General features: G+C 43.6%; 1 protein-coding gene across 1 annotated transcript; it reads left to right on the top strand.

The window, feature by feature from the left end:
- The first annotated feature begins 75,893 nt into the window (after positions 1 to 75,893).
- On the top strand, positions 75,894 to 136,736 carry PTCHD1 (patched domain containing 1). Its single transcript, XM_059678532.1, has 3 exons — positions 75,894 to 76,812; positions 117,924 to 118,584; positions 131,407 to 136,736. Exons 1-3 carry the CDS (start codon positions 76,462 to 76,464, stop codon positions 133,056 to 133,058), a joined length of 2,664 nt encoding a protein of 887 aa, XP_059534515.1. The 5' UTR covers positions 75,894 to 76,461; the 3' UTR covers positions 133,059 to 136,736.
- The last annotated feature ends 7,443 nt before the right edge of the window (positions 136,737 to 144,179 follow it).

Raw genomic sequence — 144,179 nt, 5'->3', positions numbered from 1 at the left:
GGGTCTGGCCAGCCCACCCCAATCAGGGTAGCGGGGGCCGATCAGGCAGGGAGCCGGCCAGCCAGGGGGAGGGGCTGTGGGAGGTTGGCTGGCTTGCCTCACCCCTAATGGGGGGGATCAGGAGCAGGGCCACGGGGGGGGGGGGGGAGGGGCGGGACAGGGGGAGGGGTTGTGGGCAGTTGGCCAACCGGCCCTGCCCCCTGGTTGAACTCCCGGTCAAGGGGACAATTTGCATATTAGCCTTTTATTATATAGGATTCCTTTGTAAATAATGTCTTTCCCCCTCACCCATCATCCCCGGTAGCTTCTTTGCTTTGCTTTTCACTTGAGATGTTCTTAAGCCTTATTCCAATGGATCTAGATATTTTTTAAAGTACTCCTCAAAACTTGGACTCTCTCTGAGAATCATGTCCTTCAGTTCTCACCTTGACTATTGCCCCAATGCCACTTCCTGCTTTCGAAAAACCTGTTATATGTAGGTTAGAATTTCTTTATTTTCAATCTCTTTATAGCTATGCTGTATTTTGTCCATGATTACCTCCATACCACTTATGCAAGTCATACAAGATACAGTTCCCACTCAGGTGACTCAGTTGTGGGCTTATATTTGGACCAATTCCAGGTTTTGTGTCTGACACATAAATTTGGTGTCAGATTTGAAGAAAAAAAAATGTTTAAAAAAAACATGGAGTATTTTCATGGTAAAAGGAGGCATGATTTCAGCAACTAACATTAACAGTCAGGTATGGACAGTAACTAGAATGCTAAATTTTCAGATCATCTTTTTATCAAAAAGTAAGTAATAAAATCTCTCTGCCTCTGTCTGTCAATCATAGAAGAAAATTAATCTATGAACACCTCAGTACAAAAGTTAGTCATTACATGAATACAAATGACTTCTATGAAAACTGCATTTTGCAAATCTTCATCCCTAGCTTTGAGGTAATGTCCCTCAAATCAGTCATCTTGCATATTTTTATCTTTAAGGCAATTTCCTTGAACATGAGGATTAACGATTTGCCAAATGTCAATGAAATCATGTCCTGAAAAGACCCATCTCAGAAGACTAATAGTCCTAAGTGCTTTATTGTATGTGTGATGTATTTATGCCGTACTTCCTTTTTTAAAAAAATTCTTTATTGTTTAAAGTATTAAAAATGTCTCCTTCTCCCCCCCCCCCAATTGACCTCTCCCCAGCCACTCCCACCCCCCAGCACAATTCCTTTAAGAGAGCAGTAAGGCCTAACGTAATCAGTCGCTTGAATATAGCCAAAGCCTTTAAATCAAGTCACTTGCTTTCCTGAGCAAAACAAAAAGGAGTCTTGGAGGAATTAACTTTCTTTAAAACATGAGCATTCTAATTGATAAAACAGATACTTTTATTCAAATTTAGTTAATAAATCAGAAGGTTGTAACTACAGAATTAAGATAACACTGGAGTTAGTTTTCGTTTGCAATGTGCTCTCATATACATACAATTATTTACTCTTCATAAAGAGCATGTGTTGTTTTACTGAGATTAAGTGATATTAAGGGCCATGTGCAGCCTCGCAAGCAGTCAGTAGCTCAACCAAGATTCCCCCTTATGCCACTCAGCCCTGGGTGTTTGCTGCCTCTCCAGCTCTTTAAGTTACTTCAACAAAAGGAAAAAAAAATCCACTATAGATGTGCCCTCCTTGGGGCATGCCCACTCAAATCTCCTTTTCAAGTGAATTTTTTTTTCTCCTAAACTCTAAGGATCCCCAGGAAACTTGCAACCAGGGGAGCAATGGTCAGCAGCAGCTCATCCTGGGCTTACCCCCCGGACCTGTCTCCAAGGCCCCCTTTCCTCTGACTTCCCAGGGAACGGCCCCACCTTGAAAGTATAAGCAGCTACTTCTATAATGTTTCAGCTTTGGGCATGAGGAGCATCCAACACCAAAATGCAGGGATACAGTAACTCAGAAATTGAAGGAAGATGGTAAGTGCTGGGGGGTCGGGGGAAGCCTTCTGGTGGATTCAGGGTGCCCCTGGGAAAGTATAATTATCACATGTAGTTACATACAACAAGGCAGGCATTTGCCTCACCACGGAGTGTTCCATAGCCTTCAACCCACCCCACCAGTGAGCTCTCACTAGGGTAGAACAGGCTGCACAGCAAGGGGAAGTACTCTGCTGGAAGAAAAGTCTGCAAGACTGAAAGTTTGACATCTGTCACTTTCGTTTTTATTTTCTACTTTGGGTTCCAACAAAGGAATTCAAGAAGAGAACAACAAATCACACAAACATCTGGTCACTGGCTTGTCTACTGATGCTTTCACCCAGCCTCCAGGATATTAAAAGGAGACATTCAGAAGTTTTGGCATAAACAAGCCTTTTTATTCTCCATGAACAAAATGCATATCCAGAGAGGCATCCAAGCCACGGGGCCTGTGGAGTAAGGGATACATCCACTCCAGGTTGACAGAAAGGGGTCACCTTGGCCATTCCTTACCTTACCTTAGGACAGCGGTTTTCAACCTATGGGTCGTGACCCCTTTGGGGGTCAAACGACCCTTTCACGGGGGTCGCCTAAGACCATCAGAAAACACTTATATAATTACATATTGTTTTTGTGATTAATCACTATGCTTTAATTATGTTCAATTTGTAACAATGAAATTGGGGGTCACCACAACATGAGGAACTGTATTAAAGGGTCGCGGCATTAGGGAGGTTGAGAACCACTGCCTTAGGAGAAGGACAGGGGAGGGAAAAAGGAAGATAACCAAATTTGACTGGCAAACAGAAAAATGATGCCACTAGAAGTTGAAGGGTTATCAGACTACAGAACATGGTCTTTTAGAAAACAGTTTACAGCTATGTGTTCAACTTAACCTGGGTCCACGGACCCACATCAGTATCACCTGGGAGTTTGCTGGAAATGCGAATTCTCAGATCCACAGAATCTGAAGGTGGGGCCAAGAGTTCAGTTTAACAAGCCCTCCAGGTGAGTCTGATGCACAACCTCAAGAGTAAGAAGCATTGACCAAATACATCGCTCTAGCACAGTGGTTCTCAACCTTGGCTGCACATTAGAATCACCTGGGAATCTTTTTAAAATCCTGATTTCCGGGCCTCATCCTCCGGAAATTCTGTTTCTTTGTTGCTAATGTTGTGGCCTCACCCCATCACAAAGAAACAGAATTTCCGGAGGATGAGGCCCAGCAATCAGGATTTTAAAAAGATTCCCAGGTGATTCTAATGTGCAGCCAAGGTTGGGAACCACTGCGCTAGCAGCCACAGTAAAACACATAGGACTCCAGGAGACCTGAAAGGCCCCCACCTGGTCCTTGGGCGACAGCTGGTCTTCCATTGGCATAGGGTTACTGCTACTCACATAAGCCAGGCAAGTTCACCAGCAAAATCAATCTCATACAGGAAGAGACTGCTCATGAAAAAGAATGTTATACATCTAAGAAGTGAGCATAAAAAAAACAAATCGAACAGTCCTAGCCGGCATGGCTCAATGGATAGAGCGTCAGCCTGCGGACTGAAGGGTCCCAGGTTCAATTTCGGCCAGCACATGCCTGGGTTGTGGACTCAATCCCCAGTAGGGGTCATGCAGGAGGCAGCCTATCAATGATTCTCTCTTATCATTGATGTCTCTCTCTCTCCTTCTCCCTTCCTCTCTGAAATCAATAAATAAATATATTTTTTTAAAAAAAATTGAACACTTCAATCTGCTTTCAGACTTAAACTTTCACCTGTATGATTTTTGTTCAAAAAGGGATCAATCATAAGATCTATGCACAACCAACAAGACAACAGTGAGAAAGAGGAGAGAACCAAGATGGCGGCATAGGTTAACACCGGAGTTTGCTGCTTTGAACAACTACTTCAAAAGTGAAACTAAAACACGGAACGGACATCACCCAGAACCACAGGAACGCTGGCTGAGTGGAAGTCCTACAACTAGGAGGAAAGAGAAACGCACACGGACACTCAGAGGAGGCACAGTGGTGAAGTCAAATTCTGAGGTGCGGAGTGTGCGGAGCGGGCTGGCGGCGGAGGGCGCGGTTGTTGTTTTCAATCAGGAGGGAGTCGCAGACTCTGAGCACCAGATCCGGGCGAGTCTTTAGGGACCCAGACTCAAACGGGAGAAGCGGGACTGTCTGGCTTCGGTCAGAGCGAGTGCAGCTTTCTCTCCGAGCTTTGCAGCGGGTGCTGGGACTCAGAGAGGCAGAGCCCCTGGGGACAGGACTGAGAGCCGCCATAACTGCTCTCTCCGGCCCACCCTGTTGATCCTGTGCGACCCGCCCCGCCCAAGCCCTGCACAGAGGCATTTGCCGGATAGCCTCAGGCAAAGGCTAGATTAGCACCTCCCTAGAGGACAGAAGTTCTCTCACTGCTGACACAGCTGATTCTCATAGCCACTTGGCCTGGAGGTCAAACCCTCCCTGGAATTAGCTACAACAATCAAGATTTAACTATAAGACTTCGAACAAAGACCACTAGGGGGTACACCAAGGAAGCATAACAAAATGCGGAGACAAAGAAACAGGACAAAATTGTCAATGGAAGATATAGAGTTCAGAACCACACTTTTAAGGTCTCTCAAGAACTGTTTAGAAGCTGCCGATAAACTTAATGAGATCTACACGAAAACTAATAAGACCCTCAATCTTATATTGGGGAACCAACGAGAAATTAAGCATACACGGACTGAAATAACGAATATTATACAGACGCCCGACAGCAGACCAGAGGAGTGCAAGAATCAAGTCAATGATTTGAACTGCGAGGAAGCAAAAAACATCCAACCGGAAAAGCAAAATGAAAAAAGAATCCAAAAATGCAAGGATAGTGTAAGGAGCCTCTGGGACAGCTTCAAGCGTACCAACATCAGAATTATAGGGGTGCCAGAAGATGAGAGAGAGCAAGATATTGAAAACCTATTTGAAGAAATAATGACAGAAAACTTTCCCCACCTGGTGAAAGAAATGGACTTACAGGTCCAAGAAGCTCGGAGAACCCCAAACAAAAGGAATCCAAAGAGGACCACACCAAGACACATCATAATTAAAATGCCAAGAGCAAAAGATAAAGAGAGAATCTTAAAAACAGCAAGAGAAAGAAACTCAGTTACCTACAAGGGAATACCCATACGACTGTCAGCTGATTTCTCAACAGAAACTTTGCAGGCCAGAAGGGAGTGGCAAGAAATATTCAAAGTGATGAATACCAAGAACCTACAACCAAGATTACTTTATCCAGCAAAGCTATCATTCAGAATTGAAGGTCAGATAAAGAGCTTCACAGATAAGGAAAAGCTAACGGAGTTCATCACCACCAAACCAGGATTATATGAAATGCTGAAAGGTATCCTTTAAGAAGAGGAAGAGGAAGAAAAAGGTAAAGATACACATTATGAACAACAAATATGCATCTATCAACAAGTGAATCTAAGAATCAAGTGAATTAATAATCTGATGAACAGAATGAACTGTTGATTATAATAGAATCAGGGACATAGAAAGGGAATGGACTGACTATTCTTGGGGGGGAAAGGGGTGTGGGAGATGTGGGAAAAGACTGGACAAAAATCGTGCACCTATGGATGAGGACAGTGGGTGGGGAGTGAGGGCGGAGGGTGGGGCGGGAACTGGGAGGAGGGGAGATATGGGGGGGGAAAAAAAGAGGAACAAATGTAATAATCTGAACAATAAAGATTTAATTAAAAAAAAAAAAAAGGATCAACAGTCCTATGTAGTCAAGTTGCAACTGAGATCAGAGACCTATTCCAGAATTTCAGGAGGTTGAAAAGCAAAGATTAGACTCAACTCCCTTTTAGCCATAGTCTATCTCCCCCATCACCATAGCTCTACCTCACTGATTGCATAAGACCTGAGGTTATAGGGTGGGCTGCATACAATCATGTAAATAATACTGATTACTCTAATCTGGTAATGTAGAGAACTCCCACTAAATTGCCTATTATACTAGGAACATCTGGAATAATTTGAATTGCCCATTATATGCAGAGGCATTTAATTCACCTCCCCTACAGATGAAAAAACAAAAAACAAACAGAGGCCCAGAGGAATATACTTGACAAAAGCCACAGACTTCACCAGCAGCTTAAGTGTAGAATCCAGACTTCTTGACTACCAGAGGCCCACACTTCCCTCAGTGATTTTTTTAGTGCTGCCCAATCGGCATTAAGAACTATCATCCCCTTCTTCAATATTTGTAACTATGAGCCCCTGTACTTAGAGCGTGCAAGCTCCAGTCTGCCCAGACCCTGGCCAACAAGAACACTAGCTATACAAGCAACCCTCCAACCAACTGGGTCAGAGTTAACTTGGTCACTCTAACCTTGGGAATTCAGTCCTGAGGTCCATGTGCTCACATAAGAATTGCCTCTAATTATAACAATAAGCATAATAGCAACTATCACTTAATTAAGCATCTACTATTGGAGGCCCTGTATTAGACCCCTTTACATGCAGTCTTATTTGAATAGGAAGACCATCTGAGGTTAGTTAAGTTATTCAAGATCACAATGTTATTGTAATTAGCTAGTTGATATTAATAAAGGAAAGAAAGCAAAGGGAAGTCAGACATTGTAAGCATGGTCACCTGGGAAGCTTCACCAGGAACTACAGCTTCACACAACATTGTTCCTCCAAGTGGATTAACGCCCCTCCCTTCCCCCATCCAGTACTGGATTGTTGTGGGGGGGGGGGAGGGCCGCATAGATAGGCATAGGTGCAGAAGTTGGGATGGCACAGGGGAGGTGCTTGTCTGTCAATCTAGCCTGAGGAACAATGGATTGGCTGGAGGTAACACCCGACCCCCACCCCGGAAGTGTGCACAATCTTGCAAAGTCAATTGGTTAGTTTGAAGAAGCTCCTGGTTAAAATCCCCAAAGAGTTCCCTCTCTTTTTTCCTCTCTTGCTCCATGACCTGCACTGGCCCGTGCACTCCCACATTCTCTCTCCATAGCCATGTGGCCTTGGCAGTAGGCCATGCGGACTCCACACTGCATTCTAATATGGATCAGAAACAATGGGCAGTGGCCTTTGTTCTGGCCCTGCTGAAGACATAGTTGGACTTTTTCCATGGCGGGCTGGAGGAAAATGGGACATTGGAAACCCAGCGGCTTATTTCCACCCAAATAAATATCACTCATCCTTCCGTGCGGGTCTCAGGAAATTCTTTTCCTTGTGACATTGCAAGAATTCCACTTCCACCAATAACAACTAGGAAGAGGTAGGCCTGTGATCCTAACCCAGGTTCTAGAAGCCATGTTCTTTCTACTACGCTGCTTATGAATAAGGCCTTTCCACCCGGCTCTCCAGGTTGATGTTCCAGTTTCCTCTGTTGGGGGATGAAGCCCTATCCTGAACCTAGGTGCTCTATGGAGACTCTGACACTATATAGATGTGGTAATAACCCACTCTGCACAACGGTTATGTCGGCTTCTGGACTCAGTTACTGGCTGGAGTCTTGGGGAGGGGGGATGGGCATCTGGCAACAAGGCCATTTAACTTGTCATTGTCCAGACCACTGCTGCTAGCCATCCACCACACAAGCCCTGATTAGAGTTAGTTCACCCAACCTAATCCACTTTAAACACCTACTCCATATTAAATGCTGGTGAGAGATGTCTGAATAGTCACTACTATGAGCCAGCATTACATTAAACTCCTGGAATACGGTGTTGAGTGTGATATGGCGCTCATCTACCTGGACCCTCAGTCTGCCTCTCATCCAAGCCCACATAAGATCAGGGCAAAATATTCCTTTGTTATGTTGACATAGTTGCAAAGGCCTTGCCAAAGAGCTATCCCAGGCAACAAGAAATCCCAAACGTACACAGCATCTAGGTTCCTGCAGAATCGTGGCTTGTTCGTTATAGCTCATATTATCCATGGGAAACTCATCCAAAGAAATGTTTGTAGGAATTACATCAGTGGTGATAAGAAAGTTGGGAAAAGTAGTGACATGCAAAGATTGGGAATCACATGGAGTCAGGTGGTAGTTCATCCTATGGGAGCTGTATCACCGATCAGTTCTTGGCAATGTGCATACCAATCACCTGGGGCTCCGTTGCCATGTGCATTCTAATTCAGGAAGTTTGAGGTGGGGCCCGAGGCTCTGCATTTCTAACAAGTTCCCCTAACATGCTGATGCTTCTGTTCCTCACATACACTTGGAAGTAGCAAGCACACAGACTGTAGCAACACAGGTTGAAAAGGGAGAGAATATAATGTACTTATTAAGTAAATTATGTTGATCTAAGTTATGTATGTAAATAGCACTAGAATCTTATAGCCAACTTACATGATATTACCAGAAAAGCAATCATTCATATAGGAAAAAGAAACAAGCCAGCACTGAGTCTTGGGGCATGAGGGATTTGGAAGCTGGGGTGGGGGGTGGGAAAGAGGGTCCAGAAACACATAGAAATCATGAGGGGGAAAGAATAAGCCGCAGTCGTGTACGTAGCAACACAGTAGTTCAATTAAATCAACAGTCAATGTTTGCAATGCTCCGGGTAACGTAGTCTAGGGTACCCGCTGAAATCAGGCCCAGCTAACACTGAGGAATGCCAGATAAGAGGGAGTAACCAGACCTGGGCCGTTAGACTCATTGGTACAGAGCAGGCAAACCCCGTATTCTAAATAACAAGCAATGGGAAGAACTCAGCGAAGGCAAGCAAACAACACCAGGGTATGCGCAGCGTCACAAATACGGAGCTAAGCAGGCAGGTAAATGCCTAGATGTGGGAAGTGAACTTACCTTCTGGTCTTCAGCTTTCATAAGGAACTGAGCCAGGGGAATCAAAGCATCCTAGCCCCGGAGGAAATAGTGACTCCAGGAAGGAATCAAGTATGGGAGGTGGCACACTGAGCAAAGACCCAGATCTGCAACCCGCACCAAATCAGCAGTAAAGTCACGTGGTATTGACCCAACTGAAGGATTTATATCCCTTCCTATGCAGACTCAACACGTGTGAGTTAAGTGGCTATAGCTGTGAAAATTGGCAAACAGTGCTAGGCACCTTAGAACAGTGAGACTCAAAGTGTGGTCCCATATTAGCTGTGTGAGCATCACCAGGGAAACTTTAAGAACTGTAAATTCTCAGCCCCATTCCAAACGTACCAATTCAGGAACTCTGGGGGTGGAGCCCAGCAGACTGCATTTTAACAAGCCCTCCAGGTGCTTCTGATGCAAGCTCAAGTTTGGGAAGCACTGCAGTGGAGTCTATTGAAAGTGCAATTGAAGAGACAAGGCCAAGCGCGGCAAATGCAAGTCATTAAAGGTAGCCTTAATAATGGTGCTTTTAAAGAGCTAGTGAAAACTGAAGCCAGGTTACAGAAGGGAAGAAAACACAGCAGAGAGAATATGAAAAATCGTTAACAAAACGTGCTCAAGGATCCAGAAAGTTGGGCAATGATATTGAATGGTAGAGTTTTATCAATGTTGAAGAATCACCAACCGTGGGTATGATACTCATATTCTGATTCTGAAAATGAAAGAAATCGTAAGTGTCAAGAGGGGTCAACTCATAAGATGTGTTTGAAATTTTTCTCATGCCGTATTTTCAAGAGACTCACTTAAAAGAAGTGAGTGCCAATGCTTGTGAAGATATCTTCTCAGAAAGGGAAAAACAAACTTGTGAAACACAAAAACAGTGATCTAATGCAGTGATTTTCAACCCGTGTGCCACAAGAATGTTTAAAAGATGTAATACCTATTTAATCAGGGGGATTGACCTCTTTAGATTGTCAAACAAAAAGATCACAACAGCCAACACAACAATAGCCATCTGGTATAAATGCCCTGTCTTGAGCCATAAATATATAGGTCATATAATAGAGTTGTATGTTATTGGCCATGTCGCATAATAAGGTTGCGTCTGATTGGTTAATTCTTGATACAAGAAATCCTTATGTACAAATATAGACATCTGATTTTTTTAAAAGTCACTTTGGAGCAAAAAAGGGTAGGTAACTACTATTATTTTATAACTTTTGTAAATTAGTCATAATTATGCCCATCCTATATATGTAAATTGACTGAATGGTGGAACAACCAGTTGCTATGACATGCACTGACCACCAGGCGGCAGATGCTCAATGCAGGAGCTGCCCCCTGGTGGTCAGTGCGCTCCCACCGGGGGAGCGCAGCTCAGCCACAAGCCGGGCTCATGGCTGACGAGCACAGCGGCAGTGGTGGGAGTGCTAAGGACCCCTCGGATGATATCTGCCAAGGGGTCCCAGACTGCTAGAGGGCAAAGGTCAGTCTGAGGGATCCCCCCCCAATGCACAAATGTTGTGCACCAGGCCTCTACTATAATATAATATATTTTGGTGTGCCACAAAATTTTGTGTGCCATGAGATGAAAAGGTTGAAAATTGCTGGTCTAATGACAAAAATATTAAGAATTTTATTTAAAATATGAACACAGGTATGGGACAAAAAAAAATGTGCAGATTTTTAATTATATGGATTGATTCAGCAAATATATGTTGAACATCTCTATTCAGGCACTAAAGATGCAAAACTGAATAAAACATAATCTCATTAAAAAATATTAGTGCCCTAACCGGTTTGGCTCAGTGGATAGAGCATCGGCCTGCAGACTGAAGGGTCCCAGGTTTGATTCCAGTCAAGGATATGTACCTTGGTTGTGGGCACATCCCCAGCAGGGGGTGTGCAGGAGGCAGCTGATCAATGTTTCTCTCATCGATGTTTCTAACTCTCTATCCTTCTCCCTTCCTATCTGTAAAAAATCAATAAAATATATTTTTAAAAATATATTTGCAGCGTAGTAATAAGAATGGGGTGGCGAAGACAATAAATTACAGTTGACACAGCTGTGGCAGAGATTCACCTAAGGAGCTATGGGAGCGTGGAGTTTCTTCAGAAAGCATCCAAGATCTCTTTTCAAAAGAGAGTAATAGTTTAGACCTGAAGAACAATAGACCAAAAGAAGATCCTCACAGAGGAAATGATATGTAGGCAAACGTGGAAGCAGGGAATGCCTTCTGGGAAATGCTGGAGGCTTGGCGTGGCTGGGGAGAAGGGACATGAAACTACAGAACTCGTAGGCAGCTCAGGTGGCCATCCTGGTAATATAGGCAAGCCAGGGAGTACCAGGAATGGGCATGCTCTTCAGAAGACCCCTCTGTCTCAGTGGTATGGTGAATGATTTGAAGAGAGGGCCAGAAAGGAGGCTGGTAATATCAGTAAAGAAAAGACCACAGCCCTAGCCAGTTTGGCTCAGTGGATAGAGCGTTGCCCTGCAGACTGAAAGGTCCCAGGTTCGATTCCAGTCAAGGGCATGTACCTTGGTTTCGGGCACATCCCCAGTAGGAGGTGTGCAGGAGGCATCTGATCAATGTTTCTCTCTCATCGATGTTTCTAACTCTCTATCCCTTCCCCTTCCTCTCTGTAAAAAATCAATAAAATATATATATTTTTTTTAAAAAAAAGAAAAGCCCACAATTCAAGTGATGGACTAACAGTGGTTGGCAAACTCATTAGTCAACAGAGCCAAATATCAACAGTACAATGATTGAAATTTCTTTTGAGAGCCAAATTTTTTAAACTTAAACTATATAGGTAGGTACATTGTTATTAACTTAATTAGGATATTCCTAAGGCTTAGGAAGAGCCACACTCAAGGGGCCAAAGAGCCGCATGTGGCTCGTGAGCCGCAATTTGCTGACCACGGGACTAGGACATTAGAGTTTGGGGATGCAGAAATTATGCAATTCTAAGGTTGGTAAGACCTATGATATGATAAAATTGAGACACACTGATACACCAGGATCAATTGGGGGATGGGCCCTAGCAATTTGTAACTAATATGAGCAACAAGTTGGTGATCGATTTCATTATCTCTATCAACTAGAAATGATTTAAGGCTATCCCTGTAATAATGGCAGTTAAACATTTCAATCCACTTTCTGGAGTGGGAGAAGAAGGGCTCAGTGAGCCCACAATAATAGTTAAACATCCTCTCTGAGCAAAACATTTGAGCACACAGCAGTGACAAGATGGGAATATGCACCCTCCCTCCTAGAGCTCACCAAATGGCAGAGAGGGAGGAGAGGGTAGATACCTCAGGCCAGGAATCAAGTTCATGCTAACCGCAGGCCATCTTACCTGTGTGCTGGCATATCACTGAGGGGGGGGGGAGGCAAGCCACAGCCCTCTTCTCTTCCGTGTAACCTCAGGGGAGGAGAACTCTGGCGGGCACCAAGGAAATTCACTGTTAGAATCCAATGGACCACAACTTTGGCTGTAAAGGCTTCCCAGAGAAGAATGACATGGGAGGGGGTATCTTTACATTGGAAGGCCAAGCAGGGCCAAGGAGGGGTTCCCAGGGGAAAAAAATGTCAGCTTGGAGCTCGCCCTGCCCTGGGTCTCAGGGAAGACAGTGGTAGGGGCAGGATAGAAACTGATTTCTTGAGGTTTCTGTAAATGCAGATCAGGTCACCAGTTAGGAAAGAAGATGAGCATTTCAACACAGGTCTGGACCAGAAAACTGGAATGAACATAAGGCTCGGGTTCCTTTGGTCATATCTCAGTCCCTCCAGCACATGGTATAGACACTCCATTTCTGCTCCCAGAGATATGACTAATACCTGTAAAGAGGATAAACAGTTTAATACTGAGGAATAGACCGTTTAAAGGTTGCAAAGGCCCTGGAGGGATGTACAACAAAATATTAAATAGAAGTTTTTCTTATGTGGCATGATTTCGGGTGATTTTAAAATTTTCTTCTCTTTGATCATCAGAAACTCCTGTAATGAATATGGCTTTCATAAGTAATAATATAAACTAAGATGATATACAATATTCTTATCGTGTTAGACAAAGAACCCAATGTTAAAAATTGGTATCATTCCACATATATAGGATATGTATATGAGCACCTAAGGAAAAAGCAGATGTGAAATGATGATAGAAGAAAAGATTTTAGAATGAGTGGTCATAATTGAAAATAAAATCTACCTAAATGCTACTAGAAAGATCACTATCCACAGGTGAGAGTATACTAGAATATAAAGTCTCATATGTAAATTCTGATATACTAGAATCGCATTTCAAAGCACTGAATTGGCTCCCTTCAGTGTAGAAGCTATTGTAGAAAACCAGTACCTCAAAGACTAACAACGCTGAGTTCAAAAATAGAAGAGGATGAAATAATAATGGTTACATAAACTGGTCCATCCATAAAATGGAATATTACTCAAGTACAAACTATTGATACATGTTAGTACCCTAGACAAGTGATCAGCAAACCGCGGCTCGCAAGCCACATGCAGCTCTTTGGCCCCTTGAATGTGGCTCTTCCACAAAATACCACATGCGGGCGCGCATGTACAGTGCGATTGAAACTTCATGGCCCATGCACAGAAGTCGGTTTTTGGAAAGGAGATAAACAAAACAAGTATACAAGACAAGTGTGGATGGAAGAGTTGGAAGGGGTCGACCTCAGCGAACATACATCAATCAGATTGAGGACGTTTTTAGCAAAAGCTAGCTTAGGAGTACCCTAATTAAGTTAATAACAATGTACCTTCCTATATAGTTTAAGTTTAAAAAATTTGGCTCTCAAAAGAAATTTCAATCGTTGTACTGTTGATATTTGGCTCTGTTGACTAATGAGTTTGCCGACCACTACCCTAGACAGATAGAAAGAGCATTGCACTTAATGAAAAGGAATCACTCTCAAAAGGTTACATACTGTATGCTTTCATTTACATAATATTCTCAACATGATAAAACTAGAAACAGAGAGCAGATTAGTAGTTGCTAGGGCAAGCAACTATAAAGGGGTAAGGTTACTTGGTGGTAATGGAACAGTTCTGAATCTTGATTGTGATGGTGAATACATGAATCTACACACAGAATAAAGTTGAGTTGAACTATGCACACAGAAGCACACAAACACACACATATGTATACACACATAAATGAGTGCATGTAAAAATGGTGAAAACTGAAGACAATCTGTAGTTTAGTTAATGGTGTTGTTCCAACATCAATTTCTTTGTTTGGTATTATACTCCACCTGTATGATATGTCACCACTGGGGAAGGTGGAGGAAGGATACATGTGACTCTGTGTACTATTTTTGCAACTTTCTGGGTGCCTTTTGTTATTTCAAAATAAATTTAAAAAAAACATGTCTGAATAGGTACATGAATAACATGGACACATTTTATCTTCCTTCTTTAGCAAATGGAAAATTTCTCATAAAATACTTAATATTAAACTAATAGAGTATAAGACATAGTAAATTTAGTATTTATAACATAAGAAATACCCCTTTAAGAATTCGTATGTGAGAGCAAAGATGAAAATACAGGAACTTGATACAAAATGCACCCACTGTAGAAATGGTCAAACACAAATAAAACCAATTATATATTTTTAAAATTATATAGTGCACCAATCCTTCCTCATTCTCAAATTGTCCATGCATAAAACCCTTACAGTTGTGATCTCATTTCTGTGTACAGAAACAAAGTATGCCATATATATATATATATATATATATATATATATATATATATATATCACTCTTCCTAGGAGAGGGTGGATAGCAAGAAATTAACATTTTTAAAAGAGGAAACGAGGTTGTAAAGAGAACAAAGAATTAAAGTGAGTGGCAGAGCAGGAGTGGAGCCTTTGCAGTGAAGCTGGGGACAGATAAGGAAAGCTGAGGGGAGGGAGACCTGGGCTCTTTGGTAACATCCAGAAAGGAGGGAGCCGAGAGTGCTTAGAGGCCTGCCTAAGAGCAGGTTCTCAGGACTGTGTCTGTGGGACCACAAGGATCCTGAAGGAGTCAGACAGGCAGGAAGCATTTGGGTGAAGAATTTGCATATTAGCCTGCAATATCCAAAATGGAAAGACAGACATCTTATTGAAAATGAAGTTCCACCACAGATGCAATCCCCTATTCCCACTCTACACACAGTCTATACGTGGTTCTCACCTGATCCCTTCAGACATGTCCTGGGAAGGGAAGAGAGTTGTGTGTGGCTCTGGTAAAAAGGCATATCTCCTAGGAGATTGCTGGGCTCCTCTGGGGAAGTTCTGGGGAACCAATACAGGTGGCCTTTGACTCACCATTTTGACGTGCATTACCCTTAGTTAACATTAAGTTCTTTCCTCAACTTTAATCCCCAGTTTCTAAGCATTATATGTTTACTAGAGGCCCGGCGCATGAAAGTTGTGCATGGGTGCGGTCCCTAGGCCTGACCTGTGATGAGGGCCATCTTCCCCGGCTGGCTGCAACCAGTCTCACCCCCCCGCCACCACCCACCCCCAGTTCCCCATTCGCCATTGGGCGATCAGAGCCTGCTGGCCAGGGAAAGGGACCAAGAGGTGGTCAGTGCGCCTCATAGTGACTGGTTGAGCAGTCATTCTGGTCGTTCCACCGTTAGGATCAATTTGAATATTACCCTTTTATTATATAGGATAGCGGCCCAGTGCACGGGTAGGGGCCAGCCAGCCTGCCCTGATGGGTGGGGGTCCCCACTGGGGGCCAGGGCTGGCCAGGGCAAGGGGCCACGGTTGTTCTGATCTCTGGTCACTCTGGTCATTCTGCCATTTCAGTGGCTGGGCTTTTATTATATAGGATAAAAACTATTGGCAGTAACTGTGATGCTAGTTTAATTTCATTTTAGTCCTTTAGGAGGCCCCTATTCTTTTTAAATTAGTATTGACAGATACCATTGTTCTTTAGTCTTAACATAATCCAGAAAGGAAACAAGGGTACACAAGGAGGAATGAGACATTTAAAAGATATGATGGGGAAAAAATAATAGCAGGAACATTTATTTAGCACTTGCTAGGTTCTGGTTCTAGTACTTTCTTGTGTTAACTCAGTTAATCATCACAACAACCCTGTGAGGTAGGTAGTATTATTATTATCACCATCCTCATCGTACAGATGAGGAAACTGAAGCACAGAAAGGCTAAGCAACTTCCCCTAAGTCACATAATCATGAATGGAAACCTTGGATAGAAACCCTGTCTCAATTCAATGGTAATGGAAAAGCAACAAAGAAACAAGAAATGAGATTCCCCCTCAAACAGATGTTTGTCTTCCGTCAAGTATTTGTCTCTGTTTTGGAGCAGGTATTTCCTACTTAAACCCACATCTTGAATTCATAAGAGCACTTTTCAATAAAATGTTTTCTACTCAGAAAGCAACTTCAAAGAAAATGAGTGCAATAAGCCAAAGATACAGGTCAGGGGCAAGGTAACCAACATGAAAAGAGATATAAAATTGTATTTTTCCACTTCAAGTAATTCAGCTTCAAACAAGCCATAGTCTCTTGAAATCAAATATCCTGTAGCTGGTCTGATTCCCCATTCCAGAAAGAAAACTTAGAAAAAACTGTCACACCTGTTGGATTATATCCAGTGAAACGGTGGGTGTTGGTCCATAGCAGTGGTTCTGAAACATAGGCCCCTGTCAGAATCTCCTGGAGAGCTGATGAAGACCACAGAGGCCCAGTTCTGTTTAAGTGAGGCAGGGTCTGAGCCTTGTTATTTTACCAGGTTCCGGGTCAATCTTATATCCACCAAAGTTTGAGAACCGCTGATCTGCAGGGTCCTGGGTCCTGGTAACTGGTAGAAAATAGTCTGGGACAGCAAAAATGCTCTTTTAGCAGATATACGCTTCATGCATCCCAGCTACATCCCACTTTCCCACTTCTTCAGCGTGTGTCCTGCACAGCTCTCATCAGCCCCACATAATTGTCTGCACCTCCCAATGTAAGCTCTGTCTTGCCCAGGGTCTCCAGAATGGAACCCAATTGTCTACACATGATAATCTGTACTAATAAAAGCCTATGTGGTAGTCACTCCCTCATGCCATGATGCCCTCACACCATCACAATCCATCACCAGGAGGCTGCATGCGCAGCAGGCGCATGAGGGTGGGCAGGGCCGCGAAGGCAGGGCCCAGTGGCTCCATGCAGCAATGCCAGGGAGGCAGGGCCCAAAGGCTCAGTGTGGCAACACTAGGGGTGGGACACCCAGCTCCAGCCTACCTCTTTGTGGCAATCCATCGAGGAGCCCCGGATGAGTGGGTGGGGCCTAACTCTTTGGGGAGATCGATCGCAGGGCTCCTGCACTGTGAGAGGGCACAGGCCAGGCTGGGACACCCTCCCCCAAGTACACGAATTTCGTGCACTGGGCCTCTAGTTACAAAATAAATATATGTTGAATGAACTAACTGATGGAAATCTACCAGCATTAAAATTATAGATTGGAAGTATTGAGGATAGCGTTGAATTGTCTGTAAATCTAACTCCAAAGATCATATAGTTCAAGTATTGAAACCATTTTGTAATGTATGTAGATACTCCAGGGGTCACTTCCTTTTAGTACCAAGGAACTGGTTAATAATGCTGTATTCTGAGCCTGCATTCTCTTCTTCAGTGGGGAACCTGGGTACATGTTAATCTCCTAGGGCCTCTTTAACTTCTCCCTGAATAGATTGTACTGTTACTCACCCACAACATAAGGGGTGTTTGAATGAATCAATTAATGACCTAGCCATTTGAAAAAATACCAAAGGCTTTTCAAATGTTTATCATATGGTCCTGGGTCTTATAGTACTGCAACAGGACTTTCTTTAATTATATGTTGTGTAAGTGTAAAAGAATAATCTTTAAATCGTGAAACAAATGAATTGCTACTAACTAAGCAAAAGCAATGTTTCACAACTTGAAATAATCTGGTCTAAATAAACAAATAAATATGAGGAATGCATACAAAATGCTACACTCATGCTGAACATTTTTCTACTGAACTACAGAGCCATTCCCAGCTCAGGTGCCACAATGGCATTGTCACCCACTAATGGTAAGGCTGGGTAGGGGATGGTTTCAGGGCATGGGATAAGAAGCAACAAGATCTGTGCTTGCCTCCGGCATGGAAAGTCACTAAACTACATAAAGCTTCAGGTTCTTCATGTCTAAAATGAGGGAAATAATCATTTCTTCCTTAATGAGTTATCAGAAGAGATCATGTATGAGAAATGTTAAACTTAATGCCTGGCACAAAATGAGTGTTCAATAAACGTTGCACTGTTGTTACCCTTGTCCTTTCCATGACAATTAGTGTCTTGGGCGTGGATGGAATAACCAGGCTATCCCTCTGCCTGCTCACTCCTTCCCATCATATCACAACCCCATCTAAGTCAGTTTGATCCTACTGGCATAAACTGTTAGGGAAAGCTTTCTATAAATGGTAACCCTGGAACTAGATCTTAAAAGATGAGGACTACAGAGCCCCAGTGCTGACACTTACCAAAGGTTTAGTCAACTGTGGCCAATGAGGATGTGGCCACCTAGTTTCCTTTGACTGGAGATGGTGTTCCTCGAGGGATATCTTAGTCATGACACTGACCTGTTCAGAATACCCTGCTAAGCCACCCTGGCATCCTTAGCAGTCTTAAAACTTAGCTTTTCATATTTCCTTAGCACATCTGTGTGCCTGGGTGTATAATGAATTAACAGAAAATTCTGGTAGCCGATCCCTTTATGCTTTACAGACTCAGGACTTTCTTTGAATCTGTAGCAGCAGGCAACTTTTCCATGTTCAATACTGGCCTGCAATCTGTCCAAACGCTGGCTCCTAGTGCACCACCTTTTCCCCATTGCTCTTTCCTACTACACAAGTACGTTCTCTACAGTGGGACTCACAGCATCATAAGCAATAATAATTGCTATCTGCTTGGTGCCTACTGTGAACCAGGCAGCTTACATATAATCTATTGAGATACATATAATGATCCCATTTTACAGATGAAAAGATTACTATAAACATTACTAGAGGCCCAGTGCATGAATTTGTGCACAGGTGGGGTCCCTCGGCCTGGCTCACGATTGGGGCCATGGGAGGTTGGCCAGGGGGAGGGGCTGTGGGAGGTTTGCCAGCCAGAGGGAAGTTGGCTGTGGGAACGCACTAACCACCAGGGGGCAGCTCCTGCATTGAGTGTCTGCCCCCTGGTGGTCAGCGCGCATCATAGCAACTGGCCGACCGGTCATTCAATCGCTTAGGCTTTTATATCTATACTAATAAAAGAGAAACATGCAAATTAGTGTCACTCCGCTACGCCCATCAGCCAATCAGAGCGACTATGCAAATTAACCCAACAAAGATGGCGGTTAATTTGCATATGCAGGCACAGAGTGAAGACTGAAGGCTCCGGCTGGAGTGAAGACTGAAGACTGCAGACTGCAGACTGCAGACTGAAGACTGAAGACTGAAGACTGAAAACTGAAGAGGCTTGGCTTCTCCGCTGTGGCTGGACCAAGGGCCTAGGTCCTGGGTGCTGGAGGAAAACCAGTGTCAGCAGCAAGGGGAAGCAAGGCCTATTGTGCGAATCTTCGTGCAATGGGCTTCTAGTATATAGATAATAAGCTATGTCTTGCCCCACCCCCCCCACACACACACATACACACACACACACACACACACATACACACACGCACACGCGCACTGTGTCTCCAGAATGGAACTCGATGTCTATTTTCCATTTCCATTGAACTGAGATAGGATTTAAATCCAAGATTTCCATTCACGATTGTGTAGCTTGGGGGAAGTTGCTTAACCTTTCTCTGCTTCAGTTTCCTCATCTGTACAATGAGGATTATAAGAATAATACCTTGAGGTTAAGCAGCTTGCCCAAGGTCAGACATCTTATGAAGCTGAGCAGGTGTTTGAACCGTCTGCTTGACAGAGTAAGGGAGGTCCCTTTCTCTCCCCAGTGCTTGAGGTCTGGTAGTGAAAGGATGTTTTGCTTTGAGTTGTGTTTAAAGCAGTTTTCAGTCTGCTGTGCTGTGCTCACGCCACTTCGTTTCACCATAGCCACACAAGCAGAAATTGCTTCGGAGCCTGCTGGCCCCGGGCTGGGCTCACATCCAGCTCCAAGCTACACTGGGGGAAGCAGCGCTTCTATTAAATTAATGTGCTCCAATGCAAGTGCATCATTCCAGTCGCCTGAGAATAGGGAAAGCCTTATCAAGAACTTGCTATTCATTTTAAGCCACTTTAATCCCCTTTGGTTTGATGCAAATTCATTTCATTAATAATTAACAGCACTTGGCAATGCTTTCTCTCCGTCTCAGTTCTCAGCCGGCATTCCACTTTGCTGAACCTGAGAGAAATCAGGGTCAAACCGAGGGAGAAAAGAACATGAGAGAGCCAGGATCTAGCATTAACCCACCCACTCCGACCCCCTGTGGAAAAGGCAAGCTAACTATTGAAGCAAGAGCTATTGGCATTATCTGTGGGGCGGTTTTGAATGATCCTTGTAGTTCATCTTAATATTCCATCTTTAATGAGCTCATCCATGCTTTGATAGTGTCGCTTTCAACCTTCCTTTTGGGTAGAGAGTATAGATAGCCTTGGCCAGGAATCAAAATCACCTGTAGAGTGTAAAAAATACACATAAAATCCGCCAAAGCTGAACATCATGACCCAGCAATTCCACTCTGAGGCATTGTCCAACAGAAATCCACGAAAAGATGGATTAGGATGCTCATCAGAACACAGTAGCCCCAAAGAAAGCCACTCAAATGCCCATCAACAATAGAATGGGAAATACATTTTCACACAACGCAATAATATACAAATTGTGAATGGATAATAGACAACTACACATAACAATATGGAGGAATCCCACATACAGGATATTGATAATAAGAGCCAGGCATAAAGGAGCATACACTTTATAATTTTTATCTAACTAAACAACAAAAGCAGGCCAAACTAATCTATGGAAATGGCTCCTGGGCTGCTCATTATGTTCTGTTTCTTGATCTGGGTGTTGGTTGCTTGGGTGTGTTTACACGTGAAAATTCAATCGGTACATGTATGATGTGTATGTGCCTTCCTGTGTACATGTCATCCTCTTGTACAGAGTTGAAACTATATACACATAAACGTAGCACCTCCAGCACAGTAGGCTCCATACCACCCCCAGATTCATACACACCCACTCACTTCCCCCGGGAGCCTATTAGTAATTCAGCAGCCTTAGGGCCCTCCAACACCATTTTTTTAAGCTTCTCAAATAATTTGACACTATTACTGTCAACCCTTTTTTTTTCTGGGCAAGGATTAGCTTTATTTAAAAAAAAAATTTTCATCCAGCTGGTGTGGCTCAGTGGTTGAACATCGAACTATGAATCAGGAGGTCACAGCTTGATTCCCAGTCAGGGCACATGCCCAGGTTGCAGGCTCAATCCCCAGTAGGAGGTGTGCAGGAGGCAGCAGATCAATGATTCTCTCTCCTCATTGATGTTTCTCTCTCCCTCTTCTTTCCTCTCTGAAATCAATAAAAATATTTTAAAAAAATTTTAATAAGTAATAAATGTACATGACCAAAACAAGGCTGTCATCTTAATACCCTTAGTTTTTGCTGGCTTTCCAGCATTTGCAGTAAACTGGTGGGAAACACTATCATTCCATTACCATCTGCATATTAAAATGTGGAAACTGAAAAAAACCAAATCAACTTATTGAGCAAAAGTATAAACTGAGAATACTCAAAGCTCCTTGTTTTCAACTTACAAAAAGGGAGCCATGGAGGCACCTGAGCACTTTTGCTGAATGGGCCTAACGAACATGACACGGTCTGCCCTCTTCTTAAAGGGCTTTTTTTTTTTCCAATTGACTTTAGAGAGCGAGGAAGAGAGAGAGAGAGAGAGAGAGAGAGAGAGAGAGAGAGAGAGAGAGAAAGAGAGAAACATTGATGTGAGAGAAATGATTGGTTGCCTCCTGTAAAACACCACAGGATCAAACCTGCAACCTGGGTATGTGCCCTGACTGGGAATTGAGCCCCCCACCTTTTGGTGTATGGGTTGACACTCCAACCAACTGGGCCACCCAGCCTGGGCATGGCATGCCCTTTTTTCTAATAGCAGTCACAAAATAATAAGAGCTAACTCCTAATGAAGGCATAGCTGTGAAGGATTTACAGAAATTTACTGGTTTATACCTCATAATATTATTTGAGGTAGGAATCATTATTGCCATTTTATAAATGAGGAAAGTGAAGCACAGAGAGGTTAGACAACTGGCACTTAGCCATGCAGCTTGTAAAACCCACAACCATGATTTGAATCCTAACAGTTAGGATTCAGAGTTTGTGCTCTTAACCAATTTGCTGTATTCCTGTATATTTTATGTTGTTTCATATCTTGTTCCCATTCTACATGGACTATATTTAATGTATTTATAGCTATTGGCAAGCTCGGGCCACTTGAATATTGATATCGCTGCTGAAAATTACATGTGAGATGACTGAAATCAATAATACAAGTGTTACATCAATTCCTTTTTCCAGCTTTATTGAGATAATATTTACATACGATGTAGTTTAAGGTGTACAGCATCATGATTTGATACTCATAAATTTTTCTGTTTATTGCAATAAGCTTAGTTAGCACTTCCATCCCCTCTCATAATTATATTTTATTGGGCTGATAACATTTAAGATCCACTCTCTTAATAACATTCAAGTATATAAATAATACAGTATTGTCGATTATAAACACCATATACTCTACATTAGATACCCAGGGCTTTTTCATCTTATAGCTAGAAACTTGTACACTTTGAACAATATCTCCCCATTTTCATCACCCCCAAGACCCTGGTAACCATCACCGTTTGATCTGTTTTTATAAATTCACCTTTTTTAGATTCCCACAGATAAGTGAAAACATACAATATTTGTCTTTCACTGCTTGAACTATTTCATTTAGCATATAATGCCCTCAAGGTCCATCCATATTTTTCCAAAAGGCAGATTTCCTTCTTTTGTTGTAGCTGAATAATATTTGATTGTAAATATACACCTCATTTTCTTTACCCATCCATCTGTGGATGAACAGATTTAGGTTGTTTCTATGTCTTGTCTATTGTGACTAATGCTGCAATGAAACATGAGTGTGCAAAAAAATCTTCAAGATAGTGACTTCCATTCCTTTGGATAAATACCCAGAAGTAGGACTACTGGATCTAATAGTAGGTCTATTTTGAATTTTCGAGGAACCTCCACACTGTTTTCCATAGGGGTTGCACCAATTTACATCCCCACCAAGAGTGCACCAGGGCTCCCTTTTCTCTGTAGCTTCACCAACACTTGTTTCTTGTTTTATTGATGGTAGCCATTCTAACAGGCATGAGGTGATATCTCATTGTGGGTTTGACCGGCATCTCCTTGATGATTAGTGATATTGAACATTGTTTCTTATACCTGTTGTCCATTTGTATGTTCTCTTTGGGAAAATGTCAATTCAAATCTTTTGCACATTTTTTAAAAATATGTTTTTATTGATTTCAGAGAGGAAGGGAGAGGAAGAGAGAGATGATGAGAGAGAATCATTGATTGGCTGCCTCCTGCACGTTGGACCGAGCCTGCAACCCAGGCATGTGCCCTTGACCGGAATCGAACCTGGGACCCTTCAGTCCGAAGGCTGATGCTCTATCCACTAAGCCAAACCGGCTAGGGCTTGCCCATTTTTTTCATTGGATTGTTTGCTTTTTGCTATTGAGCTGTATGCGTTCCTTATAGAATTTGGATATTAACCAAATAGATGGTTTATAAATATTCTCCCACTCTTCAACTGTACGATTCTGTTTGTTTGTTTTAATGGTTTCTATTTCTTTACTAAACCTCTCACTTTGTTCATTGTTCTCCTAATTTCTTTGGTTGTCTGAGGTTTCTTGTAGTTCATTGAATTTCTTTAAGAGGATAATTCTGAATTCTTTGTCAGGCAGTTCATAGATCTCCATTTCTTGAGGATCAGTCCTTGGAGTTTTAATTAGTTTCATGTTTATTGGTGTTATGTTTCCTTGCTTATTCATGATTCTTGTAGCCTGGCATTGGTGTCCGTATTTTAAAGAAGTAAACAACTCTTCCAATCTTTACAGACTGGTTTACTGGGCAAAGCCCCTCCCTGATCGGCCTCTCCAGAGATTCTGGGGGAGCCATCTGGTGTTGGTGGGCAGGCCTGGTGCATGGACACACGGGGACCAGCCTAGTGACAGGGTCTGTGGGGGTAGGCCTGCTACTAGGCCTGCCCAGGAGCCTGGGTTCGCAGGTGGCCACCTGGATCTTGGGTTCTTAAGGACCGACTGGGGCCACAGGAATTGTCCAGGGCCACAGGAGCTGACTGGTGCTGCAAATGCTAGGAGTCTTGGGTCATGGGAGCCAGCAGGGGTCACAGCAGCCAGCTAGCACCAGGATGATCTGGGCTCCTGGTGCCTAGATGGTTTATACATATCTCCCATTCTTCAAACTGTGGGAGCCTGAGTCTACAAGAGCCCGTCGGGAGCCTGGGGCCACTGGAATCTGCAAGCACTCGGGGGAGTTGGAAGCCTGGTTTTGCAGGAGTCCGCCAGGAGCCTGGTGTCAAGGACACCACCTTAGGTCGTGGGAGCCACCTAGGGCCACAATGGTGGCCAGGGGCTACTGGAGTCAGCATACACCAGGGTGAGATGGGGACCTGGGACCCTGGGAGCCTGCAGGAAGCCTATATCAATTCCTTAAGTGTTAAGAAAAACAAGCATGTCAATCATGGGGGAAAAAAATTCCCTGACTCCAAGGACATTCATGTAAGTGTAGTTATTCATTCATTAGCAAAACCTGAGTGAAAGCCTCCAGCAACCTTCCCATCCCATCCAATAGGCAGGCACTGGTCAAACACAGCAAAGGAATTAGTATAAGTGCTCACAGCATCACAAAAGCATATCAGATAGGGAAGAATCCGAGCGAGCTTAGGGACAGTGTCCCTGAAGACGTGATGATGACATGAATCTGAAGGATGAGTAGGTGGCAAAAAGGAAGGTGGGTGGGGCTGTAGAAAGAATTTAATGTGTGTGCGTAAATAACTGTAATGCAAACCAGAATGAACAAGTACTATAATAGACATACAAAAAAGGACAATAGAACCTCAGGATCTTTTTCCTTTTTCATTATATAAATCACCTGAAATTATCATATTTCAAGCATGAACCCAGAAACCCTTGTATTAGATTTGTAGTTGGTCTCAAAAGCCTGGAACACAATAAGACAAAAACCCTGCAGGACATGAATTTGAAATAGTATTTTCAATTCAGCATATGTTGAAGGAGTCAAGACATCAAAGTGAAAAAGGAAATAATAGTGTTTACCTTTTCTGGAGAAAACTAGCAACAAAGAAGGGAAAAGAAAAGACGCTATGATGCTAAAATCATCAGTCACAGAAGGTATTCCTATAACACTGTAGGCCAGAATGTCCCCACTACCCCACCCACTGCTGCTGTGCTTAGCTCTATCGGAAAAGTTTGGGCATCCCATTAAATCAAAAAATGCAATATATAAAGAATATGGTTAAGTGCAATTCTGAGACTGGCCAGGAGACTCAGAATAAATCCAGCTGCAGAAAATGAATAGTCTTTGCAAACCACCTCCTGATCTGACCACCTTCCAAACTGTTCTCCACTCACCACAATCAACCAATGTGAGCTTGAAAATGTACTTCTGTCATGGACTGCACCCCTCTTCCCCGAGAACCCTTCAATGGCACCCATTGTTCATAAAGTGAAAATATAGTTCCTTAAAGTTGCCTGCAGGTGCTGCCTGATCTAGCTTCTGCTGACCTCTCTAACCCTATCCTGCACCCCACTCATTCTCTCTCTGTGTGTTTCCCAACAGCAGCCTTCTTTCAGCCCCTCATGCTTACCATGCTCCATGTTACCTCAGGGCCTTTGCACATGCTACTCCTTCTAACTAAAATGCTCTCTTCATCCTGCTCTTCACCTACTTGATTCCTACTCTCATCTCCTGGCTCTTGGCCCCTATTTGAGACAAGCCGTCCCTGATCTCCCGTGTACATCAACCCTCCCTATTACAAGCTCAGGTACCTCTCCTCCATGGCACCTGCTATAGGTGCAGTTGTTTGTATATTATCTTGATTATTTGATTAATATTTGCCAGCTCCTTAAACATGAGGACTGGAAACTTGTCTGGTTTTGCTGACTTTGTATAAACAGTCCCAACCATACTGGTTGACTCATAGTAAGGGCTTCACAAATATCCCTGTTATGAATAACGGATGGAGCTCCTCAATTTCTATGCATCTTTTGTTAGTGTATCAGTATGATTCCAGGTCATTCTCGTAAAGACTATGTATAAAGAAATAGATTTTTCAATAACAGTATTTTTATCCCTGCAACAGGCATGAAGGAAGGCAAACAAAAGTTAAGAAGGGCCAAAGCCAGTATGGCTCAGTGGATGGAGCATCGGCCTGCAGACTGAGAGGTCCCGGGTTCGATTCCGGTCAAGGGCATGTACCTGGGTTGTGGGCACATCCCCAGTAGGAGATGTGCAGGAGGCTGCAGATGGATGTTTCTCTCTCATCGATGTTTCTAACTCTCTATCTCTCTCCCTTCCTCTCCTGTAAAAAAATCAATAAAATATATTAAAAAAAAAGTTAAGAAGGGTGCTACTCTCATCAAATAGCATATCCTTTTTATTTTTTTCCATCACCATTTACCCCCTCTATGTCCTCTTCCACCTCCACCCCAGGCCCCACAATCACCACACTGTGATCCATTTGCCCCTCTCTTATATTCTAACTAGAGGCCCGATGCACAAAATTTGTGCAAGGGGCTTGGCCCTCGCAACCACAGTAGCTTGCCTTGGCCCTCAAAGCCCCAGCTTCATCCGGAAGGTGGTCTGGAAGGTCGTTTGGCTGTCCAGTCTAATTAGCATATTATACTTTTATTATTATAGATTATCTTGGTTACTGAGAAGTAAACCACAGTCCAAAGTCTTACAATGGGAATGAGAAGGTAATAAATATTTAGCTATTTTGACCTAATGTTACTCAAACAATATTCCATCTATAACCAGATATGATAGTTCTTTCATTTAATCCTAACGTGTTTGAGGAATTTTTTCCTCTGACATGAGAAAACACCACGTTCTTGCTGTAAAAGACAAAGAAAGCAACAGAAGACAACTGGGATTCCAGTAGGCCCTTCGTTGCTAATAATTTACATTTTAGACTAGTGTTTGCTTTCCTCTTTTATAAAATTAAACATAATTATCTGCATGCCCTACCTGTCCCATTGGGAGCTCGAAGGAATTAATGAGATGATGTTTGTGGAGTGCTTGGAGGCCCTTGGAAGCACTGTTATTAGACCCGTTAAGTAAAACATTGCTTCTGGTAAGTTGTAGGTGACTTCCAGATGATCAAGGCTGACACCAGAAAAAAACAGAAAAATAAAACATAAAGGACAAAATTGCTATTTGCTCATTTTTCAATAATGAAAATCAACCTTTCTTTCTGAACTCTACCAGTGCTCTCTGATCCAGAAGCCACTAGCCACACATGGCCATTTCATTTCAACGGAGGAACTGGATTTTAAATCAAATTAAGTTTTAAGTTCTTACATTTCAATATCCTCCTGTTGCCAGTGGCTTCCTCATTGAATAGTGCAGATATAGGACATGTCCATTATCATAGAACATTCTGTAGGAGGGTCTTTTCCTTTCAACTCTTTCCATATGAATCCTGTTGTTTTCACTTTTATTTTATTTTATTTTATTTTATTTTATTTTATTTTATTTTGCTTAATCCTGTCAGCTTTTTCACCCAGCCCCCTGAATGTCCTCCCCTCTAACAACTGTCAGTATGTTCTCTGTATCTATGAGTCTGTTTCTATTTTGTTAGTTTATTTTATATTATTTTGTTCATTAGATTCCACATGTAAGTGAAATGATATGGTACTTGTCTTTCTCTGACTGGCTTATTTCACTTAGCATAACACTTTCCAGGTCCATCCAAGCTGTCACAAAAGGTAATATTTACTTCCACTGTAAAAATGTACCACAGCTTTTTTATCCACTCATCTACTGATGGGCACTTGGGTGGCTTTTAAATCTTGATTATTGTAAATAACACTGCAATGAACATAGGGGTGCATAAATCTTTCTGATCAGTGTTTTGGGATTCTTAGGATATATTCCCAGAAATGGGATTGCTGGGTGAAAAGGCAGTTCCATTTTTAGTTTTTTTAAGAAAACTCCATACTGTTTTCCATAATGTCTGCACCAGTCTGCATTCCCACCAGCAGCAAACTAGGGTTCCCTTTTCTCCACATCCTCACCAGGACTTGCTGTTCATTGATTTATTGATGGCAGCCATTCTGACAGGTGCAGCGTGATATCTCATTGTGGATGTAATTTGCATGTCTCTGATGATTAGTGACATTGAGCATTTTTTCATGTCTATTGGCCATCTATATGTCCTCTTTGGAAAGGTGTCTATTCAGGTCCTTTGCCTATTTTTTAATTGGATTGTTTGTGGGTGTTTTTGGTTGTTATATGGCACTTTTAAACCCTCGCCCAGAGCAGAGAAATTACTTATAGAGCTAAAGAGAAATTGTTCTTAAAAGACAAATGGTTTCTTTTCAAACTCATTTGTTTTGCCTTCTATGTGCTGCCTTTTTCCTGGTTAGTACTAAGAATATGTGCAGCAGAGAGTGGGTTAAATGCTTCTCAGGTTTCTGTCTCATATTTCTCAGTGTACTATCTACACATAAGCACTGAAGTCTGGGCAGAAAGTAAACTATCTGACTGACCATGAAAACAGAGTGTCATAGCTAAAAACTGCTATCTCTAGTTGTCCGTAATATAAAACATAGGTCATTAATATATTCTCATAGGGAACAAATCCCCTCTTGTATAAAATGCTGCTTCATCTCACTTTTCTCTTTATATTATTTTAATCTGGTTGGATTGGGGGTGGGGTGGGGAACAGAAATGAGCCCAGTGCATTCTAACTTTGTGTGGGTGTCTCCCTGGCTTGGTTACCAAAGAAACCATTCTGTTCCATACTATTCAAATAATGGCTCTACTAGTGCTCTAAATACTTTCTTCTTTTTGCACCTGACTGCACTGCAGATAAGGGAGTCACCATCTGTTGGCCAGCAACAATGAAGGGTTTCTGGAAATGCCATGGCCCTTCCCACACTGTTCTAGGCCTCAGTGTCAAGATCCCAACCTGAGCAGTCTGCTTCCATGGCCAATATTTTCCAGGCAAACCCAGGATGCTGTCTCTCTGCACCCTTGCCCTGCCAAACTGCATACGTGAAAGGTATCTGCAGATATCCCGTGAGGCTGCAAGCCTCCTGCCACCCATGCTGTGATAATCCTCTCTTGCTGCAGTGGTGAGGGCACTGCGGCTCCAGCCCTGAAGTGTGTGTGTTGGGGGGGGGGGTGGATCTGGCCCCAGTGAATGTTTACCCATCATCCTGGGCACTGGACTGAGTCATGGCACCCTCCCGTGGATGCCCACCACTGATCTCTAGAGCAATGACCAAGACAGTGGGGACTACCTGTTTCCATGGCTGCCAGGTTCGGCTGTGTCTTCCAGAGTCTCCCATTCCAAAGAAAACCCAGTATGCTAATGCCCCTACAATAGATTTCCTGGAAAAGAACTTGGTTTTCACCCCCTATTGACATTTGCCTCACCCCACCCACTTTTTTTCCAGCTTTAGTGAGAGGTAATTGACATATAATGCATGTAAGTTTAAGGTGTACAACGTGATGATTTGATACACTTATATATTGCAAAATGATTACCACAATACGTTCATTAACACTTCCATCACCTCACAGAGTTATCTTTTTTTTTTTGGTGAGAACATTTAAGATCTACTCTCTTAGCAACTTTCAAGTGTCCTATATAATAAAAGGCCAGGGACTACAAGCATAACAACCAGAATGACTGCTCGACCAGTTGCCTTGAGGTGCATTGACTGCCTTTCAGTGCCTCCCCCACCCCCCACCTACAATCAGCAGTGGGCGGGGCGGCGAGATGAGTGGCGGTGGGCGGAGCGGCGAGTGGTGGTGAGCTACTCACACACGATTTTGTGCGCTGGGCCTCTAGTCTATATATATAAAAGGCTAATATGCTAAGTGTCCCTCCTACCATCCAACCAGTTGCTATGATGTGCACTGACCACCAGGGGGCAGACACTCAACGAAGGAGCTGCCGAGCTGCAGTGACTTGGCAGCGGCGGTTCTCAGGTGACGCACCCCAAAACCAGAGAGGAGGGAGCCTGATTCCTTGTGGGGCTGCGCAATTCCACCTCAACCATGGGTTATGTTGTTGCTGGGGCACTGTCGGTCCCGAATCTGGTTTACTGCACACTTGCGTTTGCGCTCCACACCCTGTACGACAGCAACTTTGCAGAGTGCCCTCTTGCACTCCGGGACCCCACAGGGGATGTCAGACAGCCAGTTTCAGCCCTATCCCCGCAGGCCAGGCCGAGGGACTCCACCTGCCAGAGGGACCCCCGCTCACCCCACAGATGCCAGGGAGGGACTGCAGGAGGTTGGTTCCAGGGCATATCCGGCCCTTCTTGCCCAATTGCACCCCATCCGCCACCTTCTAATTAATTTCCTTTCATTGTGCATGAATCCATGCACCAGGTCACTAGTATAATATAGTATTGTTAGCTATAGTCACCATTCTGTACATTCAATTCCCCAGGACTTATTCATCTTATAACTGGAAGTTTATGCCCTATGATCAACTCTTTATGTGCACAGAGGCACAGTGCACTTGGGGAACTCACTATGAATCTGAGGCAGCCAGGAACTAAGGAATGAGGTCTTCTTGTAAACCTCCAGGTCTCTGTGACACAGGACTCTGAGCTACTCTCCCAAGCAGTGAGGCCACACATTTGGAGTTTTCACATAGATGCTAAAGGGCCTCCACATTTCTCTCTTTGGGGGCATCTAAGTCTAAATCTGGTGAAATTTTGCAATCTGATGTTCAACTACAAGAATGTTACTGATTGCAATTATTCTTAAAGCAAGTAGATGCTTCCGCTAAGACAAACCCACAAGCATACACACCCTTTCTAAAACAATAGCCCTAGCCAGTCTGTCTCAATGAATAGAGTGTCGGCCTGTGGACTGAGGGGTCCCAGGTTCAGTTCTGATCAAGGGCACATGCCCGGGTTGTGGGCTCAATTCCCAGTAGAGGGCGTGCAGGAAGTAGTCAATCAATGATTCTCTCTCATCATTGATGTTTCTATCTCTCTCCCTCATCCTTCCTCTCTGAAATCAATAAAAGAATATTTTAAAAAAATAATAATAAGCCAGGGGGTCTCCAAACTATTTTGGGTCAAGCATCTCAAACATACAAAAAAATTTGCACCCCCCCAAATATATGCACCTTTACTTATAAAGCACATACTAGTACACATTATCTTACACTAATCTATAAAAATAAAAGACTAATATTCTAATTAGACAGGACATCCTTCTGGAAGTCCTTCTGGACAACCTTCCAGACGAAGCTGGGGCTGTGAGGGAAGCCCAGGTCCCCGGTGCCAGAGGGAAGCTGGTGCTGGCAGCTGGGGGAAGGAAGGCCTACTCTTGCATGAATTTCGTGCAGTGGGCCTCTAGTATAGTACATTATAAAACTGCTCCCAAAATTGAAATCTTGAAAACATTAAAAGTTAAAATGCAATATATTTAATTGTACTTAATTTTGTTTCATTTATTAAAGGTACAAAGATCACCCTGCTCTCACTGGAAAAATATAAAAATGTTTAGAAAAATTTGATCAAACATGCTATTTTATTTTTTTAATTTAGTTTAGCTCATAAGTCATATGCTAAGTTCAATTTATGGTGATACTTGATTTTTTTAAAAAATATATTTTATTGATTTTTTACAGAGAGGAAGGGAGAGAGCTAGAGAGCCAGAAACATCGATGAGAGAGAAACATTGATCAGCCGCCTCCTGCACATCTCCCACTGGGGATGTGCCCGCAACCCAGGTACATACCCTTGACCGGAATCGAACCTGGGACCCCTCAGTCCGCAGGCCGACGCTCTATCCACTGAGCCAAACCAGTTTTGGTGGTGATACTTGATTTTTAAATTTTTGACAGAGAGAGAAGGAGAGAGATATCCCACAAAGAAATATACATCCAAATGGAAGAAGTAAGGATAATTTAAAAACTTCATGATACCTGCTGTAAAAAAAAAAATCTAGTATCTTTGTAACTTAATACCTATAATAACATATTCCTTAAACCAGTTAAGATTTATAAACCCCTCAACCAGGTACATGTAAACTTTAGTAAGTGGCATGTACATGAGTCATAGGACCACTGTCAACTGTTTTCCCACAGGATATATGATAGTGACCAAGTAACTTATAGACTGAATGTGGGCATCTATGTCCATCTAGATATTAAATACTGGTAGGGTTGCCATATTTTGAAAATAATATTACTGGTTGCCTCATTAAATTTGCATTTCAGAAAAACAACAAATACTATTTCAATACAAATATGCCTAATGAGACAAACTTATACTAAAAAAATTGTTTATCTGAAATTCAAATTTAACTGAGCATCTGCTATTATAGCTGTCAAACGCTAAGAAAACCATCCCCCTTTCACTTAAGTTCCTGAAACTACCCTCTCCCCAAGCCCCTCATAACACTCTAGTAGCATCCCTGACCAATGTTATAACTGATACAAAACCTTCACTTTTCTGGCCATTAAGTCTATTCAAGGGGGGAGAGAAAATGACAAGTAGAAGGGGGCTTGAGTCACACGTGTGGGTACGTGGGTCAACTCACCCATTCCTGTTTCACCTCTGGTTTACAGGGGTAGCAGTGGGCACACCACCCTTTCCACCCCCACCACTGGCACCCACGGTGCTGCTTGACATCAAAAGAGTTCACATTATAGGAATGTAGTGCCTGTGGCCTAAAGAATTCAAAGGAACACGCAGTTGGAAGATGTGTCTTTGTGCATTTATATCATGAAATTCTGAAGGTAAATCTAACATGACTAGAAAATGACTTCTCATTCACATTTTCCTGCATACTTTCAATAAGACTGCCAGCATCAATCAAGCATGGTAAATGCCGGGAGCCGGTCCATCCTTGCTGTTTCAAGGGACCTGGCATATATGGCATACGGTTCTTAATATGTTTGCTCACCTTCTTGGCGCTGTGTTTTAACCAAGGTCACCTCTCCGAGAAAGGTTGAATCCCCAGGTAGGGATTTTCCCCTGAAGTTAGGGAGGGAATAAAACCCCTCAACTAAGTGCCAGGCCGGTAATTAATCACTTTAACTACGAACAATCATGCTTAAGCTACATAATCTTTACTCCCTGGAATGGAGATAAGAAACGCCCTAACCTTTGTAATAGAGATTGATAGGATTGAATCAACTGGTATAAATACAGATGTAACTAGACAGCAGAACACAGAACTTAGGAGACAGGACTTAGAAGACAGGACCAAGAGAGACCGAACCTAGGCACAGAACCTACACAGAACGTTCTCTAGAGACAGAAGGACTTCGCTGGAGAGAACATGGCAAAAGATCCTGGACTGAACCTGACTACAGAAATTGGCAAGAGAACCTGACTAGAACCTGGTGACTGAACCTGGCTGGAGAACCTGTACAGAACCTGGCTGGAGATCCTAAGCAGAACCTCTCTGGAGATCCAGACCAGAACTTGGCTGGAGATCCTGGCTGGAGATCCTGGCTAGGCTGCTGATCAACTGAACGCTGTCTCCGTGTCATTCCTTCTTCGCCGACTCCGTCTACACCTTTGGGAACCCCTGGACCCGCTGGGGCTGGACCCTGGCAGGTAAACAACCTCTGAGATAATCACGGGAAGCCAGAATTCATGGCAGCATGGTGGCTGATGCTGTGTCATGGGATGTGACAAAGCCAGCATTACAGAAAGGGTTCTAGGGACTGTAGAGCAAGATCTATGATGCTTCAATATAAACAGGTTCCAAAGAGCCATGGCTTTGTGGGTGTATCTCTTTCTTATGAAGGGAGTGAGGGGCAAAGTGATATCATCCAGGAATGGAGTATTTGACAATAAATAACATTAATAGATGGTAGCTAAACCTGAACAAGAAAAGATGATGGCTGGACACAACAAAGAATCTTCATGTGTACTGATGTGAGAATGAATAAATATGTAAATACCACAACTCTGCTCACTGTCCTAAATCTTCATCAGTAAAACACTATACCTCATATGCATTCATAAATCTTTGTAATAGAATTTTGCTTAAATTGCTCACATAGATAGAGGCCCCACACAAAGTATTTTCAGGGGCCTCACACACTTTAGGGGTGGTCCTAGTGCCAAGCAGTCCCAAACCTCTGTGCTGCTCCAATATGCAATCTCAAAGTGGTGCATAGCCTTAGGCATTCTCATGAGCAAGGTCATCCTCCACATTATCCTATCTAATAAAAGCCCAGCAACCAAATGGCAGAACAACCGGAATGACCAGAACAACTGCGGCCCCTTGCCCTGGCTGGCCCCATCCCTGATCAGCCCTCATCAGGGCAGGCCAACTGGACCCCACCAGTGCATGAATTTGTGCACCTGGCCTCTAGTATGAAATAGCAATTATTGAGTGTCAACTCTGTGCCTGGCACTGTGCTCAGAGCTATGCATACATCATCTCCTTTTATACTCACATTAAACCATGAGAAATAATAAGTTGCTTTGTTTTAAGCCATTGCATCTGAAAGCAATGTGTTAAGCAGCAATATATCATGGAAAGAGGTTAATTTGAAGTTTTGTAAATTCATTTCCCCGAACTGCTGTGGAGCAGGCAGATCTCAGACCTTCCCATCTCCCTTTTACAACCGCAGAAATTGAGTCTGAGGAAGGAACAGGAGGGCTACTGGCAAGAGCAGGTCAACAGATTTTTCCCAAGGAGGTGCAAAGACTGCAGAACCAGAACAAAAGACCTTGGCATCCCAGACTAGATCCAGGTCAGTGGACCATCTTGCCTCACTAACAAAAGGCGGAAGTTCTAAAGTGACCTGACTGCCCAGGACTCTGCAGCTCCTCAAACATGTCTTCCTTTCCCTGGAGCCAAAGATGGAGTCCCCTGGCTGGAGTCACGTGATCTCTGCAGTGCCCCTTGTATTATCAGACAAACCGTAATTCTTGTTATTGAATTCATGTCATAAAGGGGCAAGAGAGTAACAGAGAAGGTGGGTGCTGAAAACACATCTGGGCCAGCTAATACCGAGTTAGGGGCAGCAAGATGCTTGCATGTTTCCCCATTCATTTGAGCCCAGCATCTCAGCCCCACGGACTGCCAGCTCCCTTCAGATAGAGAATAACAGAGAACCTTTCTTCCCTCATCATTTGACCTCTGCCAACACAGCCCATGAAGGTCACCGTTAGTGCCTGGCGCAGGAAAATAGGAGCTATTTCCCAACAAGTTCACATCACACATAAAGCTCCAGCATAACAAGAAACAGAATATCAGGAACTTTGTCTTTCCTCCTCCATGCCAATTAATTTTTAACCTTTATTTCTAAAGTGTGTTTTCATCCAGTAAGACTGAAGAATGGAAGCCAACTGATAACAAAATATATGCATAATGTGTATGTGTGAGAAAGACAGAATAAATGAATGAATGAAGAGAATAAATGAATGAATGTGAATGAATGAATGAATACAGGCTAAAAGAGGAATAGAAGTTTCTCTGTCACTGTCAGTCTCCCTGTTTATTTCTCTATAAGCTAAATAGCCTGGGAGGAATCAGAAGGTACTGCAGTAAATGAAGCAGACAATCCTCACAGAGCTTATTTTAAATTGTGGGGAGAAATGCAAAAAAACTGGCAGTAAACACAAATGCATAAATCATATGGTATGTTAGATAACGATAAGAGACATGGAGAAAAATGAAGCAGGAAATAAGGGTGAGGAGTACAGGTTTGGAGGTTGGGGGTGCACTTTTAAATAGGGTGGTTGGGGAAGGCAAGCGAGGATATAGCATGCTGCAACATTTATGAAACTCATTTGCCCTAGGAAACTTTTTGTCACAAAGCAGCTCACAGAAGTTAGAAGATACTGTTTTAAAAAGTAGTTTCAGCCAAGACCGGTTTGGCTCAGTGGATGGAGCATCGGCCTGCGGACTGAAGGGCCCTGGGTTCGATTCCGGTCAAGGGCATGTGCCTTGGTTGCGGGCGCATCCCCGGTGGGGAGTGTGCAGGAAGCAGCTGATCGATGTTTCTAGCTCTCTATCTCTCTCCCTTCCTCTCTGTAAAAAATCAATAAAATATTTTTTAAAAAAAGTAGTTTCAGCTGGGGATGAGCAGCATATCCATTAGGAATTGCATTTGGCTGCTAATAAAATATAAGTGGTTTAAACAAGACAGAAGTTTCTTCCATTTGCATAAAAGAAGTGTGGAGATAGGCAGTTCAGACATACAGGAACACCAAGATGACTAAAGTTCCCTGTTGTCATAAGGAACTTGGACTCCTTTCACCTTTCTGCTCTCCCCTCCTAAATTCCTGAGTTCATGGCTTTCTTCTTTAATCTTGCTTCAGGCCAAGACCTTTGCTTCATCTCCAGCCATCACACTGGTGTTACAAGCAGAACTCTCCCTCTTACAGTCTTCTTATTGGCCCCACCCAACATGTTTTGCTTACATCTCATAGGCCACCCCTAGCGATAATAGGAGATGGAAATGTATGTTAGCCAGAATGTAACTTCCCATAATAAGATGAGCACTTTTTATAACTAAGGAAAAAGAATGGCAATTAGCCACATGACTCAGGAGAGAAGGAGGAAGGGTAAGGTAGGAGTGTTCCAGTATACAAAATGCCAGTTTTGTATTTGAAGGTAGTGGACAGTGCAACCTTCCACAGATCAGCACTGCAGCTGAAGAGCCATGGTACCTATGGAAGCCTGTGGTCAAAACTTCAATCTTAGGACAGCCGAGCTGGCATGGCTCAGTGGTTGAGCGTTGACCTATGAACCAGGAGGTCATGGTTCGATTCCCAGTCAGGGCACATGCCCTGGTTGTGGCTCAATCCCCCAATGTGGGCATGCAGGAGGCAGCTGATCAATGATTCTTTCTCATCTTGATGTTTCTATCTCTCTCTCCCTCTCCCTTCCTCTCTGAAATCAATAAAAAAAAATATTGAAACAGAATTTTTGGACTGGAACACGCAGTGTTCCCCCTGGGCAGGATGGAATCGAACAATGAATCCACAGGTGAAAGCTGGTATAGCAAAGGTGGAAATTTTATTGAAGAAAAAGTACAGACTCCCACGTGGGGAAGGGGAAAGAATCTCACAGCACAGACTCCCAAGTGGGGAGGGGGAAGAGTCCCAGACTTCCTGTTTCCATGGTTTATAAAGGCTGCAAGTCTTTGTGCCCTGACATCCCTTCTGATTGGTCAATATTCCCTTTTGAATTGGTTACTATAGTAACTCCAAGGCCCTCCTCCCTCATTGTCCTCCTATTCCTTCTGGGCTTTCTTCCTCCTTCTTTATTTTGTAAATATAGACCTTTTGGCTACTCCCATTTCCCTTTTCTTATGTAAATGTAACTGTTGCCACTCCTTTGTGTTATGGAAATATACCTTCTCCCAGTTCCCTTGTCTTATGAAAATATAACTTCTCCCAGTCTGTAGATCTGTGTTTTTTTACATGGACCCCCCAGTTCTAAAAATTCCCTAAACCTGCCTATATTCCCCTAAAATTCCGATTTCAGTATTTTTTTAAAAAAACTTTTATGGGACAGAGCCGCCAGGAGCAAGATCACCAGGCCCCCATCACTTGGGTCAATGCCCACCCAGCTCCTGTTTTGTCTTTCATCCTTAAGTTTTACAGAACCCTAAAGTTCATCTGTACCAATCCTCATCCAATACTTGAACCCTCCTTCAACATTTCAAAAAGAGTTCCACCCAGTAGTTCAAGCCATAAACCTAGGAGTACTTTTCATTCCTTTTTCTCTAACAGCCACCCTCCTGGCATATCCAACCTCCAAAAAAGATCCATCAGTTTATTTTGCCTCCCACTTTAAGACTACCAGTATCTGCAAGCTCCATCATCCTTCAACTCGTGGTTAGCAGCCCATAACTGGTTGCTGTGTTTCCACACTTGCATCCCTACATGCCATTCACCAGACAGCAACCAGCATGCCATTTTAATAATGTAAACCTGTTAGGGGCAAAAATAGAATGTTGGGGACATGTTCTGTTAACTGTGATTGCCTTGTTCTGCTTAAAGAAAGGACATCCTAACCTGGCTTAGAATTGTGTGCCCCCGGGAACTGGGAGTCAACCTTGGACCTGGGAGTCAACCTTGGAATGCAGTCCATCCCTAGTCAAGAACTACCTAATATCATGGAAAGATTAACAACCTTGTTGCCCAAACTATGGAGTCCTGCCCCAGCTCCTTCCGAGCCCATCTGGCCTACTTCCCCATGCCTGTGATTCCTGCTTCCCCATGTAATCCTTGTCCTACCCAATATAAGCAGCTGGCTTACAGGGGGCGCTGCAGAGCAGATTTTTGTGGATGACCTGCTGCTCTCCCCTACTGCCGGCAGTATTGGAAGAAATGCTCATATATGATTCAACCCTGTCTCTGCTGAATTGGCTCAAGAAGTGACAGGCAGCTCGGACCCCTTGATTGTCCAGTTACAAACCCAGCCATGTTGCCTTCTTACTTAAAACTCTCCAGTTACTTCTCATCACACTGCGAGTAAATTCCAAACACACCAAAGTCCTCCCACTTTCAGGCTTTTATCTGGAATGCTCTTCCTCACAGAGCTGGATCTTTCTGATCATTCAGATATCCACTAAAATATACCACCTCCTCAGCAAGACCTTCCCTGGCTTACCCAGTCTGATGATGTTCCATCACCACTAGACACTCCCTAGCACATCACTATTTTCTTCAGGCATTTATAGCTAGTTAAATTTAACATGCTCATACATTTATTATCTTGTTCATTATTATCATTATTAATTCCATGAAGGCAGAAACACTGCTTCTTTTGTTCTCCCTGTATCTCCAGCACCACAGTGAATGGCATGTGGGTAGGCCTGCAATACTGTTGAATACATGATGTTACTTGAAAAGCCCTCAGTCCCCTAGTCACTCTTCTCTGAACACCCCTCAGTTTGCTGTAAGCCCTCTTAACCAGGCTCCAAGAAATACAACTCAATTCTTAGAATTGTATCATTAGCAAAGAACAGCATGGTGCTCTTGAACATTACTATATAATGTCCCCAGCCCTGGCTCAGTGGCTGATTCAGAAAATGAGTTTTTGCATATGGCTTTATGAATCCATTTCTAAAATTTTCAGGGGGGGGGGGACCTAGGTCAGAAACTTGTGCCATATGATGATACATGATCATGAGTCAAAGCCCCCACAGCCCAGCAACTGAGTCTCCCTAAAACCAGACTGAGATACATGGGTATACACTGGACACGCCTCAAAGCCAAAATGCTTACCACATAACCATTCTTCTGATTTTGATGGTGACTTTCTATCTTAAGAAATAATCTAGAGCCGAAACCGGTTTGGCTCAGTGGATGGAGCGTCGGCTGCGGACTGAAAGGTCCCAGGTTCGATTCCGGTCAAGGGCATGTACCTGGGTTGCGGGCACATCCCCAGTGGGGAGTGTGCAGGAGGCAGCTGGTCGATGTTTCACTCTCATCGATGTTTCTGACTCTCTATCTCTCTCCTTTCCTCTCCGTAAAAACTCAATAAAATATATTTAAAAAAAAAGAAATAATCTAGAAGATTTTAGACATTTTTTCATATTATTCCAATTTTTTGAGGTGACACAGATCTCTATGCATTCATAAAAAAATTTCTTTTCCTCCTGGGCACACAGCTGGATTACAGTTAGGAGGGGCTGTGTCCTTGAGTTCTGGCCAATGAAATGTGGGTAGAAGTGATTTATACCACATGATGGAAGGGGACTGGATCCCTGAATGATTGAGTGGAGTAAAGTCACCTACACCCCTACTGAGTGACAGTGTGCATGAGTGAGAAGTAAACTCTCATTGTACTTAGCCACTGAGATTTTTTGAGTGGTTTGTTATGACACTTATCCAACCATCATTTATATGGAGCAATAAAATAAAGACCCTTTGGTGATAATCATGTTAAATGTTCAAAGAGAAGACAATTTAACTTTCTGAAATCTCAGCCATTTCGGGTTGCTACAAATTATGTAGTTTTAACATTGGCGGGTGACAAGCAAAGAGCTATCAGATTCTTAGACGACATGAACATACTGTATTTGCTTTTCAAGTGCTGGAAATGTTTCTAACTAAAACATGAAACATTTGAACAGGCTGACTTGGGGAAAATGCTCAACATGAAGAGACCAAAAGGTTTTCCCAAAAGAGAAATAACTCAAGATGGCTCCATGGTAGTTGCTACTTAATTTAATATTTATTTCTCTAAAGCAGCGGTTCTCAACCTGTGGGTCGTGACCCCTTTGGGGGTCGAACGACCCTTTCACAGGGGTCACCTAAGACCATCAGAAAACACATATATAATTAGATATTGTTTTTGTGATTAATCACTATGCTTTAATTATGTTCAATTTGTAGCAATGAAAATACATCCTGCATATCAGATATTTACATTACGATTCATAACAGTAGCAAAATTACAGTTATGAAGTAGCAACGAAAATAATTTTATGGTTGGGGGTCACCACAACATGAGGAACTGTATTAAAGGGTCACGGCATTAGGAAGGTTGAGAACCACTGCTCTAAAGTGATAGTTTAAATGAAGGAAACTGCCCAAAGTCTTTATCCTGACATTCATAAGCTCAAACTGAATCCTTCTTTGTTTTTTTTTTGTTTGTTTGTTTTTAAATATATTTTATTAATTTTTTACAGAGAAGAAGGGAGAGGGATAGAGAGTTTAGAAACATCGATGAGAGAGATACATCAATCAGCTGCCTCTTGCACACCCCCTACTGGGGATGTGCCCGCAACCAAGGTACATGTCCTTGACTAGAATCGAACCTGGGACCCTTCAGTCTGCAGGCCGACGCTCTATCCACTGAGCCAAACCGGTTAGGGTGTGAATCCCTCTTTGACACACCCACCCTTCAGATATTTCTTCTTAATACTGTATATTCCAGCCATTAGATCTTCTGAAGAATCAGGAGACATTTTTCTGTGTAATTTTAGTTTTTCCTACATTGACTTCCTCTCCATATATTTCATAAGAATAATAGTAATTAATAATAGTGCTAATAACAGCATTTGCAGCACACATTAGAATTGACAAAAAGCTTTCACATACATTACCAAGTTATAACACTTGGTAATATTTTAAAATAAATGTTTCTTTCTGTACTCCATGTGTGGCGTTTGTAAAATTCTAACTTCCCAACTACCTAATGGTTCCTGGTCTAACATAGTCCTAATCACTAGTTATATACAGTCGTTAATATACATCATATTTTGTTCATAAAATCTGGATGTATTTTACCAGAAGAGAAAAAGTATCAATTATCTCTAACAAAACTTTAACTTGCAATCTATGTCTTAAATACACTCACTACATTTCCAAGTTTCTTTTTAAAATCCTTTTCTCCTCTTATCATTTTCTATACACCCCATTCTCTTCCCCAATAGTATAAAGTTCCCAGGTTTCCAGCCTCTGGTTTGAAATCCACGGCCTGTGACTGTTTTAAATAAAGCAGAACCATAGAAAAAATATTAAATGATACACGTAAGAAGGTTACCTTTGGGTGGTCTGATTTGTGTTCCTTTGGGTTTTCTGAGTTTTTTGTATTGGGCATCAGCTTCATTTTGAAGTAGAGAAAAAGTAAAAGATAACTAATAAACAATGTCGCTTTTGGTACATTGTTACGGGTAAGGTTGGTCTGGGTTCATTTCAGCCTTAGCAGTCTTTTGTCCTCAACTTCCTATTGAAAAGGAGTGACACAGCAAAACGCACTGTTATTGAGCAGAGTTCTTTCTCCTCCAAAGAAGACTTCAGAAATAAAAACCGTTTGGGGACACCTGTTTCCTTTCCATGGTGATGACAGGTCAAGTTTGATTGAGAGAATTGCCAATTGGGTCATGAGGCAGATTGAATCACTTTCTAATGTTCCTTTCCTGACAGTAAATCTCAAGTTTTACTCCTATGCTTAGCAAAATATTTTTAGAAATATCGTTTGTTCAATAGAGATGATACGTTTGACTACTTCTTAGAGCAAACCATTGATCCCCATCACCGCGGCATTAGGTAGGCCTCACAAATCATCCCAGCATCTGCCCTTGGCCTCCAATAAATCACTGACAGCAGTAAGGAAAAGGGAAATGCGATGGGAACCAGGGCGTCAAGAGGAGAAGATGTTGCAGTATCTCTATTTATGACATTTCCTTTCTCTTAAAGACTTTGGCTCTTCTCAATGCTTTTGCAATTTCCTCTTGAGAACGTCTCTCATGAAACATATTTTTGCATAGTACAAATTTTCCCAGCAGGTATTTTTGCATTCTTGAAAAATTCTATGCAGACTCATCCAGAGTGAATTTTTAAAATAATAGTTCAACCAATTATAAACAAAATGCATGAACTTTACCTATGTGTGTATATACACATGCATCAGTATTTATTGAGTCCATTTTAAAAGGTCCTGTCTTTAAAAACTATCAACTCTCTTGCATGGCCAGTGTGGCCCAGTGGTTGAGTGTTGACCTGTGAACCAGGAGGTCACGGTTTGATTCCAGATCAGGGCACATGTCTAGGTTGTGGGCTCAATCCCCATTCGGGGGCGGGCAGGAGGCAACAGATTGATGATGTTTCTCTCTCATTGATGTTTTTATCTCTCTCTCCCTCTCCCTTTCTCTCTTAAAAAATCAATAAAACTTTTTTTTTTAATTGTCAGCTCTCCAACCTCAAAATTCTCATCTACTTTGTTTGCATTTGTTTTATCATCAGGGAGGCCAGGGCGAAAATCTTTAAACATAGATGAACTCCCCTCAACCTCCTTGGCGTTATGAATTGCTACAGACTTCCTTCTTGGACAAAGTCAATTTCTCTCACTTTTCTCCCACTTATTCCACAAGGTTTTTCTCTCCTGAAATTGGGGGAACATGGCACTTCAGGGGCTTTCTTAGCACAAAAGGAAAAAATAGGGAGAGGTGCTGGCCTTCAAACCTAGAACCCATGATTAGGTAGCCATGTCAAGGTTGGTGTAGGCTCTACAAGAGGTCTGCGTTCCTAATCATGAAGATGTCTGGCTACCGATAACTGCCATCTTCCATCTTGCCTTGATAAAGAGTTTGGCTATAGCAAAAAAGGATTCATAATCTGTTTAGAACCTGATTCTACTAATTTCACTTAAACATAGTTATTTTCACCACGGCCAGTGTGGCTCAGCTGATTGTCGTCCCATGCATTGCAATGTCATTGGTTCAATTCCTGGTCAGGTCCATATCTGGGTTGCAGGTTCAATCCCTGGTATGGGCATTTGCGGGACGCAACCGATCCATGTTTCTTTCTCACATAGATGTTTCTCTCTCTCTCTCTCTCTCTCTCTCTCTCTCTCTCCTCTCCCTTCCTCTCTCATAGTAATAAAACATAAGTATGTAGTTATTTTCTTTTATAATATCTGCAGAGAATCCCACAGTAACTTTATTCCAAGACACAAAAAGGAAGGTGAAAAAGAGAAACAAGTGATAACCACAAATCAGAAAAGAACCAAAATTCTGCTGAGTAAAGGGAATGGTGACTTGATGATGGGGGACTCCTTCCTTCACTGAGCTCTCATGGGGGACACGAACAAGAGAGTTTACATTCTAGCCACCTTCCCTGGTGTCCACTCAAGCACAGGCAAGTCCCTCTTGTCATGCCTAAAGGTAGGAATGCTGACTACACCTGGCACTCTACCTGTCAGTTAGCAGTTCTCGTCTCAGCTATTACCCAGGCACTCTGATGGCTTGGTGACTCAGCAATCTCAGTTCAGTAGATAATCTTACTCTCGGATTTGGGGTGGGGAGGTTGTGGCAGTTCTGTCCCCCTCCATCTTTTTTTTTAAATATATTTTTATTGATTTCAGAGAGGAAGACAGTGGGAGAGAGAGAGAGATAGAAACATCCATGATGAGAGAGAATTATTGATCGGCTGCCTTCTGCACGCCCCCTACTGGGGATCAAGCCCACAACCCGGGCATATGCCCTTGACTGGAATCAAACCTGGACCCTTCAGTTCGCAGGCTGATGCTCTATCCATTGAGCCAAACCGGCTAGGGCTGTCACCTTCAATCTTGTAAAAGGAGTTGATAAGTTGAATGCCTCATAAGGAAGGGAGGGACAAGGATGGTTAGCACTCCATGAATCTCTCATCTCCCCCGACCCCGCCCAAAAAAAGATGGCCTCATAGCCTAAAGCTACATTTTGCTTGATGGAGGGGAAGCAAGCAGATGGATGAGAGGTGTTGATGCCTGTTCTGCTGAAATGCTGCCTCTCAGCAGCAGACTCTGGAGGGAGATGACTATTCCACAGATTGGTAATTCTCTGAATTCAAAACACCGGAGACTTGGTGCTTTTTGTTCTCAGATGTGAGTTCTAGTCAAAATTCCAGGAAGAAGCCTGCTTCGCACTTCACACCATGACACTGAAATAATTTCTTTGTCAATGGAAATGTTAACATTTTAGAGCATTGAACTTGATTTCTGGCTGCCTAATATGTGGGGTATCTCCAAGGGAAAGACAGCAGTCCCTTATCAAAAAACAAAACTATTCTCTAACAGATAATTCCTACCATCCCATCCAGGAAAATTGCTGGCCTTTGGACATACAGCCCAGCGTAAAAAGAAAAGAAAATCTAGAGCAGTTGTACTCTTGCTGTTTCATCTAGGATAAACATAGAAATGGCTATGTGTAACCCATGTAGCACATGCCTGGAAAATATCAATTCAAGCCAAATTATTTGAAAAAAAATGAAGCTTTTAATTGCTGTGTATGATTTAACTATGAACACTCCCCCCCCCCCAGTCCTTTAGGAAGGGTTGAATTCTGCTATTTTTAATTTTTATTGTGTACTATTGCATATTGTATAAATTTCTACAATGAATATATATTGATAATAAGATGAATAATGATAACATTTTTGAAATTCTTATATCTGCCAGTCATTGTGATACATTTCCTTACATATACCTCATTTAAACCTTAAAACAGGACAATAACATAGGAACTGTGATTAACCTCATTTTATATATGGGAAAACTATAAGTAAGAGATTTTTCTTTGCACAGCTGAAAAGATGAAACAGCCAACAGGTAAAAAGTGAATATATGAATCCATGTCTATCTGAATTTACAATTATAACTTTCCACTACACCATGTAACATAACTGATGTGGGAAAATCTTAGTTGGACCACAGATCAAAAGTGGCTCAACCGCCCTAACCGGTCTGGCTCAGTGGCTAGAGCATCAGCCTGTGGATTCAAGTGTCCCAGGTTCAATTCTGGTCAAGGGCATGCACCATGGTTGCGGGCACATCCCCAGTAGGGGCTGTACAGGAGGCAGCTGATCAATGTTTCTCTCTCATCGATGTTTCTAACTCTCTATCCCTTTCTCTGTAAAAAAATCAATAAAATGTATTTTTTTTTAAAAAGTGGCTCAACCATGATCAACATGCCCAGGTTTATTCTTGTGGGGTAGGATGTAGAACGGTGCTCTCCCTTTGAAGGCAAAATAGAAGATCAACAGAGGGGACACATCCAGGTTTCTGAAAAATTGGCTTTGTTGCCCCTACAAAGCACATAAAAAAATGTGGAGTGAAGGGAGGTGAATGATTTGGATACACACTCAAGGCTATGCTAACGCATAGCTGTGGATGGGAGTCTAACAATTCAGGAAAATCTCACCTACCAGGAGGTCCCACTTGCAGTAGCCTCAACCAGTTTTAACCCAGACTCCAAAATTAGCTTAAAGGACTGTTGTGCAGCATGGAAGCACCCCAAAGCTGGAAACTTAATAATATTAGAATAGAAATATACAGAGATCCCACTGGCCTCCTCCAGACGACCATGTGTGTAAAAAACAGCAGTAGATTAGACACAGAGCCCACTAATGGCTAAAGAAAGTGTACCAGGGACAAGGAACAGGGGATCACAGAGCAAGTAGAAGTGCTCAAGCAGAGCAGTTGGGTGAGGGGTGCACATTCTATGAATGGGCCATCTGAGTCCTTGATGTTTCAATAGCCCCTAAAGACTTCACTGTGTGGCAGCACAATAAAGAAACCATATTCTATGTATATAAAAGCCTAAGCAACTGAATGATTGAACGACTGGTTGACCAGTCACTATGACATGCACTGACCACCAGGGGACAGACGCTCAATGCACAGGATTGGGCTCCCTCCTGTCTGGATCAGGCCTGCAGGGATCGGGCTGAAACCGTCTATCCGACATACCCCAAGGGGTCCTGGATTGCGAGAGGGCACAGGCCAGGCGGAGGGACCTCACCAGTGCACAAATCCATGCACCAGGCCTCTAGTAGAACAATAAAGGACGCTAGAGGTCATTGGAGGCCACCTAGACCCCTCCTTATTTTATTTTTTTAAATATATTTTTATTGATTTCAGAGAGGAAGGGAGAGGAAGAGAGAGATAGAAACAACAATAATGAGAGGGAATCATTGATTGGCTGCCTCCTGCATGTTGGACCAAGCCTGCAACCCAGGCATGTGCTCTTGACCGGAATTGAGCCTGGGACCCTTCCGTCCACAGGCCAACGCTCTATCCACTGAGCCAAACTGGCTAGGGCAGTGGTCAGCAAACTGCGGCTCAGCAAACCGCGGCTCGCGAGCCACATGCGGCTCTTTGGCCCCTTGACTGTGGCTCTTCCACAAAATACCGGCTCTTCCACAAAACACTGACTTCTACACATGGGCCACGAAGTTTCAGTCGCACTGTATGTGCACTCCCACACGTGGTATTTTGTGGAAGAGCCACACTCTGGGGGCCAAAGAGCCACATGTGGCTCGCGAGCCATGGTTTGCCGACCACGGGGCTAGGGCAACCCCTCCTTATTTTACAGTTGGGTTGATGAAGTGACAAAACTATTGCTGTTCATAATTACAATCTGGAGTCATTAAGAAGTAATGCTTATGTCAAGATACTATGTTTAAGAAGGCTACAAAAAAGGTAAAAAAATAAGTATAATGGTATTTACACACATAAACTTATATTTGCTGAAAAATGTTCTTTTGGGAGATATCTCATTCTCTGATGAGGTCAGTTGTATGGGTCATTATGATAAAACCTGGTAACAATATAAGTAGAGGACATTCACCTTTTTCAATGTCTACAATCTTGTTTCATCTTTGAACCCTTCCTATGAAATTGCCAGGACATATATTTGGTACAAGTATCTTCACTTAATAGATTTGTCTCAGGGAAGCTGCTTAAGTTGGCAGATCCACTGCTCAAACCTGGGTCTCCTAACCCAGAGCCCTGGGCACTCTCTTCCACATTCACTGCCTGACAGCTTCTTCTGAGGAGTGATGCTAGAAAAAAAATAGGTAGCGAAGAACAGCTGCCCATGCAATACCATTTATGCATGTGTCCTTTCAACAAATATCCATTAAGCATCTGTCAATTAGCCATGGCCACAACAGTACTCCAAAGCCATGCCAAACTAATTGGCTTTAAACACTAGTCATTACATTCTCACAAATCTGTGTTGGTTGAGGGACAGATGATCTAGGATGGGCTCTGCTAGGCAACTCTGCTGGTCTCAGCTGTGGATTGGCTGATCTAGCCTGGGTTTGGCTGTGGTGCTACATCTCTGCTCCATGTGTCTCTCATCCTCCTCCTGGGGCAAACAGGGAGCCCAGGTGTGTACCTCTCACAGCAATAGCTGATGTACAAGGAGATGAGCCTCATTTTCAAGTGCTTGTCAAACACTCTCCAAGCCTTTGGCCTGCTGATAATCCATTGGCCAAAACAAGTCACATAGCCAAACTCAAAGACAAGAGGCAGCAAAATAAATTCCACCTCTTTAATGGGACAAACTGTAAAATCAGTTGGCAAAGGATGGGGATATGGGGGGAGTGAAGAATTGGGCCTATTAATGAAGTCTACAACAGCAGCTACCATATTTCACGCACAGTGCCAGGCACTGAGGAAACAGTGATGACCATGACTGAAGCTGGCCTCCTGGAGTTTGCAGTCAAAAAACGAAGGTTAAAAATTCATTCACAGCCCTGGATGGTTTGGCTCAGTAAATAGAGCATCAGCCTGTTTACTGAAGGGTACCAGGTTTGATTCCAGTCAAGGGCACATGCCCTGGTTGCGGGCTCAATCCCCAGGAGGGGGCGTGCAGGAGGCAGCCAATCAATGATTCTTTCCTATCATTGATGTTTCTATCTCTTTCTTCCTCTCCCTACCTCTCTGAAATCAATAAAAATATATTTTTTTAAAAATCCATTCACAAAAACTCCACTGCAGCCTGTTACAACTGTAATCAAAATCTAATAACAAAGGCAAATCTGCCAGGCCATTATATTTTGCATTTCCGGGCCTCTAGTCTATAATAATAAAAGCATAATATGCTAATTAGACCAGACGTCCTTCCTGACGACCTTCCGGATGAAGCCAGAGCTGTGAGGGAAGCCCGGGTCCCAGGTGCCTGCCTGCAGCCAGAGGGAAGCTGGTGCCGGCAGCTGGGGGAAGGAAGGCCTACTCTTACATGAATTTCATGCATCAGGCCTCTAGTATATTATATTCATTCAAGTGAATAATTGAATTTATTTAGAAAACCAATGAAATAACTCTTCTCTGCCCTTGGGGTATGGGTGGTCTATGTGAGAATCTGTGGGTAGTATAGAAAAACCCTCACTTTAAGAAGCTGAAGAGCTGCATTCCAGGGCTCCACCCCTTACAAGTATCCTGTTTGCATCACGAAATTGTTCCTTAATCCAAAAGCATTTACTGAGAGCCATTTATGTACCAGGCTCAGTGATTAGGGTTTTTCCTTCTAATGAGTCATCTAATTCGCATGGTAATGTTGTGAGTAAAGCTAGTACAAGATTTATCCCATATTCAACAAATGGTTATTAAAGCACTAATTATATGCCAGGCACTGGGCCTGCCAAATGAGAAATACATATATTTCTGGCCCTCCAAAAGCTCACTTTCTATTAAGAGAGACAAACCTGTAAGCAATACAATTAAAATATAATGAGCTAAGAGCCTTTATAGGAGATGGTACACTTTAAAACATCATGCAAATATAAGGTGTTATCATTAAGCATAGCTGTAGGACTGAAAGACCTCATCCTGTTTTCAGAAGTGCCTAATTTATCTACAAGGAAATCTGTGGTACTCAAATGATCTGAAGTGGATGGAGGCACACCCTGACCCAAAACCACATGCCACTACCCTTCCCGTCTTTCTGAAAAAAAAAAAAAAAATCCGATTAAAAGAGACAGAGAAAAGCATGATGCTTGCCAGCCCAGCAAATAAAGGACAATCTTTGGGGATTTGAGAGAAGACTGAAGAAATATATGTGCCCAGGACAGGGAGGAAGAAAAGAGGAGTTGCCCTAACCGGTTTGGCTCAGTGGATAGAGCATTGGCCTGCAGACTTAAAGGTCCCAGGTTCGATTCTGGTCAAGGGCATGTACCTTGGTTGCAGGCACATCCCCAGTGGGGGGTGTGCAGGGGGCATCTGATCGATGTTTCTCTCTCATCAATGTTTCTCTCTATCCCTCTCCCTTCCTCTCTGTAAAAAATCAATAAAATATATTTTAAAAAGCGAAAGTAGAACATGAAATGGCCTTATCTGGGCATTGGTTCTAATTTCCTTGATGTGAAATCTATGTCTGTAAGTTCCAGACTCAAAAAAGAGTTTATCGGCTCTAGCACCTTATAAATAATCGTTGAAATGAATTACCAACCCAAATATTTATCCTTCTCCCTATAAACTTTTTCTCTACTTCTTTCTTTCCTTCCTCAAATATTTCCTAAAGTAAAGCATGCTGATTGCTGGAAGGTACAGGATGACATCAGCCCCTGAGCCAGCTTATCTCATCACAAAGTTTCACTGACAAATAGAAAATGTTTTTAATAAAGCACATAGCCTTAGCCATAAAGGGAGTTATTTATCACACATTTAAAACCCCTATAAACCCCAATCACTGATGATTAGAGATGTTACTTAGAATATCAGTGCCACAATCTCAGTACTGCTTTTATTAAATACTTTGCCAAAGTTATGAAACTTTCATAATTCCATAAAAATAGGTGTCTCTAACAATACCATGTATAATTAAGCATATATTGCTTTGCAGTTGGAAAATTCCATTGTTAGCCTCAAAGATCAATTTGCATACATGGACCAAAGGAAACCTTATAGCTTGCTGGTTCATTTAAAAGTGAACCAGCCCTGGCTGGTGTTTCTAAGTGGTTAGAGCATTAGTCCTCACACCAAAGGGTCTCGGGTTCAATTCCTGGTCAAGGGCATGTACCTAGATTGCAGGTTTGATCCCTGGCCCTGGCTGGGACCATGGGGGAGGCAACCAATCGATGTGTCCCTCTCACATTGATGTTTCTCTCTCTCTCCCCTCTCCACTCTATTCTCTCTAAAATCAATGGGGAAAAATATCCTTGTATGAGGATTAATTTTTTAAAAAAGTGAAGCAGAACAACTTTAAGATCTCATTAAATTCCTCAAATAAATTGGAATAATAATGCTTTGCCTTGTAAATAGCAAAGTATTTTATATGGGATTATGAGGGAGATGCCTTCATCTATTGCTTGAGTTGAACTTTTGCAATGTGTTCATTTTCATTCCTTGTTTGTCTCAAGCCTCAATATTCTTGAATCTTGTTTAAATTAATGATAAATTTTAGCTGTGGCCAGTTTTCTCAGTGGTTAGAGAGTCAATCCAAGGACCTATAGGTCGTGGGTTCGATTCTCAGTCAAGCGTATGCACCTCTATTACAGGGTCAATCCAGGGGCCAGTGCAGGAGGTAAGCAATTGATGTGTCTCTTCACATCAAAGTTTCTCTCTCTCTGTCTCTCCGTCTCCCTTCCACTGTCTCTAAAAAAAATCAGTGGGAAAAAATATCCTCACGTGAGGCTAAATTAATGATTTATGTTAAAGTCAAACCAAAATTCTATTACTCCATTCAATTAAACATGCAAGGCTTCAGCATGTCCTCCAGAAGTGCAGGAGTGGAGAAAATATTGCTGACATTACGTAGAAACCAAAGTCCTGCCATCTTCCTTTGGTGCAACACCCAGCAGGGGACTCTGCAAGCCACATTTCCCAGGCTCCCTTGCGAGCTGGCTTCCTATCCAGTTCTGCCAGTTGGGAGACTGAGCACCAAGGATCTCCTGGAGGCAAGTGGAACGTGGGAAGAGGGGAAAGGCACTTCTTTCCCAGCTTCTGTTAGCGTCACTGCAAGGTGCCAGCAGTGGCTGAAGGATCGGTCATCTGTTCTACCTCACTCACTGGGCCACGGAACATCCACTGGCTAACCCCTTGTGGGCCCCAGTGCCAGCAGCAGGGCACCTACTCCACAGAGATCCAGGCCCAACAGGATCCTTTTCCAAGCTCTTGGGTTCAAAGACACCACATCTCCCTCTTAGCTTCTCAACCCAGGGTAGTAATTGCTTCCTGCGACTCTGCATCCCTGGCTTCCCTAGGCTTCCCCCTTTTGCTCTCTAGTCTCCACCCAACACCTGTGTAACCAATTCCTGCATCCAAGCCCTTCCATTTAAATTCCTAGTGTAGTTTCTCTTTTCTTCACGAGGTCCTGATAGTCTCACCAAGGCAGTGACTGTCAATGAATGAAGGAGGTGGACTTTTCCATTGCCAGTACACAAGGTGGTGCCAATGAAAGAGATCCAGGGGGTCCTCAAGGAGTCCCTCCCTGTATGCATTAACCCCATAGGTAAATCCACGTGTCGATGTGGGTGATTTGTAATGACGCCTGACCATGGACAATCATCTATCCCTCACTATTCCTTTCAAAGGCTGCCCTCACCTGCCAGTCATCGGAGGGGCATGCAAGGTGCCAGCCCTAACAGGAATTAAAGGCCACACATGTCATCATGCCTATCCCCTGGCATGAGGACACAGTCAACCCCACAGAGGAGAAAAGTAAACAGAACCTTAGCCCAGGGTTCAGGAAAACGTTCCCAACCCCTGACATTTATTTTTTTAAAATATATTTTGTTGATTTTTTACAGAGAGGAAGGGAGAGGGATAGAGAGTTAGAAACATCAATGAGAGAGAGACATCGATCAGCTGCCTCCTGCACACCCCCTACTGGGGATGTGCCCGCAACCAAGGTACATGCCCTTGACCGGAATCGAACGTGGGACCTTTCAGTCCGCAGGCCGACGCTCTATCCACTGAGCCAAAGCGGTCAGGGCTAACCCCTGACATTTAATAAGCCCATCAGTAACTGCACTTTCAAAACCAAACTGAACACCTTCCAGCCTGGCATGACCCATAAGCCAGAAATGAAGTCGAGCTAAAGGAATCATTTTGAAAAATGGAAATCCTTTAGTGTTGGTTTTTACACATGAATGCCAGGATTGTGTCGTTTTATCTGGAGGGTATCTTTATTGCTCTGGGGTTTTGGTTGTGTTGCATTTTGATTAAGTATTAACCAACAACTATTTTAAGATGATTTCCTAAATAAATAACTGTAGTTAAAAAAATCACTTCAAAAATTATCAATGCAATGAATCAAGGTGAGCACTTTAAAACTAAGCTCAGGCAGCCCTGCCTGGTATGGCTCAGTTGGTTGGAGCGTCGTCCCCTACACCAAAAAGTCACCAGTTCACCAGTTCAATTCCTGGTCAGGGCACATATCCAGGCAGCAGGTTTAATCCCCACTCAGGGTGCATATGGGAGGCAACCGATTGATGTTTCCCTCTCACATCAATGTTTCTCTCTCTCTCTCTCTCCCCCTCCCTTCCTCTCTATAAAATCAACAAAAATATATTTTAAAATAATAAAATAAAATGAAACTTGGGCAGATGTTGACTGTATCATTTATCTTCCTTTCTCAGCACCACTGAACCCCCATCCCCAGAGCTACTATAACCTCAAAAATGAAGCCAGTCTTTGGCTCAGTGATTTAGAGGCAGTGGGGGGAGTTGGAAATAACTGCTAATGGTTTTCAGTATAACCCAAAGCAAAATACAAGCCCCCTAAAATAAATATTTTTTTTCTTACGTTTCCCGTTGACATTTGTGTGACAGGATAAGGCCTTACCCTGATAAATAACTGTTTTAGTTACCAGCCTTGGCTTCAATTCACCTTTTAGTGGGGAAAATACCTGAAATCATATAAAAGAAATAGACTAGAAGACAAATGTTTCGCAATGGTTCTTTTTTATTTTAACCAATGACTTAGTCTAGCGCTGGTGCAACTTCGATTCTACTCTTTACCCGCACCTAGCCTCCAACACATGACACACATGGTTTTCACATGTCTAGAGCCCTGAACGTCAACATCCCCTACATTATTTACCACTGCTCTTCTCAATTCTTCATCATATGCCTTTCAAGTAGGGCTGGTATCATAAACCCTAATTTACAGTGTTACCTGCACTCAGGGTAACAGCTCTTAATCCTGTATCAAACAGGCAAAAAATTAGTTTTTGATAAATTGGTCAGTTTAAACCTGTTCATCTTTTCCCTGTGAACTGTTGGAAAGTTATATGTAAAGCATATAAATGTAATTATGCCTTTGTGGAGCTTACAGTAGGATATGGAAGACAGATATTCAAGAAGCAGGCAGGCAGGTAGATACATTCAAAGGTGCATTCAAATAATATCAGGAATCAAGTTCAGAGAAAGGAGAGTGTAAAGGGGGCAGGCTGTAGGAAATCTCATGTGTGAAGACCCTGGGGAGGCAGAGAAAGAAGGCCAATGTGGTCAAGGTCAGAGAGAAAAAAAGAGAACTTAGAACATTGTCTGACACGCTGACAACAACACATCAGAAGTATGCAATAATTATTAGCTACTGAGGGACTCTTTTCTTTCTAATAGAAAGCTCTCACTTCTTCAAGTGAAAACTCCATCTTGGGGTAAATTTTTACAGCCCAGGACATTTTCCTAGAAATACTAGTACCTACTTGATGGTCATTAATTAAATTGAAGCTGTCCACTAATTTAACAGGACTCCTCAAACCCAGCTGCTCATTCAAAATACCTGGGGGGGGCTTTGAAAAAGTATGATTCTCTGACACCCGCAACCAATCAAATCAGAAACCTGAGAAGGGGAATATGGGCCTGAGTATTTTTTAAAAGTTCCCCAGTTGCTGTCATGTGTGGCCTGCTTTGAGAACCAGGGCAATATCTTAACATGATTGAGTTTATGAGCAGCTATCCAGCCTGTCACTAAGCCAGGGCCCAAATGGGATACAAGAAAGGTCCATTGAATTGAAATGGGGATGAGTTTGCTGAGAGCCTGCTCTAGGCTGGCAACTTTTCATTCATTGTGTGAATCAGTATCCAAAAAACTCTATGAGATCACTCTTTTCATCCCATTTCATGGATGGAAAACAACTGATATTCAGAGAAGCAAGATGCCCAGGTCATGCAACAAGCAAATGGGGTGGGGGGTAGGAGTCCAACTTTAGTCCTTTGTTCTAAACCCTATCCTTTATCTACTACCCCATGCGGCTTTCTAAGAAAGAGGTATATGGTTGCAACCCTTGAGAAGCCAAAGGAAACTAGAGACTGAGAAGGTGGTGGCACTGAGAGGTCAGGGGGGGAGGGTGGCATATCAGAAGACACAAGACAAACTTTACATAACTGTAGGGAGCGGCTCTAGGGTCAAGCCTCGGGCTGACCTGTGGCAGGGCCACAAACAAGTCCAGGCCTGGAGGGCAGAGCTCTCCTAGCATAATTAAGCCTGACCTTGTAGCCCTCCCTAATTCCTTCCTAAGTAGCTAATGGGCTATGGGAGGTGCAGCAAGTGTTGACAAAACAAGAACATTTGTATACATGTTAATCTACCCTTGTTTTAATCAGACTATAAAAATAAAGCATTGGCTTGCAGGCTGGGTCTTTTGTGTCCTCATCCAGGCACAGGAGATCCACCGAGCCCCAGCTGTATTCTCTTGTCTGTCTTTTCTTCAATCCTTCACCACCCCTCCTCAGGTTCACCCTTGGCTGTGCTGGCGTGGCACACATAACTCATCATTTTCCCTTGCTCAGAAACTTCTCCCTACATTACTGAGGAGCCATCCCTGATACCACTCTTCCTCTCCTGGCCCTTATCTAATTCATCAGTAACTCCTATGGTCCATGCCTCTAAAATAGCTCCAAAACCCGGCCACTTCTCACTATCTGCACCGCTACAACCCTAATCCAAATCACACCACTCCCTACCAGGAGACTGCATTCGCCTCCTTCACACTTTTGCCTTCACCAGTCGGTCTGTACCCAGTAGACAGAACTACAGTGGGACAAGGAAGTCATATCAAGCAAGCTGCTTTGTTTAAAACCCTCCAGAGGTTTCCCCTGGTAGCCTAACCACAGTCCTGCCTCCTCACTGTGACCTCCAGGAATCTATCTCTAAAGCTCTGAGCTCCATCTCCTGCAAAGCTCCCTCTCACCCACCCACACTGCCTCCAACCTGGCCCTCAATGTTTGCTGCTCTGTCAGGGCATTCCTCCAGGCTATTCCTGCCATTTAGGGTGCTTGAAGCCACATCTTTGTGTGGCTGTCTGCTTCTCCTCATTTAGCGTTCAACTCCAAAGACACCTCCTCAGAGAGGCCTTGCCTGATCATCATAGCTGAAGAGGCCTCCACCCTTACCTCACTGGTCATGTTCGAGGCATTCGATAATTACTTGCTTACGGGTGGGCATGCTTTTAAAAGTGTAACTAACTGCATCCATGGCCAGAAGGACTGTGATTTTTTGGTTGGAAATTCTATTCATCACACCCTGTTTGACATGCTCTACAGCCTTGAACTCATCCCTAGTCCTCTTTCTCTGCTCGAAAAATGAGAATAATGATTAACAGGAGTCTTGAGGCGACCTTCTGACTGAGGGCTCAATGCATGTTAGCAATTAGACTCCCAGTGCCATATTCAGAAAGAGAAATGACCCAAAACCAAATCTTTTTTTCTTGCACCTTTCCCTTTGCATTTGATGTTGGCTTTTCATTTGCATTTAGCACATTCAAGGAGGAGGCAAATAAACATTCCACCAGCTGACATCCTGTGAATGCACATCAGATCCAGTCAGTGCAGGAAGGCTGGGAGCAAATGTCACCGCAAACCTTCAAAGGCTTGGACCAAACTCCAAGTCCATTAATCTTCTGCAAGATAACCAAGTCCACTGCCAATAAAAAAAATTAACACCACCATTTCCTGGATGTGGTGTTATCTTGGAGTCCAAACAGACCCAGAAAATGGAGTGTGGCTTTTACTCCAGGCCCTTCATAAAAGGATGGACAGTGCCCAGGACAGATGACAAGCTGCTGCTGTGGTCAGTGCCTGGTCTTCTGCCTGCCCTCCTTAATTGCAACATTAACCTGCCTCTGTGTGGGCCCATCTTGTCTCCACTCTGCAGCTGGTACTATACCTGTGGATCCTCATGAGATCTATGGGTAGAATTCAGAGGGTCCATAAGTTGGATGGGAAATTTTTACCTTTTGTTTCCAATCTCTTTTTCTTCTGGCAAAATTCTTTTTTCTTTCTTTTTTATTTTGTTCTTACCACAGCTTATTTTTATATATTTATTGAAGTTATTGGGGTGACATTGGATAGTAAAACTATATAGGTTTCAGGTATACTATTCTGTAACACATCATCTGTATATTGTATTGTGTGTTCACCACCCAAATCAAGTCTCCTTCTGTCACGATTTATGCCCCCAGAGGGAAAGGGGGTTGAGGGGAGGTATAAGAGGATAAAGGGGATCCACATTTTTTACTTAATCCTTTCACATTGGCATTTTCTTCAACTCAACATAAGTAAGAAACCTCAGCAGTACTAGCAGTACCTGTGACTGTCACCAATAAGATTCATAGTTGTTCTCCTATCACATCTCAGTTGTTGCAGATATCTCAAAATACTGTTAATACTCATCACTACTTCAAAATTACAGTGGTCATTAGACCTCTCATTAGATCTTGTTATTTAAAACATTAATAAAGAAGCATGTGCATTAATCTATCACAAATCTGGTTCTTTAATCCTATATAATAAAAGGCTAATATGCAAATTGACCGAATGGAAGAACGACTGGTTGCTATGATGCACACTGACCACCAGGGGACAGATGCTTAACGCAGGAGCTGTCCCCTCATGGTTAGTGTGCTCCAGAAGCTGGCTCAAAGGCTAGCAAGAGCAGTGGTGGCAGGAGCCTCTCCTGCCTCTCGCGGCGGCAGCACTAAGAATATCCAACATCCCCGAGGGCTCCCAGACTGCAAGAGGGCACAGGCTGGGCTGAGGGAAGCCCCCCCCCCTCCCCCAGTGCACAAATTTTGTGCACCAGGTCTCTAGTAGTTTGATAACTGTATTTCAGTATAAGTGATGTGCTTTGTTATCCTATGCATTTGATTTTACACATTTAAAAAACATTTTCTGAGAAGGAGCTCATAGGCTTCACCAGACTTCCAAAAGTCGAGCTCCCACCTTAGGTCCTGCATGAAAGCGGCCAAAGCCTTTCACTGATACTTCTGAATTTTTGTCTTAGGCAACACCTCAATGTGGATCAGGTTACTCTCATTTGTGTCCACAGCATGCCCCAGTCTATCCTGTATTACTGTTTCTCAGCTTTTGTGGGCCATGCTACCTTGTAATATACATTCATCCTCACTTTTTAAAATATTTTTATTGATCTCAGAGAGGGAGGATGAGAGAGAGAGAGAGAGAGAGAGAGAGAGAGAGAGAGAGATCAATGATGAGAGAGAATCATTGATTAGCAGCCTCTTGCATGCCTTGTACTGGGGATCGAGCCCACAACCCAGGCATGTGCCCTGAATGGGAATTGAACTGTGACCTCCCACTTCAGGGGTGGGCAAACTTTTTGACTCGAGGGCCACAGTGGGTTCTTAAACTGGACCGGAGGGCTGGAACAAAAGCATGGATGGAGTGTTTGTGTGAACTAATATAAATTCAAAGTAAACATCATTACATAAAAGGGTATGGTCTTTTTTTTTTTAGTTTTATTCATTCCAAACGGGCCGGATCCGGCCCGCGGGCCGTAGTTTGCCCACGGCTGTCCTAGTTCATGGGTTGACGCTCAACCTTGGAGCCACACCAGCCAGTCTTTATTTTAGATCTGAGATGCCAAGGGCGGGGTTTCTGGCAAAGTTTAGCAAGACCCTAAATGGAAAGGCAGACATTGAGGAGAAAATGCAGAAGTCCAGAGATGGCATCTATACCATCCTCTTGGCCTTGTCTTCAGAAAACCTACTTCTTATCCCAGGGTAACTCCAGTCTGGCTTCACAATGACTGGCCTGGCACTATCACTGGGCACTCAAGCCCCTGTCATTTTCCTCCTCTCCGTCTGGCTGGGGTGTGAGAGTCGGCAACCGCCAACCCTACCCAGAGGGAGCTCATGGTTGGCACAGTTTCTAGGCCTGGCAGGAGTCTCAGGCCCTGCCACTGTCGGTTTCCTGACTGTTCTCCAGGTGTGTGCAGTTAGAAGAGAATGGGCCAATGACAGAATCGAAGAGAAAGCCAATATCAATGGTGGAGAGGAGCGGGCCCCAAAGAGTCTTGAAATGAGCACTGTGTGGGGCCCAGCTGTGTGGCCTTCTCTTTGGTTCCCCCTTGAGGCCATTGCTGGTACTGCACATAGTCCTGCACCCAGGCCTAGGTAGTACTTTCTCTCTCTCTCTCTCTCTCTCTCTCTCTCTCTCTCTCTCTCTCTCTCTCTCTCTCTCTCTCTGACAAGCTGAAATCCCTAATCTCTTCCTCTCTTTCTCAACCTGTCTTGATTTTCTTTGTTCATGTGCTACAGGTCTGCACATTAACACATAACAGGAAAATCTGCAGCGTGCTTCTAGAGAAAAGACTATATTCTTTATAAAAGGAACAAATAGTCATATTTCACTCATAAGGCAACAAACATTAAGGGAAGGCCAAGAGAATGGTGTAGGTGCCATAGCTAACTTTCTTGAGCCTCTGAACCAGTGGTTCTCAACCTTCCTAATGCCGCGACCCTTTAATTCAGTTCCTCATGTTGTGGTGACCCCCAATTTCATTGTTACAAATTGAACATAATTAAAGCATAGTGATTAATCACAAAAACAATATGTAATTATATATGTGTTTTCCGATGGTCTTAGGTGACCCCTGTGAAAGGGTCGTTCAACCCCCAAAGGGGTCGCGACCCACAGGTTAGTTCAGAGTCTGAACCAATACCCCAGTGTCTAGCTCCAGATTGTGCACTCCAGAGGAAAAAGCAGTCCTTTTTTGTTAAAGCCGCTCTTAGTTGGGTTTTTCTAACTGGCAGACAAAAGCATTCCTACCTCATCCATCAGAAGAGCCTTCTCCTTCCAATATCTGTGCATCAACTCAAAGTAAACACACTGCTTCATTCCCAAACTCACATGATGTGAGGCCCACCTCTCCCTCGTTACGCCCCAGTGGTCGGCAAACTGCGGCTCACGAGCCACATGCGGCTCTTTGGCCCCTTGAGTATATCTCTTCCACAAAATACCGACTTCTGCGCATGGGCCACGAAGTTTCAATCGCACGCCCGCACGTGGTATTTTGTGGAAGAGCCACCCTCAAGGGACCAAAGAGCCACATGTGGCTCGAGAGCCGCAGTTTGCCCACCATGGCTAGCCTACACAAATCCTGCCGACACAGGTGACAACCCTTAGCTATAACTGCTAGCTGGGTTCATATTCAATGTCATGTCCTTTCCTGGTTAATGATGCCTAGCTCCAACCTAAACTAGATCCCAGGCTTGTCTCAGCACCCCAACTGCCTACAGAGAGTTTCCACAATGCACAGTTGCAGAGTGGCCAGATGTGTGCAGTTATGACATCAACTTTCACAGTTTAGCTCAAACCTCACTCCTCTAAGAAGTTCCTCTTCATCACCCAAGCATGAAGGGACCACCCTCTTTGTTGAACGCCACTTACACCGGCACCACTCATCTATTGCTGGCCACAAATGGTACTGTTACTCATTGCTCTTCATTATCTTCCACCTCCGGGAAGCCTCCCTGAGCCTCTCAATCTGAGTTACATCCTCCAATACGAACTCTTGCAATGGCCTATGCCTTTCTCCACTAAAGTCCTCGCCACACTGTTGCCACCTTCTGTCAACTTCTCTACATTCTCCAGTAAACTATGACCTTCTTGAGCTAGGGATGATCTCTTACTTACAACTTATATCAGTTCTCATTTGGGAGCTGGCACATATCAGTTCTTCATAAATATTTGCTGAATAAATCAAGAATCTTATCTCCCCGCCAAGATATCAAGCTTGTTGAAACAGGAATCTGGATTTTTGGCTCCTCACAACGCCCTAATAATGCACACAGTGGGCTTATGATATTGATTTGTATAGAGAGACAACTGTGATTTACAGCAATAATTTCCACTTGACAAGTAAGGAACATGACTTTGTATATGCACATATACAAACATCTAATCCTGAAATATGCATGTATAAATATATACAACATTTGGCCATGAGGTGCCAAATGAAAGCTTGGCCCAATGAGGTTTTTCCCACCAAGCGACCAGGGGGTTGACTCAACCCTCCAATTTTTTCTGCATTAGGCAGATCTAGCCTCTATTATCCTATTATTAAAAGCTTTGCAACAACACTCATCAACAATTAAAAGGAGCCACTTCTGGTAACGTTCTCAAATGAAGCACAGCAAGATGAGAGGGTTTCCCATAGGTGAGAACAAGGTGCCTTCTAAGACCAGCTTCACCCTGATGCAAATATCCTGTGACATCACCCACCAAAAGTCTACCATGACATTGCTAGTGATGTTCTCAAGAAAGCTGGCTTTGCAAAGCACCATCCATCACTCCTGGCAAGGGCTAACCACTCAGACATGATGGCTCTAACTTGGGTGTTTAGCATATTTAAAAGGATGACTTCTGTTCCTCTTTCTTCCAGGTGGGAAATGGTAGCCATGTGACTCTCCCACATGCAAACAGAAAGTCACCTAAGGGTGAGGATGGGGTGAAGATGAGAGTGGTATTGGCTGAGGAAGGGGATGCAGCAGGTAAGCTGGGCAACGAGAGCACATATTTTCAAATAAAGTAGAAAGTAAGACTCTGAAACAGCGTTTGTTAGGTTCAAAATACAAAAATTGGGGGGGAGGGGATAGTACCTCCTATGACAGATCTAGTGATCTCTCATCAGATTTTTTAGGCTGTATTGTATCCCCTCAGAATTCATATATTGAAGTCCTTACCCCCAGTACAGTATTTGGAAATAGGGCAATTGCAGATATATTCAGTTAAGATGAAATTATACTGGAATAGAATGGATCCCTAATTTAAAATAACTGATGTCCTTCAAAATAAGGACACACACACACACACACACACGCATGCACACGAAGCACACCATGATATCTTGGCGGGGAGATAAGATTCTTGATTTATTCAGCGAATATTTATTAAGAACTGATATGTGCCAGCTCTCAAATGAGAACTGATATATGTTGTAAGTAAGAGATCATCCCTAGCTCAAGAAGGTCATAGTTTATTAAAGGTCATAGTTTACACACACACACACACACGCACACACACGCACACACACGCACACACACGCACACACACACAGTACACCATGTGACCATGATGAGTGTACACTGAAGAATGCCAAAGGTTGCCAGCAAACCACCAGAAGCTAGGAGGGAATATTCTCCCTCATAGGTCTCAGAAGGAACCAGTCCTATGGACACCTTCATCTCAGACTTCTAGCCTCTAGAACTGTGAGACAGTAAATGTCTATTGTTTAAGCCACCCAGCTTTGTTGTATTCTGTGATGGCAGCCTTAGGATACTAATACACCAGATTAACCATTGCATCTCCAATGTTTGAATTGTCAAGTGCCATCTCCTGCACAGATTACTTACCACCACTAAAGAATTACCACCATTAATAGCTAAGATTTGGAAACAGCCTAAGTGCCCATCAGCAGATGAATGGATTAGAAAACTGGGGTACATCTACCCAATGGAATACTACGCTGCTATAAAAAGAAGGAATTCTTACCATTTGCAACAGTATGGATGGAACTGGAGAGCATTATGCTAAGTGAAAAAAGCCAGTCAGAGAAAGATAAATAACATGATCTCACTCATTTACGGATAATAAAAAACATTATAAACTGATACACAAAAATAGATACAGCGGCAGAGAAGCATCAAACAGACTGTCAAACTACAGCGGGAAGGCTGGGGAGGGTTGGGGCCTTGGGGGAGATAAGAGATCAACCAAAGCAATTGTATGCATGCATATAAGCATAACCAATGGACGCAAGACACTGGGAGGGGGGTGAGGGCATGTGCGGGGGTAAGGGGGGGGAGGCTGGGGGAAGGTCAATTGGAAAAAAAAGGAGACATATATACTACTATTTGTAATACTTTAAACAATAATAAAAAAAAAGAATTACTACCACTGCAATTTTCAAAGTCATCTTTTAAGCTTTCTCCATAGCCCCTTCTTATGTATTTACTTTCCAGTTAGAAAAATCTGTGTTTACTAATTTCTAAGATGGGGCTGATGCAAAGCCATCTGTTAAATGAGAAAAATTCTTATATATGAGATAATCAACAAATATGGTTCCAATTAATGATTTTTAATTACTATCTAAATATTGACTTGGATTGTGCCCATGTGATGTCAAAATAACTGATTTGCATTTGAATATTTCAGTCAAACAATTAGCTGTTTTGCCTGCATAACGCCAAATGATGTGGTTGATTATTGTTCTGTTATCAAATTGACTCGGTTGCCCAATGGTTTTGGCATCATAAAGCATAGTCTACATTCCTTTATGAGTACCAGGAGAGCAAGCCAGAGAAATAAAAAGGTATTTCTTTTCTTTGAATTCCCAAGGACTGTTAATAATGAAATACTACAGTGGAGGGAATTTTCACTAAGAAAGTATCACTTAATAACATTAGTTAATAGTCCTTCCCATGGGATTTTGTCACCACCTTATTTCATCTTTATTGTTCTGCAGGGGAGTTCATTACTGTGCCTTAGGTGATACTACTGCTTTATAGAGACCAAAGTGTTATCGCTTCAGGTGAGGCAAATTAAACAGAATGCCTACCGAACTAATAATAAATAGGGAGACAAAGAAGTGGGGGAGGGGACATGAACACATGTTCTCATTTTTCTCTTTTTCCCATTTCCTACTTTTCCTCACCACCCACTGGCCAGAGTGATGGGTACTGGATGGACACATGTAGGGTGGAACTTGAAGGAGTAAATTGGGGAGAAGAGTTTGATCTGGAGATAGGGGAAGAAGTGAATTGGGTAAGCTTTATCCCAGTGGATCCAAGCCAGACTCATTATTGGATCTCAGACACAAGCCCTCTGGCTACCATCAGAGCTATAAATAACGTAATGTCTTTGTGGACTTTCCACAACTCTGAGACTTTCTTTTTCTTTTTTAAATCTTTACTGTTCAGATTATTACAGATGTTCCTCTTTTTTCCCCCCATAGCTCCCCTCCACCCGGTTCCCACCCCACCCCAGGCCCTGGCCACCCCACTGTCCGCGGCTATAGGTATAAGATCTTTGTCCAATCTCTTCCTGAACCCCCCACACCTCCTTTCCTGCCCCCCTCCCCCGAGAATTGTCAGTCCGCTCCAATTCCATGCCCCTGATTCTATTACATTCACCAAACCAGTATTATATGAAATGCTGAAGGGTATTCTTTAAGAAGAGGAAAAAGAAGAAAAAGGTAAAGAAAAAAAATTATGAACAAAGTGACAACAAATACATATCTATCAACAAGTAAATCTAAAAATCAAATGAAGAAAAACTCTGAGACTTTCAGCTCCTTTTGGACACCTCCACTTTCTTTCCCCTTCTGCGTCAAAAAAAAGAGAGTGTCACAGTGGTCCCCATATTCCATCTTTGCTGTTCAATGGCTTAAAGAATTCCACCAAATTGGAGATTCCACAAATTTGGGATTCCATAGCAAGATGTGGACATCCATCTGAAATCCCTGTATCCTCAGACAAGAGCTGCCCACATCTATGTAAGTTACATGATCATAATTCTTATTAGGACACTATGGGAATCTTCAAGTAATATTTTTAGATGTAAAAAGTCTTTCGCCAAGAAAGGAGAATTTAAAATATGGACGAATCAAGAAAGAGACTGCAAAGGTTTTGTGAAACTAACATCTAATAATAAGCAGAGAAAGACCAGCATATTTAATCATTAAAACAAACAAGCAAACGAACAAAACACATTGCTGCTGAGAATGGAAAGTGGTTCAGGCTCTTTGGAAACAATTCAGTAGGTCCTCAAAGGTTAAGCATAGACTTACTACATGACCCAGCTATTCCACTGCTAGGTATACACCCAACAGAAATGAAAACATATATCCATACAAAAACAGGTACATTAATGTTCAGGGCAGCATAATTCATAAGACTAAAAATATTTTATTAAAGTGCTCTCATATTTACAGTGCCCCCATGCAGGTGTCAATGAAAGAGTGCGTGTGTAACACTGTAAAATGTCAGTGCCTATTTTTTTCAATGTGATTTCTAATTGTGTAAATTAAAACATGTGCAGTGTGTGTGTGTGTGTGTGTGTGTGTGTGTGTGTGTGTTTCCTAATAGAAGTATAAGCTACTACCAGAGAATAGAGGCCGACATATAGAGGGTTTGGGCCTTGGTCACCCTCAGAGATGGATGGGTTCTAAACAAATAGAAGGAAAATCCCCAGGTATCTATAATGATCTATAATAATAAAAGCATAATATGCTAATTAGACCAGACATCCTTCCAGACGACCTTCCAGATGAAGCCAGGGCTGCAAGGGTGCCTGCCGGCAGCTGGAGGGAAGCCTGGGTCCCAGGTGCCAGAGGGAAGCTGGTGCTGGCAGCCAGGGGAAGGAAGGCCTACCCTTGCATGAATTTCGTGCATCAGGCCTCTAGTACTTTGTAAAGATGAAGAGAATTAAGATGAGTCAAAGAGGGAGGTTTCCATGGAATCTCACCCATGCAGTCCACCTTTTCTTCTTCCTCACCCTGAGAAGCTCTGTTCTCCAATAGAATTTGGTAAAAATAAACTGAAATTTTCTAGGGTTAAGTACGGTTTAGCACAGCTCTTTGAAATGATACTATGTCTTCAGAAACCATGATGCAGTATCTCAGCTCCATTCTGCAATCATCTCAGTCTTGCCAATTCTATTTTTCTAAAAACATATCAATTGTTCCCTTTCTCTCGATCCTACTGGCCTCTACCATATTGCTTCAGGCCCTAATCTCTTCTTGTCCTATTATCACGACTTCCTAACTGGTCTCTTTGCCTCTTTGCCCTTTTTTATCCAGGGCCACCCAAGAAACTTTATAAAACATAAACCTGGCCATAAACTCCCCTGTTTAAAGCCCTGAAATGGCTCCCTATCACCTTCAGAATAAACATTCAGCTCTTTATCCAGGCTTATCAGTCCCCTTTTAACGCAGCTCCAATCGGCTTTTCCAAACTACTGCCTATCCAATCTGAACTCTGTAGTTCCCCAAACTAAATTCTCCATCTCATCCTTATAATTCAAATGTTATTCCCTCTGCCTGGAATATTCTGTCCCTCCATGGTGGGTTGACTAATTCTTTTTTTTTCCCAAATGGCCTTACTGAGGTATAATTTACATACCATTAAATTCACTAGGCTTCACTAACTGCTAACCTTTGAGACTCCATTAGGATGTCATCTACTGTTTTCTCGGTTGGGTTCCCCCAAAGACAGATCCTGAAACAAGTATGTGGGTGTGAATGGTTTATTGGGGAAGAGAGTCCCAGAAACAAAGTAGGGGAGCAGAGAAGGTAGATAGAAGAGAGAAAAGCCAGCAAAGGGTGTGCTCATGAGTGGGGTACTGCAATGGGCAACCAGAGGACCACTCTGCGGGGAAGTCTCTCAGAGCCTATGCAAAGCACATCTCTAAGTTGTCCCCCAGAGAGGCAAAGAAGTTTGGGTATTTATTTTTCCTGTCCCTCCTAGAGGTATCTCCTAGAGGTGTTAGCTCCCTGGCACTTCCGGCCTGCTCCATGGGCAGGGACTATCTCACACAGACAGGCAGGAAGCCATCTGGGGGAACTAGCTAGAGGGCCAAGTGGACCAAGAGGATAAGGATGGAGCACCAGACAGCATCTCTATAAATCCTCTTAAAAGCTCTTCCAGCCTTAACCGGTTTGGCTCAGTGGATAGAGCGTCGGCCTGCGGACTGAGGGGTCCCGGGTTCGATTCTGGTCAAAGGCATGCACCTTGGTTGCGGGCACATCCCCAGTAGGGGGTGTGCAGGAGGCAGCTGATCGATGTTTCTCTCTCATCGATGTTTCTAACTCTCTATCCCTCTCCCTTCCTCTCTGTAAAAAATCAATAAAATATATTTTTTTTAAAAAAGCTTTTCCAAGCCCTACCTCTGCCTTTCAGGCTAGGTTAGGGGATCCTACTCATCGGTCCCATAACACATATGTCCTTGCCACACTACACAATTTTGTTGTTTCACTTGTTGGCCTCATTACCCTGCACTGTGGACATGGGAAAGGCACGGTCTTTACGTCTTCATGCTCCGCATTTAGCAAGTGCCTTGCACCTATCAAGCCCAATAATGTGTGTGGTTGTTTCAATGCACTTTACATTCATTATCATGTTTTACACCTGAAAATCTCCTTAACAGAGGAATATCATCATCATCTTTATTATTCTGATTTGGTGAACGGAAATCTGAAATACGGGGATGAGACAGAGCTGGAATGGAAGACCTTGTTTGCTAATGGCCTGGCCAGGAACCAAACTAGTTTCTGTTGCTTGGCAGGCTACGGGAGGTAACGGCATTCACCTGAGGTTCAACCTTTCCACCCATGGTAGAGCAGACTTTCCCACATGTGGAATAATCCTCTTTATCATGTTCAGAAGATGCCGGAAGCTGGAAGCAAAGCAGCCCTAAACATGCCAAGTCCGGTGCTTTGTCTGAAAAAGGAAGCTTTAAAATGTTTTTCTTTTCTCACTTAACCTATCCTAGGAGCTGCCTCCTGATGCAACTTTCCTACAAGTCTAATATTTGTTAATATGTAAATCAGACTTTACTATTAATTAATTCACCAACACAACGCCATTCACTAGAAGGAAGTGATCAGCCATGGGGAACAGAATGCCTTGTAGCTCTGTCATTTTTAAAAGTCAAAGCAAGAAGTACACAGTTCGAATAACAGAAGGGATGAAGTGCTTTGTTCTTAGGTTATGCTCTGGAGTACAATTTTTAAAGGGATTAAATATATAAACATCAAAGAGACTGCCCTGAAGCTAAAAGTTTTATCAGAAAACCCCCTGCTTTCTTATGTCCCCTATGTTCATACATAAGACAATGGATCTGGTGATTATAGCAGTCTTTGTTCCCTTTATACAGTAAAGGAAAAGAATTAAGGAATCTTTCCCTTTGCACTATAACAACTACTGTTGAACCACTAAAAAATGGAAGAACTTCAACAGGCAGAAGGTCAGAATCTATTTGGTTGCTTTTTCTGTTATGTATTTTGGAACCACTTGACAGTTTTCCATTTTAACATTTTGAGGGATTTTTTTTTCATGGTAGAATCCAGACAAGGACTGCATAAGTTTTGCCATCTGCAAAAGGAGTGGGTTGGATTAGATCAGCAAACACTTTGGGTTCCATAACAATATTTTTGTTGGTCCACAGAAATCCTCTAAGGAATACCAACATCAGAAATAAATCCAAACACTGAAAAACTGATTAATGGATAGGCCACAATATTGCCACTTTACAACACTACTAAATGAATAGTAAATACAGAAATAGCATTAAATAGTTTATAATATTCATGGCATATTATGTTATATGACTAAGATGTTTCTGACACATTATTATATCCAGTCAAGGCATTTTAGAAGAGGAAACAAGTAATTTTCTGCTTAAAAGAAGAATGATTGACAGAAGAACATGTATTCTTTTTTATTTTTATTTTTAATGAATTTATTGGGGTGACATTGGTTAATAGAATTATGTAAGTTTCCGGTGTAAAATTCTATAATACACCAACTGTATATTATATTGTGTGTCCACCACCCCTAGTCACTTCTCTTTCCCTCACCATTCATCTCCCCTTTGCCCTCTCCTACCTCCTCACACCCCTCCAATGAACAAAATAAACTAACAAACAAATAGAAACAGACTCATAGATACAGAGAACAGACTGACAGCTTTCAAAGCAGAGGGGGTTGGGGGCTGGGTGAAAAACGTGAAAGGATTAAGCAAAAAATAAAAATATATGGATTCTAATATCAGATAGGCCTGGGTTTTATTTATACAGTACTTCCATTACAAGATCTTCCTACACAAAATATTCAATCTCCTTAATCCTCAGTCTCCTCTCTTTAAAATGGGTTTGACAATGCATAGTAGCCTACAGAGTGATTTTGCAAAGTACATACACCAAGATATGTGAAAGGGCCTAAGGCTAAACTTAGCACATAAAACACATAAAATATTATTTTTCCCTTTTTCTATCATTTTGGTAAGTCTTAGGCAAAATTATTCCTAAAATTCAAGACATTATATTTTAGATTCAGTTCTAACATTTACCTTTAAATGTCCTCCCCACACAAACATATCGCAAGGGCATAAAAGTACTGGGCACAATTTTAAATATGAACATACTGGATTTAGTGAGCCACTAATCTAAATTTCTTTCCACTTTAATTGTCCTGGATAAGGTAAAGATGATTAACCCCCTGGATTATATTAGTTTAAATAACCTCTTTAGCTCTAAAATTTCTCTAAAACCAAGTGATGGGGGCCGGAAAGGGGGGGGGGGGGGAGTAACTAGGTTTAAATGGATCTGTCCCTGGTGCTGAAACGAAATGACCTAAACTCTCCTTATTTAGATGCTGTAGAAGAAAAGCTATTTTAAGTTAATGAAAAACCTCACATACACTTAGTTTAATATCAGGAAAGGGGCAATACTCAGGAATTCTTAGAATCAGGAGGTATCACCTTCTTTGGCCACGCTCAAAACTTTAGGACTATGCCAAGTGAAGAGAGAAGGGGACCTCAACCCGTCCGGCCCAGTGATCAAAGGGCTATCAAAAAACTGATATGTAATATTTACATATCATATATTTATAGATATAGATGTTTATAGATCATATATACAAAACACTATATAACAAAGAAGCTCAAAACAGCAAGATGCTAACTCTAGGCTAAAGCTATTCGAAGACTAGAGACAAACCAGATATCATCTATGCCTTTTTTGAGCTTTTCACACATTGTTGTGACCTCTCCTTTAGAATTTCCTTTACTTTGGCTTATATTTTAATTCTCAGTAGATTTATTCAACTGTACTAGACTACAAATTCCTTGAGAGCAGGGAATCCCTTGCTCAATTTCTCATAGTTGTCGACCACAGTAGGAAACCTGCTCACTGAAATTCCAATAAAATTTTTCACTAGAGTTAAATTAATCAATGTTGGTGTGGCAGTCAGAGAAAGCTTATTCTACATGTGAGCTAGGATTTTAAGAGAACCTTGAAGATTGAAAGTATTTTGAAAACTGGCAAGAAGGTAAAGTCATGCTTTCTGTTAAGAGAAAAAATGCAAAGCAAAAATTTGCGCCTGTCCAGTTCAACCTTCTGGATTATATTAGAAGCACAGACACCAAGAGAGTGTGTTCCAAAATGTTTCTCCCTGGATTCATGCACGAAATATACCTCTCTTAGCCCTGAGTCTTAAGTTTAGTCAGAAAAACGATTTTGCTTTACTTTTTTTCTTATGTCATGATGGATCATTCTTCTAAAAGATTCATGATATGGAGAGCCTACTGAGTTGGCAGAATATCCTGAAAGACTTAGATGTCCAATCAGCACACTTTTGAGTAGAAATGTTCTACACATAATAGTGTGTCTCTTCATCTTAAGCAACCTATTAAGACTTGTCACACATGTGTTCCCTCTTCAACGGCAAGTTTAAACTATCTTCAGTAGTCCCCCTTTGGGTAAAATTTCTGAAGTGTAGTGTTGCTCTGCATAAAACAGCCTCTTGGTCAAAATAGGTCTAAGTCCCAGAAGATATTTCATGGAAACATCCCCACTCAAGGTAATGCTGATGTTTGTCAGGGGAGCTTCCCCCCATGAAAGCATAATTTTGTTATACTTTGGCCTTCCCTGCATATGTTTCTATTCTCCAAGAGATCTTACCTAGATCTTTTAGAACGGCAGGAACACTTGGCACTTTTAAAAATACTGTAGTGTTAATGAGATCAGGAAAGTATCAGGTAATGATAAATACTCTATACTAAGTTCCACCCTCAACCGCAGCCACCCAAATATCCTTTCCACGATCCTGCTATGCATAGTCATTTCATAATTGACATAGACCTCTTTAGATTTCAGACATATGCATGAAAATATTTTTTGCTCCTCAGGCAGAAAATGGTGGTGGGATCATTGAAAGCTAATGATCGACAAACTTGCTAGACAAAAGCAGACCCTTGTTTCTAACTTTACCAACCAAATAAGCTTTTCTTTTGAGTCCCCACTCTCTCCACACCACAATCAATCTCTTTTGCATCTCTGAGCAAGACTGAGCCAAGAGACTGATTCCAGATGTAACAGATGATACCTCCCAGTGGGAATACATCATTTATTTTTATCAACATACTAGAAGCCCGGTGCATGGATTCATGCACATTGAAAGGAAATTAATTAGAAGGTGGCTGGTGGGGCGGGACTAGACAAGACGGGCCAGACACACCCTGGAGCCAACCTCCGGTGGTCCCTCCCCAGGGCAGCGCCAGGGCTTGAAGGGTGTCTGTGGAGTGAGCGGGGACCCTCTGGCAGGTGAGGTCCCTCAGCCTGGCCTGCGGGGATCAGGCCGAAACCAGCAGTCCGACATCCCCTGAGGGGTCCCAGAGTGCAAGAGGGCACCCTGCAAAGTTGCTGTCATTTGGCAGCTCCTGCATTGAGCATCTGCCCCCTGGTGGTCAGTGCGCGTCATACCTACCAGATGGTCAGGCAGTTGCTTAGCCTTTCATATATAGAGATTTAATCCCTGTGAAGGAATGCCCTTGTACCTTACCATTTAACAGTAATTAGAAAGGCATTGGGTAGGAGCAGTCTATTTAAAAGATAGTGCTGGATATTTGACCCTAAGAAAATAGAGATGCAGGTAGAGATTCGTGTACAGGATGTTCAACTCAGTGTTATATATATTAGTAAAATTTAAAAGAACTAAATGTCCAACAATATAGTATAAACTAAGTAAATGAAGTTCAGCCATATGTTGGAATTCTATGCAGCTATTCGGATGTTTAAAAGCAGTATTAACTGACATGAGAAAATGCTCATGATCTATTTGATGGGGGAGGGGGAAATGGTTGCCAAACAAAACGCTTATAATGACCTTCAATTTTAGGGGGGAAAAATGTGTGTAAACATTTTATATACATTGGCAAAGCCCTTCTGCCAAAAGAGTACCAGGAACACACCAGTAGTTGAACAAGCTGGGTTTATTTTTTCATTGCAGTGAGGGAAAACATGCACCACAGAGAACTGAGGGCAAGAAGGTATTAGGAAGGACTTGCGGGATCTGGCCTTGGGTTAAGTGATTTTAAGGAAGGTTTAAGGCAGCAGTGCTTGCTCTGGATTGGCAGCTGTCAGGATGTGGGGTAGTTTTATGGTTGGGTGCCTTAGTAAATCTTTATTTAAAAGGAGAAAAGACTAGATCAAGTCTAAAGCTGTCGTTTGTTTTTTAAAAAATAGAATAGACACTATTATTAGCCAGGATAGGGACATGTTTGGTCATTTTTATAGTTTGGAGAAGGTTCATGTTGGTGTTCAGGCATGATTATGAAGTGGTTTTAATTTTGTCTGGATCCATCACAGTTACGGGATGACCTTATCTGATATCAGTGTTGTGGGAAATGGGTTTTGTTCAATAAGAGCCCACCAAAGTTTAGATGTGAGTCCCATGTCAGCTCTTACCAAGTCCAGCTGACAACACCAGGCCAATTTTGGATGGCAGGGGTTGATTTTATTTTTTACACACACACATTCAGAGAAGACTAGAATGATAACAAATATTATTTACTATGTGTTTGTGATATTCCATGCCTTTTTAGTGGCTTATGTCTTTTAAAAAATATTTTTCTATTGAGTTCAGAGAGGAATGGAGGAGAGAAATAGGAAAACATCAATGGCCGAAACCGGTTTGGCTCAGTGGATAGAGCGTCTGCCTGCGGACTGAGGGGTCCCAGGTTCGATTCCGGTCAAGGGCATGTACCTGGGTTTCGGGCACGTCCCCAGTGGGAGATGTGCAGGAGGTGGCTGATCGATGTTTCTCTCTCATCGATGTTTCTAACTCTCTATCTCTCTCCCTTCCTCTCTGTAAAAAATCAGTAAAATATATTTAAAAAAAGAAAGAAAAACATCAATGATGAGAGAGAATCATTGATTGGCTGCCTCCTGCATGCCCCCCATGAAGAATCAAGCCAGAAACCCCAGCATGTGCCCTGACCAGAAATCTAACCATGACCTCCTCGTTCATAGGTCAATGCTCAACCATCAAGCCACACCAGCCGGGCAGTGCCTTATATCTTTTCACCTATGTAATCCTCACTACAACTCTATGGGGTGGGTACTGTTATTATTGCCATTTTCCATAAGTGTGGCATAAAGAGGTCAAGTCCTTACCCAATGCATCATCACAGTAAGTGGTGGAGTAAGGATTCAACCTAATGGTTATGGAACCAACAGCCCTAACCTTTATAAAATGTTGTCTGTGTGCGCAACAACTTATCAATAGAGGTTACCTTTGAAAGGTGGTGGGAGTACAGAGATACAGAGATTTTCTGTTCCCTTCTTTTTCTTGTTATTTTTAATTTTTCTACAATTAGTATGTATTAATTTGTAATCAGAAAAAGGAATCATTTACTCATGTACTGATGGAAGCTCTGTTCCCAAGGTCACTGTCCCAAATGCAAACTCAAGTCTGTGGTGGTGGCAATGCTCCCCTGAATGTCTGATGGAGAGGAGACACTGCCCTCTCTCCTCTTTCTTGCCCCAGCTCAATTTTGACAACGCTAACTGGATTGTGCGCAATAAAAAAGTGGCAGAAAGATCAACTCACAGGCTGTTGGGTGTCTCAGAATTAAAGCAGGCAGGGTGGACGTTTCCCCAGACCTCCGTAAGGACCATTAGGAAGAGTTGGAAGAACTAGAAGCAAATGCCTCGGCCTCAAAGGAAAGGCCCTTTCCGTGTGGGAGGACAACACTCCCACCAGGCCAGCTGAGGGATGCTGGGTTTCTCCCGCTCTAAGACTCAGCCCCGGCAGGGAGAGAGGGGACGCCAGCGCTTCAGCCAGCGCGAAGGCTAACATTCAAAGGCCAGAAATGCCAGGGATGGGCGAGAACCAAGGTTAGGAGGGAACCATTGGGAGGGACAAAGACTTCAGAATAAAAGGAGCGTCGCCAAAATGTGAAAGCTCCCAAAGAGACCTGTGAGCTGGCTTCCCTTCTCTTACCTCTGCCGCTGAGCTAGCATCAGAGCACCTGCAACATCTCTGTTCACTCCCCGCGCAGAGACTGACTTTAGGCCTCCTGAGAAGTGCCCACCCACCAGCTGCCCCCCTGCTCAGCCCTAAAGAAGCTAAAGAAGTAGCTCCCGGTATTTCCCACTGCCGCCGCCGTCCCCCCCCCCCCCCCCCCGCCCCCTGCGCCTGCCTTTAGGTCTAAGGGCACCCACCCTGTCATTTAGCACCGTGGCTGCGCAGTGGTGGGTGGTTTCCCAACGCGGGTGCCCTAGCAGCCCCCCGCGCTCGCCTCGCCGCTTGCAGGGGCACAAGTCAATGAGGCTTTTCCCTCCGCGATCATCGTGAATCAGCAAAGCGCTGCAGAGCAGCAGCGTAACCGCAAGCAGAAATGAAGATGCTGGGGGAAGGGCACGAGCGAGCGGAGTGTAGCAGGGGAATTTCTAGCCCCTCCCAATATGTCCCTCCAGGGGAAGGCAGTGCGGAGTGGCGTGGGGAGGTGCTGGCTGCTGCTGCTGGTGAACTTGGGCGCCCAAGAGGAGCCTTTGGAAGCAGTGAGCGGTGTGGGGAACAGCGAGGGTGAGCAGAGAAAGTGAAGGAGAGTACAGAGGGCTGGAAGGACCTACGGAGCGCAGGCGGAGCAGAGCGGTTGCACCCCCGGGCTGGGCGGCGCAGCAGTTTTAGGTGCTGCTGAGGGACTCTAGGAAGGAGTGTCTAGTCTGATGGAAGGAAGAAGAGAAACCAAAAAAGGAGGATTTCCCAGCTCACGACTTCCTGTTTCCAACCTGCAAGTTCCCAAGTTCAGTTTGAGAAGTGCAGGGCCGCTTGGCATTGGGAAGCAACACCTCCCGGAGTCGCGTTCTCCCACCCATTTCCCTCTCCCTCTCCTAGTCTCCTCTCTTCCTCTTCCCCTCCTCTTCCTCTTCCTCGTCCTCCTCCTCGCCCAGTCCATCGTCCCTCAGCTTTGGTTAATATGCATGTCCATGTTCAGTAGTGCGGGCCACAGACCAGGGATCGCGCCTCTATTTGCGGCTTGACCCTTCGTATTAGGAGGCCAAGCAGGAGCTACCAGAGGCTTTGGGATGCGAAGGCTGAGCGCTAGGGGAGGAAAGCCTGGGGACCCCCTCGCCACGCCCCAATCCCCACCCCCATGGCCGGACTGAGCGACTCAGTGGCCCAGACTCCAAGATCCCGCTCGGTCTGCGCTGCAGTGGATGGACCCCGGGGGCTGGGAGCGCGCAACGAAAGGCGCTAAATTGTACCTGTGCATGGCCGTCCCCGCCGCTGTTGGTCTATCCCGGGCCCGAAGCCGGTGCCCGCCTTCTCGGGGAATTCTCTGGAGGGGGAATTCGAGGGGAACCACAGTGGCTGCCTGATAGCTCGAGGCTGGTGCTCACACGTACACGCCCAACTTTGTCGAGCCTTCGGCGCCCAGGGGCTCCCCCGCGCCCCCTGCGGCTCAGCACGCTCAGAGACCGGTATCTCTCCAGGTCTGAGATAAGGGGTCCCCCACTCCCCACATTCGCGCATTTGAGGAGGAGAGAGTGGGGTGGAGGAGAGAAGGGGAGTAACGCTACGGACTCCCAGACCAGCTGTTCTCAAACATTCTACACCCGCACGGGCGCCCGCTCCAGCCCCGCCTCATCAGGTCCCCCAGACCCGCCTGTGACGACAGAGGGGGGAGGGGGAGGACGACGCGGAGGCGGAGGAGGAGGAGGAGGAGGAGGAGGAGGAGGAGGAGGAGGAGGCAGGGCGGAGAGCCGAGAGTCTGAAAGCACCAGAGCCCTGGTGACCCGTGGCTCCAGCGACTGACCACCATTAGCAACACTTTTATTACTGGGGGACGGGGCGGGGAGGTTGAGGGGCGCGCAGCAGGACTGCCCAACCCCAATCCGTCTGGAGCGATCCTAAATGAGGGTTTGTATAAAGATTCTCCACAGGCGCCTTTCGGGCGGACGTACCCCAGACACGCACCGGACCCCGTGGTCCCGCGGAAACTGCAGTGTTGGGCTATTTTAAATGGCTCTTACTTGAAAGGAGGCGTGATTTCCACGTTCGAGCGTCTTCGCTCCCCACCCCCTCTCCGCACCAGCCAGTGCGCGCCACCACCTGAGCTTGGCGAGAGCCAGAGCGCACGCAGTCTTCAGCCTCCTCCTTTCCGCCTCTGGGGGAGCTCGGCTCTGAGCGGGTCCGCCTGATGCCCCCCGGGAGAACTCTTTACTTTTTGTTTGGAAAATCGGGGCCATTTCTTTATTCATCTCTGGGTCTCCCCGGAGGATACAGGGGAGGAGAAGGCGTGAGCGGCGGGCCGGGGGAGGGGAGCACGGGGAGGGGAGGGGACTGGGTGTAGCCTGGAATTCTCAGTCCTCGTGTTCCTAGGCTGGCGCGCAGAGTCTCCCCGGGATAGCGCCGCCGCCGCTCCCCGCGCCACCCCGTCGTTGGCCTTCGGGGTCGGGTGAGTGGGGTCATGACGCGCCGCGGGGGCTGCCCCGGGCCCCTTCCGCGCTGAGCCGGGAAACGACCCAGCCGCGCGGAGCCCCTCGGGCGGGGAGGCGGCGGAGGGTGGGGAGGGCGCACGGGGTAGGGCGGGGTGGGGGCAGCGCGGAGGCCGCCAGGCTGGGGGGCTCTCCGGGCCGGCGGGGCCGCGGGCTGGAGGGCGTGTCTCTGGCCCGAGGGGACCAGCCCGAGGCGCGGCGCGGGACTCCCCGATGGTGGTGCCGCGGCTCCGGGAGAGCTCCGGGTCTCGCCTTCGCTTTCGCCGCCGCCGCCGCCGCCGTCGCCACCGCGGGCGCCACCACCGCCACCGCCGCCGCCGCCGCCCGAGCCCGCGCCGAGCGTGCGCCTCGCCCTCCTCCCGCGCCCGCTCTGCTCTAGGATGCTGCGGCAGGTTCTGCACAGGGGCTTGAGGACGTGTTTCTCCCGGCTCGGCCACTTCATTGCCAGTCACCCCGTCTTCTTCGCCTCGGCGCCCGTGCTCATCTCCATCCTGCTCGGCGCCAGCTTCAGCCGCTACCAGGTCGAGGAGAGCGTGGAGCACCTGCTGGCGCCCCAGCACAGCCTCGCCAAGATCGAGCGCAACCTCGTTAACAGCCTTTTCCCGGTCAACCGCTCCAAGCACCGGCTCTACTCGGACCTGCAGACCCCAGGGCGCTACGGCCGGGTCATCGTCACCTCCTTCCAGAAAGCCAACATGCTGGACCAACATCACACCGACCTGATCTTAAAGGTGAGAGGGGGACGGGCGCGGGCAGCCTCCGCCGGCGCCGCTGCCGCGGCTGGGGCTGGCTGTGCGCGGGGTCCGGGCTGAGAGCGCCGCCTCTCCTATCCCAGGCGGCTGCCGCAGGGGCTCCCCTGCACCTCGCACCCCTCGGAGGCCGCCCGGGGCCTCCCAGCCTCCTGGGCGGGAGTGTCCGGGTCCAGACCCGGCGCTGCCCTCGCCGCCGTCGTCGCTACCCAGACAGCTGCTGCAACAGTTGGGGCGGCGGCAGCCAGGGTGCTGTGGTCAGTGCGCTTGTTTTGGTTGCCGTGGTCTTGGGGGTTGGGCGGCTTTGGGGTAAGTGGGCCAGGAAGGAGCAGAACAAGAAAATACGTACTAAAAAGTCCTGCTAGTTGAAAACTGAATACTATACATGAGGGGATTCAGAGACCTCCCCCCCTCCCCCCGCCCCTCTTCTTTTCTCTCCCTTCTTCTGGCCCCGGAGTGTTTTGAGAAGGGCTCTTTGGAGGGGCGATGAGGAGCAAAGGAATGTGAGGTGGGATGGTGAGGAAAATGCCTCCTTCCCTCCCACCCAGAAAGAAGCGTGGTCCCTCACACGGACAGGGGCTGCCCTGCTGCCCTCTCCCCCGGAGCCAGGTAGCCATCTCTGTCTGCTGGGGTAGGAAATGATGTTTGTAATTCACAGGTATTTCATCTTTCACCTCCTCTCCTTCGAAATGCAGAAACTTCTTTGGGAAAAGAGGGGATTCCGCGGATCCACTTTTCTTGGGGCGCCTTTGGGCATGAGGGTGAGGGGCAAAGCCAGAGGGTGAGAACACGCGCCAGGCTGTGTGCCCCTGACCAGAGCACAGGGAAGCAAGCGGCCAGTTAGAGGGTGACTCTCACGGAAACAGGTTGTACCAGCATCAGCCTGCGGTGGAAATCTGGTGTGAAAAGTGAGGTTCATAGTGATAACTTTCTGCAAGTTCCTAAGCAGAGGAGTGGGGACTAAAGATGGAGAAGCAGAGACCTTGGGAGGGAAAAGCAAAAATAGGTGAGACTACTCCATGCGAGTCCCTGGGGGGCATTATGGGGCTTGTTTACTTAAGGTGCTTCCCTGGGGTGGGCAGACCGGAACCAGTCCCAGATGGAGCCCTGGGGCAGAGGGATGGGAGGGGCTGGTTAGATTGCTCTTCTTATCCCAAGAGGAGTCAGCCAGTGAACCTGGGGGACTCTGTCCTTCTCTTTTCCTCCACAGGTAACCCTTTATCCCTAGAGACAAGCTAACTTCCCTCCCTCTATCTGTTGACGTATTATCAATCAGTAATTAGTAATGAGGGAAATCTGACTAGGGACTCAGTGGAATCAAGGCATTCCCACATCGGGTGGCTTGTGATATTTTTAATGGCACACACATCACACATACTCATCACAGAGCCTTAGTAACATTAATCCCAAAATATTTGCTTTTCTCATGATTATATTTCCAACATCAAAGTGTTTCCCCCCAATACCTCAGTGAACGTATTTTGGCACACAGATACAGCTCCCAATGCTTTCTCATGGAAACACGTAGTAGTTTCATCACAGGCTTAAGGAAACTATAATTTAGCCAATCCTGATCATTGGAAAGCTGCCCCATGTTTTGCTAGATGATCTACTAAATGATGCTTCTCTTTGTATTTCCGGTCCGCCCCCCCCCCAGGTGATGTTTCCACTGGCTTCCCCCCTCCCAACAAACCCCCATGCCTGTGTGACAGGCAATCACCAATTACATTCACTCTCAAGGTTAATGAGACATCAACAGGCACATCAGATCTCTTTTCACCTGGACTGTTTCTCTCCTATTTGCCTTTGATCTGTTCAAGACAGAAAACTGTATTATAAGAGAAAGTTGGAGAGAGGAGGAGACTGGCTTTGCATCCCTGTCTAAAGGGCAACTTTAAAGGACAACAGTCCTGCCAGTGAATTGTTTTAAGAAATGGGGTGCTTTTTCATGTTCTAGGTGTCTGGGAAAAATCAAAACCCAGTGGAATAGTGCTCAGAACTGATTTCCAGCAGCTGGCTCTCTGGTCAAATAAATTCAAACAGCTTATAAAAACACAGACTTATGACACTGAGGGGATTGCCTTTGATTTTATGTATCCATTTTTTTCTTTCTACATCCAACTCCTATATTTGGTAGGTACGGAGCCGAAGGACAGAAAAATGGACCTTCAGTAGTCATGGTAATGTAAAGTGTGAGAATGAGTGCTTCTTTTCGTTCTTTTTTTCTATTAGAGACATGATGAAGACGTGTCCTTTACAAAAGGTGTCAGGAGTGGGAGTCACTGTTTCTGCCCTTACTAGTGTTATGCTGATACTTGGTTGCTGGCATCAAGGACAGCAACTGACAGTTAACATTGTACACAACACCAGCCAGCCCCTGCCTGGTTTATTGCACTGCATTAGAAGTGAATTGGACAAAGCAGAGTTGGCTCAAGGCTTTTTCAGGCCCCACTGGGAAACTAGAGGAAGTGACTTACAGGGCCATGTCCTTCACTCCTCATAGCGCTCTTGGTCGTACCTCAGATTCACATCAGATACCCACTGCAGGCTGATTCAATGAAGGAGATTCTTCTTGGGATATTAGTCTGGCTACTTTCTGATCTAAAATGGACTGGACTAGGATGATGACAAAAAATAAAAACCCAGGTTGTTTTTGAAATATAATTGAGAGTATCACAGAAAAAAAAATCCACATTTGAAAAGCCAGCTGATCGGATTTGGAGGAGCTTTCTGAAATTTGGGCAAGGGATATATGATTGCCATCCTCTGACCGTGCAGCATAGAACTGAGCCCCAAACTATGAGAGGGGTGACTCTCCCTCACAGTGGTTTCCTCTGCAGGCTGTGTGGCAAAGATGTCATTTTGGATGAAAGTGAGTAGCCTGATGGTGCTGCTAAGGGATCCACCATTAATTTCTGAACCTCTTTAAATAAATGTTGATCTTCAAAAGTCTTCATTTCACTAGAAGATTAAATTTAGCTCATTATCATATTTTAACAGAAAATACACAATGTTTCTCTCAGAGCAAATTTCTGGGTAGGGTCTCACGAGCTTTAATAGAGTTGTTTTTTCTTAATCATCTAAAATGAAGTACAAGAAGGTCTTGTTGATAATTGTTCTGGGCTGTGATCAAGACGATACTTGATTTATTTCAGAATCATCTGCGGACAGTGAAGAACCGGTTCAGTCCACTCTTTGTAATGATGCTATCATCTTTATAACAATTTATAAAATGTAAACATCAGGATGTTTAGATACAGTAAGTGCCTCGGGGTAGGCAGGAAAGCGCTGCAATTCCATTTTACAAGTGCGAAAACTACTCTTTAAAAATTAGCTGATTTGTCCATGAAAAAAGACAAAGACAGAGCCAGGACTGGGATCCAGGGTGTTTGACTCCCAGCACAGTGCTCTTTTCACTATAATGTACTGCCTTCCATATGATAAACTACTTGAATGATCTAAAATGTACATTTTTGTTACACAAATGAAGGATATTTGACCAAAGTCTCGTACTTATCCCATACAGTTGTTCTTAACAGTGGTTAGTGGATCATAAGAACTAGAGGCCCGATGCACGAAATTCATGCAAGAATAGGCCTTCCTGCCTTGGCTGGTGTGGCTCAGTGGATAGAGCATTGGCCTGCGGACCAAAGGGTCCTGGGTTCGATTCCAGTCGAGGGCACATGCCTGGGTTGTGGGCTCAATCCCCAGTGTGGGGCGTGCAGGAGGCAGCCAATCCATGATTCTCTCTCATCATTGATGCTTCTATCTCTCTCCCTTTCCCTTCCTCTCTGACATCAATAAAAATATATTTTAAAAAAGAGTAGGCCTTCCTTCCCCTGGCTGCCAGCACAAGCTTCCCTCTAGCACCCAGGACCAGGGCTTCCCTCTGGCCGGTGGCAGGCACTCAGGACAGTCCGGAAGGTCATCCAGAAGCACGTCTGGTCTAATTAGCATATTACACTTTTATTATTATAGATTCTCTTGACCGATTCTTCCTGATGTCAATGAAAAGCCACAGTGTTGGGCAAAAGTAGGCTTCCAGTGTTAAGTATCTGAAACAGAGTTTATCCTTGTGTTATTATGTATTAATTATTGTGTTACTTTTCATATGAACAACTGTAAGCCTATGTTGGCCCCACCCTGTACAGAAACTCTGAGTGTCCAAAGTAAAACACAAAATATTTATGAAGAGCGCTATCCAAAGATAGAAATATTGAATCTTTTACTGAAAAAAAAACATGGATGAGGAACACGGCAATTTGAAGTTTGAGCGCTGTTCACTGGCCCGGTTCAATGATTCAACTCTAGTGCCTCACACAATCCCTGGTGCCTCGTGGACCCTCAGCAAATACTTATCAAATGGGCCAGCCCTGGTTTACTCAGACCTTATGTGGTGGGTCAAGAAAATTCCCCAGAAACCACTTTAACATAGATTTTCAAAATGACCATTTTATTTTTACAACTTTGCAAGCAGTTGATAGGCTTCTCTCTTTCCAAGAAACCATTTTTCTGTCCTTGTTAATCTCTGTATATTTCAGTTTTGAAATTGGATAGGTTCTTTGTAGGATTTTTTTTTCCCCCTAGACGGAGGGAGGCGTTGAAATGCAGACGTATTTCCACTTACTGGGGAATGTCATTTTGTTCAAATACCGAGTTTCTATTTTATTGAAACTTTTTATGTTTTCCAAGAAGGGCAGAATAATTGCTAGCTCAGGGTCACGAAGACCTGGTAGCTGCATCAGGATCCCAGTTTTTCCAAATACGACCTCAGCACTTCCCATCATTAAGGGACTCGCCAACATTTCCCTATAGTATAAGGATCAGCATACGTAAGACTATTTTCAAGATTAGAAGTTTTTACATTTTTAAAAACATATATCATGACAAAAACAGAGAAAAAAATGAGGTGGAGATGGCGTGTGGCTCTCATAGCCAAAAATGTTGACTCTCTAGTCCTTTACCTAAAGAAGTTCCTGTCCTGTATTCCAAACCTTGCTTACTGGGACATTTTCAAGTAGTCAGTGCTGTTAACCTCGAAGGCAGTGGTTCTCAACAGGGGCAGCCGTGCCCCCCAGGGGACACTCAGCAGTGGTTGGGGACATTTTTGATTGGCATAACTGGCAGTGGGTTGCTGCTGGCATCTAGTGGGTGGAAATCATGGATTCTGTTAAACACCCTGCATGCACAGGACAGCCCTGCACAGCAAAGAATTACCTGGTCCCAACCCTGCTTGTCTGTTTCTTCTGTTTTATTTTTTTGGGGGGGGGGTGTTTTGGGGTTTTTTTGCAGCTGCAATGATTATATAAAATGAAAAACTGCCCAAATTTTCTAGAACTTTGGGGGCAAATAGCACGACCTCTTAGGAAATGCTCTTTGGGGCAGGTGGGCAGAGGCCAGATTTTTCAGGGTGGCTTTCTCCCCAAGGTGCAGTTATCTTGCTCTCTCCTCTAGCTCTGCCCTTGATGGTCTAAGTCCCACCGAAGAGGAACCCAAGAAACGGAATGCAGTGTAACTGCTTGAATGGCAAAGCTGCTGAATTGACCCTGGCCTTGAGATTTGTCAGAGTGCCCGTTCCCGGCAGTTCTGACCCTCACTCTGTAGCAGTCACCCGTTGGGCCGGGCTTGTCCTGAGCGTGTAAGACGCCGCTGTGAGTGGGGACCTGCCCAGGAGGCGGGAGGTGGTGCTTTGTTGCCTAGTCCATCTGCTTTGTGTTTCTGAACATAAAATGTCAAAAGAAGAACTTAGCATCTCAGGGTGCTTTGTTTGCTGACAGGTGCTGTGACATCGTGGGCAGTCCGGTCCTTTCGGTGACTTTTCTGAGTGGCAGATACTCTTAGAAAAGATCAAGCCTAGGCCTGAAAGGGCAGTATTTGTGTATCTTCTGGACCAGCCAACTGCCTTTTAAATTGTTTTTTAATTTTTCAATGATAGCTGGCATTCAATATGATCTTAGTTTCAGGTATGCAGCATAGTGGCTTCGCGCTTTATTTTTGCACTGGGGGAAATTTGAAAAGAGATCAAGATTGCTTTTCATTCCCCTTTGATTTCATAGGAGGAATATCCAAATAATCCAAACATAATATTTTTCTAGGGTTGTCTGGTTTCTGAGTACATTTCATTTGTGTGACTAGTATCCTCAGATGCCCACCTGGCGCATATCATTTCGATTTGGAGAGCAGTCTTTTACTTCCCCATGCGTATAAGCACTTGGGACAGACTTTGGGTAAACTGCTAATTAAAACTGAAATTTAAATATAAAGCTGGCGTGTGAGAAGAAGCCCACCTTCTCAATGACTCATAGGATCTTGATGGATGCTATATTAGACTTAGAGAAGGGTGTTTTTTTTTAATTAACCCCAAAAATGAACCTCTCAGGATTCACCAGACTTACAAACCTCACAAAACAGCTGCACATTTAACTGGCGACTCCTTAGGATAACTAAGAGGAGGAGAAGTAAGCTAAAAGAAATGGTTTGTTTCCGGCCTCAGAGGTTTCAGCAGCTCTTAGCACAGGAGGTAGAGAGATGCAAGGTACTGGGGATCTGATCAAGTTTGACTTTGTGGGACGTGCCATCTGGTACCTGACTTTGGGGCTCAGTGTGAGCCCCAAGTGATACGTGAGCTAGACCTTTGAAGTCACCTGCTCGGTAGCACATCACAGCAAGCAGGCCTGTCTGCCGCACTGCCTGTGCTACCGCCACATGCCCGGAAGGCCACAGAACTTCCGCGGAATCCTGCCAGACTGATTTAATGACCAGCAGGGGAGGTGAGTAATCTCTAACCTTTAAAGGAAAAAAACACACACAAAAAAACAGAAATCAACACCACTTGGTATTTCATATGGGAAACCCTGAATAATATGCCGTGCCTTCAACCTCAAAATGCAGATTTTGAACAAAAGGAGGCAATGAGGGAATGAGGAAGCTATTTTTATCTCCTCGCTCTCGAAGAAATCCTCTTGAGCATATTGTTTCTGGTATTTTGAAAGATGCCCCTTGTTAGGTCTTCTCCTTTAGGTTTAATTTGCGGGTTCCATGTACAATCGAGATGAGGATTGGAGTACAAGCAGTTACCGTGGGAGGTAATGTCCGAAAACACCAGTAAGGGAATGGGGACTTGAAAGAGGGAGTAGCAGGAAGCCAGTCAAGGGAGTATTCTCAAGGAAGCGTCCACTGTGGGCACCCAGGACTCCGTTTCACTAGAGAACTCTGGGAGGCACTGTAGAACATGTGACCAAGTTATCCCCACTTGAGATGGAGAAACTGGATATTTATTCTCCACCTCTCCAGACACCAGTAGTTAATCCAGCTGCATCTGGGAGCATTCAATAAATATCTGGCCATTTCAGATGCTATATGTGTCCCTATAATCAGAATTGGTTTTGTTGTGGTGGTGGAAAAGCATCAAGTAAAAGAGCTGCAGGGCTTTGCAGTAAGTGGTCTTGACGTGCAGGGGTGAGTGTGAACTGAGAGGATGTGGTGAGGCCATAAGAACATCTGCCCTAAGGGTCTTAACCCCCACCTGGAGTTACACATCTGGAAGCTGAGGGCCCACATTCCTATGGGGTGTTCATCCCTTCACTCAACAACATGGCCGTGACCCCAGCTCCATGAAGCTTACAGGCAAGAATGATGCAGCATCGCTGTTTGGTTTATTCTTGAACTTGATAAGCAACTGCCAGTTTGCGTTTTGTCACTGGATGGTGGTAAACATGATTCCAAATGGGGCCTGGACACCAGCGGGCCTTATGGTTTTGTATGCCAACTCTTCCACGCCCCCCCGCCCCCCCCCCGCACACACACACATTTAAGTACCCCGCCCTTCCCTCTTCCCATTAGGAATACAAGAGAAGTCTACAGGCCCCCATTTTCACACATCTACTTTTTTAAAAACAAATTTAAGTTTATTTGAATGACCTCGGTTATTAAAATTATATAGGTTTCAAGTGTACAATTCTATAATGCATCATCTGTGCACTGTATCGTGTGTTAACCACCCAAAGTCAAATCTTCCGTAACCATATATTTGACCCCCTTTACTCTTTTCTACCTCCCCCCTTTCCCTCTGGTAACCACCATACTGTTGTCTGTGTCTATACGTCTTTGTTCGTTTGTCTTGTTTGTTCATTTGTTGCTTTCAGTTTTATACCCCACATATGAGGGAAATCATGTTTCTTGATTTTTTTCCCATCTGAAAGGTAATAAGAGACAAAGATGGCCACTTTACACATCCACTTTTATTGTTCTCTCTAGCACTGCATTCACTCTATGTCAAACTTACATGTCTCCTACTTTCTAAGACCTTCCAGAATGGCTCCTTCCCTCCTTTAAATCCGTCTGGCTTTCAGTCATATCCATATTCTTGAATGCTTAGCTATACACTATTATATAATTTGCTGTATTGTCACATGTTAGTTTCTCTTCAGCAAGATCATAAGCGCTTCAAGCACAGGAACAATGTCTCATAAAGTATTTCCAAATCTCTCTTAGAACCTAGCATAATGTGGACTGTGCAGTAGTTGCTTAATAGATAGTTGCTGGTTGATGACTTATAGGATGGAAAATGTTCTCTCTTTTCCCCATTAATTTATTTGGGTCAAATATAATTTTGTCTGCTAGCATGACCATGTAACTTCTTTAAATCTGTCTTTATTTTTTGATTCTTGGTTCCAAACTTGATGGTAAGCAATAAGCATCCATTCTGCTTCAGGATCTCTGACATTTACTTTATATGAGGAGAAATTCTTAGGAAACTGAACAACTGATCACCTTCTCTGGTCCGAGTACAGTTTGGAAAGATGTAAACTTGACCTCCTTATCCAGTGGCCCATTCCCATGCGGGAGGGTGGAGCACTCTGCAGTTCCCAGGGAGCACCCTGAAAGTCAGCTCTCCACTACACGTGTCCTTAATTACATGAACTAAAGTCTCAAAACTTAGGCCACAAATATACTCAAATCTATAATAATAAAAGCATAATATGCTAATTAGACCAGACGTCCTTCCGGACAACCTTCCAGACAAAGCCCAGACTGTGAGGGAAGCCCAGGTCCTGGGCTGCCTACCAGCAGCCAGAGGGAAGCCTGGGTCCCCGGTGCCAGAAGGAAGCTGGTGCCAACAGCTCTTGCATGAATTTCGTGCATCAGGCCTCTAGTATAAACATGAAGCACATTTTTTAAAATCAAGGACAAGTAGTTTTTCCAGATGTAGCACCAATGTTCAAGAGATTATCCTGATGTTACTGAGTCTCGTTCTTAAGGGAGCTCATGTGAACAGAAAGATTTGTTCTGCAAGGTGAGCTTAAAAATAGGATACTGACAAAAAAATCAGTGTTTCTCTAGTAAGTTTAACGGAAGCACTAGAACTAATTTCTCAGCACTGGAGATGACATTCCTTTCCCCATTTCCCATGGGCACCACAAATGTGTTAAATACAGCTTTGTCAATTCTTCCTATTGTCTCAAGACAAAAGGCATCTCTGCTATAGAACTCTCATTGTAAGTTCTCAACAATCTTGTGATATTCAGTCCCTTCATTTTGTGACGTTTTCACTGTTACTTGTTTTTGTTCTGGTTTTGGTACAGCAAGTGGTCATACTGAGTAAGCTTGATTGCTTTTAGGCTCTTTAAGGTACCCACACATCACCTGGGTGTGTAGGGAAAATACAGATTCTGATTCAGCCTGGGGTGGGACCGTGATTCTGAATGTCTAACAAGCTCTCAGGTGACACTGATGCTGCTGGTTTTGGCGTCAGAAAAGCCAAGCTCAAGTCCCAGTTCTCATAGGTATGCGATTTGGGGTAAGTCTCCTAACCTCCCAGAGAAGCAGGTTCCTCATCTGCACTGAATGTAACAGCTTCCCCCACTCCCACTCATGGTAAGGATGCAATGACATAGGGCATGTGGAGGCACTGTGTAACCCCATTCCTCGGTGTTCTGTAAGACGTGTTATCATTATTGCTTTGAAAATGACTATTACTTCCTCACATGGGCCAGCTTTTTCAGAGCCATTATTGCCTGTTGAGTAAAGACACACGTAGGCATTTTTTCTTTGATCCAAAAGGCAATAATGGGCACTCAATCTGCATTCTCAATGCTTAGATTGGCAATTTGTTGGTCTTTAATGACTCCATCTGAGTCATTATAGACGATTGGATTTGTCCTACTGCTGCACATGCAGCTCCTAAGTTCTTAGCAGAGCTGTCGGTGGGGTGGGAGGATGGCATTCAACTCATTAAGGTGCTTTCTCAGGGCTCAGAACCTCACCTTCATGCTGGACAGTGCTTTGCACACATAGGAGAGACTGCGGGCTCCTATTCCCATGTTATCTTCACCACTTCTCACAATGGGGCATGCCAGAAAGGGATTCTCCAGTATTTTACGTGTGAGAATTGATAACTTGTCTCTCTCGCTGAATTTACATGACAACAGCGTTTCCCTGGGAAATTTTGCCAACATAAATAGATCTGCAAGTACTTGAAAGGGGAGAGTGTGGTCAGAGTTGCCAGAGACCAGGAGGGACAGGCAATGTGGAAATGTCAAGTGTAAGTTTCTGCTTAATTGGGGTTTTAATCATTTAGACCATTGTGTCCCCCCACCTCCTTTCCTAAAGTTTTAATTAAAGAAATCTATAATTATTTAGGATCCAAATCAAATCCACACACACAAAAAATCTTTTTGCCTCGCTGGTTCTCTATGCCTAAACTCTTCAAACAAAACAAACCTCAGTGTAAGTGAGGATCAGTAGTTCACAAATTTGAATGTCTTTTCAAATTCCCTGGGAATTTGATAAACATGCAGATTCTGATTCAGTAGGGTCTGGGGTAGTAGGCCTGAGGTCCCTCACTTCTAACAAGCTCCCAGGGCTGCGGCTGCTGCTGGTGCTGGTGTGAGGATTACACTGGCTAAAAGCAGTGGTTTCGTGGGCCTGAGGAACCTTTGTGTAGCCTTACTAATTCATTGATTGGTGTCATTTAATTGCCTCCATACTCTAAAGCAGTGGCTCTCCTGGAGGACTTGTCCAAACACAGACTTGGGGTCTCACTGGAAGAGCTTCTGTTCTGTAGGTCTGGGGTGGGGACTGAGCGTTTCCATTTCCAGCAGGTTCCCAAGGTGATGCTGTTCTTGCTGGACCACACTTTGAGAGCCACTGCTATAAAGCATCCTAGGAACTGGCTGCCAGGACTAATTCCAAAAAATAAATGCAGAGTCAGTCTCTCTCTCTCTCTCTCTCTCTCTCTCTCTCTCTATCTATCTCTCTCTTTCTCTCTCTCTCTCCTGACCAAGAGATGCAAGCCAGGTGCAAAAGTTACTTGTGCAGCAGTTCATTCTGAATGGTGCTGTGATAGGTATTTGCAAAGGGTACTACGTAAGTCTGAGCCTTTTACATTTGCAGTTTAAGGCAAGCATATTGGACAGAGCACCTGCTGCACTGCCTGTCTCCAGGTATGAGAGTTTAGGAGAAGTGGGCTGAATAGGAGAAAGCACACTCTGGGATGGAGGGGAAAGAGATAGGCACCCCCCACTCGCACACACACATACTGTGGTGGTTGTTGCTAGCTTCACTGTGTGATTGCCAAAGCTTCCTTTCTTCCAAAGACTTCCCACGCAGGGTCGCCTGCCACTTGCCTTTACAGAAACTTTTTTTTTTTTTTACATCAAACCAGAAGACACAGCAGGTACAAATAGGAGGGACATGTTGCATTTCTGAGACAAGGGCCCAGCTCTGTGGTTCCCAGAGGTCCACCATGAGGGCTCTGGAAAGCTAATGTTCAGTTTCCACTACTGTCTGATGTCAGTGCGGTTAGAGATGAAGTGGAACCGCCGTGAAGTTCAGTAAGGACTGATTTGGGCATGGTGGAATAGGGGTTGTTTCAGAGCCCCCAGTTTCTGTGTTTGAGGCTGTGAAGCTTGAATGTGTCCTTGATCAAGTCACTTAACCTCTCTGGGGTCTTCATTTCCTCGCCCATATAATGGAATCAACATTATCATCATTATAGGGTTGGGAGATAATGTGTGAACAGACTAAAGTGTAACATGCCTAAAACCACACAAATCTCAGAGTCTGCACTGAATGCACACGTTTGTCTGGGACTCCCAGGGAAGAAGAATAAACACCTTAGCTGCCCAGAAGAATAAACACCTTAGTTGACATATTTCACATTACAATCTTCTTTTGTTAAAAAAAAAAATGCCTTTAGAGTCAGGGACTACCTTCTACTAACCAGAAGCTTTGCTGCCATGGCCTCATACTCCCAGATGATGCAATATTACATCAGTCTATATTTTTACTTTGAATGACCCAAGGAGAATAAAAATAGCATATTTGTTCATCCACTGTCTACACTGCTAAAGCCTTAGAGCTGCACTATCCAATTCAGAAGCCACTAGCCATACGCAGCTATTTGATTTAAATTTCATTAAAATAAGAACTCCATTTCCTCAGTTGCACTAGCCACTTTTCAGGTGCTTAATAGCCACATGTGCCTGTCATGGGCAGAAGAGATAAAGAACATTTTCATCATCCGAGAAAGTTCTAGTCAACGGTACTGCTTTTCACAGATAAAATAACTGATGTCATATACCTTAACTCATAAGCAGTGGAATCAAGATTCAAACAGGTCTGGTTTCTAAAGCATCATTTAAAAAATAACTAGACCAGATTGCCTCCATGAAATACAGAAATAGATTAGTAAGGCTTGGCCCCTTGTGTCTGATGGCCTTGAAGTAGTATTTCAATCAGTAATAGAGTAAGGGGGAACTTTCAGTTTTAGATTCAGCATGTAGAGACCTTGGAAGTTATCACTCCAACCCTTACAGGGAGAAAAAAGCTAGACAAGCTGAGAACCAATGACTTTTCTTACATCAAAGAACTGAGGTCATAGGGGAAACTGCCATCCCAACATCTGTAGAGGCAGGCACATCTATAGAGACACACAGTCTGTTTACCTGGAGCAGAAACCTCTGGTAGAAACACTTAAATCGTAATTTGGACAAATTGCTAGAGGCTGAGTGTAGAGTAGCATGAGAGGTAGAGACTCCTGGGAGCTGCACTCACTATGTTTGTAGTAGCAGGGGTCATAGGGCTCACACTTTCTTAGGCTCCCCCTCCAGAAACCCCACCATATTCCCAAGGTGAAGATTGGGCTTGGAGAGGTGGAAGGGTAATCATTGTGAAATCTATTGTGGTCTTCATAACAAAGGCCTCCACTCCAGGGAAGAGGACTTGGCCAGAGCACAATTCTGAAACTTTATCCTAGATTCCTCCCCACTGAAGCCCCCTTTTGTCTTCTGATTGTGGGGGAGGAAGGAAAGCGTCCTCAGGTGTCAGGGCTTAAAGTAAATAGATTAGGAGTGCTACAGCCAGGGACGGGAGTAAGGGGACAGGAGGGAAAACTATATCACTGGAGAAATATTTGTGAAAGTCACAACCTCAAGGCACAGGCCCACTTAAAAACTGAGATTTTGTCATAAGATTAAATATCATTTCCCTTCCTTACACCTTACCATCACATTAACAGGGCTCCTGTAGAATAATAGTAGATTATGGCTGAAAGAGTTGCAAAACACAGACTCTGAAAAGAGTACTTAGAGAAATACAAAGTCAAGAGGAGAGAAAAACAATGACAGAAGAGAAATTTGAAGTCTCTGGTATCTATAGCCACAACAAACATCAGATACATCCCAACTCCTAGATTAACATAAGTCCTTCCTGGAACAACTTCAGCTCCTATTAACTGATGTAATATGTCCAGGGTTTTTGTGGGGGAGGGGGAGGGTTACACAGCATGACAAAGAAAGCATCAGAACCATACTCAGATATGACACAGATGTTAGAATTACCAGACAGGAAACTTAAAATAACTATGATTACTATATTATGGGTTTTAATGGCAAAAGTAGACAACATCAATAACAGACAAATAATGTAAGTAGAGAGATGAAAACTCTCAGGATGAATCAAAAGGAATTCTAGAAAAACTAGCAGAAATGAAGAATGGCTTTGATGGACTCATCAGTAGACTCAACACCAGGGGTCCTCAAACAACAGCCCGCGGGCCACATGCAAGTACAAATATTGAATTTGTTCCCGTTTTGTTTTTTTACTTCAAAATAAGATATGTGCAGTGTGCATAGGAATTTGTTCATAGTGTTTTTTTTTTTTTTAAAAACTATAATCCGGCCCTCCAACGGTCTGAGGGTCAGTGAACTGGCCCCCTGTTTAAAAAGTTTGAGGACCCCTGCTCAACACAGTCCAGGAAAGAATCAGTGAGCTTGAATTCAAGGTAATCAAAACTTCAAAAACTGAAACATAAAGAGATAAAAGAGTGAAAACATCCTAGAACACCCAAAAATTGTGGGAAAATATCAAAAGGTATAACATTACACATAATTAGAAAATGCTAGAAGGAGATGAGGGAATGTAGCAGAAGAAATATTTGAAGTAATAATGCCCAATAACAGTGACAAACACTATACTACAGATCCAGGTAGCTCACATAACACAGGAAAAATAAAACCACACTTAGGCATATCATATTTAAACTGCAGAAAACCAAAGACAGCAAATCTTGAAAGAAGTTGGGAGAGAGAGAGAGACCTCAAATATAGTGGGACAAAGATAAAAATTATATCACACTTCTCATCAGAAAGCACACAAGCAGGAAGAGAGTGGAGTGAAATATTTAGAGTTGAAAGGAAAAACCACCAAACTAAAATTCTATATCCAGCAAAATCATGCTTCAAAGTAAAGGAGATAAAAATTTTTCTCAGAAAAACAAAAATTGAGAGAATTCATTACCTGCAAATCTTTCCTGGAAGAAATGTTCTTTAGCAGAAGGAAAATTATAATAGGTCAAAAAATTCAGATCTACATAAAGGAATAAATGAAGGTAAAATAAAATCTTTTTTAGTTTTCTTATTCTTAACTTACCTAAAACATAACTTTAAATCAGTAATAGTAGCAATATATTGAGAGATTATAACATACAGGTAAGTGGAATAAATGTCAGCCATGTCACTTGGGACAGGAGGTAGAAATTGGGAATACTCAAGTGTAACCATAGTCCACATGAAGCATATAGTATTATTTGAAGGTAAACTTAGATTAGGTTAGGTTATATTGTAAGTTCAAGGGCAACCACTAAATTTTTTAAAAGAAGTTTAATACCAAGAGTTATATAAAATGGAGTAATATAAATTCTCAAAATAAGACAAGGCAGAGAAGAGGGGGGAAGAAAGAAGTAAAACAACTAGAGAATAGTTATAACCATGATAGATATTAATCCAGCTATATCAGTAAGTGCTTTAATATGAATGACATATGTACCAATTAAAAGACAGTGACTATCAGAGTAGATTAAGAAAAATTAAGATTCAACTATATGTTGTCTACCAGAAGCCCACTTTAAATATAAAGACTCAGATAGGTTAAAAATTAAGTGATAGAGAAAGGTCTATTATGCCAACACTAATCAAAAGAAAGCTGAAGTAGCTATATTTCAGATATGGCTGACTTCAAAACAAAGAAAATTATCAGGAATAAAGAAGGGCTAAAGGAATCCATTCTCTAAGAAGACAACAATCCTAAACATGTATGCACCTAATAACAGATCATTAAAATACATGAGGCAAGCATTGACAGAACTAAAAGGAGAAATAGACAAACCCACAATTCTAGTTGGATATAGAATATTTAGTCAGAGGTAAGGAACAACATAATAATACTCTGGGCAGAGTCATATTCCAACTTTTATAAAGATAGCTCTTCGAGAAGTCTAGAAGTTAAGATGGAGAGACAAGATATTGGAGATAGGGAGATCTCCTTCACCCAGGGAACTGATGTAAGTCTGTTAGCAAGAGGCTTTGAATAGGATAGTGGCACAAGGAGAAAAAAGGGGATTAAGATCACCATTTACAAAGAAATGTGTTTTAGGAATGTTTCCTTTGATGCTGGGGGGAAAAAAGGTTCTGTGACCAAATAACTTTGAAAACAATGCATGTAGTATTCCTATGTTGAATTACATTAGCATATCAAAGGCTCTAAAAAGTTCCTCTGTAAAAGAAATCTACTTAAGTCTGTCCAGCCCAGCATTTCTTAAATTTATTTGATCTTAGATTCTGTATACTTTTCGGTGACTCCTATTAACATCCCAAAGAACCAGTGTACTTTAGAACACACACTGAAAATACTATCCAAAAAAAGAAGGAAATAGAATCAACAAGATTTGAGGTTTATTGAATAAACAAATGAAAGGGGGTGATAGTGGCTTAGAAATTTCCCACATGGATAAGTAGAAAGAGGATGATGCTGTTAATCATAACAGGAAACAAGTAGAACAATTTGGAGGAAAAGATGCAGCTGTTGTATATATACCAGTTGAAATATTGCCATTAATATATATTTGTAAATCTTTAGAAGGCAGATGGAAATTCGGATTTGGAGTTTGGAAGAGAGGTGAGGTATTGATGTGAACTGGGGATTGGTCAGCGTAAAGATAGCAAGCCAAACCATGGAGGTGGGATTAATTGCCCAAGAAGAGTTTATTTGAATGTTATAAAATCAGAAGTGCCAGAGACAGAATCTTGAGCAATGTCAAATTTATAAGGTAGGCACATATAAAAGAGTCAGTAAGACACACACTAGAAAGCCAAGTTGAGAGGTAAGAGGAGAAAAGAAAGTCATGTCATGGAATTCATGGGAGAGGAGGAGGTTTAGTCACACCACACACATTGAGCACTTTTGTCAGGCACATAGTAGATGGTACAGCAGTGAAGAAACCATACCCCAGGCCTAATGAAGCCCCCTGGATTCCCATGAAAATCTCAACATGCTTAACCATCATATATCTTTAAATTTTATTTTTGTTGAGAGTATTACAGATGTCCTCCATTTTCCCCCTTTGCCCCTCCACCCAGCTCCCATTCCCACCCCAAGTACTACTTTGACCCCACACTTTTTAGTTAACTACTAAGAGTTTAAGAAAATGAGGAGTGAAAAGTAGCCATTGGATTTACCTGTTTGGAAATCATTGTTGAGCTTTGGTTGATGCTGGGATAGAGTCTAGACTGGAGTGGTTTGAGAAGTGAGTGGGAGGTGAGGAAATGAAGTTAGTAAGCATGAATTGCTAAAGTATAGTTGGAGACAACAAATGTAAATTGCTCCTTGAAGAAGGGGAGGTGGGAGATGTGGCCGAACTTGGAAGGGAAGTGGAGTTAGTGAGGCCTTCTTTTTAATGTGGGAGAGATATGAGCATATTTCAAAGCTCATGGGAAGGAACTAGTAGAAAAAGAGGACTTAGGAGAAGAGGGGATAAACAATACTAGAAAGAAGGAAAGGAAAGCCAGAGCCCAATGGAAGGAATTGGTCTCACATGATGGCTTGGGGTTTTCTCTTCAAAATAGTAAACAAGGTTGAAAGTAAACCTTTGTCAAGTGCTAAATAAAGTGAGCGTTTGTCTAATATCTATGGGCTTGGAGGGTAATCGACAAGGGAATGAAAAGAGACTAGGTAGTAAATCTGAAGCAATCTCTTTTGCAGAGTATGAAAGCAAAGAGACTATCTCTCCTTTGTCTCAACATGGGCAAAAGTAGAGAAGAAATGGAAGTGGAAGTGAAAGATAAGTTGAGAGAGTTCACATTGGCTATATTTACATTTCAGAAGAAGAATGTGAATTACAGAGAAGGGGTTAACTCCATGCGATTTCTGACATTTGAATGGCTCATCAGACAAGACTCAAATGACCTAGAATAGTTCAGATAGAGGTTGGGATGGCGTGACCTCCAGGGGTGACACAACTCCTTGTGAGTCTTAATTATTTTAAAGTAAACGTTAAAAAGAAAACATTTTTAAACTCAAAGAGATCCTTCCTAGGATGAGGAGCAGCTGTTCTCCATCATCATCTAAGAAGTAAACAGGCTCCATCACTCACTCGGACGGGAGCCACTGGTAGAACTACAGCAGAGGGGAGACAGGTTTGGATTTGTGTTTTAGAAAAATCTGGTGGCAGCTTGGAGGATTGACTAAACGAAGAAAACAAAAGATGTGTTAGGAAACTGTTTCTGTCATCCAGCTAGATTATAAGGGCTAGAACCAAATCAGGAGCAATGAAAATGGAGCATAAGAGGATGGATTTAAGAGATGTTGGAGGTAAAAATCAACAGGATTGGACGAATGATTTATGGATTGTCAGCTGTGGCTGTGTATTTAGGCCCCTGGAAAGCTTTAAAATACAGATGCCCTCACCCTCACCCAGAGATTTTTTTAAGTATATTTTTATTGATTTTAGAGAAGGAGACAGAGATAGAGACATCAATGATGAGAGAGAATCATTGATTCATGTCCCACACTGGGGATGGAGCCCACAGCTGAGCATGTGCCCTGACCATGACCTCATGGTTCATAAGCCAATGCTCAACCATTGAACCACGGAGACTGGGCTCACTACAAGATTTTGATTTAGAGGTGTGAAGTTGAGGCCAGGCATCTGAGTTTGTAGAAGTCCCCACATGGTTCAGATGGGCAGGGTTCAGAGCAGCTGGCTCAAGCTGAGGAAACAGGAAGTGCAGGGTAAAGCTCACAGGTTTCCAATCCCAATCCATCATGCCTGAACCAGCAGAAGATGAGGAGGAGGCAGCAAAGAGACAGTATGGCTAAATTGGGGAGGTAGCCCTTCCTTTTCCACTTGTTTTATGTTGAATGAAATTGTAAAACATTGAGTTACAGCCTAGTTATCTTCCCATGGATCATCTAAACAAATATATTTTTAAAATGAAAATGAACAGTTCAATTGATCTATCTTATATAATAAAAGGCTAATATGCAAATTGTCCATTCCACCAGGGATTGGGGCCAGCCAGCCAACAGCCAGTGGACCCTCTTCCGGCTGTGCACAAATTCGTGCACCGGGACTCTAGTCTAAACATAACCTCATCTTATTCAAACAACAACAACTTTCTATTAACCCCCAATTTTGAAGTATTTATACAAACAAAGAAATCCTTAGCAGGCTGGGCTGACTGGTTTGAGAATAAGGTGACATTCTGTGGTTTTGCTGCTGTCAGCCTCTCAGCACATTCTAGAAAGCCCCTTCAAACCTGTCTCCTAAGACCACCCAGATACCAGTCCCACCTTCCTGCGGGCAAGTCTTTCATTTGGGGTTGGCTGGGTTTTGCTCCTGGGAGGCTGTTGTTTGGAATCCATCCAGGTGTTCCAGTAGGTGTGGAGTGTGGCTGCCCATGCCTCCGCTCTCCTGAGTCAGCAGGGCTGCAGGCAGGGGAGCCTCCCAGCCATGAGTCACTGCTAATAAACCCCCAGGTTCCATGAAAGGTGTTCCAGGACCATGCATCATGCCCTCGGGAGTCTTGAGTAGGAACGGCTAACATCTCTTACAGGTGACCTGCCAAAGCCACCAGTCTCTGCCCCATAAAAACAATCTGAACTTTCCACACTGAGAGTTGCTTGCTACCTGTTGGAATCTCTCTCTCTAAAGTGTGCAGAGCACCGTGAAAATGTTTCAGTTTCAAAAGGGTCTGCTCTTTAGCATTTCAATCATCCCCTTTAAGAACATTTTTACCCCTTTTTCACTTAAAAAAAAAGTTACAAAGCCTGCTAGTATACATTCTAATAATGTATAAGTACATGGTAACATCATAAGCACATTGCATAGTTTAACCATTACTTAAACAGCTAATGTGAGATAGAAAGCATTAAGATAGCATTTACAGGGATACTTCTGTGTTCCAGGTTCTTTCTCCTGCCTATGCTATTTACAAGGTAATGAGTTAACTCCTATGCTCATCCATTTCTTAAATGAGCCAAAACTTAGTTTGAGATATGTAGGCTGGTTTTTATATATACATATTTTTAAATATTTCTTTATTGATTTCAGAGAGGTAGGGGGAGGGAGAGAGAGAAACATCAATGATGAGAGAGAATCATCAATCGGCTGCCTCCTGCACGCCCCCTACTGGGGATCGAGACCGCAACCCCAGCATGTGCCCTGTCCAGGAATCAAATCTGGGACCCTTCAGTCTGCAGGCCGACGCTCTGTCCACTGAGCCAAACTGGCTAGGGCAAGGCTGGTTTATGTTGATTTAGATAAAGCTACTTCACCTTGGAAAAGGAGACAGGAAATGACAGACTGAGAATTTAAAAAGCTCTTTATTGCTCATTTCAATGTCCTATACTTTTTAGAACTGTATATATTAACATCTGCCTGCGTCTTCCCTCGAGACTGGGCTGGAGAAGCATCGTCCTGCTGGGGGGTGTTGTGTTTAAATCACCACAGCATCTTTCCTTTGAGACATAAAAGTAACCATCTTACCCCACATGTTCTGGTTCCTCTTGTTTGCTTTTTTTTTTTTGCTGCTTTTCCCCCTGAGTCTTTGAGAACTAGCTAGTACTTTCTGATGATCACTTCTCAATGTTTAACTAGGCTTCAGGGCATGCAGGTGGAAACTGTCTAATGCTTGCTGGTGAAGCCAAGGCGGTTAGACAAGAGCATGTTATTTTGTCCGGAATGGTTCTGTCTTGAGTATTGTGTGTCTGCACTGTGCTGGGAGTGGAGATAGAACAAAGAATAAGTCTAACTCTAGGTGGTTTGGCTCAGTGGATAGAGCGTAGGCGTGCGGACTGAAGGGTCCCAGATTCGATTCCGATCAAGGGCACATGCCCAGGTTGCAGGCTTGATCCCCAGTAGGGGGCATGCAGGAAGCAGCCGGTCAATGATTCTCTCTCATCACTGATGTGTCTCTCTCTTTCCATTTCCCTTCCTTGCTGAAGTCAATAAAAATATATTTTAAAAAAGAAGAAGACTCAAAGATCTAAAAGAATATGTTCTACTAGAGGCCTAGTGGACGAAATTCATGCACTCGGGGGGGGGGGTCCCCTCAACCCGGCCTGCGCCCTCTTGCAGTCCGTGAGCCCTCACTCCTTACTGCCTGCCTGCTCACTGCTCCTTACTGCTGGGCTTGCTGCTCCTTAGCACTGCCATGACGGTGGGAGAGGCTCCTGCCACTGCCCCTGCACTCACCAGCCATGAGCCCAGCTTCTGGCTGAGCAGCGCTCCCCCTGTGGGAGCACACTGACCACCAGGGGACAGCTACTGTGTTGAGCGTCTGCCCCCTGGCCGTCAGTGCACATCATAGCGACCGGTCTTTCCGCTGTTTGGTCAATTTGCATATTAGGGTTTTATTATATAGGATAATATGGCAGGTGATGAGACAGATGTGTTCACACACAGGGGTCCAGAGAGGACCTCATCTGAATTTCTGGGTCAGGCTTCCTGGAGGAGGTGATGCCAGAACTGAGCCCATCACCCCTAGCAAGTCCAAACTCCTCAAAGGGAGGACTGGGGATTGCAATTTCGCTTCCCTCTGCAGCCCTTCCTGAAGCAACTGCAGTTTCTTATTACTGTTCATCTGCAGCAGCTTCTCCCCCCAGAAAAAGAACAGGGCGCTAAAAAGTGCCCTGCAGCCCTAGCCTGTTTGGCTCAGTGGATAGAGCGTTGGCCTGTGAACCAATGGGCCCTAGGTTCAACTCCGGTCAAGGGCATGTACCTTGGTTGCAGGCTCCTCCCTGGCCCAGGCCCTGGTCAGGACTCTTACAGGAGGCAACCAGTATATGTGTTTCTCTCACATTGATATTTCTCTCTGTCTTTCCCTCTCTCTTTCACTGTCCCTAAAAATCAATGGAAAAATATCCTCAGGTGAGGATTAAAAAATGAATAAATAAATAAAAAGTGCCCTGCAGATCCTTCCTGCCTCACAGCAAATAAGTCACTGTGGAATAACATGTTCTCACCTCCCACAAAAAGACAAATGCTGCTTCTCGCAAAGAATAGAACCCTCACATCATGAGACGGGCATTGTGCTCTTTGACAAGAACACCACTAGAGAGCCAGGAGGAAAATGGGATGTCTGGGCATTAGGTTAAAACCTGCCTGTGCCTTGTGAATGGAAACCCATGGTCAAAGGTGCCAGCCACACTTTCCTGACTAAAATCGGAACAGATTCCACCATTTACTAAGAACCTCCATTGTGCTCCTCTGCCAGGCACTGTATCTGCACTGTTTCAGAAATCAGAAACACTCCTACACAGCATTGCCATTTGATGGTAAGGAAACTGAGGCTCACGAAGGGTGATTTTCTCAAGGTTATCAGGCGGTCACTGACTTAGTTGGATATGAACACAGGTCTGCATGTGCCTAATGTCAAGTTCATCGTAGCAAGACAGGCTGCTTCTGTAGCTCTTCTTTCTTGCCGTCTTTACAGCCAGTCTCATTTGTCTTGAATTTAGATATTCTCCTACAGATTAATAAAGAAAAGGCAAATCAACCCAATACCGAAAGGGGCAACAGGTTTGAACAGGTACTTTGGAGAAGAAGGTAGCCACATGGTTATTGAGCCCAAGCAAAGGTGCTGAACTTCGGGCATCATGGAAACACACATGAAAATGAATGAGTTACCAGTACACACCCACCAGAATGATGAAAAAATTAAACAGATCCTTACAGGGCCAGTGTTGCTGAGGATATGGGGCAGCTGGAACTGTTGTACATTGCTGATAGGGATGGAAAATGGTACAATCACTTTGGAAAGTGAAACTAAATGTATGCCTCTTCTCTAGTCCCAAAATTCCACCCCTGAGTCTATATACCCAGCGGAATTCTCAGCCTGGTGCCTACAGATGCCTGAAAGCTGATTGGACACATCTCTTCCTAATGCATATCCCCCTGGTAGTTTGAAATTGGCCACGGTAGTTTGAAATTCTGTATACAAGTGCTTACAAATCAAAGCTATTTTTGCTAGAGGACATATTGTTAAACATTTACCAACACATCACTGCATATACCTGAGAGAAATGACTGTATACATCCACCAAAGGATTTGTACAAAGAACGCCCATAGCAGTTTTAGGTATAAAAACCCTAAACTGGAAACAATGTAAAAGGGCCACCAACAGGAGAATTAAAAAAAAAAATTATGACATTGCCATGCAAAAATAAATTAAAATAACAAACTACTCATAAACACAACACAGATGAATCTCACAGGCCCTGTGTTGAGTCAAAGGAGGCAGACACCTGAGAGGAAAGTTTAAGAATAAGCTAAGCTAATCAATGTTGATAGAAGTCAATAAGTTTCCTTCAGGGGCTGTGGGGGTTATCGACTGGATCTTGATCTGAGCCATGTTTATATGTGTGTGTACATATAAAATTCATTGAGCTGTGCACTTAAGGTTGGTGCACTTTACTGTATATGCGTTGCACCTCAATAATGAAGAGCATACACACATCCTATTCAGCGGCCCTGTTAATAAGGTAGAAGAGTGAGACTATCATCCCAGCAGTGCAGCGCACCTAGCAGTGGTTAGTAACAGCAAGAAGAAAGGTAGCCTGAATCTTGGCAGACAAAGCAGCTCAGTTTTACTGGCAGCAGAGCTGATGCATGAAGAATGTGCCTCCACCAGCACATATCCCCAGGCACATCACTGCCTGGGAAGGAATCCAGTGAACACATCAGCTGTCTCTCCCACACACCTACCGCCATAACAGCAGAAATCCAGAAATGTAAAGATAGGGGCTCTCATCCAATTTGGGCAATATTCTAGCATTTGCTGTCAACAGACAACACTGAAGTCTGAGGCCTGACCTGCTGAGATGTTCCAGAAGGACGCAAAGAGCCTCTGAGTGATTTTTCCAATAAAGCGAAAGCCAAAGAAATGCCTGCTCCCTTTATCATCAGCAAAAGAAAGACGAGAGATCATCTCATCTCCCAGTCCTCTACACCTGGCAGGATGCAGGCTTAAGCCCTTGAGGAGTTACAGTGCGCTCTTGTCATCAATACATGCTGGACCCAACATGTGATTAGCTTTAAACATTAATGAGAAGACTGGACTATGTCCCCAAATGAGGGAGGTGATAGCATCTGGCCATTTCCATTCATGAACTCAGCAGAACCGCTTGAGAAATATTTGTTGTATACCTACTGTAAACAAGTTGGCCTCATCAAAAAAAAAAAAAGTATCCACCATCAAAACACTGAGGATGAAGAGAAGCTCAGAAGGTCCTAACACCCTAAGGCAGCAGTTCTCAACCTGTGGGTCTCAACCCCTTTGGCGGTCGAACTACCCTTTCACAGGGGTCACCTAAGACCATCCTGCATATCAGATATTTACATTACGATTCATAACAGTAGCAACATTACAGTGATGAAGTAGCAACAAAAATAATTTTATGGTTGGGTCACAACATGAGGAACTGTATTTAAAGGGCCAGAAGGTTGAGAACCACTGCCCTAAGGGTTCAGTTTTGTTTTATTTCTAAACACCATAGTTGAATAGACAAGAAATAGGGGGGTTGGTTTTCAAGTGGTGTAGTGTTCTGAGGACACTAAGAAACTCAAATTTCAGAGGCTTTGAGGATTAGGCATCTTATTTGGGTTTCCCCAGAAGCAGACCTTGAAACAAGAAACCAAGGACAGGCAGCTTATTTGGAAGTGACTGGCAACCAGAAGAGGCACAGGGCAGAGAGTCGGAGAGTGGAAGGAGCCTAAAAGGGTGTGTGATCAGGGAAGCCACTGCTGTGGGTAACTGGAGCGCAACACACCTCGGAAGGCACCGCAGAAGCTCGGGGAACCAGCTGAAAACACACCCATGAGTAATCCCACCCATGGAGAGGGAGCTGGGTATTTATATGCTGACTCCCATCTGTCATTGGTTGAGGTCTGGGGATGTTAATTCCCCAGAACGTCTAGCTGCCAAGCAGATGGCAAAGTGGGCTTTCTGACAAAGAGGCGTGGGTGCTGGCATCCGAAGTCAGGCAGGTGTGCTCTCAAGAGGTAAGGGCTAGAGGATATGAACACTGTGCCAGCTGCATCTGCTACAGAGGAGCTGGAGGCAAGTGGCCAAGAGCGACTGTACTTGTATGTTCCATGTCTGCACTTTAGAAACATACATACAGAGAAGGGAAAGGCCAGACATCGGCTAGATCTGCACATCCATAAATCTACAACCGACAGACGACACGTGGAGCTCCAAACCTGGGAAATGCAGGGGTTTTTTTAGAGAGGAAGGGAGAGAGATAGAGAGTCAGAAACATCGATGAGAGAGAAACATTGATCAGCTGCCTCCTGCACACCTCCTACTGGGGATGTGCCCGCAACCATGGTACACGCCCTTGACCAGAATTGAACCGGGGACCCTTCAGTCCGCAGGCCGACACTCTATCCACTGAGCCAAACCTGTTTCGGCGGAAATGCAGTTCTAATGTTTAATTGGCACTATGGGTCTAAAAGTTTTTATCAACTTAAGATTGGTGCGCTTTACTGTATATACGTTACACCTGAATAATGAAGAGTGTACACAGATACATTCTATTCAGCAGCCCTGTTAATAAGGTGGAAGAGTGAGCCTACTATCCCGGCAGTGCAGCGCACCCAGCCTGGCTTACTCTCTGGTCTGGCTTACTTCTGGTCTACACTCTCCAGAGCTGTAAAAAATAGAGATGAAAATTGCCTCCTTCATACCAGTTGATCAGTGTAGTTCAGATCTTCATTTAACCAACAAACTAGTTATTGCATTAATGTTTTAATCCCTTTCCCTGTCTCTGATCTCCACCCGTCCTAATCCAGCTACCACAGAGTGACCTTTCCCAAACACACTTCTAATCGTCTCATCCCCTGTTTGAAACTCTTCATTGGCTCCCAATTGCCCACCAGGACAAAGCCTATCTTCTAAGTTCAGCAGACAAGGCCTTGTATGATTTGGACCTTGCTTGCCTCTCATTTTTCCACCAGCCTGAATCACTTCCATTTCCCTTGACATCAGTTTTGTGTCTCTGGGACTTTCCTAAGCTGTAATGTCTGCCTGCTATAACTCTCTCCACCAGTCCCATAACCCCTATGCTAAGCCTCTGCCTGTGCTTAATTTCTCCTCATTCTTCAGGTGCTAATTTAGAAGTCACTTCCCCCAAACCTCACTGGTGTGGCTCAGTGGTTGAGCATCAGCCTATGAACCATGAGGTCACTTATTGGATTCCCGGTGCCTGGATTGTGGGCTCCGTCCTCAGTGGGGTGGGGTGGGGCAGCATGCAAGAGGCAGCCAATCGATGTTTACCTCTCATCAATGTTTCTCCCTTCCCCTCTCTCTAAAATCAATCAAAATATATTTTTAATTCACTTCCTCTGAGAAGTCTTCCCTTGTGCCTGCAAGGCTGGCATAGGTGCCCTTCCCTTAATATCCAGTACATCTCCCATCTAGAACTCCACAGAGATTTTGTAATTGCCTCATTGCTCATCTGTATCTCCCAAAATTTGAATGTGCTGTGAGGGCAGAGCCATCTGTCTTGTTCACAGGGCTTGACATAAGATTTACTAATAGTTACTAATAAATACAGGGGTGGGCAAAAGTCGGTTTACAGTTGTTCATATGGAAAATACAATAATGAATGAATGGCAACACAAAAATAAACTGTTTTGCATACTCACAGCTGTGAACCTACTTTTGCTCCACCCTGTATTCATTGATTGGGAAGGTCCTCATTTGGTCCCTGTCTCCTCTCCAACTTTGTATTTCTTTTTTTTTTCTTTTTTTGTTAATCCTCACCTGCGGATATATTTCCATTTATTTTCTTAGAGAGAGTGAAAGGGAGGGAGAGAGACAGAGAGACACATAGATTGGTTGCCTCCCACACATGCTCCAACCAGGGCCAGCCTGCAACTGAGGTATGAGGTACATGTACTTGACCAGACTCAAACCCAGGACCCTTCAGTCCGCAGGCACATCCACTGAGCCAAACCGGCTATGGTCAACTTTGTATTTCTTTGCACCCCTCACTGCTACACAAACATGCATGTGCACGTGTGCACATACACACACACACACGACAGACTAAATTCCCTGTATCCCCATTATACCCTTCAGGTCAAGCATGTCAAATGCGAGTTTGGCATGCTTGCTAGGTATTCCTGTCATGGAACTGTGACCCTTCACTTCGTGTTTCATATGTGTGAACCAATTCTGAGGATCTGCCTAACATCCACTAGACTCTAGGTCTCTTGAAGGTAAAACTGTGTCATAGTGTTTTTTAACCTCCCCAGGGTTTATATTAATGTCCAACATATGTAGACACAATATATGTGGAGTAAATAGCTCATTGTTATAACTGGTGATGAAATGCAGAAGGCTTTCTTTGCACGTCCTCTAGCTCCCAAAACAAAGCAAAAATGCTCTGGCCTCCCACCTGTCGGAGACTCATCACAGATTTCACATCTGCCAAGTCTGCGAGGCACTGTCAGCATTAAAGCAAGATGGAATCACCCAGAGTGACATCTTTGGACATGACAGCAATCTTTGCTCCTGGTGGGCGAAGCCACATGTCAATGAGACAACCAAGTAAAAGCCATCTGTCAATTCCAGCAGGGCCACTGTGCTCAGGGCAGGTAGATGGAATGTTCTAAGGATGCCAGGGATTACCCCTCTCCTGCAGTAGTGAACAGACCTGGGCTACAGAAGAGCTGAATCCTGCATCAGAGCCTTGACAAGGGAGGAAGTTGCAATGGAAGGAGGTTAGATGTCGTTGGAAATAGAGATGAAAGTTTGTCCCGATTCCTTTCCGGGAGGCCCATCTGATGATAGCATAGCATCTTGTGCAATAGTCAAGGTTCCATCAGCAGTGATGGGTCTGGAAACCAAAAGATTGCCATCTCCTGCCTGCTGTCAGGTATAAATGGATAAAGTCACATCAGTGTTCCAAGCCTCTGGGACACCCATAAACAGGGACAGCATCCTGTTTTGCTGTTGATGGTCCCACTTCATGCCAGGTGTTCCTGTGAAAGTAATAGTGCCCTCTTGCACTCTTGGAAGTTCTCCAGTCTGGTTGATAAATTATACAGTCACCCTACCACCAATAGCATTAACAGCAGGCAAAACCTTCAAATACGCATGACATTAGATATAGGTACATGGGCACTCTTATATTAATACTACTGACCCATCATGCGAAATCGTGCAAGATCTGGGACCTCCACCCCACACCATGGGACCACCCCAAGTCCCAGAGTCCCGCCCTGCATGGCCGGTGCACCACGGGACAGCCCCGAGTCCTGGGCCACGCGGAGCAGGCGCCAGGACCCCCACGGGGCCACAAGAACCCTGGCGGAAGCCACATGGAGCAGCCGCTGGCCCCTTCCCCGCTGCCCCGCCCCCGTTTTGCGTGCTATCTTCTTGTGACAGCATTTCGGCGTGAGGGTCAGTTTGCATATTACCTTTTTATTATATAGGATGTTTCTAAACTTTTCTGTATTTTTAAAAAACTTTTCTCCTCCAACAAAAGAGATCCAACAAACAAATACACATGAAAAACCCAACTACTCCATAAACAAACGTAACACCTAATTATTTCAGTCCCAATCTCCTACGTAAATTGTTTTCCTGCTCTTATATTTTTTAGATTGTAGTCTAACCATATCCATTTGTCTAATGAGATCAGCCATTTGTCTGCAGTGTGTAAACTACAGGACTAAATTCAATGTCATCTATTTAAGATGGAAATGATATGCATGTAGCACAGTAGCCTTTGGGTACAAATGAAACATCATCCAATGTCACCAGAGAAAACATAAATCAGCAAGAAGGAATAAACATTGAAGGCTCTCAGCACACCGTTGTTGGGTTTCCTCTACATGCCAGGGATACAGGATGGAGTGGAACAGAATCCCTGCCTTCATGGAGCCAGTATATTATAGTGTCAAACTCCCTGTGGGGAGGGGCGATACTCAAATCCTATACACCCCCAACTTCAATTTGATATTTTACAATAAGCCCCCAAGTTGACAGTCCTTTTCACTAATATAAAGTATTTTTTTTCTTTTCCCTTCTGTGTGTGTGTGAGAGAGAGAGAGAGAGAGAGAGAGAGAGAGAGAGAGAGAGAGAAGGGAGGCAGGGCAAGGGAGTCACACAGGAAGCATACAAGATGCAAAGGATGCTATCTGGACAGATGAAAGTCTTATCTCTTCGCACATCTGTTTCCCTCATCCCCAGCTGATTGCACGTGCTTGTCATTGGTAATGGGGTCGTGGCTTCTCCCTGAGGTCCCTGTCCTGGATATCTGGCATTAGCCGGGCCTCACCATTCAGTATAGGTCAGATTCTTGCTGCTTCCGCTAGGCTGCTTTATGTTCGACCCCTTGACTTTGCTGTGTCCTCGCCACTTTGAATTCAGAACTGCTGCTAACATCTCATGCTATGGCTTAACCGTGCTTAAGCCTAATACCCCAAAACAAGTTGATCAATATCCAGATGGTCAAATCAGCAAAATGAGGGGGTAAAGTCTTTACTTTGTCAAAGGAACTCCCATTAGGGAACAATCCTCTGAGCCCAGGATTTAAATCTGGGCTGATCCACTTATGAAATCGGTGACTATGGGCAAGTTATTTAAGCTCCTTGCAGCTCAGCTTCCTCACCTGTAAATGCAATAGAACATCCACCTCCCGGAGTGGCTGTTAGGATTCAATGAGCTGATAGACCCAGCGTTCTTTGCACAGAGCCCCAACACTTTGTAGGTACTTAATACTTTTTTGTTTCCTTTTTCCTCCCCCTCCATTGTCCCCTACCTAGTCTGGTGTGCATGGTCATCTAACTTGGCAGCTAACTTGAAAAAGGTGGGATGGTATCAGGCTGGGAGCTTACCGTAGAATTAGAGAGTGCCGGTTTTTAAACACATACTAGCCAAATTATTTGTGTTGATGCACACTATTTTTTTAAATATATTTTATTGTTTTTTTACAGAGAGAAAGGGAGAGGGATAGAGAGTTAGAAACATCAATGAGAGAAAAACATCGATCAGCTGCCTCCTGCACACCTCCTACTGGGGATGTGCCCACAACCAAGGTACATGCCCTTGACCGGAATCGAACCTGGGACCTTTTGGTCTGCAAGCCGACGCTCTATCCACTGAGCCAAACCAGTTAGGGCTTGATGCACACTATTAACCCCATTTATTTTTAGTCTCTCAGTAAACACGTGAACAAAACTCTGTCACCTACACGTTTCATTGAATATATTTTTCAAGAACAACTGAGGAAGTTCTATCAGAGAAAAAAGGGATTGTTTTGTTCACTTTGTTTTTGCTCACCATCCTTTACTGCAGCGGTTCTCAACCTGTGGGTCATGACCCCTTTGGCGGTCAAACGACCCTTTTACAGGGGTTGCCTAAGGCCATCCTGCATATCAGATATTTACATTATGATTCATAACAGTAGCAACATTACAGTTATGAAGTAGCAGTGAAAATAATTTTATGGTTGGATCACAACATGAGGAACTGTATTTAAAGGGCCAGAAGGTTGAAAACCACTGCTTTACTGGGTCCCACTTGTGTGTCAGAGACTATATTGATTAGTTTACATTCAATTTCTCACTTATCCTCCAACAATCCTAATTAGATAGGTGCCATTATTTTCCCCATTTTACACATGAGGAAACTGAGGCACATAGAGAACTGTTAAGTAGCAGCACAGTGTCCAGGGTCAAACATCTACTACCTACCAAAGCTGGCAGGTGAGCCCCCGCGGTCTGTCTGCTCCATGCCACACTATACATCATTAGCACCTTCCAGTACGTTCAAGGCCCCAGCAAGCTGCATTTGCTCTTTAAGACTTCTTTTCAGATCTGGAAGAGGGCAGCCGCTAAGAGCCGCCTGTGACTTTTAAAGTCAGTAGTTTTATATGACAACAGAAAAAAATATTTCCAGGGGAAAAAATGTACTAACAGGTAATGCACTCTTCTAGGAATTACATCAAGTACTCGTTCCTGTGAAGCTGGTGGTCCATCATTCACGAGTGCCATTACCAGGTCACTGGGTGGAACTCTTTTATTTCTTCTTTCATCAGCCTTCATGTTCATTGTCCGCAAGCTCAGTGCCCGTTAGAAACGTATGCCCTGACCGGTTTGGCTCGGTGGATAGAGCGTCGGCCTGCGGACTGAGGGGTCCCGGGTTCGATTCCAGTTAAGGGCATGTACCTTGGTTGAGGGCACATCCCCAGTGGGAGGTGTGCAGGAGGCAGCTGATCGATGTTTCTCTCTCATCGATGTTTCTAGCTCTCTATCCCTCTCCCTTCCTCTCTGTAAAAAATCAATAACATACTTTTTTAAAAAAAGAAAAGAAAAGAAACTTAGTAAATCCATCGAGGGAATATAACCGCCAAGAAGCTCTTCTGATGGAGACACTTGTTCATTGCTTTGTAGAATTAACATCGTTATTATTTGCAGTTTCGAACATTTCAGGGCTATTTGGCATTTCTCTTTTTTTCTTAAGCTGAAGCTATTATTGGTGTGCATTTGAGTTGCACTCAGGGGTTCATACCCACGCTATCTACATTCTTATTTTTGCTTGTGGAAAAGGGAATGGGTGGCTATGTGATATCTTTCCTAGCTCAAAACTGTTGTCCTTTTCCTAAAAGCCTGTCTGGTACCTCCAGACCATCCCTTGAAAACCTAATAAAATGGTCTGATACCTCCCTATGAAAGCTCTCAGATATAATCCTGGAATTATATCTGACAGGACTCTTAGAAAGGAGGAGGGGCTAGAAGGGGAAAAGAACAGACCCTTACTGAAGGGTGAACCACATAAAACTGCCAATATGGAACCCCTTTTGTACCTATCCAAATGGCAATTTATATGGTTCAACCCAATACTAAATGCCAGGCCAGACACCTATTATATGCTATCACAGTTTTTCCTCATAATGATTCTATGAGATCAGGTTTATCCCCATTTTAAAGGCAACGAAACTTAGTTAAATGCCTAAAGTCATTATCTTCGTTTTGATTTCCCACAAAGTTGACCCAGAATCCAGGACTCCATGTGAGTAGTATATTTGGAAGACAACCCCAGAAAACACTGGGAAGAGAATGGCAGCCTGAGATGGGGAAGGGAAGTAGTCAGTTATGGGGATGTTGTCAAGCCAGTTACTCTGGAGCCTAAACCTTCTGGGGAACTCTGGGAAACAGGGAGGAACACATGCCACAGGGTCATCCCACCTTGGGCACAAGGAAGCTTGGGCTATTTATACATGAACTATTTTTAGTCATTGGTCCAGAACTAGCAGAGGCAGGGTTTGAACTTGTGACATTCTGACCTCATAACCCATGTCGTTCCCACTGAAGCACAAAATGTTGTCAAAGCGTGGGAAAGGTCAGGGGCTCCCGGAGAATTGGGAATCAATTCCAGGATTATATATGGGCCCCTGTAAGACACCAGAGGAGAGACCTTGCCATGCCTCCCTGCTCTATAACCATAGTTGTGTAGCTCTAGCCTACAAAATGCATGCACAGCCATAACATCATTTGGCTCTCATCATGCCCCTGAGACAGACTAAAATCCATTCGCTTACAAGATTATTATGTGCATGTATTTACTCCCTAACTATTGAGTATGTGTGCCAGGAAGTGTTCTAGCTAATGGAGATGTAGTAGACCAGACGCACACTCATGGTAAAACTCATATTCTAGTCGGGGAAGCAGAATAAAGAAGCAAGGAGATATATAATGTCATGTCATCATTGGTGCCATGGGCAGTTTAAAACAAGCAAAGATGATGGTGATGGCAAGAGATGCTATTTTTTTTTCCGTTGGTGTTGGGGTCAGGGAAGATGATTCCATTTGATGAGAGTAGTGAAGGAAGTGAGGCTAGCTGGGGAAAGGATGAAAAGAAAGACGGGCAGTGAAATTAGGGTGTGGTGAGGCATGAGTCTGGAGAGACCAGGAAGGGCAATGTACCATCTTATTGTTAGGACTTAGGTTTTTGCTCTCAGCCCAGTGAGGAAGCATTGGAGGATTTGGAACATGGAAGTGGCTGGGTATATGATTTCAGAGGTTCATTGGTTATGTAGCTCTAACTCACATGGTCAGCAAGACCCAGAACCAGGTCTCAAATTGAAGTTTTCTGACTCCTGACCCAGTGCTCTTCCCACTTGGGTCCACAGTTGTTCTCCAGACCTGGGTATGCTTGCTCTCCTGTTTCTTTGGTTGTTTTGTTATTTTAATTGAATGTATTGGGGTGACACTGGTTAATGAAGTTATTTAAGTTTCAGGTATTCAAATCTATAATAAATCATCTGTGTATTGTCTGTTCACCACCCCAAGGCAAGTCTCCTTCTATCACCATGTATCCCCGCTTTGCCCTCTTCTACCTTCTCCACCCCCTTTCCCTCTGGTAATCCTCACACTGTCGCCTGTGTCTATGAGTCGGGTGTTTTTTGGTGTGTGGGGTTTTTGTTTGTTTGTTTGTTTGTTTGTTTGTTTTGCTTAATCCCTTCACCTTTTTCAACCAGCCCTCTTATATGTGGAATCTAATCCTATCTAATAAAAGGGTATTATGCAAATTAACCATCACTCCATCACAAAGATGGGAGTGCCCAGTCCTCTCAGCCCCACCAGAGTCCCCCCGTCCCGAGAGGGAGGGGGGGGTGGCGGGCACTGAGAGCGGGCAGCATGAGCAGCCTGGCAGAATGCTTGCTTCATCGCCGTGGCAACAAGGCAAGCGTTCCGCGCCTGACTGCGGATGGGCCTCTGGGCAGCAGGCGCGGAGCGGCCAGGCCCTGCAAAGAGCTAGTGGCGCACGGATTCGTGCGCAGGGCTACTAGTGAACAAAATAAACTAACAAATAGAAACAGACTCATGGAATTCTGCTTTTTTATGTCCCTTGCAGTTAGTTGTGGTTTCCTGACCAGATCTTAAAACTGCTATTACCTATTCCCCAGACTTTTGGCTCCTTGGGACTCCTCTTTGTCTCTCGGCTAACAGCTTTAACATTCTCCTGTTTCCAAGAGCATCTTGTCCTTGTTATCCATCAAAACACATGACCCACACACTTGCTCCACCAGAGTTTAAGCCTGACCATGAAAGTCAAGTGAGGACACGGGATGAAAAAAAATAACCACTCTAACAAAAAAAAAATGTTTAATTTCCCAGATCGCCAGAGGTCTTCAAGATATCAAGGAACTTTTTTGTATTCAAGATCAAGTGCTATATGCCTTAAACTTATGCCTTAAACTTAAGATCAAGTGATATTTTCTCCCAGACGATGGGAAAAAGAGAGCAGGGGACCCGTGGTTCATTGCTTTCTTTCTCAACCAGACCAACATAGAATCGGGCAAAAGTTGCCATGAGCTACTGTAGTTGCCTTTTCCTTCATCATTACTATCTTTGGTTTCTAAAATAGCAGATTGATTGGCTTCAAATCCAAAGTGGCTTTGTGTATTCAGCCAAGGCTGCAAAGACAAACAGCCTATTGGGGGAATTACAGTGTGGGACTCTCTTGACTGGTCTTTAGTGTCAACAGCCACAAAAAGTGTTTACCCCCTGATAGAGCAAGAAAAACAAACATCCCACTCTCCCATCCCTGCACTGGCACTACCCCTGAATACAAGTGCCCATTTTGTCTTTTGTCACTGTAGCAGGTCACCATGACGCTAGGCAGGCAGGTACAGAAGAAGTGTGTGGATAGATAGTCACTTGTTTGGCTACATCCACCGCTTACATTTCGTGTCCTCCGAACATGTAATGTTTCAAAGGCAGAATGATATTTCTGTTCACTTATTAAGGGATGACTAACTTGCTTTTGGCTGTACTACAAATGAATCACGGTAACCATCCCCAACTCGCAACTTCTGGTGTTCTGATGTAATGCGTTTCTATTAAAAGAAGAGGAAAGAGAGTGGGTGAGAGTGAGATCATGCAAAGGCGGAACATAACACCCAGGGAGCTAGCGTAATTGATGAACTTTAGAGACCAGATCCGTCCACTTCGAGGTGTTTTCTTGTGTCCTGGATGCGGATACCTTGCTACTCGGTTTCTAGGCATTTACAGTTGCAGAATATAGACCCATATCATGACCTGGCATTTCGAGGGACTCGGTGAAGAAAGCATTTCATTTGGGGGTGAAAACTAGATATTCCTTGAAAGCATTTAAGAGCAGTTTTGATTTCGTGTCACTTTGAGGGAATATTAGAGGGCACATGATACAGGTTAGAAAGGCAAACCAACGACCTCCCTTTTGAAACTGTTTTCATGCTATGCAGCGTATTTGGGAGCGGCAGTAGGAGGGAGTGAGTGGGAAGGTGAGACAAGGAAAGCAGAGCAGCCTAGAAAGGTGGTATCATCAGACACTGCCCCGGGGGAACCCCCACCTCCTCCGAATCTCCCCTCACAGGTGAGGTTGCTGGGGGACAGCTTGACGTGTTAATTGCCCTTCCTGGCAGAGTGGCCTCCCCACCCTCCCTCTCCCCCTTTTCAGCAAGAAGCAAATACTGTACAAAAAGCGCTGAGAGGTGTTGCAAAAGGTCCTCGGAGCCCACAGGTATTTTTCCTACGTTAATCACCTCTCCAGAGCAGACACTGCCTCCCGCCCGGAGCCCTTCTGCACTCTCCTCCGCAAGGTGCCCTGCTGTCTTCTGAGGAAGATCGGAATGTGCCAAGGAGAGGCAGAGAGGAAATGAGACTCTGGCCTGTCGTGACCGGCAGCCCACACTGGCTTTGTCCCAGGCCCTGGCAGAAGGGGATTATAAGAGCCAGTGCCTCCCAGAACGGGAAAATCACTCATAAAAGTGAATCTCCACTCCCCGCCCCACAGTAACCCTACCCTGTTGTTTTCTTTCTGGGTTTCATCTACTAAGAGATCTGTTATTGACCTGAAAAGAATTTCGATGTGTTGTCAAAGCATACTTCCAAGTAGCTGTGATCACGATCAAATTGGTATTTATGAAGTTCACTGTCTCTCACCCAGGATCGGATTGTATGGTTTGTGGATGTTGCTTGGCTTATGTTGTGGATGTGAGGTCAGAACCGAAAGGATCTGTCCGTAAGATTAGCTGGGCCAACCTCCCTTTTGACTGAAAAATATGAGACCTGAAGAAGTAAGAGTGACATTCCCAGGTCTCTGACATTCCTTCCTAAGTAGCAGAGGCCAGACTTAAGCCCAAACCTCTCATTACTGGACTCCATTGCGCTCATGAATTTTTTTCTTGGTAAGTTCGTCTGTGAAAGTTTGATTTGGCAACTACAGGGGCTGGATGGAGAATAAGAAAGGTCAGTAAGCTCAGACCCCATCCCCTTCATCACCTGTTAGTCCCCCATGTAATGTTGCTGTCTCAGATGAGGTTTGGTGTTTGCGATTATTTCTGGTCTCTCTGAATGGACCCCAGATTCCCCAATGTGGCTGTCCTACAGCTCAGTCATGTCCTCGGCCAATCATTTGAACTGGGTGGGCTGACAATTCTTCATTCTTCCCCATGTCTTCTTCATCCACTAAAGCTCTAAAGTTGTGTTGGTCTATGACTAAGTGTCCCGCTGTAGAGTAGGGCCTAACTGAGAATCCTGCATCTGCCCTTTACCAGGTCATCTTAGGTGAGTTACTGCCATTCTCTAGGCCTCAACTGCTCCAGCTATAAAACGGGAAAATGATTTAAGCATTTCCATAGAGTCTTATATCAAGTACATTTTTAAAACTATAGAAAGTACTGAGCAGACTAGTTACGATGACTATGATCATTCTGAACGTGAAGGGTGATGAGAGCAAAGAAGCTAATGATTTAAACAGTACGTTCAGAGCCTTAAAATGAATCTCAACTTAGCATTCAGTTCTGGCCTCTTTGGCAGCAAATACAATATTAATTGAAAAATGTTGTGATCATGATTGACACCGGATTAGGGATTTTTTTTTAAATGTTTTGATTTTGTTTAGAGAGAGAGGATAGGAGAGGGAGAGAGAGAGAGAGAAACATCCATGAGAATCATGGATCGGCTGCCTCCTGCCCGCCCCCTACTGGGCATCGAGCCCACAACCCGGGCATATGCCCTGACCAGGAATCAAACCCGGGACCCTTGAGTCCACAGGTCGATGCTCAACCACTGAGCCACACTGGTCGGGTGACACCAGATTAGGGTTTTTTTGTTTGTTTGTTTTTTGGGTTTTTTTAATTTATTTATGTTTTATTGATTCTCCACAGAGAGGAAGGGAGAGGGATAGAGAGTCAGAAGCATCGATGAGAGAGAAACATTGATCAGCTGCCTCCTGCACACCCCCCACTGGGGATGCGCCCGCAACCAAGGTACATGCCCTCGACCGGAATCAAACCTGGGACCCTTCAGTCCGCGGGCCGATGCTCCATCCACTGAGCCAAACCGGCTACGGCCGGATTAGGTTTTCCTGGTATAGAACACTTGGTGCTGTCTGCTATTAGGATCTTCCCATTGTTTTGGACATTGTATGTCTCTTTTTGGTTTTATTTTTAAAATCTTTTTTTATTGATTTTTAGAGAGAGAGGAAGGGAGAGGGATAAAGAGATAGAAACATAGATGAGACAGGAACATCATTGATCGGCTGCCTGCATGCCCCACACTGAGGATGGAGCCCGAAACCCAGGCATGTGCCCTGACCAGGAATCGAACCGTGATCTCCTGGTTCATAGGTCAACACTCAAACACTCAGCCACACCAGCCAGACTGGACATCGTGTCACTTGTGAGATTTTCCATGTGTTGTGTGTGATGTGATCCCCTGAACTCAGAGAAATTATCCTCTATTGACAGCACAGTAAATTTGATAACTTATTGAATGTGTGCTGATCAAATAACTGAAAATCTGTACACAGTTATAGAAGCATGGATTATATGTTGATTCACATGACAGAGTGAGACTGTATGAAGTCTTAGGACTACTGTGTTTTTTTCTTCTGGGAAGAGGATCTCTCTTATCTAGCCCAGTAATGAGCTTGTGTGGATTGAGGTGGTCCACTAAGGTGTCTCAGTCACCATTTCACTCTCGTGCTTTGATGTTTTCCTGTCTTTCCTTCCCCCTTCTCCACCCAAAACCAAAGATTAATTTAAAGGCAAAGCTGGCGTCACCGTAAGTCAACTTGTCATCATTTTTACTTTCCCTTTCTTTTTCAGTGCAGAAATGAAAAGTAAGTATAAAGCAAAAGAAATCATAACTTTGATCTCCTGCTTCCCTTTTCCCCTGTGAATATATGTAAGAACACTAATGCATCTGCTGTCCTGAGTGGGGCTCCTTTTAGAACGTGTACATCAGGGCATTTTAAAACCCTATGCGATAGCTGTCCAGGTAGCATGTGCAGCCTGTCTGCCCATGGCCACATGGGCAGCCAAGAAGTAAGTAGATTGTGTGTGTGTGCTTGCTGTGTAGGCATAACATCCAAAGATCAGAAGGGCATCTTTTCAGAAGTCCCAGCAGGGAGTCTTCATGCTCCTTTCCCATGCCTCTTATTACCTCTCGCCTCTTATCCCATAGACTCTCGCTTCCAGGTGGGTGGCCTCAGCCAACACCCCCTCTCTGGCTGCTTTGTCACTCAGCATCTCCATGCCACTCAGAAGCAAGAGTGACACATGTTCTACCCACCTCTCCATCAGAAATTCCAAGCAGCTGCATCTCACAGCAGCTCTGGTACTAAGAGTTAACAAACCTTCCCTGCCGAACTTCAGTAAGTTCTCATTTCCCAAGCCTCCCTCCTATGACTTTGTGGTACAGGGGTTCAAAAGGTGTCTGCTTTCTTTGGTCAGTGATCCCCGGGGTCGTAGCAGTAGATCAGCCGAGTTAGCAGATCACTAAATAGTTTAACAACTCCCAACGCAGCAGGGCGCCATGGCCGCCTTAGAGAATGGATGGAAAACATCCCCTTGCTATAATTGGGTTCGGCCCTGTGGCTTAACACCATCTTATTTGGCAATCTTTTTCTCTTGACATATTTAGTAATCACTCTAAGAAAGATTTATTAGACTGTTCATGGGAACAAACAATGCATTAAGTATTACACATATGCATGCTTTTAATACCACTCCTTTTCTAGTCTATTCTCAACCTTTCCCCAAAGTCTTGCTTTTGCCTCATCAAAATTCTCCCTTGTCTTTAAATTCCTCTTGGTTCTTGCCTCCTCCAAAAGAACCTTTTATATTTTGGAATGTTTTTGTAGTTATGAGCTCTTTTAATCAAAATTCACTGGGCCATGCTTAGAGAGGAAAACACACTCTCACAGTTTAAAACCACTGAAGATCTTTTGCTCATCATTAATCTCAAAACAAAAATTTAGCATATGGTTAGAGTTGTGAAAATAGTCTCCTGGGTATCTCTGGGGGCAGGGAGAGAGAGAGAGAGAGAGAGAGAGAGAGAGAGAGAGAGAGAGAGAGAGGAATGAATTCCAAATATTTCAGCCAAACACAATGAACTGTTTCCTGAACCTGAAAGTTGGCACCCATGAGGAGATGAGGGGGAGGGGCACTGAGAATCAGGATTAACCACTCATGCTCTGTGCTCACTAAAGGACTTTGACAGCTGGTATCCCTCAGACATTTTCAAAAAGAATAATAAATATCCCACCCACCCTGGCACATGCAGAGCAAAATGTCTTAGCAAATAATCCATCTAGTACAGATTTAAGAGAAAATACATCAGGGTCATGAGATGCTCAGAAGGTCATGAGTTAATGACATAACCGCCGCATGGCAACCCTGGATGTTATTCCCTTTACATATGCAATGTTCTTCTTCGGTCATCAGATATACAATAATGGCTGTCTCTGCTCTTGGGAGAGCCCCTTCAGTGTTAGGCACCATTCTACATGCACTCATTTACTTAACACTCAACTTCCTGTCTACTGCTGGCCTGATTTAGTACACTGGCCACAATCCCCACACAGAAGGCCTTATTTTTTCACCTTAGACAGTAGATTACACATAGTCCTACACATCTGATATTTTAGGGGTGAGGCATTGAAAGCACAAATTCAGGAATTAGTTGCTACCAAGAGCCTTCATTCGCCTGCTGGTATTGCCAACTTATAGGTGCAGTGTGAGGGGCCAGGAGCACAGGTTCAGGAGCCAGACTGCATGATACAGCCCAGCTCACTCTCACTGTGTCTGTGAACTTGGGCACGTGATCTGGCTTCTCGATGTCTGTTTCCTCATATAAAAAATGAGGCTACACTTGTACTTCACAGTTTCTTATACGGATTCAATGAAATAATCTGTGCCCGGCATGTCGTAGGGACTGTTACATGGGTGTATTCCCGTGTGCACTGTGATCGCAGGCATACAGACCTGGGCATGGCAACCATCACGGAGGGTGAGGGGGGGTAGAACCAATTCCGCTGTGATCCCTGAGCACAACTCCCATGGATCCCAGCCAGACTCTTGCAGTGACAGCGCCCTTCCCATATAATCAGACAAGGAAAGTCAGAGTCTATGAGGGCTCTCAAGGTGAACCGCTTCTATGGCACAGAGTGATTGAATTGGATGCAGAAATTGCTTAGCTGCCTGTGAATCAGCAGCTAGGGCTGGGCCTGCGGAGGACCTGTGCACCTGGGACTGCACCTTAGTTCCCTTTTTACTTGACACTTTCGAGAGAGAGACACTGAGCGGTGGACCTATATAAGGTTTTCAGACACCAATCGAGTCACAAACAAAGCACACGACTTGTGGAAATAATGCTGGTACTTTAACCCGGCACTTCTCAAGCTTCCGCTATACCAGAATCTCCTGGAGGGCTTGTGAAAACACAGATTTCTAGGCCCCACCCCAGAGATTCTGATTCACTAGGTCTGAGGTAGGGCTTGAGAGTTTCCGTTTCCAGCAAGTGCCTAGGTTGTGCTGGTCCAGGGACCACGCCATGAGAACCACCTGTCAAATATGTGTTTTGCATCCTTACTACCTATTTTAAAAATATATTTTATTGATTTCAGAGAGGAAGAGAGAGGGAGAGCAATAGAAACATCAATGATGAGAGAGAATCGTTGATTGGCTGCCTCCTGCATGCCCCACACTGGGGATCAAGCCTGCAACCAGGGTATGTGCCCTGACCGAGAATTGAACCGTGACCTCCTGGTTCATAGGTTGACGGAGGCTGGGCTCCTTACTACCTATTTCTGATGTAAGGTTATAACATTTAACTTGAACTCTTTAGCATAGAGATGGCATGAATGACTCCCCACCCCCCCAACATACAGATATTTGAATCCACAGAGCTAATGTCCTTATTCATGTGTATTTTTGCTAATAAACACTGACTTTCATTTTTTCCCCATAGTTGCATGCTGCTGTGACCAAGATCCAGGTTCCAAGACCTGGATTCAATTACACGTTTGCCCACATATGTGTCCTGAATAATGATAAGACTTGCATCGTGGATGACATAGTGCATGTGCTGGAAGAGCTAAAGAATGCTCGGGCCACCAACCGGACCAATTTTGCTATCACATACCCGATCACTCACTTAAAGGACGGGAGGGCCGTGTACAATGGGCACCAGCTTGGAGGTGTCACCGTGCACAGCAAGGACCGGGTGAAATCCGCAGAGGCCGTCCAGCTCACCTACTACCTGCAGTCAATCAACAGTCTCAACGACATGGTGGCTGAGAGGTGGGAGTCCAGCTTCTGCGACACTGTCCAACTATTCCAGAAATCTAACAGCAAAATCAAAATATACCCTTACACGTCCTCCTCGCTGAGGGAAGACTTCCAGAAGACCAGCCGCGTGTCAGAACGTTACCTGGTCACCAGCCTGATCCTGGTGGTCACCATGGCCATCCTCTGCTGCTCAATGCAGGACTGCGTCCGCAGCAAACCCTGGCTAGGCCTACTCGGCTTGGTGACCATAACCCTGGCCACTCTCACCGCAGCCGGGATCATCAATCTTACTGGTGGGAAATACAATTCCACCTTCCTGGGAGTCCCTTTCGTCATGCTAGGTAATTACTGCCCTTCATTTTTCTGGTTCCTCCTGCTGGTAATGGTTACTGGGTTCCTAAAAGGCAAAGAGCAGCCATCTAACAACTTTGTTTCATTTTCAGTGTCTTCCTTTTGCCTAGAAGCCCTGGGACCAATTGTAAAAAGTCCTGGTGGTCAGCAAGAAGCAACCTTCTCTGGTAAAGGTGCCAGAAGTCCAAAGTCATGGGCTCCAGCCCTGGCTCTCCATTAAGTAGCCATGTGGCATTTGGCAGCTATTCATCTTTGTGCCAGAGTGTCTTAGGTTGAGCCTCCCCGGAAACAGACTGTGAGACAAGGGTTTACATACAAGTCGTTTATTTGGGAGGTGAGCCCAGGAAGCCCCAGTGTGGGAATGAGAACCCGAGACAGGGTAGGAAGACAATTCAGGGCATGGGAATGAACAGGTTCCTGCTGCGGGCATCTGTGGCTTAATCCCACTGGGGACCTTTGAGAGAGAGACCTCAGAGGACACTCGGCAGAGAGGCCCTCCTTCAGGAGTGAGGAAGCTGGGAGCTGGGCTGTGTCCCCAGAAGCCCTGTGCATGACTCATCAAGGCTCTCCCAGGGTCGTTAACACCCAAGCTCTTCACAGGGAAGACCTAGCACATTCATACAGCTGGAGAAATCCCTCTGGTCACGGGTATTTGCAGTAGGAAGCCTTCCTTGACTTTTAGAATGGTGAACAGGAGGGCACGTGGGTTGAGCACTGACAGTGTCTGCCACCCTCAGTTTCCCCGCCCTCTAGATAGAGTGGATGTGAACATCACACAAAAGGACATAAGTAAACGTACAAGGATTTTAAAAGCAACAAGTGAGACATAAATAGAAGGAAACTTTTCCTGTCCTTGCTGTGAACTCAGGAGAATGTTTCAAGATGATGGTGTAAGAGCCCTGGCTGGTTTGGCTCAGTAGGTAGAGCATTTGCCTGCAAACTGAAGGGTCCCAGGTTCGATTCCAGCCAAGGGCACATGCCTGGGTTGTGGGCTTGATCCCCAGTAGGGGATGTGCAGGAGGCAGCCGATCAATGATTCTCTCTCATCATTGATGTTTCTATCTCTCTCTCCCTCTCCCTTCCTCTCTGAAATCAATAAAAAAACCAATTTTTTTTAAAAATGATGGTGTAAGAATCCCACTCTATTCATGGAGGCTGCAGGAATTTCCTGATAAAGATAATGCTCAAAACAAAGGCCTAGGTGCCTGGCCGCTGTGCCTCAGTGGTCGAGCATTGACTCTCCCTGTCCCTTCCTCTCTGAAACCAATAAAAATATATTTTAAAAAACAAAAAACAAATAAAAGACAAAGGCATAGTGGTCATAACATCACATCACTGACTCTGTCCCTCTGGTCTTGAAGATGGCATGCCCAGCAAGCCTGATGGCAGAGTCCTTGTGGGCCAGGATTCAAACGGTTCTCTTTCTCCCTTTTCTCTGGCAGCTTCTCATCAATTCCTTTAGCAAAATTAAAATATTGGGAATCAGATGACAAACGAAGTGGCATTTTTCGTTGACTGAGAAATAAGTATGATGGAGTGGGCCTTTTGCCCTGTTGGGGGTAGCTGAAGAGAAAAGAATTTCCTTGGGAAATCTCAGCCGCGTTATGGTTGGTTAAGTGAAAAGCGGGGCTGGCGGAGCTGCAAGGCCACAGAATGGCCTGCTGGCCTCACTGCTCCGCGGCTGCAGGAGTTTAGACCTAGGCTAGGAACATCCATTAGTAGCCTCTGTGGGAAAGTGGGGCACTGTGAAGAGACTGAGCAAGCTGCGGCTCTACCAGCTCGGTTTACTTATCACTGCTGAACACAACAGAGAAGGAGGCTGCTACACTTCCTCCTGACTCCAATCTGTTAAGAAGGCAGCTTCATTTGTTTCTTTAAAATAACCCCCAGACGATGTGGGTATACGGTGGTCTACAGGGTGGTTTCTTGAAGAGTAAGGACTGGGTATTTGTAGCTTCCACAGAGGCTTGAGTCAAGATTTAAATTCAGATGTTTTGCTCATGCTTAGTCACAGGCTGGGGTTGTTTTTTTAGCTTTCGTTTTAAAAATAGTGGTTTTTGTTGTGATTATTTTTGTGGGGGCTAGTGGGTGGGGATAAATGGGAATAAGAAAAGGGTGGGGAACTGAAGGGAGACAGTAAGGTTCTTAAGGTGAAGAAAAAGGGCTGGAAAAGGGGCTATTGTCTCTGGTTTTATGAAACTCCAGGTAGTTACCAGTGAGTTCAAATATGATACAATATTTAAAACTCCCGAGCCTTACTGAGTCCGGGGCACTGACCTCTTTCCCCTTAGATTGTCAAATAAAAAAATGACAACAGCCAACACACACACAACCTCCCTAAAAACTAATTGCACTCAGTAAAATAAAATTACAATATTTAGTGCTTCTTAATATTGATATTAAAATAGTAATATTCAAAACTTCTTCAAATTAATTTCACTAAAAAATCTATTTCACTAAGCAAATGACATTAAATATTCAAAACTTCATTAAATTAATTTTATTAGGCAAAACAATTATAACACTGACAATTTCTTAAAACTTCCATTTGTACTTTTTAGAGAGATTTTAAATATTGTTAGTAAAGGTCAACACAGAAAGGCAGAGACCAGATAGTTCTGAGGCAGAGAAGGATGTAAGAGATGGAAAGATGCTGTTAACAGGGGAGTGTCTTTGAAAAACAAATCCAGAAATAGTAGCATCACAGCCCGGCAGAGACCAAGTATCACTGAACTTCACGTCCAAGTTCAATTCAGAAAGAGCTGGCATTTGCAATGAAAGAGACCCAGCGCTGCAGGTGCCCAATACTCGCCTGTTTGCAATTTGTGAGGAATGTTACAGGCATTGATTGGATGGCAGTTTTCCCTGCTGACAGTCAGTATGCAACCTTTCTGTACATTTTCAGTCCAAAGAGGTCGCAAATGACTTAGTCACATCATGAGAGGAAGCTATGCATTTTAGTAGCTAAGGCCCATTTGCAATAAATACTTTGCACCATGTAATGGGTGCTTAATATGCTCATAAAGCCAACAGTGCCTGATTTAGGATGGTTGTTGCCCTTCTGTATTTCTCAGATAAACTCTTCATTCTCCAAGATTGAATAAAATACAAGCAATAGCACGTATGACAATGTATTCAGGGCCAATGTTAAATTCCGTTTTTTGATGACCAATCTTTAAATGCCAATAAATATTTCAAATGACCAAGAAGAAATACAGTCCTAAAGGTTTTGCACTGAGTCAAAAATTGTCTGGTTTTTTAAATTGCTGACACAAAATGACTATGCTTAACCTAAACAGATTTAAGCAAAACTTCTTGATTTTTTATGTTACCTCAATACAATATCAAATAAAAATGTAAAAATATATGGCCTCATTTAGAAGGAAAATAATCTCAGAAAAAGTCTCTAATATAGACATTTCCTTAGCTGACAATAGGTCTACAATGTGATAGATTCAAGAAACTAAACATTCTCAGTGTAATGCCGGTCACATAAGGCCAGACACAGCCAAATGCCAAAATGGCAGTAGATTTAGAATGGAAAATTTTAAGACCACATGTGTCAAGCAGTGTTAACCTGACAAAATTCCAGAATAAGAAAGAATTTGGATAAACTCTGAGAGTTCACCATAATAGGATATGACTGTGTGTTTCTAGCCAAGACAGTACGTGACATCTCTGGCAATAAGAATATATCCTACACAGATGAATCATTTTGGCAATGATGTAAGCAGATACATCATGATTTAGAATGTTTTTAATCAGCAGCATGCATATTAGACAGTCCCACTTCTGGCAAAACCCCTGTCCATATGACTCAGATCAGTTTATTTAGAGCTGAAATCCTTAAAGGTCTACAGTATTATACATGCTCATTGACATTTTTTAGTTACTACAATTTGGAGAGGAGTTTATTTCATCCATAGCCCTTATGCATAAAGTAATAGCTTATATTTCCAAACTATATTCATATCAGATATTAAGATATTTGAACTGCCACTTGAAAACATAAGACACTCATCATTTTGACCCATTATGGAATTTCCTTTAAAGGATGAGGATTTACATCACTGTACTGCAGTTGTGTGTGGCTTAAGAAATTAGCATAGGTTTTGTACATGTAAGCTCTCCTTACGGGCTTAATATTTCCACAGATTTGCTGATCCGACACAAATAAGGAAAGGAAAGGAATGTTCGAGAATATAGAAGGAAACAGGAGGAAGGTTTTCTTCCTTCTTCATCTGGAAGGGTTGTTGCTGCATGTATATACTGACCAACTTAAAGGGGAGAATTGAAGTTGTACAGAAGGTAGTTTGGGTATTAGTTCATCTCATTTAAAATGGTTGCTTTGCATTTACCAAGATACAAGAGTGGTGAAGATCAGATGAGACAAAAATGTTCTTCAAGAAAAATATTTTTCAAGTCATTTCAAATGTTTAGGATTTTGAGAAGGTCAAATGCCAGATCCTCTTCCTTCTGAATAACCCAGCCAGGCCACTCATATTCAAGGATGGGAAAGGAAGAAAGAATGTGATTAAGTGCTTGGAGGAAAAATAATAGCAGGGATGTTTGGCTTCTTTCAGAAATACATTCTAAGATTATTTGTTGATCAGAAACTAGAAGATCGAGTTCAGTTCTCCAAGAATTTGTTGTAATTTGGTGCCACCTAGAATATGATGTAGTACATGGAGCTCAGTCTTATAAAGGGGTAAAAGTTCTTATACAAGCAATGTAGTTCTAAATGAGAAATTGCAACTCAGTAATTTTTGCTCTTAAACTTAAGCACACCTGAAAGGTTTTGCTTTCTTGATGAGTATTCTGGTATATTCCTAAAATCATGAGAAACTGGGGGACGGGCAGGAATCCGCCAGATTAAAATAATAAAGCCCAAACCATATGATATTGCCAATATTCAACTATTTTTAATCTATAAAATTTACACCAATATCCAACCATTTTTGAACTACAAAAGCAATAATTTCTTATGGGTCAACCTAACACATTATTGTAGAAGTCCATTGTTGCAACAATATGACAATCTACACGGTAAAATAGAGAGTTGTGGAAATACTCTGCTTAGAGATAAATCACTAATAGGTTCAGTAGATTCTAGGAAAAAGCTGGTTTATAGAGGCTTGTTTTTTTTATATATTTTTTATTTGTTTCAGAGAGGAAGGGGCAGGGAAAGAGAGAAAGAAACATCAATGATGAGAGATAATCATTGATTGGCTTCCTCCTGCATGCCCCACACTGGAGATTGAGCCCACAACCCCGGGCATGTGTCCTGACCTGGAACTCCTGGTTCATATGACAACGCTCAACCACTGAGCCATGCCAGCCAGGCTATAGAGGTTTTGTGGTTCCCATGTTTATTTATATCTGATTGGGAAGAAGAGTAATTTCATACAATATTTTCAATTGTTTTTCCCTGAAAACCTTATTTGTAATGGTCTCTGGTTATTGTGGGACTAATTTACAAGGAGATTATGTAATCTAGTTTGTGGATAGTTCTCAGCTTCTTATTCTCATGCTCTACCAAATCCTATTACAGTAAGGGGTAGGTGGGGAGAAATAGGTTTGAACAAAATACAGTTTATTGTTCTATTCTTAACCATAAAGGAAGCCAAGAACAGGATGGGGGTTGCAGGTCTAGGAAGGCAGAGCTCAGTTACGTAGAGGAATGCAAGAGTGCCACCTTTTTGACCCAGGTTTCCTTAAGTACACTCTGGGTGGCCTAGCTACCTACTTGAGGGAATGGGAGAGTGGCAGATTCTACGAAGGTCAGGCAGTAGGGTACAACATCAGGACACTAAGCTGGTAAAAATAAAACCATGGGTAGTCTTCACCACATGGGTCTACAGAGGTTCACCATGCAAGTAGATTTGCAGTCATTGTTAAGGCAACCCTGCATTTCACATAGAGCAGCGGTTCTCAACCTGTGGGTCGCGACCCCTTTGGGGGTCAAATGACCCTTTCACAGGGGTCGCCTAAGACCATCGGAAAACACATATATAATTACATCTTGTTTTTGTGATGAATCACTATGCTTTAATGATGTTCAATTTGTAACAATGAAATTGGGGGTCACCACAACATGAGGAACTGTATTAAAGGGTCGCGGCATTAGGAAGGTTGAGAACCACAGACATAGAGGCTACTTCACCAGGCAAGAGCCAAAATGTAGATGGAACCTAAGAAAGGGAATCTAGCTCCTTCTCTGCATTGATTGATGTGGCAGCACTAGCATTTCTTTTCCTTACCAGAAAAATAAATTTCACATCAGCCTGCTATTCATCGTGGGTGTGGGTGTGTATAACCTGGTTGCATAATATATATTATATATCACATTAGTTATCATATGCGATATGATTTATTATGCAATAACTTCAGGTTGTGTGTATACAGATGTATTTATGTGTTTATAACATATATTATGTAGTGTATATGGGTTGAATGTTTGAATACAAATACTATATATTTATCTATATACTATATAGTATATATTCACACATTTTATATGTAAATATATAAAATATGTTTGAATAGGATAAGCAACATATACATATATTTATAATTTACATATGTCTTCACAATGACCATAGCATATATTATGGGCCACATTTGTACACACCAATTTTATATAATGCTGCACACACTCCGTATCTAAATATCTTTAAATAAGGAAGAGCTATGAGCAAAGTCATTTCGTGGACTCTTATTTGCAGCTTCTTAGTGAAGGAAAATCATTTCTCAGATAAAAACCCAGTACTGTGATCAGAATTATGAAAATATGACCGGTCTCTGGTAAAAAGAATAAGATGTGTGTGTTCATCTTGCTGTGAGCATCCGTCTTAACTTAAGCAGAGTAGACCTTTACTCTCACTCTTAACTGTGAGACAAAACAGGCTGTGATAAACCAAACAATTCGGCATAGAAAGTAAATGTTTATAACTGGCAAAGTGTAAATGTAACCCAGTTAATGAACTTCCCCTGAAAATAGATGTTACTCAACCCAGACATACCTACACTTTAAATTTCTTCTCAAAAAAAAACAAAAATCATAAATTTATGTGGGTGTCAGTCAAAGAAAAGCATTTTATAAACATGAGCTACTTAGTCAAGCTCATCTAAGAATAAAATATGTCTTAAGTGGATTTTGCTCATGCAGTCCTTATACTCTGTGGCTTTTCTAGAAGAATGTAATCTTTTTACTTCCATATATGAGGTTTGGCTCCACTGTTTCTTAGTATGAAAAATTTTCACATTGAAACCGAAAGATCATCCATCAGCAAACTATCCCATTTCACCTCCTCATCTTCTCAGGTATCGCTTACTTTTAGGAAGTCAGGGTGAGGAAACCCAGCCAGTATGGAAAGGGTTAAAATGTGAGCCATGCCTACAGGTGTCAGCCTCTGCCTGCAGCAGTGTGTGCTGGGGAAGGTGGGAGAATCTGGGCCTAAAGAAAAATCTGCCTTACAAAAGCCACATGCACAAAATAGATCAATTTGCCCGTGATTGTTCAAGGACCCCAAAAAAAAAAATCCAAATCACCCAGATTGCCTGTGATAGCAAAGCCATCAACTACATTTAAAATATGATTCACTTTCTGAGTAACTTCCCAGAAGTAGATCTACTGGGTGAAGCTGGGTTAATTCTTAGCTATTTGTTAGTGAATTCCTTCTGTTAGTGGATTGTAAACAACCCTGAAGGCTTTGGTCAGGCCCCAGAAAAGGGGCTGGACTAGAGGGAGATTTAATCTGAGGTTCCTGAGACTCACCCTAAATGGCTTCAGGATTAGCCCGTTGAAAGTTTGCCGCCATTCATGTTATTTATCACCTGTGTTACTTTTTCTCTTCATTGGCTCCAAAGCCTGAACGTTAACTGCATATAAAGATATAAAATTCTTTGGGAAAAAAGAAAAATGATCAGCCTAAACCCTTCAGTATTTGAGTTTAGTAGATGACAATCCCAAAGTCTGCTGCTAATAAAATTTCAATTGCACTCCTGGTACAAACTGTGTCTGAACACTGGTGAAGACCTAAGTCTATTGTCCTTGTCCCGGAGCCTGGCTAAAAGCCCACTTTGCCTTCAAAGCATTCACTCGTGAATAATTAGAACTTGGACCTGTGTGTGTGTCTTGACACACACTGATATGCATGTAACTCTACAGACGTGAAATGGAATCAAAAGAGAAAGAAATATCTTGAATGTACTTTGAGAAGACAAGTGAATATTTTAAGGACTTCTTTATCTTCAGAATGTGATAGCATCAGTACGTGTTGTTTAACAGTTCCCTTTGGCAACTGTTCACAGGCTTACATACTGTGACTGTAAGAGGAATGGCCTGGGAGATTGGTCAGTTCCTGGCATGCTGACTATGATACAGTTTCCAGCCATGGAGCTGCCCCTCTGATGATGAGCCCTGGCTCCCATTACCACAGTAGGGTCTTGGTCACCAAGGGCTAAATCTGTTTGGAACTTCCTGTTAGGTAGCTTCCCGCATGAACACTGCTACCCGGGAGTCCTCATGAACACTGGAGACGGAAAATGGTCCCATGCCAAAGAGATGCTTTGTGCCAATGACATAGGCCCCTTGGTCAGATGTAATAGGAAAGCTTATAGAGCTCTGAGTTCATAGAGAAAATTTAATAACTAGAGTTCAGAGCAGAGAGCAATACTTTTGTTTTTAAAGCACCTTTGCAATATGGGGAAAACAATAGCCAAACCTATGAAAAGTCTCTTCAATCCACATGCAGTATCTGTTCACCTACATCTGTAAGATGTTGCCTCAGAGTCCTGCTTGCCAGACCCCAGCCCCCAACATTAAGAGAGTGATGGGTGATGGTGATGCTGAAGAAGGGAGGCAACTGCCGAGAGAGGAAAGTGGGGAGGGACCGAGCCTACCTAACTCTTTCTTCCCTGCCTTTCCTTAGTTTCCACGTTCGGAAATGATTATAAAAGACAAGGCTGGAGGGAAAAGTATGAAGGAGTCTTCTCCCTGCGAAATCCACTGCTTATGATTTCCTCTTCACAGCCTCCTCATCTCTACTCTCTGTCCCATTCCCCAGATGGAAGGGAAGCTGCTTTGATAGCTCAGTGTTCCGGGGAGAGGGGTGCATTTCAAAGGGTACCCTTGAAAGTCAAAACCAAAGGGAATGTGGCTATAATTATGGGCAGACCAGCATCCCAGGGTGCAGGGCACTCTTCATGTCCTAAGGCTCTGGGGATATGTCTCCCCTTGAGTAGAGGCCAGGAAACAGGGGCCCTACAGTTCAGCTCTGCTTTAGGGTCATAAATGGACCTCTTCAACATCAATATCGAGCTGTGAATCAGGTCTAGTGCCAGCTAGGCACTCCAGGCTGTTAATCCTAGGGAGGCAGCTCTGTTGGCACTCATCCCTCCCCTGATTGACTGAGCTTTGGGAAGGAGGCCTGGCTATGGTGTAGGCAGCTGTTCCTGAAAACCAAAGAGCTCTGTGAAGATACTGCACAACTCCAGGTCTGGGTTTAAGGTAAAGGCATCTGTTGGTGAGGTGTGGCTTGAGAAACAACAGTCCTAGCCTATCAGGAATGGGTGGGGGCAAGGCAAATGATAGCTAGCAACCAATGCTGAGGGATCAGTAGAACAGATTCTTTCTCAGGGATCTCTTTGCTGGCCTCTATGAGTATCTGCATGCACATCCCTGTCGCAAGAGGAACAAAGGAAAGGCATAGTTCCTAAAAGCCTAAGAATAAAATCAGAATTCTCTCTGGAATTGCCCTCAGACCCCATAGCATGTGTGAAAACAGTTAAAATTCAATAAAAATAACCAAACTATAGGACAAGGCATTTAAAATGTAGCAACAGAACACAAGAGACAAGCAAATAGCCTACTTCTACTTTTCCTTGAATTTATTTTCATTCTGGACCCTCCAGCACCACCCTTTTTACCTAATAGCTCTGTTAATGCAAATATCTTTTCTCAATTAGCTTCTAAGATTATTCAATTGCAAGGTAAGAAATGAATTCTTGTTGTAGCTTCCCATCAGGGTCAGGTAATATCATCCTATATAATAAAAGGCTAATATGCAAAATGACAAGATGGCAGGTTGCTATGACATGCACTGACCATCAGGGGGCAGATGCTCGATGCAGGAGCTGCCCCTGGTGGTCAGTGTGCTGTCCCTGTGGGAGCGCTGCTCAGCTAGAAGCCAGGCTTGCTGTTCTTTAGCACTGCCTCAGAGGCAGGAGAGGCTCCCGCCACCACCCCTGCTCTCAGAAGCCAGGCTCATTGCTGGCGAGTGCAGTGGCAGTGGTGGGAGCCTCTTCTGCCTCCGCTGCAGGTGGGTGGTAAGGAGCAAGGGGTCCCAACTGCAAGAGCCCCGGACTGCGAGAGGGATGTCTGACTGCCGGCTGAGGGACCCCCCAACCAAGTGCACGAATTTCGTGCACCAGGCCTCTAGTTAGAAAATATTACACCAAATTTAAGAAAGGAGTGTGAAACAGATTTCATTTAAATTCTACTATATGGCTGATTAAAATCCTTCTATATGCATCCTTATTTTCTTACCATATTTAATGATTCAGTATGAAAGCCCTGTTTTAAAACTTTTTTTTTTCTAACAAGTAAATATTGTAAAAAACTTCCATTTGCCATTTTCAGTGAAACGCTAAATTGTTTTGCCCATTGGAACTTAGTCTACGTGGCTCTAGATGAAATTGTCAATACTGTTTCCCCGGGGTGCAGACACCTCAGAGATATTAACCTACCTTTACCTTCATTGTCAAGGGATACGTTGCTTTTAACCAAAGGTCAGTTGATCCTTCCTGACAACACAGTGGAAATAGACTTACCAGTTTTCCCTCCTGAGACTTGCTGTTAGCTACCTAAAACATAATTAACAGCAGCCTGCCAGGCAACAAGGGCATTTTTTTTTGCTTCACATACGGAGAGTTTGGGTGCCTCCAATTTAATAGGGGCTGCAGAGCTAGTTATCAAATTGACAATTTTGACCTGACCTCGAAAAGTGGCTGTAAAACGATGGCTAGTAAATTAAGATAAATGCCAAGTCCCTCTGAGGAAACAGGCCTATGTAATAACTATCAAATGGGCATTCGGGTTTGAGGCCAAGATTTCACAAGAAGGCTATAAATACCAGCCTGGGCACGAGGGAAGACGTGCGCTCAGTTTTATTGTATACACAACATCACAGTGACTCACTTCCCTCAGCATTACGCTTGGCTGGAGATTTTAAATTCCTTTTTAAAAACAAGACTATTGTACCACAGGGTAAAGATTTTATTATCCTCAATAATGGGATTGAATATGCCAAGGCGGAGAAGCAGAAAATGAGATCTGTTGATGCCGGTGCCAAGACAGGGGGTTACTGAAAAACACGATGGGTCACATTGATGGGAGGCCCATTGGGGAAGTGCCTGGCTCCAACCAAGAGAGGTGAGAGAAGTCCAGCTAGATCTGGTCTCAGACAGTAGAATGGAGTGAGAACATGGGTCTCTACTATTCCAACCCAGGAGGCAAAGGCGCTGTGGATTTAAGCAAAGAGGTTACTAATCTTGGTGTCTCCCTCAGAGGCCATTGCCAAATAATACTGAGAAGCCAGAAGTCACCACCTGCTTGATTCATCATCTTTGAATAACAAAACTTGGTCAAACAGATCCCTGGAGACCAAATACAAGCCATAAACTTTCAACCTAAATATTTTGTTAAATTCCTTATTGTTGAAAGTATTACAGATATTCCCCTTTGATTTTTATTTTGATTTTGATCAACTGGAGGGGGAGTTCATATGACTCTGTGCCTTTTTTCATATTTCCTACTCATTCAGACTTGTTCCTACTGTGTTTGCTGCCGTCTGTCTCTCAGATTTATTGCTTCCTGCACTGATATTTAGGGAAGGAAACATAAAAGAGGATGTGATTTAAGTTCCTGTCAATGCTCAAAGTAAATACAGTGCCTCCTTCTCCCTAAAGCCCTCCACTTGGCCAGACTTAATTGAGATGATGAGATGTAACTCAGGACCCTCTGCCCACTGCCTTCCTCTGTGCTGACCTCCAGCCAGCTTTGTGGGGATGACAAGCAAAATGATTGACTAGGCTTCTCCTCTGGTGTGTCCCACCAACCAAGGGAAACAGATACTCTGCAGACTACACCAACAACTTTAAACTGTGGCTCTACACAATCCCCAAGAGGCATAGGCCCAAGACTACTCAGCTTTCTCTAGGCCAGTGGTTCTCAACCTTCCTAATGCCGTGACCCTTTAATACAGTTCCTCATGTTGTGGTGACCCCCAACCATAAAATTATTTTCGTTGCTACTTCATAACTGTAATGTTGCTACTGTTAGGAATCATAATGTAAATATCTGATATGCAGGATGTATTTTCATTGTTACAAATTGGACATAATTAAAGCATAGTGATTAATCACAAAAACAATATGTAATTATATATGTGTTTTCTGATGGTCTTAGGCGACCCCCGTGAAAGGGTCGTTCGACCCCCAAAGGGGTCGCAACCCACAGGTTGAGAACCACTTCTCTAGGCAAAAATCCACCCAGTTCGCTTAAGCCAGGAGGGAGCACAAAGATCTTAGCTCCTCTGGCTGCCCTTTGATGAGCCATTAACATTTCTGATTCACCCAAACACAGGCCTCTCTCTCCACCGGAGACGTCATTGGCATTTACTTGACACTGGTCACACTAGGGCTGGTTCTACTTCCCTTGACCCAGTAAGTTGCCCATAACCAAGCTGGTTCCTCTCTTTAAAGAGAACCATCTTTCAAACTTTTGATCTGGTCTTTTTCTGCCCCCTCAGGTCATGGATTATATGGGACTTTTGAAATGTTATCCTCCTGGAGGAAAACTAGAGAAGACCAACACGTTAAAGAGAGAACTGCAGAGGTCTATGCCGACTCCATGCTCTCCTTTTCTCTCACCACTGCCATGTACCTGGTCACCTTTGGCATAGGGGCCAGCCCTTTCACGAACATTGAGGCAGCCAGAATCTTCTGCTGCAATTCCTGTATTGCAATCCTTTTCAACTACCTCTATGTACTGTCATTTTATGGTTCCAGCCTGGTATTCACTGGCTACATAGAAAACAATTACCAGCATAGCATCTTCTGTCGAAAAGTCCCGAAGCCCGATGTATTGCAGGAGAAGCCGGCATGGTACAGGTTCCTACTGACAGCCAGATTCAGCGAGGACACAAGTGATGGTGGGGAAGCAAACACTTATGAAAGTCACCTGTTGGTATGTTTCCTCAAACGCTATTACTGTGACTGGATAACCAACACCTATGTCAAACCTTTTGTAGTTCTCTTTTACCTTATCTATATTTCCTTTGCCTTAATGGGCTATCTGCAGGTCAGTGAAGGGTCAGACCTTAGCAACATCGTAGCGACTGCAACACAAACCATTGAGTACACTACTGCCCAGCAAAAGTACTTCAGCAACTACAGTCCAGTGATTGGGTTCTACATATACGAGTCCATCGAATACTGGAACACTAGTGTCCAAGAAGACGTCCTGGAATACACCAAGGGGTTTGTGCGGATATCCTGGTTTGAGAGCTATTTAAATTACCTTCGGAAACTCAATGTGTCCACTGGCTTGCCTAAGAAAAACTTCACAGACATGTTGAGGAACTCCTTTCTGAAAGCCCCCCAATATTCGCATTTTCAAGAGGACATCATCTTCTCGAAAAAGTACGATGAGTTCGACGTAGTGGCCTCCAGAATGTTTTTGGTGGCTAAGACCATGGAAACCAACAGAGAAGAACTCTACGATCTCCTGGAGACCCTGAGGAGACTTTCTGTCACCTCCAAGGTGAAGTTCATTGTTTTCAATCCATCCTTCGTGTACATGGATCGATACGCCTCCTCTTTGGGCGCCCCCCTGCACAACTCCTGCATCAGTGCTTTGTTCCTGCTCTTCTTCTCGGCATTCCTGGTGGCAGATTCCCTGATTAATGTCTGGCTCACTCTAACGGTCGTGTCCGTGGAGTTTGGAGTTGTAGGTTTCATGACCTTATGGAAAGTCGAACTAGACTGCATTTCCGTGCTATGCTTAATTTATGGAATTAACTACACAATTGACAATTGTGCTCCACTGTTATCCACATTTGTTCTTGGCAAGGACCTCACAAGAACTAAATGGGTAAAAAATGCCCTGGAAGTGCACGGGGTAGCTATTTTACAGAGCTACCTCTGCTATCTTGTTGGTCTGATTCCTCTCGCAGCTGTGCCTTCAAATCTGACCTGTACACTGTTCAGGTGCTTGTTTTTAATAGCATTTGTCACCTTCTTTCACTGCTTTGCCATTTTACCTGTGATACTGACTTTCCTGCCACCCTCTAAGAAAAAAAGGAAAGATAAGAAAAATCCTGAAAACCGGGAGGAAATTGAGTGTGTCGAAATGGTGGATATGGATAGTACCCGAGTGGTTGACCAGATCACAACAGTGTGAGAGTGTCTGCTTGTTATATTTTCACCCTAGGTCTTACGAAGAGCAAAGCAATGATGCTAATGAAACAGATTTAGAATTTTTCTTTCTTTTGTAAGGATAAGAAACAGGCATTGATTGCCAAAAGAAAGTAAAGGACAAGGGGGGGAAATGGGCATTGCATATTTTCAACCTTTTAAACAAAAGGTTGTTATCAGAAAGACTTTACACACACACACACACACACACACACACACACACACACACACACACGGAGACTTATAGTCTCCTAAACTAAGATCAAATAGAAGAAAGCTTAAGAGCAAGCAGAATCCCATTTTATTCACACTGCAGATGTTGCTGGTATTGTGACAAAAACCTACTGATTGAAAGGTCAGCTGCCAAGGCAGAAATAGCTTTAAGCATTCTTCAAACAGTAAGGCTTCCAGAACTTCTGCAGAGCAGTAGCTCCAGGCAGGCTCTGTGGTTTGAGGTTTCAGTCATCTCATCTAGCTCCCCGACACTCCAAGGAGATGCTTGTGAAAGCTCTGGCCAGCAAAAGCAAGCCAAGACTTCAGAAGCAGACACATGGTGGAGTAGCCATCACCAGGGGCTGAAATCGAGTCACCTCTCAATTCCCCCGGGTGAGGCAGTTTTGTTGTGTAGAATGAATTGATCCTATCCCCTCCCCCCCCCCCATCAATATATTTTTCACATTTGTCTGGTTCGGTTACTATACCTTTAAACCAGTGACAGCTCCAGCAATGCAGAGTTGGGCGATTCTATTTTGGAATATCCTGTTGCTTGTCACCAAATGGATCTGCTTTATTAGTTACAGCTCTTGGCAGGAGGCTCTGAGTACCCAGAACCACAGAGCCAAACCCAAATACCTGGCACGACGGAGGACAAGCAGGTGTCTACTTGAACCCAGGGACAGTGTTTCCATTTTAAGAAAAAAAAATGGCCAGCTGGTACAGCTGTTCGTGGTCTGGCCCTGCATGCATTTTGTGTGTGGATGCCCAGAAACAAAACCTGCCCACGCCTAGCTAAGGAAGGAGAAAGGAACACTGAGATGCTTATCTGCCATAGCCTCCAAACTGTAGTGCCAGTGCGCCTGCGCCAGGAGACATGCCTGTTCAGAGACCCGGAGGACATAAGGTGCTTTGGTGGGCGCAAGTCCTGAAGCTGAGAAACTTCAAGAAAGCGCAGGCAGGGAGATAAAGGATGGAAAGGGAGATAGAGGGAATGGCCGGAAGATGTAATCTCTGATATAAATCTATCAATGATGACAGTCACACTTTCCTGCTAAACTGGCTGCACTTTCATCTTCCTGCCCCGCCCCAAGCCTTCGTTGCTGCCCGTCTACTTCATTGCATGGCCCGTCTGCACGTCAATGAGCCTAGATGCTTATACTGTTGACTTGCAGTATCTGCAGGATCTAAACAGAAAAGGTTTAATCTGCAGAGGCTATGTATGTTGCCCCAGACCCCTGCGTTTCTTTAAGTCTGTACAAATTAAGCTAAAAGCTGGTCACATTTGAGGCAACTGTCTACAGTGTTTTTTCCCTTTTAGAGATGTAGCTTACTTAGACATCTATAGTGATAAGCATTTCCCAAAAGCACCTTACCTTTTTGGACTTTAGCGGATGTACTGTGCAACTTTCCCATCCTCCACAGAGGAGGAAACTGAGACCTAGGAGGAAAAAGCGACTCACCCAGGGTCACACCACTAGAGGGTTTCTATCATTTTAGCATGTCTAAGACAGGGCAGGCCAATTTTAGATTTTCTCATAAGAGGGCTATTACTCCCTTCAAAGTACATTTCCAAGGAAGGAACACAGGACTTTGTTGGCCACAGGGCAGGCTTTTTTTTTTTAACGTCTGGGTAATTGTTTGGGATTTAGATTTGCCACTGTCTTTCCAAACAGCAAAAATGCCCAAATGATTCAGATGTACTCCACCAAGTGCAAACCTGTGCTTTCTATTTCATGTACTGTTGTTCACACAGCTGTAAATACATGTGCAGGGGATCATCACTAGTACATTACACACTTGTCCAATCTCTCCTGCAGACACACGAAGCGATCATACCAGCATGGTATGTGCTCAACTAGAAGATAATGAGCTTTAATCTGAGGACAAACACAGTCCTCAAAAAAGGGCAAGTTCACATAATAGATCTGCGATCAATTCTCTCTCCAAGGGGCCTGCAACAAGGCTATTATTTATCAAACACGGCTGAAGAGGGGATTGCTTTTATTCTTAAATCATATGTTGCTAAATCATTTTCTGAACAGTGTGTTCTAAATCAGCCATTGATTTAGTGTCGGCCACGTGGAGCACCTCGGGTTCAAACGACTCCACAAAACTGATACGACACACTCACCGATTAAGCGGATTTTGTTGAGAATTTAATCATTCAATGTGGTCAACCGGAAGGACTTACTGTGGAACTTTGTTTTACGACAGTTTTCCAACTGGATTGAGACTCTGTATTCCTTGGGATAATGTACTTTTAAACGAAGGGACTTTTCAACCTTATCAACTTCTCTTTTCAACACTTGAAATCAAGGCTTATGAAATTCTGACTGTGGAATGACTTTTCTTTTTTTTTACTGGGGGACTCTGCATGCCAAGATTTATTACCGATTATTTATTGTTAGATCATTATTTAATTGTTAATAATGATTATTGATTATTGCTCTGACAGCATTGGTTTAGCCCCAGCTTAACCCCACCATGGAGAAGACACTTTAGAAGTAACTCAAAATCACATCCATATAAAATTTGTCTTTACTTCATGAAGTTTTACTTTTTCAATTGCTATAAAGAGGGAAAGAACAACCCTAGCAAACACTTGGAAAAGTTTTAGTTTTCAATTAATTCCAACCAAGGCATTAATATTCACTTTACCAAAGAAACTCATTTGGTTGGTTTTGAGTTGGTGTTTGTTTACCAAAGAAAATATTCCATTCATCACAAACATTTCTCCTGGTCAACTTTTAAAAAACTGTGATACTTGGGCTTTCTTGGCCACTAATAAGGAAAAAAAAAGTCAGGGTAAGGATTATATTCTCTCAGCAGAAGACATAAATTCCCAAGAAACTTGGGTTTTGCAAGACAGAAAATGATACTTGAAATGGGGCATTATTGTTTAGCAATGGTCCAATACGTAGCATAAGGGCTCCTCAGGCTAAAAGGACTACATGTGTTCCACAGAAAACAAGACAAACCCTCATGAAACTCCCTCTCCATTGTTCCAGCTCGTACGTTTTGTCCTGGTTTGGTTTTGGGGTTGGAGGTTTTCTGGCTTTTGTTTTGCTGTGGTTTGGTTTGTGGTGTTTGTGTTTGGCTGTCTTGTTCTCACCTTTCCTACCACTTTTACCCCTTCAATTTTCAATGAAAAGTGAAATAATCCGAAACCATCCTCCATGGCTGCAGTTATGTATGCAATATACTGCTCTATACAAGGCCCTTGATGACCCTTTCATTGTAACTAACCACCACCCAACTGTTCTAAGTGGTATTCTTGGACCCTAACACCACTTTCCTCCAGCCCCAGCTGTGTCTATCTCAACAACAGGTGGGCTGGGCAGCCACCTTGGGGGTTTGGCAAGAGGCAGAGCCTTTTGGACACAAATGGTACCCTCTTCCCAATGGCTTTATTCCTTCGGATCCTATTAAAGTAGTCCTGCAGCTTGTAGCAGTGTCTGTGACTCTCTGCTTTCTCGTCTGTAAAATGGGGATAATGACAGTCATTATCTTTAAATCCAGCAGATCCTTACTGAGTGCCTACTATCACCTAGGTCAGTGATGGCGAACCTTTTGAGCTCAGCGTGTCAGCATTTTGAAAAACCCTAACTGAACTCTGGTGCCGTGTCACATATAGAAATTTTTTGATATCTGCAACCATAGTAAAACAAAGATTTATATTTTTGATATTTATTTTATATACTTAAATGCCATTTAACAAAGAAAAATCAACCAAAAAAATGAGTTCGTGTGTCATAGGTTCGCCATCACTGGTCTAGATCCTGTTCAAGACTGGGACAGAAGTGAACAAATCAGATCAAGCCAGCCACCCTCGGAGAGCCTACATTTGAGTGACGATGCAGAGTCACTGGAAGGATTAAGTGAGATGATACATTCATGGCAAGACCTAGCGTACAAAAGTAACTGAAGACATGATTATTTGTAATGTGTCTGTTCCACAGTGGGGCTCAACATGCACAGCTACAGAGAAGTAGATTTCTGTAGACTTGGGCCCAGGATTAGGGCTACAGAAAGATGCCGTCAGCTGTCCTGATCACTTTAGGACATTTGAAATTCAGCTAGATCATCACTCAGTAGGGCAATTGTAAAGGGGGCATAAGCTCCAGATGTTGGAGTTGGATTTCAACCCTTGAAGGAACGGGATCCAGGAACTTCGGGATGGGAGCAGGGAAGGGAGGGCACTCACAACTTAATTACTATGCCCAGCTTGTCTGGAGACATTTGAACATTCCTTTTGGGCAATTTGCTTTGAAGTTTGTGCTACCGAAAAAGCGCCAGGTATTTAAAAACAAAGTTCCCATTTATTGAAAAGCAGGGTAAAGCTGTGACACAATGGAACAGATTTAATTAGTACTACTGCAATCTCTGGCAAAAAACTGAGAATGGTTTCGGCCATTGCAGAGTTCCTCCCTATGGTGGTTAAAACTGTTTCTTTCTGTGTCATGCCAGTCCGGGGGATGGCAAAGAGGAAAGTGAATGAGCTGAAATCCCTTCACCTCAATAGGCAGCATGAGGCTACCCCCTGTCCCCCCACCCCCGCCTGCCTCTCACCTGCCCTGCTTCTGCCCAAGGGATGTGTTTGAAGTCCTCTTTGATATCTTTGAGAGCGCTGTGCACGGAAGAGGAAGTTAGGGGACCAGAGAGCGATGGCCTCTGTGTAAATTTTTCAAGTTAGATTAAAATTAGCACCGCAAGGGTTCGGAGGAACCTACCCAGTGAGGAAAGAAGGCTTTTCAAAGTACAAAGAAAACCATGTGTACAGAGGAGGCAGCCCACAGAGCAAGCTCAGTGAAAGGAATGCAGCTCCTGTGGAATGTGCCAGCCTCTTCCGCTCCGCAGTGTTGACACCACGTGAATCTTTGGGTAGAATTAAGCTTACCCCCTCATTTTTAACGTCAGGAAAGGGAAACCTGGAGAAGTGAAATTCCATGCACACAGCTAGCTAGAAGCAGACACAGGACTATAACTGAAGTCTCCTAGTTCCTAGTCTCAGTCCTTTCTCCCCGCTTGCCACTTTACTACCAAATTCTGTGTATCTTAATTATGGGGTCTCAACCTGGGGTCTGTGAATGAGTCCGTGGGAGGCTGGGACTCTGAGCTCCCTAAAAATAAATTATATGCAAAAATATGCATATATGTCCAGTGCAGTTCCTGGTTGTCATCCGTTCCCCAAAGAGGTCTTTGATCCAAAAAGAGTGAAGAACCACTGTCCTAAATCCATAAAGACCTCAATGAGAGTGGGATCCTGGTGTCCTCATTTGGACCAATGGGAAGTCAAGAATTTCTCCACCATCTTTTCTCTAAGGAGCCAAAACTGCTGCCAAATATTGGTTTCTTCCTGCTCAGCCAAGTGTCACTTCCATTCATTTGTTCCTTATTCCTTTAGTCTGCAAACATATTTCGACTGTCCAGTCTCTGTCCCAGCACCAGTTAAGCATGCTTTCCAGGAGAGGACTGGGGAAAGGACCCCGCTGTGCTGTGCTCTTCTTGGCAGAACGAACATCAGACTGCTACCACATTCTCACTGTTGCAACAAAGTATATATGACCTCAAAATGACAGTAACTGCACACCATACACATACATATATCGGGGAGCCAGCAAAGCCAGCACAAAGAAGTGGGCCCTGTTAAAGACCCAGGGGCAGAGCAGCCTAGTTCCAAGCGGCATAGGTATATGGAACATGGCAGTAGCACACACATCCCATCCTTGGAAGGGCTGCTCCTAGGTGAGCCCTTTTCTGAGACATCCGCCATTGGTGAGTATGCACACACAGCCGCTGACTCTCCAACAAGGAGAGAATGTGTTTCATTCATCTTGGCAATAAATGTAGGATGTTAGCAAATAGGGAATCATGGCCATGGACATACGGTTACAGTTTAGGACAGATGTGTCTTAGACACAGATATGCAAATAGAAGCCCAGTTCTCCTGACTCCTCACCATAAGCTAGATCCAGTGTACACTGATGGAGGAAGTTGGACAATAAATGACTCTATCTGTACCTGTGGGTTGTGCTTTTTGTGATGTAACTTCAGGCACAATGGAATGCACCTGGGTTGTCCCACAGGCAAGGCTGGCGGAATCACTGCCTGGCCTTTCCTGAAGCACAAGGGAGGCGCTGGCTGCTGCCCAGTGCCATTTGCATAACCCTCTGCCCAGACATGACAAGGGAAGGCTTCTACTGAGATGGAGAAATATTAGTCCCACTAGGTAGCATCTGAGTGAAGCTTGAAGATTTTGTTCACTGAGATCTATAAAGTATTTTGTTTAAGTCCTTAAACAATGACAAAGACTCACCCCTTTTCTATTACCCATTCCAGGCTCATCCTTGGAAAAACCCACATGATTCTCTTTGGCAAAACAGTATACTTAAATTCCAGGGTGAACCTTCAACATGTTTGGCCCACACACAAACACACACACATGCACACATAATGCATGGACACTCAATACACCTATAACACAGGTACACACATTCATGCATACACATAACACACACCCATGCACACTGCCTTTTACAACATCCCTGACACATTTGAGGTACATTTAAAATGTCTTAGCAAGCCTGACCGGTGTGACTGAGTGGTTAAGTGTCGACCCATGAACAGGGAAGGTCATGGTTCGATTCCCAGTCAGGGCACATGCCTGGGTTGCTGGCTTGGTCCCCAGTAGGGGGCGTGCAGGAGGCAGCCGATTGATGATTCTCTCTCATCATTGATGTTTCTATCTCTCTCCTCCTTTCCCTTGCTCTCTCTGAAGTCAATAAAAACATATTTTTAAAAAATAAAACAAAATGCCTTAGCAGACCCAGCCCTGCAGTTCTATGGGGTTTGACAGCTATGTGCAGGAACCCATCACACATACTACCTTCCCCTTCTATGTTTCCTGTGAGCTGGCCTGAGACCAGCCACGCAGTACACTAAAAAACAAAGCTGGAAAAGCGAATGTTTCTTAGAATTTACAAATTGCTAACTAGGAGCTTTATATTGGGAAACTGCATTTGATGGAATTTTCTAAGACAGAGATGAAAACAGCAAAGGCCAAAACCACAGAGATCTCTCCCAAGGTCTGGGCAGGAAGGAGGAAGGACATATGGGATGGTCATTCCATCTTGCCAACCTACAGTCTTAAGAGGGAATAGGCATTTCTCATTTATCCCTAGCATTAGTTTGATAGGAAAGTCAATGTGTTTCATGCACATTAGGGAAGGCAGGCACCATCCAAGGAAGCCTGGTGATAGGAAACATCAGTTTGGGAGAAAAGTCATACAAGTCACACACACACACACACACACACACACACACACACACACACACACACGGAGTGAACATTAAGAGGAGTTGGGGAGAGGAGATCTAGTGCAGTTCCAAAAACTTAGACACTGTGACAGGAAAAAAGCAATTAATGGTAAGGTGAAAAGAATCAAATTTGTATGGAATGACTGAAAATATGAACTGAAAATAATGGAGTTGTTCAGAAATCTCTGTAAGATACAGATATGGAGCCTGAGTCTGTACTTTTTAAAATAAAGTAAAAGGACCTCACATTTTCTTCTAAATTCTCCACCCATAATTCCTCCCCAGTAACTTGGCAAGAACATACTTAAGTTCTATTCCTATTGTCTATGATTCCATAATTCAACCACCCACTCTTGGTTCTGTATTCATACTCCAGTTTAGAGCTGTGAACAGAATTATTGAATGGTAGGCACAAACAAGAGAAGTTTCAGCTTGAGTTTCATAGTTCCTTGGTCAAATTTCTCATTCCTCTAAATGTGCAAAAGTTGCAAAGCTGTAAAAAGTGTGTCCAGTAGCCAATGCATTTAGTTTTTTTAACAGCAAAGATAGTAATAATAATAATAATTATTATTTTATTTCAGAGAGGAAGGGAGAGAGAGAGAAAAATAGAAACATCGATGATGAGAGGGAATCACTGATTGGCTGCCTCCTGCACACCCCACATTGGGATTGAGCCTGCAACCTGGGCATGTGCCCTGGCCAGGAATCAAACCATGACCTCCTGGTTCATAGGTCAATTTTCAACCGCCGAGTCATGCCAGCCAGGCGATGCACCCGATAATTATTAACAATGAAATAGTCGTAACAGTTAAATGTACCTTTAGTAGTTCAATTTTAGTGGGTGATGAAAGGGAAGAGAGTCCAAATAATTAGTGATGTGGAAATGATCCTCACCCTTAGGCATAAAATAGTTTAAACAGCAAAATGAGGTCCCTCTCTTATTGTCATGGCTAATGAAATAAATTCCTGAAATTGCATGTTATTTTTATGAAATTTTTGGCTAAATCAAAATGGATTTTTAAGTTGTATCCATGTCAATTGATCATAAGACCATATTGTGTCATTCAGATTAATCACTAATACAACATTCAGAAATCTTATCTACTTCTCCACAAGAGACCCCAACAATATGTTGTGCTTCCCAGTGTTTTAGTTGGGTTTCTTCACACTAGCAAATAGGTGATTCTAGGAGTAATAAATTACTTTTAAACCAAGTAAGGATATCTAAATTCTAGGACACATAATTAGTTCAGTGTGGTCAGTCTGGAGACAGATAAACATCAAACCCTGTAGGGAAAACTACCAAAATTGCATCTGGAGCTTGACAAGGTGTGAGCCATGCCACCTTGATCCATGACAGGCAGCACCTGCTCAGAGGGGATTGATTGAAAACTTACCCAGAAAAATTTCCCACAGAGAGTTAAAACATTTGTCCATAAAGGAGCATTAATAAACTATATTTTGCCGAAACCGGTTTGGCTCAGTGGATAGAGCGTCAGCCTGCGGACTGAAAGGTCCCAGGTTCGATTCCGGTCAAGGGCATGTACCTGGGTTGCGGGCATATCCCCAGTAGGAGATGTGCAGGAGGCAGCTGATCGATGTTTCTCTCTCATCGATGTTTCTAACTCTCTATCTCTCTCCCTTCCTCTCTGTAAAAAATCAATAAAATATAAAAAAAAAGTTTACTAATAAACTATATTTTTTTTACCTAAAGTCAAGATACTTTTCAGCCCTGGCCAGTATTGCTCAGTGGGTAGAGCGTCAGCCTGCAGACCAGAGTCCTGGGTTCGATTGAGGTGAAGGGAAGGTACCTTGCTTGCAGGCTCCTCCCTGGCTGGAGCCCTTGTCGGGGTGTGTGCAGGAGGCAACCAATCCATGTGTTTATCTCACATCGATGTTTCTCTCTGTCTTTCCCTCTCTGCTCCACTCTCCCTAAAAATCAATGGAAAAATATCCACACACAAAAAGATATTTTTTAGATGTCCAAAGAAAATCAACATGATAAGAAATTACTAGCTCTTTCAGGAAACAATGATGTCCCATATTTGGCACGACTTGAGTTTCTCTGACACCTAAAATATGTATTGACGTCATCCCACATCTACACAAAAACAAAATCAGCAGGAAAACCATCCTGCTGATTGGCAATCCCACAGTTCCTGTCCATCTGACCAACTTTCATCAGAGGGCAATGTTTCAGGTGTGCACACGGAATTTAGAGACTGTCGAACCCCCAAGCCATTTAAGCACATGAACCCTGGGAAGTGGCTCATGCCAAATACACCCAATCCTTAATTGACTACCCTTTCATATTAAAATCCCACCTTTTAATAAAGCATCCTGCTTCCAAACTAGATAGCAAATTCCAAGTGTAAAGATTTCAAACTTATCGCTTTCACTTTTTCATACATGTTCCTAATCTTCTTTTTTTTTAACTTTATTTACTTTCTTTTTATTGTTGACACTCTTTTTTTAAAAAAAATATATTTTATTGATTTTTTACAGAGAAGAAGGGAGAGAGATAGAGAGTTAGAAACATCGATGAGAGAGAAACATCGATCAGCTGCCTCCTGCACATTTCCTACTGGGGATATGCCCGCAACCCAGGTACATGCCCTTGACCGGAATCGAACCTGGGACCTTTCAGTCCGCAGGCCGACGCTCTATCCACTGAGCCAAAGCAGTTTCGGCATATTGTTGACACTCTTACAGATGTCCCTATTCTCTCCTAGACACACACCGAAAAGTGAAATGGCAGTGGGCCGGGAATATCTTCAGTTTTACCTTTCCCCCCTTTTCTTTCTTTTCTACGTCCAGATGTAGAAAAGGCTCTTTAACAGCAATTGGCATGTGTTCTTTTTTTGTTGTTCTATTTTTTCCAGATGAGCAATCAGAAAAGTTAATATGACTTCATTTCTTACAGATAGGGATTGGGTGTTTCGCTTGTTTAGCAGCACATGTCTTTTTATAAAACCTTGCATATGGTCCCTTCTTTGGCTTAATGGTCACAATGCTATACATCTGTCCCTGAAGAAAGAAAAACCCATGTCCTGGCCTTAGTTTCGTACGTAATCACAAACAGAGAAATAAAATTGTAGCAGGAAGCACGCTATGTACCTATTTGCCTGTGCTTAACGGAAGTGAACAGAAGCCTATGAAAAATATAAGTTTGGCCTCTCTTTTCAGTAGAATTCTGGTCTTGCAAAGGCAAGAGGAAATGCTGGGTGTATTATAGTTCAATAACTGAATGGAGAGGGAGGAGGAATGCCTGGGAGAGGAGTAGCAAAGCAATACGTATGCATGTGGTGCCAAATCAATTTTGGGGTGGGGGGTGGGGTTTCATATATATATGTTTTTATTGATTTGAGAGAGAAAGGAAGGGAGAGAAAGAAAGAGAGAAACATTGATGTGAGAGAGAAACATCGATCGGTTGCCTCCCCTACATCTGGGTGGGTTTTCATTTTTAGTTGATTTCGCAAGCCTAACTGAATGGATGCAGGATGATCACTGTCCCAAAGAAAGCTGGAATCCAAACTTATATGCCACAGGTACCAATTTACAATATTGATCTTGT

The sequence above is a fragment of the Myotis daubentonii genome, chromosome X (assembly GCF_963259705.1).
Source record: "Myotis daubentonii chromosome X, mMyoDau2.1, whole genome shotgun sequence".
In the NCBI taxonomy this organism is placed as follows: Eukaryota; Metazoa; Chordata; class Mammalia; order Chiroptera; family Vespertilionidae; genus Myotis; species Myotis daubentonii.
Note: the sequence above shows the minus strand (reverse complement) of the source record. Positions and strands in the feature narration are given on the sequence as shown.

Coding starts and splice junctions, on each gene's coding strand:
- PTCHD1 (XM_059678532.1), top strand. CDS start 76,462: ATGCTGCGGCAGGTTCTGCACAGGGGCTTGAGGACGTGTTTCTCCCGG. Junction 76,813..117,923: donor ACACCGACCTGATCTTAAAG/GTGAGAGGGGGA, acceptor TTTTCCCCATAG/TTGCATGCTGCTGTGACCAA. Junction 118,585..131,406: donor AGTCCCTTTCGTCATGCTAG/GTAATTACTGCC, acceptor CTGCCCCCTCAG/GTCATGGATTATATGGGACT.